The 144,179-nt window shown below is 37.8% G+C and overlaps 2 protein-coding genes across 15 annotated transcripts; one reads left to right on the forward strand and one right to left on the reverse strand.

Moving 5' to 3' along the window:
• The first annotated feature begins 7,969 nt into the window (after positions 1–7,969).
• Positions 7,970–17,656, forward strand: METTL21C (methyltransferase 21C, AARS1 lysine). 12 transcript variants are annotated; one of them, XM_063102193.1, is made up of 8 exons: positions 7,972–8,029; positions 8,647–8,690; positions 8,805–8,878; positions 9,552–9,615; positions 10,313–10,412; positions 13,567–13,718; positions 16,410–16,527; positions 16,960–17,656. In XM_063102193.1, the coding sequence occupies exons 5-8, from the start codon at positions 10,322–10,324 to the stop codon at positions 17,352–17,354; spliced, it is 756 nt and encodes a 251-aa protein (XP_062958263.1). In that variant the 5' UTR covers positions 7,972–8,029; positions 8,647–8,690; positions 8,805–8,878; positions 9,552–9,615; positions 10,313–10,321; the 3' UTR covers positions 17,355–17,656. The 12 variants fall into 12 exon arrangements, with proteins under 12 accessions (XP_062958267.1, XP_062958266.1, XP_062958263.1 ...); XM_063102189.1 differs by lacking the exon at positions 8,805–8,878 and adding an exon at positions 8,338–8,377 and having other exon boundaries at positions 7,983–8,029; positions 10,296–10,412; XM_063102195.1 differs by lacking the exon at positions 7,972–8,029 and adding an exon at positions 8,309–8,377 and having other exon boundaries at positions 10,296–10,412.
• A 7,305-nt stretch (positions 17,657–24,961) lies between these two features.
• TPP2 (tripeptidyl peptidase 2) lies at positions 24,962–93,102 on the reverse strand. Of its 3 annotated transcripts, XM_063102435.1 has the most exons (30): positions 92,885–93,102; positions 86,905–87,033; positions 80,804–80,899; positions 78,924–79,028; positions 75,145–75,269; positions 70,251–70,414; positions 67,451–67,605; positions 66,694–66,770; positions 64,737–64,864; positions 64,165–64,264; positions 60,616–60,764; positions 59,769–59,884; positions 59,059–59,227; positions 58,184–58,341; positions 57,423–57,499; positions 54,709–54,815; positions 51,958–52,112; positions 50,650–50,766; positions 50,328–50,428; positions 48,999–49,095; positions 47,678–47,815; positions 46,093–46,337; positions 45,756–45,834; positions 43,728–43,766; positions 38,365–38,516; positions 35,982–36,078; positions 34,818–34,948; positions 29,672–29,879; positions 27,657–27,776; positions 24,962–25,883 (listed from the first exon to the last, which is right to left on the reverse strand). In XM_063102435.1, the coding sequence occupies exons 1-30, from the start codon at positions 93,047–93,049 to the stop codon at positions 25,794–25,796; spliced, it is 3,789 nt and encodes a 1,262-aa protein (XP_062958505.1). In that variant the 5' UTR covers positions 93,050–93,102; the 3' UTR covers positions 24,962–25,793. The 3 variants fall into 3 exon arrangements, with proteins under 3 accessions (XP_062958505.1, XP_062958507.1, XP_062958508.1); XM_063102437.1 differs by lacking the exon at positions 43,728–43,766; XM_063102438.1 differs by lacking the exon at positions 24,962–25,883 and having other exon boundaries at positions 27,692–27,776; positions 34,807–34,948.
• Positions 93,103–144,179: the final 51,077 nt, after the last annotated feature.

Here is a 144,179-nt window from a genome sequence, read left to right on the forward strand (position 1 = left end):
TTTTAACTGAGTAATTGAAGACAACAAAAAGAAAAGAGAGATAGAGGACTGGCTGGTTAACTCACTTGGGTAGAGCCTAATGTTATAACACCAAGGTCCATACCGGCCAGCTGGCAAAATATAAATGAATAAAAAAGAAAAGAGAGAGAGAGAATTCCAATGAATGAACCGGGGCAGTGGCAGCCCATGCGGTCGGACCTCTTCGGTTCTACAGGCCTGGCTACAGGTCACCTAGGACCCCCAGGGCCAGCTGTCACTGACTTAAGATGTAGGGAGGAGCAGCAAGGGAGAGAGACAGAGGAATAGGAGAAGGTCAACACATGAAGCCCCAGACGCTTCTGACATCTTGCTGAAGACCTAGTCATCAGCTATAGAAAGAAAGGTGTCACTGGCAAATGTCATAATTAGGTGGTTTATGACAGCTCATGTTACCTCTGTCCCATGGTAGCGGGAGCGTTTCTTTGAAGCTGTCTCTCAAACCAACCACGGGGAAGAGGTTGAGAAAGAGACAATCTCTTCTAACATCTTTTAATAGACTTACTCCCTTGTACCTTCAAATTTTTGTCATATAACAAATGTCATATTTTAAAAATTGAGCCCTTTTTAAGTTTTTGTTGTTAGTGTATAAGAATGCTATTTTTGTACAGGGTCTTACACAAACTTAATGAACTCTTTCATTAGCTCTAACAGTTTGTCTATAGAATTTATTGAATAATCTACATAGAAAATCATGTCAGCTACAAAAATGGAAATTTTGTTTCTTCCCTTCCAATCGTGACAGCTCTTATTTCGTTTTCCTGCTTTTGTCATATTGTCCAGAGTGCCAGTGCAATGCTAAACAGGAACAGTGGTAGCTGATAGCTTTGTCTTTTTCCAGTCTTTGTAATTTCCCTCCATTTAATGTGTGCTTTGGGGCTTTCACTGGATACACTTTGTCATGTTTACGAAGTCCTCTCTTATTCACATTTGTTTAAAAATATCATGAATGATGTCAACTTGTACCAAACCCTTTTTCTGTCTCTTTTAAGAGGATCATACGGGTTTTTATGTCCTAATCTGTTAAAGGGAGGAATTACACTAACAGACATTTTTTCAAATAATGAAGATAGATTTTTTTCCGATTAGTTTAATAACGCACACTCAGTGAGAATTCAACCAGTATATGAAGGTGTGTCAGACACCTCTTGTTTGGCACTTTAAATCATCCTGCCCCTCCCCCCTGCTCCAGCCATGGGGCTGGGTCCCCATGGGCTGCAGAGGCTTCATGAGTACACCCAATAGCACCACCCCTCAGGTCTGCCCAGTGCTGCTTCCTGACCTAGGAAGGCCTGGGGCACCCTGGGCAACCTGCTGGTTCTTACCTGTGAGCAAACTGGAAAAGCAGCAGAGCTATGCTCCGGGGGTCAGCCTTGACCCATGGCAAATGGGAACAAATGGAAACTATTTCCCCTTTGGTCCTCTGAGCGACTAGTTCTGAGATGCATTTCATAAAGCTCCTCAGAAGGTCCCACAGAACTGAGTTCCAGTCACCTGCAGCAGTGAGCAACCGGAAACTTGCATCCTTATATTGGCTTTCCCTTCTTCTCTGTTCCTCTCCCTGTTCCTTGGCATCAATTCTAAATAAACCTCTCTGGAGGGATTTAGATTAAGACAGAGTATAATGAAGCAAGAAAGACCAACCAAAATAGAACCTTTCAGATAAACGACCATTAACATTTTGTTTACCTTCTTTTCATGCATGGGATCATATCACAGTGATTTTTTTTAACCCAGCCTTTATTATTGTTATTATTTGCTTATCACCCTTTTCCTTGCCCCATCTGATTCCCTCTTCAGCAGCTCCCACTAATATCCTGGGGTGTGTGCTGTACTTTTCTTCATGCTCACATAATCCTAGTCTGACAAGAGTGTACACGCAGTCACACACACTGTCAGGCTAGACTAGAATTATGTGTGGTGACAAAACCCCTGACCTCTCAGTGGTTTGTCTTGATCACACAAGATCTGCAGGGCATGGGGCACCCTTCTGGGGCAGCTGTCATCCATGAGGTGACTCAGCTATTGAGGCAGCTCACTGAATGGCTCCATCATTTTTCTCCCAAGGCCTCTGCTTTTACTAGGCTGGTGGTGGGGGTTGGGTGGGGACAGAAACAGACTGGAGACCTGTCCAGAGGTTTTCCTCCCAGAACCTTTGCAGGAGGTATGTTAAAGGTGTTATTATCTCTAATAGATGACTGGAAGAGTGAGTGTCTTGTTTGAGGCCACATGGTTGGAAAGTGGGAGGGCTGAGTTTCCAGGGAACAGCCAGTATCTCTCTGCGCCTTTCCACCTGGACTGATAGTTAAATAATTCAGCATATTTCTCCCAAAGCTTGACAGCACAGCCTCATAGGAGAACATGTTTCTTGGAGTGAGTCTACCCTAAAATGAGGAAAGAGTGAAAGGAACTCCCCATCGTGGCACATCCCAGAATAGTTCCACCAGGTGAACATTCTTTCCTAATAGAGATCTGTTGGGAAAAAATGATCTTTCTGAACAGTGCTCAACGGCTGTTGCTAAAATTGGAGCATGGTCAGTTACAACTAAGTCCCCTCTAAAAAGTGCCATTTCCAAGCAGCTGATGGCAATACGGAAAGAACAGATGGCGTTGGAGGCATTTGCTTCTGGCCGAGAGCTGTTAGGGTGTCAGAGTCTGTTCTTCCTGCTCACGAGTCTGACAGTGTCACCTCGCCTCCTCATTCTCCAGGTTGGATTACTGTGAAGAGATGTTGTTTCCACACTGATACATTAATCAGGCTTCACTGATCCTAGGATTAAGGTGAGTTTCAGAAAGTTATCATTTATTAAAATTCAGAACACCAGGAATATAATTATCAAGCTAACCAAAGGCATTTTCTACGTCAACTTCTCATCCAAATCTGTTTCCCAGGCATGACATTCCTTCATGTAATTAATATCACAGGCTTACAGCTCAGCCCCAAGGCATTCTTGGCTATTTTGATATCATGAAAACTGTCAATTGCTAATTGTGATTTACACGTGGTTGCAGTTGAGGATTTTTCTAAAATCACAATAGAATTTCTTTGAGGGGAAATTTGTGTTAAGAACTGGATTGGGAAAAAAATTAAAAATAGAAATAAACAACTGAGTTCATCTATCCTCCAAAATGCATATAGGTCCATCAAGGTAATTCACTGGTTTTCTGTCTGAGCCACTTTATAAGGCAGATAATGTACGGACAACCATGCCATTGCATGCAGTTAAGTATGGGACTCAAATACTTACAAACAGGTATGTACTATTTTTAAAATGAAATGACTATAACTCCATTTGCTGTTTCCAAACCTATTGGATTATCTCACTCATGTTCTCTCCTTCCTTCTTTACTGTTAGTGTTTGTCATTATATAAAGAGCATTTAAGATAAAAGTAAATTCTTCCATGTCTACAAGTCTGACAAATTTTAGTTTACAGAACTACTTTCTTTGCAGGGGGAGATTTGATCTTTGCAAATCAATTATTTTACGCCCTGGATGTGTGTGTGTGTGTGTGTGTGTGTGTGTGTGTGTGTGTGTGTGTGTGTGTGTGTTGCCTGAATGCTGAATGTTTTTTTAAATATCTGATGGTGGTCATTCCTTAGCATGCAATGAATCCATGCCAAAGCCAAAACACAGGCAAGAAGAGTCTCATTTCAAGATTTTGCTGCTCAGGCTTTCCATTGTCTGGTGGCTTCTACAGTGCTAGGTGGTCTCAGTCTTTACATCCCATAGCAGCATCAATGGACCCTTTCCCCTGGCACTCTTAGGGGCTTCCCCCAGAAGTCTGGCAAATGAGGGGGCATTATAACAGCCCCAAATCATTTGACAGAGAGGGTTCTGCCCAACTGAGGGGACCAGAAGTTATGAAATTGCATGATTGCACTGTGAGCAAACTCTTTCTGCATAACACTGAAAATCACATATTATTGAATGTCGGTTTTCCAGGGTTCTTCAAGAGCGTCTTGTTCTCCAGTGAAACCCTCACCTTTCTGAGAGTGGATTCCCACCACAGTCTCCCTTGTAAGTACTGTGTGCTGGGTCCGTCTTACCTTTGTCTGATCAACACCCCTTCCTCTGTTGGAACTTTTGCAGAAGATCATGTGGAAAACAATGAGCCTCTTGCTCACATTCTGGGACGGGAACTGGAATGTCAGCCCCTAGTGAGCAGTGATGAAACAGCTAAGTAGGTTATTGTCCGTGGCCACCTGAGGTCACTTGCCTGTTGAAGAAAAAGCAATGGAACTAGGCGTGAAATGGACATCCTCTAGAGGTTTGAACTAGGGGAAAAGAGGCTCCATGACCCCTCATTGCAATAGCCGGATGAGACTTTCAGGTCTCTTCCATTGTAGAGAGGGTGGGTCTCCATTTTAAAATTGCTTTTTTGGAAATAAGAAAGTGTGTATGCACAGGGTGGCCAAAAAGGGGAGGTGGGCTGTGCATAACTTTAGCTTTTTATGGGCCTGGCAGCCCCTCTTTGAGTTGCCAGCCTGGTGGGATGCTTCTCACAAGACCCAGCTCTGACTATGAGGGTGAGCTAATGACCAAGTTAGACCACTCAGACTCTTTTCCCCAGACCTTGAATCTTGACCACAGATACATGGGGGCAGACGTTGACTGCAGCGGGGCCTCCAACAGCAATGTTTACAGAGAAGACCCATGAATCCTGCTGCTGAGATCTCTGGAAAGGAGCAGTCCCGGGTCTTTTATTTCTCAAGGCCGATGCTCAGCTTTTCATTTGGATTTGGTGAGTGGCCCAAAATCTTCCCAAAACCCTGCTGAGTCAACCCTGTGCTTGAGTGACATGTGATATAAGACAAGACATTTATTTACCAATGATCTTCTAGGCAACAGGTACTGCGCCTCTTTCAGATAAGTAGCATTTCATTTGCTTCTTATGATTCTGTAAAGGAATGATGACGTCTGATGTGGCCACTCAGACGTATCGGAGTGCTTCAGCTGCTAGTCTCTGTGGTTGTGCCTGAGGTTTTTGGTGTAAAGACTCCAGAACTCTCTGAACCAGGGGTGGAAAGTATGTGTGGTGCTTCATTTCCCAGTGTTTCCTGTGCACTTCAGCTTCTGTTGCTATGGCGGTTTCTGGCTTCTTAGCACACCCTTTGTTGGCTGCCACCCTTTCCTGGATGACTTCTACCTTCTTTACTGTGTTACTCCTGCTTCACAAATAAAACATGTTCACTCAAATCCTTCTCTTTGTGTCTGCTTCTTGGAGGAAGCAGACTAAGTAAAACAGGGCTGCTGGGATGCTTGGAAGACAGCTCAGAATCGGCCATGTGCCAATTGCTCTGTTACTGGTAATCCACCTCCATTCTATAGATGAGGATATCCAAGGACCGAGGAGGCAGGGATCTTACCCAAGACCACCCAGCGAGTAGATGGCATATCTAGGGTGGCAGCTAGAATTCATCCTGCACCACAGCTGTCATCTATTGCCTGGAGCAGGGTTTCTTGGCCTTGGCACTGTTGACACCTTGGGCCGGAAAGTTCTCTGCTTTGGAGGATGTCCTGTGCATTGCAGAATTAGCAGATCTCTGGCCTCTGGGCACTAGATGCCAGTAGCACCCCACTCACTGTTGTGACAACCTAAAGTGCCTTCAAAAATTGCCCACTGTCCTCTGGGAGAAGAAGAGGGGAGGATTCCCCCATGAGAACCATGGGCTGAGAAAACCAGGTTCAGTCTGGAAAAATCTTGGGGATGGAGCATACCCTGATGGAGAAAGGGCATGGCAGAGCCCCTGCACATGCATGGCCTGTTTATTGACCCCGTATCCTCCTTTGTCCAATCTCGTATCTTCTGACTCCACATCTGACCCACTTTCCATTGCAGTAGGCTTCTAGAGATCAGTTGTTCCATTGCTCTACTTGTTAGAAAGTTCTTTCCTGTTGAGCCCAAATCTGCTCTCGGTAACTTACTTCATCAGCGTGCCCTCCAGAGCCATGCAGAAGGCCTAATCTCTCTTCATGGCCTGGCACTTCAACTATTTGCAAACAGCTCATGTGTTCCTGTCCTGTCCCCTCCCCCCAGCCCTTCACTGAGCCTCTTGGAGTCTTCCTGTGGCTACTCAGGTACTCGGAGTTTCACACTCAACAACAAATTCACCAACCACAACCCTTACTACATGCCAGGTGCTACGATATCAGGGAACAATTCTTAGACAGGGAATTAAAACTTCTAGGCTTCTTCTCAAACCTTTTAACGTGAATTTCCAGGGACCCAGTCTATGTATTTTAAAGCTTCCAGTCCGGTATTTAGGAACCTCTGATCTAATTTATTCCAGCTCTAGCCAATAGAGTTCTGACTTATTTTTGAAAGTAGCTACGTAAAACATGGCTTTTGGAGACAGTATTAAAAAACAAACTCTTATAATAATACGATACTAGATCAAAAAGGTACATGTTTCTATCCAGTCTCATTTTCAGTAAAATAGCTTTTTTAAAGTTTATACCAGAAAAAAAAAAGAAAAAGAAAAAAAGCCTAGAAGTTGATATAGCCAAATTTATTTCTCCAGATAGTGGAATTAAAGGAGATTAAATTTTTTTCCTTGTCCTTTTCCTCATTTTAAAGGTTGTGGAATGAATATATGTGAAGGTACTTCAAAAAGTTTGTGGGAAAATTAAAAGATAATATGACTCTTTCCACGAACTTTTTAAAGACCCCTCATAAGAGTGTGTGTGTATGTACACACATATAAATATGCATATGCATATATATATAAGTATGCACACATATTTTTATATATTGCAATCAGTTTTTAAAAGTTATTTATAAAATTGTAATAACAACTGTCCTTTTACTATTTCTTATACGGATGATGACATTTGGTGGAAATAAGTGACAGAAAGGCAGAATGCCATCACAGATCTGGACCCATTTTGGGAATAAAAAAGCATTAGAATGATAGAGTTGGAAAAAACACCAGGTCATCTACCTTCATTTAAGGAAGTGGGAAAGAAGACCTAAAGGAAACTGACATAAGGAACAAAAAATAGTGATGACAGAGAAGTGAATACCAAAGTTGGGTTAAAAAAAAAAATGAAAATAGGCTCTTATATCTATGCAAGTTAAAACACCATTCATTTAGCTCCCTGGTTGAACATAGTCCATCATAAATAAAAATGATTATTTAATTCCTGTTTGCCTGAGGCTTTTTTACATGACCTATATTCTATTTTAAGGGTTTCCAAGGTTCATAAATGAGCACATGACTTTCCTCCTTCCCTTTTGACTGTCCCTTATTTCAGTTAAATAAAATTCAATGGCTCGCTTATTTCCTGGAAGAGTTTTTCTGATTTCCTATTCCTGCTGCCATCCTAAATACCCCGTATGTGACTTCAAGCCTTTGCCCTCACGTCCTTTCTTATGCATAGACATTCTCCTTTCTTCCTCACAAAAGTTTTCCCTTCCTCTTGGTATAGTCTTACGTTGTTTCTGGCTGCGGCAACCAGGGTCCTGGGCAGAGTCCGCGGCAGGCATGCCCTCCCCAGCCACAGATGCCTGGCTAATAAGCACAGAGTTTGCAGGTCTGTACAAAATCCCAACTACCCAACCCCACTTCTTTTTAAAGTGAAATGTAAGTCTACATTTCAAACTACACCATAGCAACTGGATACCACAGGGGACAGCTTCTGTTCTGCTGGAGTCATATTTCTGGATCTTTTGGGGCAATTCCATTTCCTGTTGCAAGGACTGTGTACGTGTGTGTGTGTGTGTGTGTGTGTGTGTGTGTGTGTGTGTGTGAGAGAGAGAGAGAGAGAGAGAGAGAGAGAGAGAGAGAGAGAGAGAGAGAGAGAGAGAGAGAGAAAATTCTAGCAAAGTAATGTGTCTATGAGTACTGGTGGGTAATGCTACTCTAAATAACTTGGACTTCCACTGGCTGGCTTTTGTTCATAAAATGCTAATCCTTTCAGGTGCAGACCTATATAAAACATCAGGGATTAAAGGGTGCACAGAAACCTCAGATCTCTTCTGCTCCATAAGGTAAAGATATGTTTAAACTAACAGTTTGAAATTATTGGAGAGTATTAACAAGGAGTCAGTGAAAAAGCTTTCAAATTATTTATTAAATACTAATATATGATATAGATCAATGATGTTTCAGTCTAATAACAGACACTAAGTAGATTACCATAGTTATTTTCTAGATTGCTTTTCAATGCAGTGTTTGAAAAAATTAATTTCTCATGTCAACTACAATAATGGGGAGGAAGTCATTTCATTTCACAAAGAAAAGTATCGCCTGGTATTTGACTGAAAATAGTTCTCTTTTTCTTGCATGCAAAATGAAGAAATGTCTTCAATTTAATGCACGGCGTTCCATGGGGACAGGTAGCCATTCTGCATGGTAACATCATACTGCATGTCTGCCCTACAGCTCTGGGGATGGTAACAGTTGATATTGTATGTGTAAGAGGCTCTGCGTGGATCACCTCCCTTAATTCTCTTCACTGCCACATGAGAAAGGCACTGCATTTTCAACATAGCTCTTACATGGCCGAGCCAAGCTTCAAATGCAGGCTTCTTATCACAGCGCTAAGTGGTCTACACCAAGGACCCTCCATGTACTTTCAACAACCAGTCTGTTGGGTTTTTTTTAGGGGAACAATTAACTTCCTGGAGTTGTGGGAGAGCTGAAAAGGAGGTAAGTATCAGCAAGAGAAAAAACTCTCCTGTGGAGAGCACAGTCTGGTGGAGCACTCTTGGTGGGTTTGGTGAGTTGGAAAATCAGGGTAAATACTTGACTGTTTGATTCCAGAGCCAATGAAAGAATGCCACATTATTTCCACACCAATCTCATTTCTTTGAAATCCTGCCGCAGGACAGGGACACGTGAGCTCTCCAGGGGTGGGATGGAATGATGGACCCTGCAGAGGCTGCTGCTCTTCCTTGTGTTTCGTTTGATCACTGAGGGCAGTCCGTGTCCGAATGCTGGATTTAGTGCTGGGTTCTAGGTGAGCTAGTTAGCAGTGGCATGGCTGCTGTGTCTCGTTACCTCCTCAGTTGGCTGATACGATTGGGCAGCATGCGTGTGTGGAGAATAAACCCAGGAAAACACACGGACCAGGAAAACCACTTACAGTTTGTAAAAAAGACCAGAACACATCTCCCTGACAGCATGGACTTAAGATACACGAAACATTTCAAGTAATTTCAGGGCAAACTAGGCAAGGAAAACCCAGGCCACACCAAGGTGACTCAGGCTGCATCCTGCCTCGAGGATAAGAATGTAGTTTCTGCAGCTGGACGTCTGGCTTCGAGTCCTGGCTCTGTCTCGGGCCAGCTGCATCTGGTCTTGGGCTGATTTTGAATCTCTCTGTGCCTGAATTTCTCTCATCTGAGACGAGGCATAATGGGAGGGTCTGCTTCATAGGGTTGGCGTGGGGACTAAATGAATAGGCTCAAAGCCCCAGGACGGTGCTCAGCAACAATCCAGCAGCTTCAGGCCTTGTTATTTCGATGCTGATCAACGACCCCAATAACCGATTCTCTTGTTCTGAATCAGGCACAGTTCTCCTGCGCTCTCATCCTCACTTCTGCTCTTCTGTTTCTCTCTGCAGCCCTGGGAGGTAGGCAGATATCACTATCCCCTTTCTGCTAATGAGGAAATGAGTGCTGAGGGGATCAAGTGAGTTGTCGCATGTTAGAGCAGGGTGCCAAATTGGGCTCCTGGCTCTCAGCCCCAGCACTCTCCGCTGTCCTCCAGCAGAGCCTCAGATGAAAGGAGAGCAGCCTGGTGTTTGCTCCAAATCTCGGCTTCTCATCAGTGATGTCATTAACCCCACAATTTATGAGTACCTCCAGTGGTATGCAACGCTACACTGATTTTCTTTATTAAGATTCAGTTCTAAAAATTATTAGAAATACATTTTAGACCCTCGGAACTTAGTGATGTGCTACAATAATTGGGGGTAGGGGCAGGCAAGGATGGCAAAGAACAAATTTACAAAATTATAAAAACTTGCCATAGCCTCCTGAGCGACACCATGCCTGTTTCCAGGCTACCACTGCCTTGTTTTTGCATTTCTCTGTGCACACACGTTCAGGAACGTCCAATAGTCTCCCAGTATTTTGCTCTGCAAAGCCAGGATGGCAGCTCCTTGGGTGGCTGCTTGCTCACCCAGGGGACTAAGCTGAAAAGCAGCCGTTCTTTTCGGCTCAGCAGATGCTAAGGCGATAAGCTACACCCATCAGAGCCCTCCAGGAGAGTCACACTTGACTCGGGCCCAGCGACTCGGGTCTTGTCCAGTTCTTTCCTCTCAGCAGGCGCCGGGTATGGACGTGTGTCTGAGCTCCGCAGGTGGCTGGTTGGAGGCAGAGAACGAGGGGGATCTCCAGAAAGACAGCGCCCGGGGACCCCCAGGAGGTAACTTCCTTGTTCATCACCTCAATGGTTTTCCTCAGTTGCTTTCCTGGTGGTGACATTTTCAAGTAAACTTTAGTGACAAGAATGTCCATTTCTAGATTTTTACTATAATCCTTAGTAGAAAAATGCCTTCATGCAAGCTTAAATATAGATAGCATCAAAAGTAATCTCTGTTTTTCAGTATTTACTTATCAAAGTCCACAAATTTGCTTGTCTTGTATATAAATCTAAGATTGCCATATTTTTGTAACAAGAACTTTTTTAAAAAAGCCCACACAAAATCTAGATTTATTTCTGTGTTTTGCAAAATGCATTCCTGGCAGCTTCCTCATACAGTGGATCTTATAAATCAAAGTGTGGTTTCCCATGAGGACAATGTAGCAGTTTAGGGTTGCATCTCTGGGCACAGAATCAGTAGTCAATAAATAATAGACATAACAAATGATGTAATAAAAGCCAAGATATAGCATTTAAAATGTTTACAGTCATTTAAAGTGGTAAAGATATGTCCCAACTACTAAATGAGGGTGTTATTTTTACTGAATTATTTACATAAAAATGCAACTCTACCTTATCTCTAAACCTAATCTCTTTAACACTATCGGGCTAGCATAGATACAATAAAGGAAATTATTATAAGTGCAGTAAACATACATTTCTTTGTCTTTGTGGAACTTCAGAGGGTCCTATGGGAGAATATTTGTATGCTCATGTTTCTTTACAGTGCTGACCAGGGAAGTGTGACTGTCAAGCTTACTATTTGTCAGTTTATTTACCTGTTAAATGATGAACCAAAATCAGTCCACTTGACTTTTCCTACAGTCTTGAGAGAAAAATAAGTCCCCAAATAGTGACAGGAGAGAGGAGGGGAAGGAGGCTCAGCCTGGGTGACGGGGGGTGAGGAAGGGAAGCTGGCAGAAGTCCCTGCTGCGCCCACCGCTCAGAGTCACCTGCCCTAGTGCTGTGCTGGAGATGGCTTGTGCTGGGGCCTGAATTCCAGGAATTTTGCAAGCTGGCCGTTACACATGGCCAGTATTAAAATTTAAGTAAACTTACAATTAAATAGATTATATTAAAGTAAAAGGTATATTTAAGAACTAATAGATTAAAAAAATACTCAAAACTTATCACTAATAATTTTACTACATGCTACCATTACCTATGCTCTCGAGGTGCTGTCTGTGGTGTCTGCATGATAGAAATGCTACACGAGGACGTGCTGCTGCACATCTTTTACCAGTGACATCACGTCGGGAGTTTGAAGTCAGCAGTGATGGGAGTATTGACATTGGGGCAATTGTCAAACCCTATAAATCAGCACTTTGTCCCCTCCCTTCAAAGTGGTGGTTAAACGTTTATCAGCACACAACAGTCTATCCTTCTGCCTTCTTAGTGACCCTGAACCAGAATTCAGAGTCAGCCTTTCAGCCCAATGGTAAAAGCTAGGGCCTCTTCGGTCATTTATAAATATTGGGTTCTTTTCGTTAGATGTCAGTAGCTTCCCGTAAGACGTAAGTGAAGACTATAGGTCTCACTTCCTGCCCTGCAGCCTCCCTACAACCCTTACCACGGCATGTGACAGTAAAGGACAGTCGCAGGACTGAATTGGCTATTAATTAGCAGGTTCTTGCAACTGAGGCCCAGGTGAATTCCAGCTCACCTTTTTTTGTTCAAGGCAGTGAATTCTCCTTCAAGTGGTGGAACACACTGAATCAGAAGAGGCCAAGAGCGATGCTGAAGCGCTAAGGGCACCCATTATCTAATTTAAATGAGTCACTGCACTCACACTGTGGTCAAGAACAATTTCCTCATGTGCTGCATACTGATACTACTGTAATATACAACAAAAATGCCTAGCTAGAAAATCAAAATGAAAAAAAAAATGCAAGCCCTGTTTTTTTTGGGGGGGGTAATTAGATTCAAAAGGCATTGTCAAGTTGCAAATATTTCAAAATGCTTCCTCCAGATTTCTGTACATATTTTATGGTGAACCTGTTACAAACGGTTTGCAGACCAGCAGCACAGAACTGCTCCAGCGTGTATCGAAATGAAGGACACTTGAAGGTGTCTGGAGGGCCTGCCTCTGAGGGACGGACTGGCTCTGAGGCATGGTTGATCTGGTTTCTTCCAGGCTCATTGCACTTGGCCTGCTATTCACACCCCCTCCCCCGCCGCCTCCTCTTCCACCTCCAGTGTGTACTTCTAATTAGAGCACTTTGATGCTAAGAGACTGCTTCTTTCAGGAATTTTTCCAAAGCCCATATTCCACCACTGGTTAAAAATTTTCCAGTCATATACCAGGAAACAAAGGCAGGTTTTATGCAAATAAAACTGACCTTCTTTCCCCACAGACTCCTCACTGTGAATTCCTTCCCACCGCTGGTCTCCACATCTCTTCCTCTGCTACTGACAAGCCCTAAGTGTGCACCTGCTCAGGACTCCTTCCTGACACATCTACCTACTGCTCTTTTTATTCTTATACACTCTGAAAACTTGCTATAATTTGTGATTCTGTGACATCAGCCCAATCAGGTGCTCTTTTCCTCTCATTTTATATGATATTTGAGAGCTACGAGTCATGTGTTTAAAGGAGTATTTAAGGCAATAGTAACTTAATAGCCAGAGCTCATCTGACATCCCCGCCCCCACCAAGGACTGTAGAGCTGGCTCAGCTTTGGGTGGCCTGTACCTTTTGAGGAGCAGTCAGGGGAAGGATTTAAGGAACGTAGGCCAGGCAACATGTGGGAATGTTACTTCAAGACCTAAAAATAATCAGGTCCACGTTTTCCTAGTTCTTCCTTATCCAGATAGCTAGTGGGTGCATTTTGCTGGTAGGCTGGCTTTCTCCCATTATCAATCGTAGGATGGGAATGGATCCACACCTCTTCTGTCCTCTCCTAAATAAATGAAAGACCCAGGGCAGCCTTTGGCATCTTGTCATATAAAAATGTCACAACTGAACTTCATGCCCCTGTCCTCTCACATAATTCTTTTTGGTTGTTGTTTTCGCTAATTTGCAGCCATGGTTGTTGACAGCATCGTCCCTTGTGTATGAAAAACTGCTCCATCTATTCCCATTTTACCAGTTGTACCAAGTGTGTATTTGCACTGGATGAACAAATGACGAAACCCATTTTATTTTTCTGCTTCACAGATGCTAACAAGATAGAACCGTCTCTTCATAGCCTCCAGAAATTGGTTCCTGCAGATTATGGCAGCTACACTCAGGAGCGGTATCGGTTTGCTGGCAAGGACATTGTCATTCAGGAATCAATAGAGAGTTACGGAGCCGTGGTGTGGCCAGGGGTGAGACAACCGTTGTGTGTGATGTCAGGCTTCCTGCAGGTAACAGTGTCATCCAGTGGCGTCGTCTGGCCATTGGCCAGGCGCGTTAACACTCTGTGCCTCTCAAATCCGTCGCCCGGCGCCCTCAGGGCTGTTGCTGGTGAGCTCGGGACCAGCAGGAACAGTGTCTTTCTTCCAGAAGCATTGGTTCTGCTTTGCTATGTTTCTTGAAATATTACTTTTACTTTTTGTCGTTTATTTATTCTGGTGGCCGGCCTGCCCTGGTGTCGTAACACCGCTCTCTAACCAAGGGAGCTAGCCGGCCAGCCCTTAAAACGTGATTTTTACGTTAAACAAACCTGACCTTGGGGAAGTAGGGCTCAAAGTCACATGAATTGTGAAGAAAAGCAAACCAGGAAGTTCGAGTCGGGACGTGGCAGCAGGCACCTGGGGCCACGGCCACGGTCCCCGGGCCACTCCTGTCTTCCACGTGGTGGGCATGTCAGCAGAAGCGCTTAGGAGCGTGACTTGTCCCAGGTCACCCCTGCCGCAGTCCCGGGGGATGGCGCCCAAATGGGTGAGACACCCGGGCTTTGGAGCCCGAAAACCTGCGGCCCCGGGCTGTGTGCTCGGACGCCCGTGCCCGTGTCGCCTCCCCCGGCCCGCGCGCTGGCGGCCACGTCTGGTTTCCACGCGGCGGGAAGGTTCGGGGCAGGGCTCGCGCCGCGGAAGCTGGGACGGTGCTGTCGCGCCACGACAGAGGCTTTGCTGGGCGGGAACGGCGAGCGCGTCACCGTCTCCGCCACAGCTTCCCACCGGGGTGCACGTGGGGGCGACACGGGCCGGCGCGCGCCGGGAGGAGCTGCCGAAGAGCCTCGGTGCGCGGCCTCGGGCCTCCGACAGGCGCCCTGGACGGGTAGAAAGCGGGGAGCAGCCTCCCCGGGCGCTTCTCGGGCAGCTCGCCGGCCAGAGGTCGCCTCCGAGGTCGCCGAGGGCGTGCAGCGCGCCCGGGGACTGGGGCCCGGGGCAGGAGCCCGCAGCCGCCTCCGCGGGGCCCTGCCTGGCCCGCGCTCCCTGCTAACACGGCCCCCGGCCCCCAACACGCGCCCGGGGGACTGACCCGAAGGACGGCAGGTGGCGCTGCCGCTCCACCCCGCCCTCGCCGCGGTGACACCCACACCCTTGTCCCCTGCCTCATCCTTCACACCGGCTCAGCCCTCCCTGGCGCCGGGAGGTGGGCCCCGACGCCCCTGCGGCCTCCATCGGCTGCACTGATCAGAGTGACAGAGCCAAAGAACCCCGTCTTGGGCCGCTCCCGCCGCTGACGCTGGTACCGTGCGTGTGGCGCCCGCCCCGCCCCCACCGCGCGCCGCGTCCCGCCGCCCCCTCCCAGTCGCGCGGTCGACCCCGGCTGTGGACACGGCCGCGTCGCGCTCGTCTGTGCGTGTGTCTGTCTGTTCGGTATGCACAGGTGAGGATGGACGGACCTGCGGGGTGAGGTCTGCTGCTAACCGACCTCCGGCCATCCTGGGTGGGGAGTCTCCAATCGTTCTGGCCGCCCCCCAACCAGCCTAGGCCCTAAATCGAAAGTGGGGCTCAGCAGGAAGAAACGGGCTATCTTTAGCTAGGGCCTAGACAGATGAGCCATTATCAAGTTCAGTTGGTTGTTATTGTTTTTGATCTGAATGTTCACATTCCCAACTCTAGGCTATTTACACTCAGATTTAAGTAACTTGCTCATGCAGAACCGTTCCTAATCTCTCCAGTCTAGGGCATTGCTAGCCGAGTCCTCACTGGCTTGAGGTAAAAACCTCATGAATCGATGTAAATCAAGTATCCTTTCTCTCTCTGTAGAAAGGCCAGGGAAGGTGGAAGCAGATGAGAATTAATAAAGAAAGAAAGGGACGTCTGATTTCTTATATAAAAAAGTACTTCATTTATTCATATACAAAACATTTTTTTAAAAAAAAACCTCCTTAGGCTGTGGGGGTATAGCTCAGGGGTAGAGCATTTGACTACAAAAAAAAAACCTCCTTGCTGCTAGTCAGAGTGTGGCCCTTGTGCCAGCAGGTTAGCATCGCCCCGGGGGCTCAAGATGCAGAATCTTGGGCTCCTCCCCAGACCTACTGAATGAGAGAAGCTGCGTCTGTCACAAGCCACCCAGGGGAGTCGCTTGCACACTGAAGTTTCAGAAGCAATGATCTGACACTCTGAGTGTTTCTTAGATGAACCGCTTAAAAAAACAAAAAACTGCCCAGCTGTCCAGTGCAGCAAAGTCTTAACCGACCAGAACTTTGATGAAGAAATCAGGAGACATGTGTTTAAGTTTATACAACGTTCTTGAAGCAGCTGGAGGCCCAGCATGACTAAACCAGTGGAAGAAGATGCTGTTTTTAGCCCCACATTACTCTGATTTGTAAGAGTGTGACCTAATCCGCTGAATTTACTGTTTTTTGGAGGTTGATCAGATGTGGTATACGCACGTAAACAATCTGTTTCTCCAGTTTCTTTGATGTGATTAGTTATAACTTTCATATTCCAGAGGTCTAGATATGGCATTAAATGTATATTTTGGTTCTTATGAACCCATCTATAAACTAAAAATGTTTAATCACATGTCTGTTAGTATTTAACTTGAAGTGGCAGGAGGAGGTGTCTACTGCTTTCCAACATTCCAGTGCCCACGTGATAATTGTTGTAAATGTTTTTTAGGCCACGGCTTTGTGTCAGTATTTGGAAGAACATACAGAGGAACTGAATCTCCAAGATGCTAAAATACTTGAAATTGGTGCTGGACCAGGCCTTGTTTCCATTGTGGCCACTATTTTAGGTTTGTTTATTTCTGACCTTGTTTCAAAGACCGTCACTGTGACAATCATAGTGAGTGCTTTCAATAGGACAGGCTGTGGTTTAGGTGCTTGGCCATGATTCCACCCCAAAATGTCATCTGGCAGGAAGTACTACTGTTACCCCAGAGATAAGATCATTGAGTCTCAGAGAGGTTAAGGAAATCCTCCAATCCACTCAGTTTCCATGTGACTCTGAATCCTCAAGACCGTGGTAATCACCTTACAGTGCACAGGACAGGACCCCCTACAGGAATTATCCAACCCGAATCGTGAAATATGTCCAACCTATATGCCAACAGGGCCAAGGTTGAGAAACCCAGTTCTACTTTTTATGATTGTCTCCAAGTATATGTTCACTGTGGCTGCCCAAATGTTTCCAGGTAATTGTGACAATTTTTCTCTTTTCCTCACAGGAGCTCAAGTCACAGCAACGGATTTGCCCAATGTCCTGGGAAACCTTCAATATAATCTTTTAAAAAACACATTAAAATGTACAGCACATCTGCCTGAGGTGAAGGAACTGGTATGGGGGGAAGACCTGGAACAAAACTTCCCCAAGTCAACGTTCTATTACGATTACGTTCTGGCCTCCGATGTGGTCTACCACCACTACTCCCTGGACAAGCTGCTCAGCACCATGACCTACTTGTCCCAGCCAGGCACGGTGCTGCTTTGGGCAAACAAGTTCAGATTCAGCACCGATTATGAATTTTTAGAGAAATTCAAGCAAGTTTTTGATACAACACTCTTGGCTGAATATCCAGAGTCATCAGTCAAACTTTTTAAGGGGATACTTAAATGGGACTAATCAAACAAATGACTTTCAAAATATTAGTGTATCTTTTGAGCTGTGTTAGAAATTGCATTGGCAATAAAAGATGTCTTTTCTAAGATTGAGAAGGTAGTGGGTAGAAACAACTTATATCCCTAGAATAAATGTAACAATACTGCAGCAACTTTTAAATAACTTATGATTATTTGGCTAATATAAATATCTACAACGAATAACAAAACATGAAAGCAGCTTTCTTGACTTCCAAAAATCTGAAATTTGTGTTTAATAAATTTTACAGGAATAAGTTAATAAACAAGTGGATTTGCTCCGTCTTATTTCTGCTGTAGAGCATAGTTTTAAACTTTTCAATATACTTTTTTACATGATTTTTGAAACTGAGTTTGACAGGGTCATTATATCTTGGTTTGAACAATTTACTTGTACAGATTTTAACTGTAGCAAAGGGAGAGGGTACTGGGTGATAGAAAACAGTTGTAAGTTTAACACTGATTAAAAGCAGAAAACATGGAAACTGCTGGAGTGAGGAAATCAATGTTGTCCTAGGAACTTCTTAAGTGAATTTACAAATACGAGGGTACTTCAGAAAGTTCGTGGAAAGATTCATATTATCTTTTAATTCCATTTTTCCATGAACTTTCTGAAGTACCCTCATACTCTCCCTCTCTGTGTCAATTACTTTACCTGTGACAATTTAAAGTATGATTCCTGGATCTCCTACTTTTTTACAACTTTCTTTAGTGATTAAGATTCTTAGAAAACTAGGAAAGAATGGAAAATGGTTGTTATTTATAAAAAGGTAAGAACCATTCTTAGCCTGCAAAAACAGGCTGTGGGTTGGTTTTGGCCTGGTTTGCCAACCTCTGGAACTATAGACAATTTACAGTGGAATTACTAGAACTCATAAGAGTTTAGCAAGGTTGCCAGTGTCAATATGCAAGTCAATTTTACTTTTAAATGCTAGCCACAAATGGTTAGAAAATGAACTTTAAACAAAGTTATCACTTACAATAGCAATATCAAATATTTAGGAATAAATCTAACAAAAGATCAACAAGAACACCACGCAAATTTATAGCAATATTGAGACATATTAAAGATAACCTAAGTAAATGGAGAGACATACCAGGTTTGTGCATTGGAAGACATTAAATATGTCAATTTTTTCCAAATTTATCAATAGATTATGTGAAGTCTAGTCAAAATCCAAATATGCATTCTTGTGAAACTTGTCAAGCTGATTCTAAAATTATATGAATATTAAAAGGCCAAGAAGAGTCAAGACACTCCTGGAGAAGAACCTGGAAGATTTGCTTTACAAGAAGTCAAGAAGTATTTTAAAGATGCAATAATGAAGATAGGTAGTATTATTTGCTAATACTAAAACGTATTGATATTTCTTAACACACCTACATACATATTGGTATTTCTTAAAATGAACTTTAAAGCTACCTATAAAAAATTAATAATTATGTATCTATATATTTAAGTGCCAAATGAGCATTCTAGACATAATTCCAAAAATTTTATTGCCTTTATTTTCTCTTTTATTGATATTGCCTATTAAGAATTTGAGTCTCTAAGGTATTTGGTGATGAATGTTTTAAATACTCTTCAGTTATCTGGATGAAGATTAAAATATCTTCTCTCTTTTAAAATAAATAATAGTATGTTCATCAACTAACAGCAAGATCTATCTGATAAAAAACTATTTCCAAGATTTTAAGACTATTACTTAAAAAAAAAAAAAAAAGAAAAAAACCAGAGAGAGAAAATTGTGTCTTACCCTCCCTAAAAAACCCCCACAAAACCCAGAAGGCAAAAACCTTGGCCAAGGCAGTAGCTTTAATTTCCTTCTCTCAAGCAAAGGGACGGAAAATAAACATGCCTTTCACAAATGCTCTCCTTTAGGATATGAAACTTATAAGATCAGGACACCCAAAGCAGAAAAAAAGTTGTAGGAAAAGGCAGGATGTCTTTTATATCCAGATAATGTGTGACAAGCACAGGATGTTCACCTGGTGATTCCTGCTTTTTTCCTACCCATGTTTACTTGCTGCTGCTTTTCTGTCTCATGTGAACACGGGCGGGAAAGATAAGTCAATCTGGAAAACATTGGTTTGTTAGTATAAAAGTCAGTAATCAGTCAGTTGATATCAATATAAGATAGACATATAGGTCAATGGAACAGAATAGAGTCCAGAAATACAAGGGCTCTTCAAAAAGTTCATGGAAAGATTCATATTATTTTTTAATTCTATTTTTTTTTCTATGAACTTTTTGAAGTACCTTGTAGACCCACACATATGTGGTCAATTGATTTTTGACAAAGTTACCAAGATATTCAATAGGAAAGTACAGTCTTTTAAACCAGTAGTGCTAGAACAATTACACACACACACACACACACACACACACACACACACACACACACACACACACACACACACACACACACACACACACACACACACACACACACACTTGAACCTTCTCTCATACCATACACAAAAATTAAATTTAAACGGACCATAGACCTACATACAAGAGTTAATGCTATAAAAACTGTAAGCCCTCTAGAAGAAAACACAGGATAAAATCTTTGTTACCCAGGTTAGACAAAGATATCTTTAGATATCACACCAAAAGTACAAGCCATAAATGAAAAAAAAAAATGTTGAACTGGACCTTACCAAAATTAAGAATTTTGCCTTTCAAACAACACCTTTAAGAAACACACTGGACGGCCTACGCGGGCTGAGCCCGAGCTATGGCCTGAGCTCCTTCCAGTCCAGCATCGCCTCCACTGGGAGCGCCTGCCCCTTCAGCTGCACCAGCTCCTCCAAGGCCGTGGCCGTGAAGAAGATCGAGACCCACAATGGGAAGCTGGTGCCCAAGTCCTCTGATGTCCTACCCAAGTGAATGGCCACTGCAGCCCTTCCCAGCCTCTGCCTTCCTGTGGCTGACCCAGAGCTTGTGGGGGAGGCAGATGTGCTGGGGAATGTGGGGAACAGGAGACCCATCTGAGGCTCAGCCCTAGCCCTCAGCCCACTCTTTAGGGGAGTCTACTGCCTGGGGTACCCCCTCTTGCTCATGTTCTAAGAACCAATTCAATTGTCTCTCCCAAAATAAAGCCTCTCCTGGCCCTGCCAACCTCCACCCCCCCCCCCAAAAAAAACAACCAAACACACTGTTAGAAAGTATTTGCACAACACACATCTGATAAAGGGTTTGTAGCCAAAATATATAAAATAACTCTTACAACTCAATGATAAGACAGAAAATCAAACTGAAAAAGATGGCCAAAAAATTGGAATGGAAACTGTACCATAGAAGATACATAAATGTCTAATAAGCTCATTATTTATAAGGGAAATGTGAATTAAAACCACAAAATACTATAACACAACCACTAGAAGTTAAAAAAGAGGCAATATCGAGTGTCGATGAGGATGTGCAAAACCGGTGACTCTCACACAATGATAGTGGGAAAGTAAAAAGTTTCCCACAATGTTAAAAAGAAACATACCAGAGCACTCAGCAATTTCATTCCTAGGTATCCAACCAAGATAAACTAAAAGATATGCCCATACAAAAACCTGTGAACAAAAGTTCATAGCAACATTATTCATAGTGTCGTCAAATATAAACAATCCAAATATCCATCAGCTGGTTAATGGATAAACAGTGTGGTACATCATACAATGGAATATTACTCAGCAGTAAAAAGGAACGAAATGATACACCCAACAGCATTGATGAAACTCAAGAACATTATGTATGCTAAGTGAAAGAAGACAGCAAAGATTACATATTATGTGATTCCACTCACATGAAATTTCTAGAAAAGTCAGAACTATAGAGATAGAAAGCAGATCACTGGTTGTCTGCGGCTGAGGTGGGAATCAAGATTGACTAAAAATGGGCATAAAGGAACTCAGATGATTAGTAATGTTGTAAAACTAGATCATATTGACAGTTGCACTACAGACATTTAACTGTACACTTTAAAATGTTGAAATTTTATGGTATGTAACTTGTACCTCAATAAAGCTGTCAAAAATCCCCATGGTTTGTCCTAAATGTTATGCAAATTATTTCGAATCCTCTTTTAAGTAGATGTAATCTATTAAGAGAAAGAATTATAGCAATTGGACCCTGCCCTCTAAATCTCAGACTTTCAAATGCATTTCTTTTACATTCACACAGCAAAGGGACAAGCTCATATGCTTATCTTGTAAGTGGACAGAAGTCGATTCTTTTAGAAAAGATTGATTGCAGTTATAAACAATCATTTTGTTTATACTTTTTTGAAAGTAGACAAATTGAACACTTTGTGTGTCCATCTTATTACATGGCAACTATAGCTCACTAATGCTGTTAAGTAAAGAGAATAGCACTGTGAACCCCCATCCCCAAATACATTTTCAACTCACGGCAAACCTCCACCCACTTCTTTGCTTCTGTATTAATTCGAAGCAAATCACAAATCCTTTCCTCTATAAATTCAGTTTGTATCTATATAAGATAATCATACTATTATCACATCTTAAAATAATTTTATATTAAAGAATATTAAGTAGCTTAATATATTAAAATACCTAGTGTTCATATTTCCAGTAGTTTCGTAAATGTCATGAGATTTTGACTTTGTTTCAATCAGACCCTAATAAGGTCCACGTTTGGTTGATTGGTACGTCTCTTAATCCACTGGTTTTCTTCCACCTTGCTTTTTTGTGTGATTTCTACCTGCTGCATTAAGTGGACTTCATCACCAGAGTGTCCTTGAACATGTTCGTCTATCCTGTGTTCTTCCTGTAAATCGTACATTTTAACGATTGAGGCTTGGAACCATCTAGACCTAGCCCAGCTTAGATCAGCCAGCCAAACTCTGGCTAAATTATACTCAAGTGAAAATACTGTTGTTGGAAGCCATTGAGTTTTGAGGTAGCTTATTTGCAGAATTTCTGAGGCATATGTTAATACATTAACTTTTAAAACCATACATAAAATGAAAGGGAATTAGAAAAGGTATCTCCAGTTGCTTTGTATTATAGTCATACTTTGGATAAGACCTGGCACAGACAGATTCTAGAGTGAATTTGGTTTACTGGCTGGGAATGCAGGTGTCAACCTGGCACTGATACACAAACAGTAGTGTGTGAATTGGATGTCCCTTCAAAGCTCATTGAGACAATCCCCACTGTGATAGCGTTAAGAGGGTGAGAAATCCTATAATGGTAATTGAAAGGTGGGACCTTGAAGTGGTTAGATTGTGAGGAATGGTGGTCATGGGCGTGGTTCTGAGGCCTTTAAAAGGACAGCCCGTGAAGAGCGAGCACTCTCTCTGCTCAAGCCATCTGCCATCTTGCAATGTGATACCCTGTGTCGCTAAAGTCACCACCAAAGACCCTCACCAGCTGTGTTCCCTGGACTTTGGACTCCCCAGCCTCCCAAACTGTAAGCCACAAATATCGTTTTTTGTTTGTTTGTTTGTTTTACAAACTACCCAGTTTCAGGAACAGAGTAATACATTTATACATGTTTATGCCTTGAGAGGACATGGCTTGAGTAACTTATACACTTGCTTGTAATTGTTTGAAACCCTCTCACAAAAGCAGGGGTTCCAAACGAAACTGAAACCGTACTTTTGCAGAGCTGGGTACACCTGGTGTTTTGCAGCAAAACGTAGACAAGACACTGCTCCTAAGTGATCCTTCCTGACCTGGCTCTTCCACGGTAGGAAGGCAGGTGGAGAGTTCTGCTGGGGATATACCCAGGAACCCTCCATGTTAGAGCGGCAGTTACACTCTTTTTCCTGTTTTTCAGGAATTTCTTTCGTCTGTTTCCTTTTTCAATTTACTACCCATTACTACTGATGGTTCAGTCTTCTCCTCTTGGTTTACTATGTTCAGACTCATAAAGTTATTTATTTCTTACTTTCTTATCCCTCAAAAAATTCTCTATTCAAAGCTTTATTCAGGGAAGGGAGACATGTAAAGTATCTCTCTTCTCCATCTCCCTGACCAGGCTTCTCTGACTTGGATCCTACAGGGAAAGTCATAGACATATATACTCGTATTCTTAATGCCGGGTTGTTGGGAGTACAGAGAATGAAACATCGCAGGGGAAACTCAATTCACATTAAGTAACTTTTGAGTTGGAACAGAAACATTGAATATAACACCATAATTTTCTAGAAGGGATCCATGGGGGTCAAGAGATTCGGCTTGTCAGTGCTTGAGCCAGCATTAGACAGCAGAGATACAGGTTAGGGATCCAGCCCGCATACAGCTGGGGGCTGAGTAAGAAAAGGAGGTTTGATTTGTGGAGCCCAAGAAGAGGACCAGCCTGGGCTCTTCTTGGATAAAGAGACGTTATCTTAGAAAGCAGGTAATAATTAGAGAGGAATGAGTAATCCCATAAAATGGCAAAACTACCAGTAGCAACTGGAAACTGCCTGTAATCACTGGAAAGGGACCATGAAGCTATTACTGAGCACATACTCTGTACCATCTTTAATGTTTCTTAAAGAAGTTAATTTTACTTCTCTCAGCTATTTTCAGCAGGTGTGGTACAAACATTGGCCATTATGACTAGAAAGAGGTAAACTCCTGGTTTTTAAAGCACCATATTACCTTTTGCACCATTTTTAATCTAATCACATAGAAGCAGTTGATTTTACTGAGGACACCCTTCTTCCAGAACTTACTCCAGTCGTCACCAAGGGAGCACAGTATGATCCAGACAGAAAGTGACAGCTGACACCGAAGCTTTGTATACGTGCCCTCCAGTTATAGGATTCATAAATAAATGGGCATGGTTATGTTCCAACAAAGCTTTATTTACAAAAACAGGCAGCAGGTTAGTTTTGGCCCAAGGGCCATAGTTTACTTATCCCTGCTCTAGGTGGTACTTAACTAGAATAACAAAACCTGGGTTGTAAAGCAAGTTCTACAATTAATAATCAATCAATTTGCAGCATGAACATGAGGAGTCACCCTACCCTTTCTGAGCATCTCAATTCCCTTACAGAACTTTATATATATCTGTATGGGGACCTGTATGTGTACAGGTGAAAGTACATGTGTGTGAGAGAACGTGCATGTTGCTGTTCACAGATGAACTTTAGACTCTAGATGCCTTAGAAACTGTGTGCAAAACGTTTATGTGTATATTTGCACTTTCTCATAAATGCTCTAATGTTTTCATCAGATAAAATTTAAAAAGCCAGTTATGAATGATTACACAAGATTACTGATAGGTCTTTGCAGCAGTAAATTCTAAGGAAATAAGATAAAAAAAAAATCATAGACACACACACATACACACTTTGCCATTAGAAAGTAACTATAGACTTTTTAATACTGTCTTCTTGTGTCTGTTTATTTCATAGAGAAAGGATGAGAGAAGCAGGTATAGTAGCGAGAAAGATAAAAATAATAAAAAGTTAAACATACACAAAAGTTAATCACACAGTAAGAGCTGGAAAAATACTCAAATAATTGCGAGCCTATAAGAAACACAAAATAATTTACCTCATGTTCAATTTTTTGTCTATAGATTTAATATATTATCTCTGTTCTAACCCCAAATTTTATTTATGAAAAATTAAGACCAACTTTAAGAAGCTTCAATATTCACTTTTATTTATAAAAAAAAATTTAAGGTATCAGAGTGCATATGGTGTAGTGTGATCTTGGTTTCGCACATTTATTCACGTGTTTTACATTATTTAGACTTTAATAAACATACCATATGTGTATCTTTACAATACCTGATAAAGATTTAGCTGTCTGGCACTTATACATGTATTATTAGCTCATTCTGGTGCTCTGCACTTCAAGAAGATGTTAAAATGACTTGCCTGTAATAACCCCACGATGAAGATTTACTGAAGCAATTATGCTCCAGCAATTGCCACGCATTTGTGCTGGTTTTATTTTCCCCCTTAATTGAACGTAAACGTTTGCCAAAAAAAAAATCTGGAAATGAGGTTCTTAATTTTTAGTCCAATAAATAATTTTAGCTACGCTTAATGTAGCTTCTTTAAGGCCTTCATACAATTGAAAAAATTAAAGTTGAGCATGTTATAACCCTGTTCATTTATAAAATAAAAAATAGAATTGTACAGGTTTGCAGTTAAAAGTTACTGTTCAAAACCTCCTACGCATGTGTCATAAGCTGCAACCCAACTCAAAATCCTGGGCGCTGGCAGACAGGGCGTGTCCTGCCAGCAATGTGCGGCATTAGGAAAACACCATGATGTCAGAGGTCTAGACTTACATGTATTAAGCCACACGCCAGTGAATTCTCTGATAAATATGCATCATTTTAATAATCAGTATTTGATAGTGGATGAAAACATGCATTAGACTAAAAATGCCACAATTTTGTTTTTATATCTGTTCACTATAAAACTTCCTTTTTAAAATTTAAATCTTGGTTTCTAATTTAGAATACACAATAATCAGGAGGATACATGATGGGGAGCCAGTTTTCAGTAAAAGATGCACAATGGGTCCATCCAAGTAACTTCATCAGCTACAACAAAACACAATAACTTATTATTAAAGGCAATGACAGATTTTTAAGCCCAATACTTAGTGTAAATTCTGTATTAGATATTTAAATAATAATAAAGTAGTAGCATACAGAACCTTCCTTCCTATCAACCTTTATTACTATCAACAAGTCAACCAGCTTTCCTACCAACCAACTTACCCTACTGGTTATTATTCCTACCTACTTTCCTGTATTCCCTCTGTGCTGCTAACTATTCTGTATTCCTTCCAATTTAACTTACTGTTCCCTTCCTTCCTACCAACCCAACTTCCTTTCACTCATTTTTTCTGAGTGCCTACTATGAAAGCAAATATTGTTCTAGGCATCAAAAAAAAAAACAGCACTGAACAAACTCACTTCCCAACTTCATGAAACTTAAAGAAAAACAAATAGTAATAAACGAATGAATGAACAAACAATAATAATTCATCATTTATATAGTAAAAAAAAACTTGAAATAATACAGAGTAACTGGGAAGTGAGATGGTTGAGAAGGGTCTCTGAGGAAGTGAAATTAAGTTGAAATTTGAATGACGAGAGGAAATGTGCTCTGGAAATCTAGGAAAGAGCTTTCCATGCAGCTGGAGCAGTTAGTGCCAAGGTCCTTTGGTGGGGAAGGGCATGCTGTTTTAGCTGAACAGAAGGAGGCTGGTGTGGCAGAAGCAGAGTGAATAAGGGTAAGTGTGATATAAATACGGCCGCAGAGGCAGGCAGGAACCCCTGGGCCACAGGGAGGAGCGTGGATGTTAGTCTAAACGTAATGGAAATTCACCAACGCGTGTCAAAAGACATCTTTTCCAGCTACTGTGTGGAGAACAGACAGCAGGTGGGCAGAGTGGAGGGTACACAAGTTATAAAACACACCCTGATGTGAATGTCTAGGGGGATCACCGGTTTTACAATCCTAAGTGCTCACAGACTATATTCTACATGATGAGATGACACTAGACATATTAACAATCAGCTCTAGAAAGAGTCCTCTGAACCTAGTCAAAACATTTGAAGGAGCTAATTTGTCTTACAATTTAGTCTGGTGAAAAAGTTCTGAGAGTAAAGATCACCTATAGCTTAGTCTAATTATCAAAAATGTTCAGAGAAACCTACTGATTAGTCTTACATACAAAGCATACCTTAAATATATAGTATAATTAAGTACACTAGACCAGAACTTGAGGTACATTTGGCACTTCCAAAGTTTCCCTATCTTCAAATATCTTGTAGGCATAAACCAACTATGCATGTACAAAGACAAGGTAAGACTAAAATAATTTCTGTAGAACTCTAGGTTTTTATATTTGACAATAAACTTGTACAGAAAATAATTAATTAATTATAATTTATTGCAATTAACAAAAATGGCTTATCATTTCAAATAGAGTAAAATCAAATAGAAACTCTAAAAGTTCAACCATTTTAGAACTAAGACAACACATATTTAAAAGGAATTATTTGTTTCCTCCATAAAGAAAAACTGTGTCTTCTAATTATACAAAATTCATAGTGCATTTTGCCCTTGTTGAAAACATTTGAGGCTAAGTTAGATTTTTTGAATAAGAGTGAAAAATGTTTTAAAAATTTAAATACCTTATTGACTGTCTCACATATGCTTATTTTATAGATCACATTAATTAAAGTAATAATTGGTCATGATAAAATCAGTACTGTTATGTCACTACATAAGTGTTTTTAGTTATCTTGTCACTATGCAATATTGAAGTGACACTTAACAGTGACAATTAAAACATCACTTACTTGAATACAATTTTTCCAGTTATCTTTTGTTGGTTTTTCTTCCACAAGTTTAGTTGCAAATTTAAGGCCTCTCCCATACATTTTATTTACTAATGCATGCTTGTATGCAAATGTCAAAACCTAGAATATAGAACAAGATAAAGCTTATCTATGAAATAATATTTTAAGGCACATAGCTTTACTAATAAAATAATAAGGCTTTAACAAAAGTGTAGCTTTAAAATAAATACGTTACATCAAGTAAAATTTTAAAATTTTTTTTAAAAAAAACAATAATTATTATCTTCAAAAGAGCCAGGTATTCCAACAAACAAACAATTTATTTTGGGGAAGAAAACTAATATTATGAGAAATCACTAGCTGATGGAATCCATTTAAAAATACTTCATCATGCAAAAGAAACAAGAGCTAATGTAAGTAATTACAACTATTGCATCTGTCAAATATATTTACAATCATTTATTTATATTTTTGGTCTCCACTTTATTTTTTATTTTTTAAATTTTTTTTACTAAGAAGGAGCTGCTGTCCTGCTGTATATGGCAATGGTCATAATGCGGGTGTCACTCAGAAAGGGCTAACTACCATTTGAGAGGGTCCAGAGGAGACACATTTTTATTTATTTTTTTGTTGGTGGCCAGTAGGGGATCCGAACCCTTGACCCTGGTGTTAATAACAGCACGTTTTAACCAACTGAGCTAACTGGCCAGCCCCTGGTCTCCACTTTAGAATGTAGAGAATGTTCTCAAAGAAAGGAGTCCTGTCACATTGACCTGTATTTTAGAGCCAAGCAAAGCATTCAACAATTGTTGCCATAAACATAGTAAACAGACATGTAATATAATGTAAAGGCCCTAATACAGCAGTGCTATTGCAAAAACAGAATTATCTATAACAATTTTATTATGATGTTCATCAAGTATTTATGGATCTCTGAAAGTAGTGTTTGGCACATGACAGACCTTTGGCAACTGTTTGTTAATAATAACAGCAAATATTGTTAGAGGCCTCCCATGTACTTAATGCTCACTCACGGTAGGTGGTGTCACTATCCTCAGTCAATAGAAGCATCAAGATTTGGCAACTTGTGTAAGGTCACAGATAAAAGTGACAGAGGTGGGAGTCAAACTCAAAGGGCTAATTTCAGATCCAAATTCTTAACCTTTGGTACAGGACTGACTCCTTCAGCTTCCTGAATACAACTGAGTACCTCCTATACACACACTGCAGCACTGTGGTGGGCAATCTGAAGCACACAGGAAGAATTTTTTCCTACTCCAGGGTTCTTTGCTGCAAATTACCACAGTTAATCCTGAGAACAAATATCTGTCTGCTAAAACAAAACCATGGTCTGTGCTGGGTGAGGAGAATTCTACTGATTTCATTTACTTTATTATCCTTTATCTCTACAGGGAAGGGAAATTGATAAAAACTTGTAGTTACATAGTCTATTGTAGGAATTGTAACAGAGAGTTAAATGGTATTTAAAAGGTCTTTATAATCAAAATTGAAAAAAAAGGTCATTAATGTTTCTTTTTCCAAACTGGACATTACAACGGATTAGCTACAAACCAAGATGATAATTATTCTGAAATTAAAGAGTTTTGAGGAAAATAAATAACACGTAAACTAATCAGTATACTCTCCCCCTCCGTCTCACACCCCCTACCAGTTAGCACATAAATAGACGTGGGGAGGCCTGAAGACTTTCTTAACTTCAGTTTCATACAAAACTGGTTTAACTAAAATGTTATTACATACATTCTCAAGCTGTTTTCAAAATTACTGTGGTTAAACAGCCACTTTGCAGACAGATTAATATAATGGTAAAATGATTTTTAAAAAAAGTAAGACAAACATGAGGTATCAGGCTAAACATAATGTCTTCTTCAGAACTGAGCTCGGCCTCTTTCCATTCTTTTTTTCCCACTTCTGGCGGGCAAGGGGGCACACGAGAGGTTTGTGAAGTAACCACCAAGAAAGAACTGTGCTAAATCAAGCAGCAGAAAGGTTACCTTATTGTCAAAAAGATCAGTCCATTTTGTAGTTTCCCAAAATGTTTCTGATAGGGAATCCAAAACACTTTCACCCTCCTCCTCCTTTCCTTCTGCATCGTCTGAAATCGCCCCCTCTTGAGCTTGTGCATGAAGAAGGTGGTCTGCCAGCGCACAGCCTTTTCTACAAAGGGCATCGACGAGGGTGGATTTTTGTTTGTCCATATCACTGCACAGCAAATCAAAAAATATTTCACATATCAGTAAAATTTCTTTAAAAATACAGTCTTATCTGAAATTAAAATTCATGCATTCGTTTGCCTAAGATTTACAATGCAGAGACACTGTATGTTCATGTACGTACATCTGTATTATACATCAAATAAGATTCCTTATTATTCTTAACATCAAATAAGCCACTATTTTACACACATAGATTAAATGAGTTAGGGTAGCTGTACTTGGTTGAAACAGAATGCCGTAAGCAACAGAGTTGAAAGATTAAATAGTTCTAAATTCTGTCAGCTACGTAACTCTTAATCAGGCCAATACCTTTTACATCTTTAGATTTCCTAGAAATAGCAATTATTACGTATTTGTCAATGTGTATGTACAGACACACACGGAGGTTCTTCTGGTCATGACTTTTAATAAACAACTCTGTAAGGTAGGTACTATTAATTATGCCTGTTTTGCAAAGAAAGCAACTGAGACTCATAGAGATTGAGCAATTTGTTCAAGGTCCTCCAGTTAGGAAGTGGTAGATCCCAGAAGCTTAGTAGTCTGGTTCTGGAATCTGTGCTCTTAATCACTAGGGTAAAAGGTCTTGCTACGAGGCAGGCATTTTTGTTTTCTTCCAACGCATTCCAAGTGCTTAGGACAATGTTCTTGGTTTGAAGACTGGCCTTCTTACTTCCTAGCGCTGGCAACTTAACCAAGTCATTTAACCTCTCTGCTTTGGTTTCCTCTTCTACCAAAGGGAGGAAAAAATGTCCTTATTTCACATGTTCTTTGGAAGATTAAATTTAAATGAGACAATGCATTTGCAATGTCCCATATAGTCCCTTGTACATAATCGGCACAGAATAGATAATTAATAATAACCTATACTCCAGGAAAAAGTATTTGTCTCTAGAATCCTTGCTTATTTAAGGCATTCTGTCCAGCCCATGTCAGATGTGTGTGAAACAATGAGGACTGAAAGTGCTGAGAAACTGACGAGGCACTTGGATATGGAATGACCTAACAGTAAGAGTGATCCTGAAGGACCCAGAGTAAAAGGTGCCAACATGAGAAATCTACTGAGACTCTAAAATCAACAAGGATTAGTAGAAAGACAATTACCAATCCAACAACTTGGGGGTTCAAGGGCTCATCAACTAACCCTGCACTGCTATGAGTCTTGTTCCTTTAAGAGACCACATAGTAGGGAACATGAAGGCAAAGCAACATGGAAAATGCGGCTGCTAAAATGTTTTAACTAGACTGGGACATTCTCAGAGGTTCAAAGTCCATTTGATTCCGTACTTTGAAAGTGAGCAGGGAAGCAATGTAAATACTATAGCTGCTGAAAAATTCTTTCCCATTTCAGAATTCATCTGAGGACAGTTATCAACCTTACAACATTTGCATTGTAGATTCAACTATGCCTAAAAGGTGACTAAGAGTTTATCAGCAAAGAGTTGCAGAGCTTTAAAAAACCAACTTTCACTCCCTTTTCATGGAAATGTGTCTGAGTTGCTTTGGGCTTAAACAAAAGAATTTACAAGTAGCTTCTTGGGAGTTAAAAGTTGTAAGGCATCTAGACAGCTTCTCATTTATTGAGCCGCCCTCCTTACCCCCACCTTTCAGATGCCAAGCACCGTCCTAAATGTCTTCTTAGTAGTACTTCACTTTTGCTTTATAACAACCCTAGGAGTCAGGCACAACTATTATCCCTATTTAGTGAAAGAGAATGGGGTCCATGGAATGGGACTGATAGGGTAGGTTTCATCACTCATACCAACACTGACTGATGGGTACAAGCTGTCCAGGAGAATGGCTGGAAGGATGCAGAATAGAAAAGACAAGCTGGGATGGCATAGGTGTTCTGTATGTGCAGACTTGGATTAAATTATCTGTAAGATCCTCTTCTGTTTTAGCATCCTCTGACCCAATAATCTAAGCTCCACACATTTAGAATGTTCCTTTCCTACCCTCTAGTAACTTAGTACTGACCTCCTCAGATTGAATACCTTATTAATCCATTAGGCTTTCCCCGCTCACAGAAAGTCAGCTTTCCTTCCTATATAGACTTTTACAATTTAAAATACTTATTATATTTCATATCTCTTCATCATATCTTATCGGGCAATTTCATCTTCTGTAGTAGACTATACATTTTCTTAGAGAGTGTCTTATTCATTTTTTAAGTCACTCAGTGATGCCTTCCATATAGTATTTACTCAATCAACATATTTTGAATCAAATCTAGTTAGGTACCCATCAAGGTGATGACAGCTACATTTTAGGGAGCAACTTAACTTGAATCAGATACTTTAATACTTAAATAAGTAAACTACAATTTAAATTTAACTAAAGTGTAATATCAGATCACCTACAAAAATTTAATACCATCTTTAAGAGTATGGAATGGCTCTTTTTGTCAATTTTTGACACAAGTGATTTAAGTGAAAGCAATTTTGTATAAAAATGAGAAATCAATGCTTAAGGCTGCTGCTACTTGCCAATAGATAATACCTATATGACATACTAAGTATTCCTTGATAGCATCTCGGCTTGAAATCAATGTATTTCAAGTCTGCATATAGTCCTCTGTTCAAAGACAACTTGGTCAGAGTCTATTTCAGTCTGGCCAAAGGAGAGGCCTAGGGAAAAACACCTTAATTACTAGGATGGACAAGCAGACACAATGTTGCCAAAAACATAAACTAGCTTTACTCAGCATTTTTACAATGTTTTATGGCTTCTCTCTAATTTTATCCCAGTTTATTTCAAAGTCTCTACAGCTATATTATTTAACAGCCAGTACCCTATTTTAAAAATTATTTTTGATAGCAAGTAGAAATTGGAAAAAAAAAAACAACACTGAGATAAAAACAGTGAGAAAAAAGAACTAATAAGAAAAAACAACTAATACTGTATTTCTGACTCATTTTAACCTGGAATTGAGTTTCCTCTGTGGATGGTAACATCTAGAAAACACAGACCAAAGTATCAGGAGACAGAAATGCACCTTATTATTTATTGAAATTTGAAAATGAGCCACACATGTGGTATTTCACAGACACCTGAATTTGAGAAAATTATATTATTTTCACAAATCATAAGTAGTAACAAATGCTAGAAAGCACAGGGGACAGTTAATGTCAGATTCTGCAGTGGGGTCAAAGAACATTCAAAATGGGCCACTGTTTTTGGCAACTGGCTGTCACTGGTGATCTTGGGGAAGACAGTTTTCACATGATCAAGGCCAGACTCCTCCTGAAATAGGACAGCGATTGGTTTTAAGGAAGTAGAACTGCAGTGTAGACTGCTCTTGCAGTAAAGCAGGGGCCAAGTGGGAGACAGGACATGACAGAGTATGGCTGTAGGCTGAGGTGGAGATGCCTGAAAGCAAGGGCAATGGTCTTGTCACTGGTGCAGTCATGAAGGAAAAGGAGGGGAGAGGATTCAGTGTCTAGAGAAAAAGCTAGCATCGGAGCAGGGGAGTCTCCTCACGCTCTGTGACAGAAAGGAAAGCAGTGAGGATGGGTGCAGGTAGGAGCTAATGCTCCTGGTTTATCCTGTGAGATAAAAATGAGTCACACTGATCTTCTCAAGAAGGGGGTGGGACTAGAGGGAGAAATAAAAGCACACAGGTAGACACATCTTGGTTTGAAGACTGGCTTTCTTACTTCCTAGTGCTGGCAACTTAACCAAGTCATTTAACCTCTCCACTTTGGTTTCCTCTTCTACCAAAGGGAGGAAAAAATGTCCTTATTTCACATGTTCTTCGGAAGATTAAATTTAAATGAGACAATGCATTTGCAATGTCCCATATAGTCCCTTGTACATAATCGGCACTTGATAAGCAGTGTTTATACTTTCTATTATGGCAACAAAATGGCAATGTTTTAAGATTACTCCTTAGAAAACTGTGAAAGGTACCAACAATGGTCAACCAATTAATTTAAAATGAATTTTATTCCACATGAAAATTACTGCTTGTAGGATTCATAAGATCTTATAATATCAACACAAACAACGTAACATCGAGAGTTCTAGCAAGTTTAGATCCAAGTATTTAATGTAGAAAAAAATACTGACTGAAGCAGATGGAATTTTTAAGGAAAATCATAATACTTTCAGGCAGCCTGAACAGTTTGGGTTTATTAGTTATAATAACTATAAAGGAATGTGGATATTGCTACCATTGTAAGTTAACGACCACTTAGGTCAAAAATAAACCAAAGTGATAGAGGAAACACTAACATTGGGAGAGCTACCATGAGGTGATGGTAAGAGTTCAGAGTTCACAGCAGGGCGAAAGTGGCTGAATGGCACTTGGTTCAGAGTTGTTGGACTGTTACACCAACACATGGAAACCACACTCTTACATGGAAGGAACCACAACAATCACCTATAAACCCAGTTAAGCGTCTCTGTGTCCACAGAGCATTAGGTTTCATAAAGGCTAAACTATAAATTCTCCCCTTCCCTTCTCGCCACCATGAGACTAAAGTTGCCAGATAATAGTTTTAACCTAATTTTATTTTTGATCATATTTTTTTTACTAGGCATTACAAACCAAATTTTAGGTTTTTCATGCTATTGGTCAAATAAATAATTTAAAAATTAATTTTATAGTCTTATTCTTCTGCTTTCTCCATACATCCAGTTCACACAAATCCCCAGGTGAGAGCTGCTTATCACAGCTGTTCAAACCCCTCCAGCTTGACGGCACCTACTGGTAGAGAGAAAACAGACTACTTTTCTTGGGCTTAGTCTTAAAGAATTGGAGAAAACTATTATAAAATTCTAAGGAGGGAGTATCCAAATACTGATAATTCTGATTATAAAGATATAACAAACATCGGAAAGAACATTCGCAATAACATTAGTCCCTACTTTTTAAATAAGTAACTAAGAAATGAGATGCAAGAAAGATTATTTACTGGTTAGGTACTTTTTTATAGTAGCTGCATCAGGCCTGGGGTCAGTCTTCATTGCAATATAAACTGCTAGGGCTGTTTGATCTATATGAGAAATAACAGCATTGGCAGCGTCAACAATTTCATTAAGTCTTTTCATTCGTTCCTGGAGAGGAAAAAAGAAAAAAATGAGAAAAAATGGGTGTATCAGCCAGTACACTAAAGCATTTTAACTTCTGTTGTCTTGACTCTGAGAGGTGCAACCGCAGTGTCGGAGGCCTCTGCAATCTCCTTGCAGCCCAGGGGCTCCATGTGACCTCTGATGTGATTTGTAATTGCCAGCACCACTAGAAAACTCGATCTTAGGCCCTGCTGAGGTTCCAAGGTGAGAGTAAGCTAAATATGAAGTTCATAAAAATGTGGGGTTTTTCTTTGTTTTGTTTTTACAAAGGTATCTCCTTTTCTGCTTTTATGATGTAACTGGCTATATTATTATTACAGTCCCACAACACATAAAATCAGATGTAAAAAAAACAGCACTGGCTAATGAAACATTCTTTCTAATCCATCATTAAAAACACAAAGATGAGAGTGAGCAAGGTTATAATCAACAGAGTCTAACTATGAATACCACAATGTTCCAGCAATTTGCTTCTCTCTTGTTAAAGTCTCTTAAGAGGTTCTTCTTTAAACACCCCGTAGCTCACTCTACACCCTTAATAATTTTTAACTGATTATGGCTAGCACTTACCTACCGCCATGATTACTAATGAGAGTTGGTTCATGTTAAGACAGTCTGGAACGATGGCTAATTTTTGCAAATCAGCATCATTAGCAAAGTTAATGCAAAGTAGGAATTCTTCTTTTACTGGAGATGTTTAGATTTCCAACCAGCCAGGACCACTGCCTTCTGCTCCTTGCCCTTTAGGTTAAGCTCACAGAAGTAATCCTTACGGCATCTTCTCTACTACTGCTCTCACTGACTAAGCATGAGCAAGAACCCTAAACTAAACTCTAGTAGTGACCAGGTTCTCTAATTACCTTGATGAAAATAGCTTAATAGACCATTCAGTTTGAGAAAACATGTTTTCAATTGGCAAGAACAGAAAACAAAGATAACGGTACATTTTTATTCGCAATATAAAGCTTATCTAATATTACAAGCAAAATAAGATATATTAAAAATGAATACATCCAACCTTTTCAGCATCCAACTGATGAAGTCGTGCAACGTACAGAGGAAGATAGTTAGGATATGTTTCTTTCAATTCATTATAGATGTCACTAGAATCCAGCCTATGTAAAAAAAATAGAGAGAAACCTTCACTATTTTCTTTTAAAAAGAAAATTTCTGTCTCCTCTATTATTTTACATTGTTTGGAAGTTTCAATAAAATAAAGCAATGATTTGAAATGCAAGTACAGTCATTAACAAAGATTATCATTATTTGTAGGTAGTACAAATCCTTACCTAGAAAACCAAGAAAATCAAACTGAAAATTATTTCAACTATGAATTCAGTAAGATGTTCAGATAAAAATAAGCACAGATTTCTTACATACGAGCTATAACTAGATTTATTAAAATGAGGACAAATATGATCACAAACAGCAAGCAAGACTAAATGATTTAGAAATGTTTAAGATCTATAAGAAGCTATCAGTTTTACAATCTCCTTCTGCCCTACCAGCAAAATCTCTAAGCCTGAGATCTGAAGTGTTGGGGTGAGAGAATTACAGACTTTTCTGAGTGACACTCTGACTTTAGCAATGGTGCACTCCCAATGGAAAGGGGGAGGCTCGCCTGGCATGGAACCACAGCCTTCCAAGCAATGGGGCCCTGGTGTCCTCAACAGTACCTCACAGGTGGGGACTGGGCAGAAGAAGGGCGTCCCCACCTCTTAACTGAACTGAACTGGAACTCAGCCTCAACAGTAGGTAGCTGGGCAGGATGAGAAATGAATTCCTGTTCCTCCCAAGAGAAAGAAAGCTTTCTCTCCAACTGGGAGCCAAGAAGGAGAGGGAGCCTCTGTGTCTGTGGGGCAATGTTTGAAGTCGAATTTCTGCCTCACTGAACTGGGGGCAGTGGTCTTGGTTCAAGTACCACAGACTCTGTTTTTCTTACCAAATTTTTGAAAATATTTTCGAATAGATGTTTCTTCATATGCTATATGGTCCTTAAGACCATTTCCAGAGGCTTTAAAAGTTTGTTTTTTTAAAAAAATAATTTTCACTAGTTTTACTGGTGAGCAGCATCACGGGTCAGGCTATCATGCTGGAAGTTAACCTCGGCAGTTTCACTTTGGAAGAATTCCCGCTGTACTGTCCACTGTTTATAACATCCTGCAATCAGCCAGAGACAGACCCAAAGACTCTGACTTCTGGTGGAAAAACAACCTAGTTTTAAGTGTGAAGGTATATTTAAATGTGGACTGACATTGTAATGGTTCAATCCTTGGGAATTATTTATTCATTATGATGATCTCTGTCCCCCCTAAAACCTCACTATTGCAAGGACTACACATAGTCAGTTAAAGAGAACTCCCACAGAAAATCAGTAGTAACAGAAATAATGGAAAACAAATGGAAAAAGCAACCAATTAGGTTACATACAATAAATTTCTACTACTTAAAAAGTTAAAAGTCAAAGAATAAACTGGGGAAAATCTGAAAAGTACAGAAAAGTGTTAATATCTTTTATATTAAAAAGTTTAAACTGAAAAGAAAAATCTAATGTCTCAGTAGAAAATGGGCAAAGAATATGTTCAACTGACAGAATGGATGGTAACATTAAAACAGCTCAATTTTAGTAATAACCAAAGAAATGCAATTTAGGATAGCAATAATGACCCCCCCCTTTTGCATCCTTTAGTAGCATACACACATTGCTAGATAGAGAATAAATTATTATATTTGCTCTAGAAAGCAATTTGGCAAAACACACCAAGATCGACTTTTAAAAATTAATATTTGATTGAATAATTATTCTTCTAAGATGCTATCTGACAGAAATTTTTTTTAAAACCATCTTTAATATTTGATTGAATAACTATTCTTCTAAGATGCTATCTGATAGAATTTTTTTTAAAAAACATCTTTAATATACATATAAAATGTTTAAACATTATACTGCATCCATTGGACCACATAGTATATAGTCATTAAAAATAGTATTTTAAAGGACTATTAAATGACACAGGAAATGCTCATAATCAAAAAGTAACTGGAAAACTGGGACACAATTTCATTCATACTGCTACTGTACAAATACAGTGAAAAATAATAATATGACAATAATTATCTTTGGAGGGTGGGCAAAAGTGATTTTTATTTCTTTTTAAACCTTCCAATAAAATACTTTTCCAAAAGAAAATTAGAATGATTAAAATAGAAATTTAAAAATTTTCTCATCAAAAGAGGTAATTATAAAATAAACAAATATAAAGAAAATCTAAAAGCAATTGTAATCCTACCATCTGAGGTTAACATTTTTGAATATGGCCTATGCGTACACACACACTATTGTTATAGTAGGGAAAATAAAACTAAATACTTATAGGAGTAAAGTCCATTTAAAAACCTACTTTGTCATCCATTGAATTTTAAGATCTCGCAATGCTTCAGTAAACTCTTCTTTTAAGTCTTTCTCTTTTTCTGAATCTTTTTCCTTATCTTTGCTGCCATTTTTACTCTTTGTTGGTGGAGTTATTAGGTAGTAATGAACAGGTATTACATCCTATGAATGTGAAGAGAGATGCTTAGATTAATAGGCTTAATTTCATATACTTTAAAATCATCTTCAATAGCTAAATGTCACATAACATGGGATACACCTGAGTTGCACCACATTGTATTCCAGATGCAACACATCAAAAATTCCAATCGTGACCACGGTAATTTTCTCCCACACTTTATAGTACTGATGCTTCTAAAACCTCTCAAAATAAAGGAGATAAGAACAAACTGTCCCCCATTTGAGTATATTTGGTATTCTCAGCTTTACTTGACAGACTGATGACAGAAGTGCACTGTCCTCCACATTTTAAATCTGAGAAGGGGAGGGAATAAGATAAGACTCAAAAGAAAAAAGACTCTCTTTTCTAAGCAAATTCAAGGAGACATTTACTGCTCCATTCAGTCAGGAGGACTTCCTAAGCCCGGCGCTGTGCCAGGGAATGCTCTAACCAGGGAAAAAAAGAGGAGACAAGGCCCTTTCCTGCCCTTATGAATATGCAATCCAACTGGGAAAGTTAGACTATAAGCATACAAGTAAATAAATAAATACTGATAGTGACATATGATATGACACAAATAAAGCAGGATAGACAGTGACTGTTAAGGTGGATGGAGTAACGCAGACAAAGCGGTTATGGAAAATCACTCTGAAGAGGTAATACCTGATCTCAATGAAGCTAAGTGAATGAACCTAATGAAGCTAAATAACCTAACTGAAGAGAGGAAGAAGCCCATCCAGTCCAGGAATTAGTGTCTGAAGGTAGAAGATGAGCAAGTGCAAAAACCTGAACTTGGTATACGGCAGGCACAGCTGCATGTACTGAGAAAGTGGGCAGTGGCCATATTAAGTAGGGCTTCATAGAATGAGATAAAATTAGATTTTATTCTAAGTGCACTAAGAAGCCTAAGAGAAGAGTTTTATGCAAGGCAATGACATAAAGATTTAATGACTCTGGATCTTGTGTGGACTAAATATTTTGGTTTGTTTTTAATAACCTTTGATACTATTTGGAGAATGGATCACAGAGGGCCAAAGTGGAGGCAAGAAAACAAGTTAGGAAGCAAACCTAGGAACTCCTACACTGCCTTGGACTGAAGAACAGGCTGCAGAAATGGAAGAAAATGAACTGATTTGAACTATTCTTGGAGGGTAGAACCAATAGTGCTTGCTGATGGTGCTGAAAACTACAGGGATAAAGAAAACCAGCTAGGGATGGGGGAAGAGAACAGACTAAGTCCAGGACTTGGTCCAAAGCATTCTATTATCTAGATGCTCTGGTAGTAAGAATGACAGAAAACAAAGAGTCTGGGGTCATGGAAACCATGAGGAAAAGCCACGTGAAGAGAGAGGAAGTGATCAACTGGTGACTTGGCTGAGAGGTGGCATACGACAGGGAGGGCAGTAACCATACAGCCTGGCACACAGCACAGAGCCTGTGATCGCCTCAGCAGGAGTGCTGTCAATGGACAGTGGGGCATAAAGGCCAATGATGGAGAGACGAAGAGAGAATGGGAAGGAAACAAGTCTATAGTTCTTTTGAGAAGTTCTGCTTTGAAGAGAGCAGAGAAAGAAATGGAATATAATTACATCTATTTTATTAGTACGTAAGTCTTTACTTACGAAAAGTAATGCATTACTTGAGAAATAAAATCACATTATATTTGCTAGATTTGTTTTTGGCAATAACTGGGTGTCCTTAATTAAATCATTATTTATCTAGTTTCTCAAATTCTATCTTCAGGTTTATACTAAAAACGCTGCTAAATTAAAACCTTATATTCATTTTAATTAACAAAGCTTCTAAAATTGGAACAAATTATGTTGCCAAAAAGACTTTTACTGTCCTAATCACAGTAATTTCAGAAGAAATTTTCCACAGGTTGAGTCAAAAATACTACTGTGAGCCCAAATCTCCCCTCAAATAAGTTTAGGTGTATATAATATATAAATATGCCCATTTAAATGTTCACAAACTCAATTTTGGGGGTATAAAATCATATAATAGTAAATATGAGAAACTGCTGCTGTAGTTCTAATAATACTCCAACACAAAATAATAATTACTCTTGTCATATGACTCATTTAAAGCACAGAAAAACACTCTGATGTAAGATAACCATAGAAATATATTTATAGCCATTCAGCACCAATCTCCCTCTGAGGTCAGCGAGCCAGAGCCTGTAAACAAGGGCCTTATGTGAAGCGTGAGACTGGGAAAAGGAAACAGGTTTATTGTGTGGGCTAGCTCTTTCACTACCTTCCCACCCATCTTGAGGTTCACTCTCCTGGGTGGGCTCTGTCCTGGGCAAAGGCAAGGTAAGGTGTTTGCAAAATCTGAGCTGGTAATCTACCACCGAGTTTATATGGAACACACTGCTTCAGTGTCATCCGTGTAGCAGTGAGAACACATCTAAGATTTGAAGGTATAAGTGGCCTCCAATATTTACTTTCTGTTAATACAGTTCCATTCTCTTTGGAGTCAAGCTTCTTTACCATCCAGTGTGTTAGAACATGAACGACACTTGCCTGGCAGTCCCCATTCATTCTAACATCAATGTATCCTCCCTAAGCTTCTCATGCTCCTCACCCTGTTAGGGAGAGTATGACACTTTCCAGGTAGAAAGCCTATGTGTGGTGAGGCAGTTCCTTCTCTGGAACCCAGAAGTAAGGCATTTGCCATTATTTAGAACAAAAGAGAGAAAACAATTTAATTTAAAATAAGCAATCTATTAAAATTAACTGATAATTAATGATTAACAAAAGTCTACTAAAAAATAGGAAGAAATCATGTATCATAGCAACCTTAAATTATCACTAAAAGCACAAAAGACACAAGGAAAGTTTATAATAAGTTGTCTTAGGGAAAAATTAAGGTTTTGTAACCAGCATTTTATGTATTAAATATGTCAAATTAGCAATTATAAATGTTACTATAATCCTATAAAATATTTCAGGACAGGAATTTTTTATTATTAAAAATTATAAACCTAGTAGTTTTAATTTCTAATCAAAAGAAAATGACATTATTTTCCATTTGCTCTATCATGGTCATTTGTTCTTTTTGTCAACTAGTATTTTTACAACTCACTTCTCAAGAGCTTGACATAGGGGTCAATTTAATAGAAACGACTTTGTACTTTAAATCTTGAGAAATCTTGTTTATGATTTAAAAAGACAGTCAAGAAAAATCTTCAGAGCAGAAATGCAATGTTGAGTTCTCTATAGTAGATACTTAACAGTAAGCTAAAAAAAATTTATTCCAGCTATTCATAAAGGATTTCAGTAGTGTTCAAATTGAACAGTATTATTTAGAAAGTCAAACTCACCTGCCAAATCAGTAAATACATTTTGGGCAATGTAACATCACCATTTAAATGTTGGTTCAAAAATTGCAATTTCCTTAGTTCTTAAATTATTAATAACTGTAAATTCAAAAATTTAAAAGCTTTACAGAAACTATTTTAAGATTTACATATTTAAATGCTATTTATCATCTGTTAAAAGTAAGTACATATACAACAAACTTAAAAGAGAGTGATGTACCTTCTCAAGTCACTGAAACCCAGAGAAGAAATCATTAAGGAGTGCATACAAAATGCTAGCTGGTCTTTTTATCAACCAACTATATATATATATACATATATATACATATATATATATATATATTTTTTTTTTTTTAAATTTTTTTCTCCTATGTAATGTGACTATAAAACTCTTAACCCTGATATTTTTAATAAGAGCTTTACTCTGTACTTGCACTGAAGATAGGGAGGAACTGGCAGAGGTAATTCTAGCTACCAAGGTCTTTATACAAACTTTACTAACCATCAAGAAATAATGACCTTCCTATTCATTTGATACTTTCCCACTTCATACAATGTAATCCAAACAAAATCCACCCAAACTCCCAAATGGTCAACCAAAATATACAATATGGGAAAAAAAAACTGGCCATGGCCTTCATGATACATGCCTTCTACGAGTATTTTTAATGGGTTCCTAGAATACCTTTTTCTTGTTCTCTAAAAATCAGTGGCTTTCACACTACTTTCATGATGACCCAAAGATGTATACATCAACACATAAAATGAAATTACAGTTTTATGAGTCTGATGAGCTGACATTTCCTATTCTACTGTTTTCTTTTTAATGCTGGTAACATTCCATTACATCAATTTACATGGCCCTCAAATGGGCCAAAGCATCCAGTTGAGAAATACTGACCTTTAGTCCTTTACCTGCAAAGAGGATTCCTAGTGGTGCATTTTGTTTGAACCAAGTGTTTATCCTTACATAATAATAACAGACACTTCAGAAGATACTTTAATAAAGAAATTTTATCTATTATAAAATGGTGATCCCCAATTCCATAACATTATTGATTAAGAAATGTAAACTTATCTTTTTTAATACCTAAAAACACTACTGATTCCTCCCGCTGCAATATTTCCTACTTGAAGGGAAGAAATCACTAAAATGCTGAATGACATCAGTAGGTCGTCACCAGAGAGGTCATCAAATGTGTGTCCCTTTCTTTAAGATATACTTAAAGTAGAAATTTTTTTTGAGTTTAATTTAGCTCTAACAGTCAATCGAAGACTGCTCAATAAGCTGCAGGGAAGTTGACTGGACCACTTACTAGCTGCAGTCTTAAAATCTGCTCATGCTCTTAGTGTAAACTTTAAGTTTTGGTCAGCAGTGCTTATTTCTGTTTGTGCTACACCAACGAACTAGGATAGGTGCAAGAGCAGGTAATAAACTTCACTTTTAAAAAGCTGAAATATTTTTAATTAATCCAATCATCAAATTTAAAAATGCTTTTAGACTTTAAAAGTAATTAAGCACTTTGGCCTAAATGGTTAAAAAATTACATTAATCTCTATAGGATTTTAGGTATGCAAAACTTCAATTATTATTACTTGGTATCATATGTGTAGTAAGAAATAAATAGCATTAATTTTTTTCTATATACATAGAAAATAAGGGTCTTCCAGGAATCCATGGTTAAAAAAAAAAATAAATAAATAACCTTTAGAAAAGCAGTATGTCAACATTTTATGTAGGTATAGCCAAGAGCACTATATTGGAGAATGTAAAGAAAGGAAACTAAGGGAGAGATTTTTTAAAAAATTTATAATAGTGACAGAAAAAAGTTTAACTAATATGCAAATAAGGCTTTAGACATCTTTTTTAAGAACTAACAATCAGTACCTTTTTAAATTTTCCTTGTCGTTTTGCTGCAGACTGCCCCTGGGAGTTAGAACGACATTCTGTAAGAGAACATGCATAATCTACACAGGATGGAGACACCACCTCTGTCTAATTTTCTTCCAGTTTATGTTCCACCTGTATGTGTTACAGTACTTGGAAGGGTCAGGTCTGTGATCAAAATGGCATGCTTTTAAAGAAAGCAACATTGCCACTTCCATTTATAAAACGCACTCAAATATGTCATTTCTAAGGGCAAATGTTTTCCAACTTTTTATTTGAAAAATTTAGTAGACCAAAATCCATTTGTTATAAAAACATTTTTAAAAACATTAAATTTAGTGGACAGTCTACAAAATCTGATTTTAAAGGATGTCACGACAATCACACAAGCCAATGCATTCTTATAAACGCACCACTCAAAGTTACTGTGAAAGTCAAAGTGAGGTAAAGTTAATAGTTGCCTTCCCACCTACTAAAAAATTAAGAAATGCAAAACTACTGAGAGAAGATTAAAAAAACAATGCGATGGAAATTATAATGAACTCAACAGCTTTAGGTTATTGCTCTTTCCCCCAAAAGTCTACTTTAATAAATAACTATACTTAATCCCATACATTTATAATTTAATTTCCCAATTTCATCTGAAACAACATAGCCAGAAAGCAGTTAATATTTCTGAATTGCTAAAAGCATAGTTTTACTAAATACTTTTCTATTATACTCTTTACAAGAAAGTGGACTATTCAGAACAGTCATTTGTCATCTGGGTGAAAAATTCAAGCTGAAGCAGCTATGCTGCTCGTAAAATCAAATCTATAAAAAAAGACTATCAGAATTTATTAAATCAGTGCATGTATGAATTCTAATATCATTAACTATTGATTTACCTCAAATTATACTCAAGTATATTACGTACATGTAGTATAAACTGAAATGGACTCAAGAAATGCCAGGATAAGCAACTTTTTCTCAGCACAAAATTCTCAAATTGTACTTCAATGACAGTGAATAAATGGCCTTTGGTTCAACAGTGGCAAGAAATAAATGTAATTTTTAAGATGTATGAAATCTACTCATTTTGATAACAGCATTTATAGATTCCAGCATTAGGCAGTAGATTTACTTAGCTTTGTAAGAACTAATACTAAAGACAGATGAAAAACTGTAATAACAACAATTTTTACTGGCACTGAGCTTAAATGATACTATGACAAAAAGTGATAGATCTCTATAAATACCATTCTAATAATAAATTAGTAATAAAAATACAGATGGAAAAAACTTACCTATGAAATTGTAACATTTACCTCTAAACTATAAGAATCAGAAACATGTTTCTAACAAAAAGCATAATTTCAAACTAAAATAAAAAACAAAGGCAAAAGAAATGTCTCATATTTATCCATATAATTACAGAAAATTCCAATAAGAGAAAGGTCTGTACAAGTGTGAAAAATACCATTCAGTGGCAATAATTGTTCAGACTGGTTTTTAGAAACAACTCAAGAGAAGGTGATGTATTTCTATATCCACAATATTATGCTGGCTAAAATTCTATAACATGCTCTAATTTTAAATATACCATTTACCAAAGCCGAGTTTGATTTGGCTCTACATGGTTCTTGGGAAGTTCAAGTGTATTAGCCATGCAAGGTAGGACAGGCTTTGGGCAGGCCAGAACACTTAGGCTTGTGAAAAAGAACACTAAACAGGCTGGCCCATCAACTCAGTTGGTTAGAGTGTGGTGTTATAACACTAAGATAAAGGATTTGCATCCCCATACAGGACAGCCGCAAAAAAACCCCACTAAAAAACAAACACCACTTAATATTTTTTTAAATGACATATTTTGAAAGACAATCAAATATTAATTGACCTTCACTAGTAACTTGAGAAAAAACTATTAAATTTTTTTTCCCCAGGGATATCTTCTCTCTTACTCCTTCTGAAATGTGAAATTAATTCCCATCTTTAAAGAAATGGAAATTCTGGAATAGGTAATTTCAGTACAAAAAAACTAATACTTACAGCTTTCTTTCCAAGTTCAGTCTTTGACAATGTTAAGGATCCTGCAAGGTAGCATCCAGGTCCTGCTCCTTTAGGTATTCTAATAAGAGAATTAAAAGAGGAAAGGAAGCAACAAAAGAGAAAGTTTCACAAAGATAATTAAGGAGAAAAACATCGAAAGAATTCCATATTGAAATAATTCCCATAGCTAAGATTTCAAAAATCAAAAGGAGAAATAACCTCAGCCTAAAATGATAAATGACAATGTACTATAAAATTAGTCTAATGAAATAACCTTACATTAAAAAGACTACGTGTATAAAAATGGGCATTGAGAATAAGCAACATTATCACTTACTTATCGTCAGGCAATGAAGTAACAAAGAATGGCTGATTATATTTAGGTGGTAATGTCAAATTGCTTGATTTCTTCTTTCCTAGAAGTGCAAGGCTATGATTTTCGTGAATATCTAAACTCAAGGTATTAGACAATCTATGAGAAACAATAAACGGAAGATCTTTAAGACGTTCCAAATCACTGATTTGCTCATGACGAATCTGTAGTCGGACTGTATAATCTCCTTTCTCCAGTTTCAAGGAATACTAAAAAAGAAAAACAATGCACAGAAAAAGTAAGTTTAACCAAGTAAACTGAGGATATAAATTTGAGGATAGGGAGGAACAGTTACTGCCTACAATATGTTAAGTACAGTTCAAATACTATACATTCACTTACACACATGAGTCCCTCATGTGCTGCTGAGCAGACCAGGGTCAAGGACATCAAGTGACTTGTCCAAGGTCACAAAGAGTAGAGCGCAGGGCGCTGAAGTCAGTTCTGACTCCAAAGCCCTCATTCTTTCTGCCACAGAACACTCCCATATTAGCAAAAATCAGTGTCTGCTCAAGACTGATACAATGATATTCTTAGTTCATGGTCCTCAGAGATACACAGAACGAAGTCAAAAAATTAGCAAGATTCAGGTGCTGAATAATATCTCAGACCAGCACACACACATGTATACACATATTGACTTCTGAATCTTTATATCATAACAGAACAGTCACATGCCTTTATAGCAGGAAAAACAAAAGCCAATGGAGATCAAGGAATACAAATCTACTATGCTCCACCTAGTTAACATGTTCAGGAGGATGGGATGCTGTATTCTGCCTCAGCAGTTTTCTTCTGAGAAGATTTAAAAAGTAACCAAACTAATGGCACTGCAGTAATCCAGTCTATAATAAGATGGGACTGCTGCTTGCCTTGGGGAAAAAAAAAAAAAAAGATATCATTCCTTGAATGAATAACTGGAAAAAAAAATTATTTTCATTATTCAGCATAAAATTATAAATGTTACAGGAAATACCTCATTTCTTCATAATAACATTTCATTCAGGGATAAAATTTCTGTAAATTACATGATTACAAGACTTTTTTCCCTTTGGGATGACAGCACTAAGCACAGTTTCTGTCAAGTGCTTAGTACACAGTGGTCCAATGAAGGAGTAAACCTGAAAGTACTAATAAACTGAAGACAAGTGGCCACTGCTGTAGTGTTCTTTACCCCACTCAGACCTGGGGTCATCTCAAGGTGCTTGCTTCTCTCTGATGATTTGCTTTCTACCTTCAGATAGGTGGAGGCAGTGTGCAGGAGGCAGTGGCACCACAGAGGCTATGCTGGCCCGAGTCTGCAAGTGTCACTCTTGTCCTCCTCTACCCCCAAACATGATTCAGCTCAATTCCACGGCGGAAAAGTTAGCACAATCTATTCTGTAACAACTACAATAAGCAACAGCGCTTCTCATGGTCTTTAAAAGTACTAAATGCAAAACTACGGTGATTTAAAAAAAAATGAATGTTATCATAACAAGATATCAGGGATTCATTAATTCAGGAAACAGCTTCTGTTTAATTATAAAAATCACTGCCAATTTCATACCTGATGTGGATAGGCATCGCCTGAACCCATCTGTCTTTTGTTCTGGTCAAAAATAATCCACAGCTGGCTGTCAAATTCTGATTCATATAATAATTCACAAAGTAGTGGGCAGCTTGGAGTTACTTCCCCACTCTTGGGCTATTAAAAAATAAATAAATAAAGATTACTCGACATGGTTTATATATGATTTCTAATGTAGATTTTCACCTCTATTGTTATCGACATGGGACTTCTTCATTAAAAAAGTATTAAAATAATTTACTGTAGTAAAAAATTTTGAAAATGTACTAATAAATGACACTCTTTTACAGACTTAAAAAATATAAACCTAGCTTTCTGTATTCATTAATAGAGCAATAAATAGTCATCCCTCAATATCCTTGGGGAATTGGTTTCAGGAGCCCAAGCGGACACCAAAATCCACAGATGTTCAAGTCCCTCATTTAAAATGATGTAGTACTGGCATATAACCTACTCACATCCTCCTGTATACATAAAATTATCTCTCGATTACTTATAATACTTAACACAATATCTACACAACTTCATTCATGTAAGTTCAACATAGTACTTGGCACACGGCAAATTCAAGCTTTGCTTTTTGGAACATTCTGGAATTTTTTTCCCCCGAACATTTTCAACCTGTGGTTGGTTGAACACATACATGTGGAATGCATGGACATAAAGGACTGACTATATTCTTCAGGACCTTTAATTATTTTATGAAACTGAAGTCTTACAACTTACTGAAATCAACCATCTCCTTAACATTGAAACCAAATTCATATTACATTTTAATAAGTTTTATTGAAATCTCATCCATCCTACAAAAACTATTTGACCCAGCATTTATACTGGTCTCAATTACCTTTTTTTTTCTTGCTGGTGGTACTTTTACCATTCATTCCACCAAGCAACTACTCTGATCTTCCATTGTTCCAATGCCTGCTTCACAGAAAGCAATCACGCCCCACACCGAAATCAGAAGGCCTGGGGCATTTTCAAGACATCTAACTGCACCAACTCAGATGGACAAGTACACTGGATAGGTGTCAGTGATTATAAAACACTAAGGCTCAAAGGCAAGGTCACCACTGAATTACACTTTTGTGATTTCATATCTGAATGATACTTTGATAATTACAAATCATAACTTCCTAAAGAATAATTCTAAATTAACCAGTGTTAATTACTTGATTTCACTGCATATATGAGTATACATATATACCATATACACTGTCCTTCCAGTTTTGATTTTATGATTCATAAACAAAACACAAAAACTCATCCTAAGGGTATACTTTATTATGCAAACACTTACTTGATGAAAATTATATGTCAGGACCAGCTCATAAAGTTGACGATTATTTGGCAAAATATCTCTTGATCCTAAAGGCTTTGTTTTTGCACTCACTGGGCTGTAATGAGGCAATTGCATAACTGGTTTAAAGAATCACATCATTTATCAATCAAAGTTCATTTAATGAAAGAAAACCATAAGCAACAAAATCTATATATAACACATTATAAAAAAGTGACAGATAAGCATTCCTAACAACTGTCCTGTTCAGTATACTTTATAATATTTTAATCATTAACTTATATAATTCTTTATTGACTGAACCATATCAACGTACACAATATAAATTTTGCAGTAGATATTACGAAGGTAATCTCTTTATGGTAAAAAGATTTTCAAATGTCAACAAATAGCTCTTAACACAACAAATCCCAACTGTAGCGTGAAAACTGCTAACAATGTTGAAGAACAGGTTTGGCTTTGCACCCTCCTATCCAAACAGCTGCCGGCACTGCACAGCATGAGCCACCCCAGCTGGGCCACCTCAGGCCCTTGCCGCTGCTGTTCACCACATATGGGGCCACACTCAGCCCTCGTGCTGCCTCAGGAAATGGCATTTAATCTTTTTAGTAGTCCTCTGAAGCAAATTACTAAGGTACAAAATTTACAAAGGAGAACACAGATTGGGAGATTAAGTTTTTGGTAGGATTAAAAATGTCAGTAAAATTTAATAATCTCCTTTAAATTTAGTTCCAATTTTCAAGATTTAGGGGCAAAACATTAAGACGGTACAAGTTTTTTCTTTGTATTGATAATTCTACAAGGGATACATCTTTGGACATTACCGTGTCACTGGCTACTATCCCTGGTTATCTTAACGCACTTACTACTATTAGGCTTCCTGCTGCTACGATATGCAGGACAGGTGCCCTGCTTTCACAGGGGAGCAAACAGTAGACTATTAAGGCACAAACAGTAGACTATTAAGTTTCTACTATTCAATAAAACTTTCCAGTACTGCAGTTTCTAAAAATGATTCAGTAAGAATTCACAAATAATATCAGAGAGAATGTTAACTTGTTCTTTTACAGCAAGAAATAAAAAGGTTAATGCCCACTGATCCTAGCTAGTCATGACTGGAATCAACTGTCCTCCACCCTTAACAGTGCTGGGCAGGGAGGCTGGAAGGTGCTGCTGGGCTGCCTCTCAGAGACCTGCGAGGACAACATGTTCATCTCCAGCATTCAGATAGATTAAAAGGGATGACTATTTTCAAAGAGTGTCAGATATCGCCCGCTCCCCTGCAAATCAATAATTAACATCTGTAGCCCCTAAAACATTAAATGATACCGTAGTGTTTGGACCCAGCTCTTCAAAGTTATGCAGGGAGCCAGATCTTCATATTTCAAGGAGGACTGAACATCAAAACGGTTGATTCCTTCCGATGCATGCTACAAAGGATATTTACCAAATTAGTTTTTCCAGCTTTACCGAAAATAAATACTTTGTACCAAAAATAAATATTTTGTACCAAAAATAAATATGTCTAATAAAAGCACCAATGTCTATGGCTATTTTCAGAACCACAGGTAATGCCCCCTTTAAAACAAAATTATTTTTCAATAACACAAATAATTGACATTAAAAATTATGAAAATCTCATAAAACTTACAATATTTAACTGAGGAGCAGTACACACTATTCCATGGAAAGAAATGGTATAATCGATATTGACATCACTGAGACTTGCCCACCAACGAGCAATGCAAAATTCAATTGCTTTCCCACCCTGCAAATAAAAATAAGAACAATTATATAAATCTATCTTTTTATTTTTCCTCAAATTATAGAATATAAATACTGGCTGTTTCATAGCAATTCTATGCTTTCAAACTTTTCCTATTCGTAGCATGAAAACTCAAAGAACTTTTACCAGCTATGCTAATTGTTAGACAAATACAGTTGTATAGACAGAGTACAGGGATTTAAATACACACAGGTATTTACTCATAATCCTACACTTCTTGTTGTAAAAGATCTGATGCAGCTTTTGAAAGAACATACAGTAAAATAATGGTGAAAAACAAAGTGGAATAAAAATTAGGACCAAAAGAAAAATGATTAAGAATAATAACAAGAGAATGGAGACTGCAACTTGGTAAAGAATATTCAATAGATACAGTTCAGTTCTGGGCTCAAAACAACCTGGCAACCAAAGCAAAATGAAATTCTGAACACTTACATCTTTTTTTCCTCCCTATTGAAAAATAAAAATTAAAAAAGAAAGAAAATTGTTCCTAGCACTAAGTTTTAAATTTTCTAGTGATCAGTGAATTAGAAAGTTTAAAAAGATAAACCACATAAAACTGACACACAGAAGAGCCCAAATGAGAGTAATGAGAAATATCAGAGATATAGGAAAGATTATGCGACCGACTGAAAACACAAAAGTGGCAAGTTTAAGAAAAAACATCAGTTCATTCACCTTCTATGGAGAAAAGGACTAGTCACCATTTCTACACTGAAGATCAGAATAAAGATCTGCCATTATTTGAGGTAAATTAGACACGAATGGAGCAGTAGTAGTTTCACCTATAAAGCAAATTAACCCCATAGATTCTTAACAGGACAATAATACAACAACTTCAGTGACATGTGGAAAAGTCTTAAGTAAGGAAATAATCTATTGTATGATGAGCAAACAATCTAAATCAGGGTCCAAATTATGAGGCATCAGAATCTACCAGACTAGCTCTTTTCTTTAACTAAATTATTCAAGAGTTAAAAAGAGATGAAAGTTTACCTCTGACAGTTTCAAGTACCCTAGACTGTTTGTCTTCCTACTTCATTTACTTGGCATAACAAAATATAGAGTCCCAATGTGCTCTGAATACAAACTATGAAATCAAATTCAAATACTAAGTCCATAGGAAAAAGGAAAATAAATTATCGTAGAATTTCAAACTGCAATTAAACTTACTAGGACAGGAAAAGCTTCAGTGAGTGTTCCTTTTTCTGGAAGGGAACAAAACTTATAGAATTCATGACTTCGATATGCTCTCTGCTTCACAAGCTGTACTGCATGAAGGACAAACTTGGCTGACACCTCAGAAGAACATGAACATACTGTAACTTCTAAAATAAGAAGGAAAGAAGCAAAGTTTTAAACTGGTAAGACTTAAAATGAACATGAAGTGGCTTTAATAATAACTACTTGTTTGGGGAATAATACGTCTAGAATAAAATGATATACTCAAATGCGATCCGTATATTTCCTTAATAACAAAGAATCAACAGAATATTAACAAAGCTGGAAGTTTAGAAGATTTTTTAATGGGAAATAAATTGGTACTAAAAAGAACCACTACCATGATGCAAACACCAGGAAACAGCAAGCTGTCCGTACGATGGTACTTCAAAAAGTTCGTGGGAATAAAGAATTAAAAGATAATACAAGTCTTTCCATGAACTTTTTGAAGAGCCCTTGTAGATGCACACATAATTATCCTAACCAGGTACCTTTTAAAAACCTTCCTCTCCTCTTGTTTTAGTTGAAAATCAATCAATTCCTGATAATGTAAAGAGGGTTATAATTTTGGAAACTTCTCTTTGTTATCATGCCTGAATTCCATTATTATCTATCCACTCAACTTCATTGATAATTTTTTCTGGTCTCTCCCTCTTGGTCTCTTTGTGTCCTGTTTGCTTCTAGAAAGCATACCTAATAGAGCCACACACACTCAGCTTTACTCTAAGGCAGAGCTTTTAGTAAGCCAAAGTTCACTGTGAAGTAAGATCAGCAGCATATCTAAAGAATACCTACTCTCATTCAAGAGAACTGAAGCAAGGCTCAATCCCTTCATCACAAGCATTAGTGGGCACAGAGCTCTTGGAATCTAATCAGCTGCTAAGAATACAAAATCTAGTGTTTTGGCAGTATTTCTAATTATTTGAAATAGAGATCATCTGTAGTACATTTCTAATCTAAGACTGTTAAATGCTCTGGTGGAAGTAACAATTCTACATCATTCAATATTTTTTTATTAAAAAAAATTATTTTCAATACCAACCTAAACAAAACATAATTATTAGGGTATTATAATTACTGACATTTACCACTAAACAAATATCTAATTTGATATTAATTAACCACATATTTTTATTCTTTCATTTTATTAGTGCTCATTTTACCAGAGCCTTGAGCTATACAACTCCAAGGGGCCCTGTATGAATGGTGACCCAGAGCTGTTCAACACAGAAACTGACTCTAACTCCCAGAAGAACCATCAAGTGTTATGAATATAATCTCAACATGGACAATCTATCTACCAAGCACTTTATAAACTCTGTAATCCTTACAATAGAGTATAAATACTGTATTTATAATTGAAACAGAAGTTCAGATAATTAAGAAACCTGTCCCAGGTAACGATTAGTGCATGGCAGTCTGGATCTCAACCCAGCCTTGCTGGTCTCCAAAGCCTGGCCCTTCCACTACTCCATGCTGCTTCCCTCTAACCCAGGTTCTCTTAACCACAAAGTAAGAAAGGGGTCTGGACTAGATGCTCCTAAGGTACCTCCTAGGCAAAAGGGCCTCTGGAAGCAGGGTCTTTCCTTCTCTATGCAGCTCAACACTGTAGTCCTTTGAAAAGGGCCCAGCACAGAGGTGGTACATGGAAAGATGTTTAATGAATGCATCTAGTACAACTCCTGATTGCCCTCTGAGGGCTATCATGCTGCAATAGCTCCACCATTACCGTGTATGCACATTAACAGGCTATCTTGGACCCTGTTCAATTTATTGCTTTAACTTCCAGCTTTTGCTATTTATTATTTTGCCCTTACTCAGTTATACAAAATAAGAAAAGCCCTGCCTTTCCTATGATATCAAGTGACAGACAGATGGACTGCACATGAGCAGATGACCAGAAAATGGTATGGGGAATCAACAAAGAAAACCAGCTCTTCCCAAACTAGGTCTCACACATGTAATTTCTTTATTTCAGTGAATTCAGAAGAGATACATCTGCATTTACATGTAAGTACAAAAATGCATTCCTAAGTAAAATATAAGCCATTTTTAATAATGACATTTATCTACCTAAAAGGGTTCTGATAAAATTAGATGAGATAATCTGTGTAAAGTGCTTAGCAGAGTGCCCAAACCCAAGAAGTATTCAATTATGTTGGCTAGTAATCTAAAACGGGTGACACTTTCTTGACTGCCTACATTTGTTTCCTTCCACCAGTATATGAGATCTGTGGTAGCTTATGTACCCCACCCCCTATATTGACTTCTCAATTGTATCATTACAGAAACTCTAAAACAAAAATCTTTTATAAACTTTCAATTTATTTGTAGAGCTACAGATTGAAGCTCTATTTCCTGAAATTCTAAAAGTTTAGCAGTTTGAAATTTAAGCAACTGCTGCATTGTTTGAATTGATATGTAATATGTTTAAAATCATTAACAAATAAGGAATTACTCTAAATAAAGTTAAAACCTTGAATATTAAGACATTTTAAGACTGCCTAGATGATTTGATGTGTGAGCCAATGCAAAATAGTACTAGATCATTTTGAACCTAACAGCAAATCTAGAGTGCCAATACATATAGTATTATAAGAAAATTATGTGCTACAAATACATGAACTTTCTGCAGTCCTAATATTTATAGAACTAGAATGTACAGAAAGATAAGTGGTCAAGACAGACTTTAATTTTACTTACCAGCCCATGTTGCACCCTCAGGAACCTCAATAAAATGCCTTCGAATTTGACCAGGTTTAAAATGCACATCTGTAAAGGCCAGATCATAATGTGATGATTCACTGACTCTGAAAATTAATAAAAATAAATTATTAAATGTGATACTGTCATTAAAACAGATCTATATTTATAAAAAAGCCCACTGGTACTCTGGATTTTATTGAAAAAATGCAAGACAATAGTTTATTAAAAATAAATACAGGGACGTAAAGGCTGTTTACAAAACGGTACCCAGTAGGTATAATACTATCCCATTTTGCAACATGTTAGCAGAGATAACCTCTGGAGAGCAGGGTACAAATGATACTTTCTACTTTTCTATTTTATAATTAGTAAGATACATACACACTACAAAAAAAAGAACTCTTTTTTGTTGTTAAAGTTAAATTGTTGTTACATTTTACAACATTCACAGAATTTTCCAATTACCAGAACCTGGACTACAGTGAATCCTAAATATTAAAATCAAAGATAATGTTTTATGTCACTGACACTGTCTTTTAGCCAGCTATAAGACTGGTATTAAATCAAGCCCCTCTTGTAGCTTGAAAACCCTCCTATGCTGTAAAATAGTAAAGAAAGACAACCTGCTTTCATAACGAAACATAAAGGTCAAATTATTACTACCTGCTATGGAAACAGAGTATATGCTAGAGAGAAATTCTTGTCAGTATCACAAACATTTAATGAGTGCCTACTATATGTGAGGCACTGTTGTTAGGAGGGAGCTAGAAATGTAACAATGAATAAAATATGATCTTTTGCCTTAGACAATCTAGGGAGGAGAGAAAAACCATCAGAGACATTTAACATAACATGCTCCAGGCAGACAAGAACTGAGGGGAAGAACAGAGGAAGAACACAGTTGACCCTTGAACAAAGCAGGAGTTAGGGGCACTGGTCCCCCGTGTTGCCAAAAATCCACCTATAACTAAAACTTAACTAATAGCCTACTGTTGACTAGCAACCTTATTGATAATATAAACTGTCGATTAATACATATTTTGTATATGTATTATATACTGTATTCTTAAAGTAAGCTAAAGAAAAGAAAATGTTTGTTTACATTTCTCTTGACTGCAAATGGCACCATGTATGGTCTGTATTTGGGTAAGTTTTGATAATTTTTAACTTTTTTAATGGACTGATGTATATCTTATGGTAGTAAATGATAAAATAGACTAGTATCTATGTATATTTTACGCATTCACAACATACCTTTTTCTTAATTTTTTTGATATTTCTAGGCTATACATTGTCTGCAAGTTTTTTCAAACTGCCACAATTTCCAAAATTTTTCCAATATATTTATTGGAAAAAATCTGTGTGTAAGTGGACCTGCACAGTTCAAACCTGTGTTGTTCAAGGATCAACTGCACTTGGTTCACTCCAAGGGAGCCTGGGGAAAGCTTCCTGAAGGAGATGATGTATCAGCTGATTCCTGATGATCTTATATATTACCCTGTCTAAATTCCTACTGGACTTCCAGGAAATATATGGCTGAGAATTTAGCTCTTGTGCAATCTTCCATGTATATGCCACTTTAAAAAATTTAGTCTCCTCAATCACATCCTATGTTTCTCCCCACTGAAACCTGCTGCATATTTAGTATTTACCCAAAAACTAACTCAATAGAAACTGTTAACTTAGAACTTTTACTTGTTTCCAGTACTCTCATATTCCCAACATCATTCTTCATCTATTTAAGGATGTTTTATTTGTACGTAATGTATAAAGGGCTCCATATTGGAAAGAATAAGATAGTCCCTGCGCCTTCACTGGGCTCACAGCTGAACGGTGTATATTAAATAAAAAGCACAACATACTAAAGTCTGTCCAGGGGCATGTAAAAAGTGCCATGAAAGAGAAGAGCCTCCCTTCACCTGGAGATGACTGGGAATGGGCCTGGTCATTAAGAGACAGGCAACCGAAAGGAATCAGCTGTGTAAATGCACAAACATGGAGGAAAGGAACCGAAAGGCAGCAAAGGAATCAGCTGTGTAAATGCACAAACATGGAGGAAAGCTAGAGTTTCAAAATCAGTGTAGGTTAAAATGTGTAATCTCGTTTACGGAATGACAGGAAACACTGGTTGGGGCTATAATTGTGAGGGATCATTGTCTGCTACTTTAAGGAGCTTGAACTTGATCCCTGGAGGTACCACTGATATATTTTAAGCAGAAAGTAATATGATCAGGTTTGAGTTCCCTGGTTCCAGGGTGGACAAGACAGAAAGTTAAGAGTGTGGAAACAGTAGGTGACTAGAAAAGTGGAAGAGCCAGAAGAGAGTAATCCCAGATACAAGGGGGGACGAAAAGGGTGGCAGTAGAAGAGGATAAAATAATATTGTCAAAACTGCAGAGGCATAGGTTAAGATGAAGGTGAAGATATCCCCCTAAAGTGGGCAATGCCAAGGTCATCAGTAGCTCTGGCAGAAGCAGTTTCAGTGGAGGGCAGGGCAGATACCAGATGTCACAAATTACTCTGACAGTTAACAAGAAATAAATAACATGGCTGACTACATGCCACCTAAAAATGCTAGCTAGGAGCAGACTAAGACTAAATCCTAGCCTCCTGGTTTTGGCCTAGAAATCTATTAAAAGTCCAAACTACTCCATAAAATAGCCATTGTAAATTGAGATATAACAGTAGGATGTGAATAACCTGTTACTTACTTTGCTGCTATAACTGCAGTGATTGGAACTCTGAACAGAGGACCTGCATTAGGGGATGCTATGTCATAGCCACATACCTTGGAGAAAAAATGGTAAGTTTCAATATTCACAAATAAGCTTTTAAAAGAGCGGGGGAGAAAGTTTTAATTTATTCACAGAATAAATTAATCTAATCTTAAAATTTAAAGACCCTAAGCACCAATTTCCTGACACTGGGTCACGTAATTAATAGCAAACAGGCCAAACAAATAAATGTACAACTCTTGACTAATTCAGACAATGGAGAAATGAGACATCAAGTAGAAAATAAATGCACTTTAATTACCCTCAATGGAAAATTAGCTCAAACTAGTGTTACAAACAACTTTGGAGGTAAAGATACTGTTATGATACTATTCTATGCTTATGTACAATTACCTTTTGTTTAACAGATGCTTTCTTCTTCTGAGTATTAAAAGACAAGTGCAGCCCAGGTTTAGCTGAATTAAACAAATGACCAATTAGAGGGGGACCTAACTGACGAGTTTCTGCTATATAGCTTCTTTCCCTTTCCTGTTCCACACAGGGACACAGCATGATATTTTTAAGAAACTCACTGCTGAAATATATATACCAGAGAAAGCTATAAAACCTGGCAAATGGAAATGTCTAGTTGTTTCTTAAAAAGAAAGCAATACATTGCAAATACACTTAGAATCATTTACTTTTAACTTCACAACATTTTAAGAGCAAATAAATTAAAAATGAAGATACACCAATACCTCTGTATAATGCAATCCTTCTCTTAAGCCCCTGGGATCCACACGTATGTTGATGTGTCTACATTGATTCATGAGTTCCAAATGGCTGGGACACTGAACCCAAGATGAATTTGAAGTTAGAGCTAAATGAAGCTGAAGAGATATTTTTTCAGAGTTCTCTGGCATTAAAAAGACCAAAAATTTTAAAAATTAGTATTTTTTTTTTCTTTCTTCCATTTAAAAAGTTCTATGTTCTTTCAAGAAAATTTAGAAACTTAGTTTGGTCAGTTGTAAAATGCACTAGACATGGGCATCAAAACACAGCTCATATAAAAAAGTCACAGAATTTTCCTTTCATTACAGAATATTCGTGATCCATTGATATTTTCACCAAACACTACTACAATCTTGAAAAGAGGAGTTTTAGTGCATGTTTTTCATCACTGCATGCAGTGACCAGCATGTGAGTGAAATGAAGACTGCCGAACGTACAGTGATGACTATTTTTGTTTACACCTAATGCAGCTGCAGGTCACTCTGGCTGCTTCTACTTCCCACACTTTAACTGAAAGCTATGTCTTATATTCAAGTAGCAAAAGTGGGAAAGAAAAAAAAAAATTCGTCTTTTCTTGTCCACAATTTAATAAAACTGTAGGTCACTGAAGGCCCATTCTACTCTTTTCCTCAGTAGTCCAGATGCAAACTGAGCTGCCATTGTGCTGGGACCCCTCTTTGTTCTAATATTTTCCCTTAAGTCTATAAGATTTAAAACAACCACATTGTCAATTCACGTTTTCTCTTCAAAACACTAGCCCAAACAGCATTTCTCTACTATGATACCATTCATTCAAACCACAAATGTGAACACTTCAGCTTATCGCTAGCCTATTTCGTACCTGTGTTCTCTGGAAATACAGGTTCAATGCCAACGCCATGATCTGAAGGTGCAGCCACCTGAACAGGATCTCGGAGGTAGATGCCACGGTTATTTCCAACAGTAACAGTGAAACCTAATTTATTAGCAAATGATGTATTCTGAACGAGGTAGTCATAGGCTTTATCAACCTAATTAAAAGAATATAAATGGTAAGATATAAATGGTTGGGTCAAAAAGAATTTTGTTGCAAATTACCAATCACTTTGATTTCAGTTGTAGCAAAGTACAAGCAAAAAGTCAGCTTCTGTATTTCCATCTCTAAGTATCTGTTACTCCAACTAAGAGGGCAATTCTACATTTTTAGACAAAATACCAGTCTAATGGACCACTGGACACACTGTCCTCTCCACACTATTCACACTTATTCTCAGATCAGATGTAGGAACTGATCTGTATGCTACTATGATTTGCCAGTTTCTGCCCTGTACTTCTTTGCTTTGAATTGCCAACCTCTACGTGGCCTTCAACTTTTATATTTCTCTTAGTGCAAATTTGTCTTAACTACAAAATCTGTTTTTTTATCCTTTATGCATACAGTTCTACTATGACCATATAATCTAGAATTCAGACATACTGAATCACTGTTATAATAGGAAATATTATCCAATAATATTTAAAATACTATCTTAATGACAACTTACAACTCATTTTTCACATAAGTGACAATACCTGAATAATACCATGTCCTTGGGCAAATACTTCTATATTGTCGGCCTTCACTGCAGTGTTTTCTAGAGCTCTTCTGACTGAATGAACTGTGTAGTCAACATTATTAGCTTTCAGACCTAAAATTAAAAAATATAAGAAAGTGGTGTTAGATAACTTGCTATATGAAACTTTTTTCCCCTTACTAGGATGATGACATGTAGGCTCTCTGGATTTAATGTCTTGTGTTTCAATATTCATTTTTTAATATATTTTTTAAGCAAACTAAACAGTCTCAGTCAAACTACTTGCATCACATAATGACTTCATTCAACACAAATCACTGTGTGCCCATTCTGCAGTGGCACTGATGCAGGCTATGCAGAGGTAATGTAAATGTACGAAGCAGACATGTAAAGGCATTTGAATGCCATTTTCTTTACAACACTGCTGGCAACACTGCAAACAATGTGATTACTGGCAGTGGTTTTCAACCACTACCTCCCTTTCTACTTTATTTTGCTCCACAGCATTCATCACCTTATAACATGTATAAACAGTTATTTATTTTGTTCAAAGTATGGCTCTCCTAACTATAATATGAACTCCACATGGGCAGATATTTTTGAGGTTTTGTTCACTATTTTAGTCTCAGAGCTAAAATATTGCTTAGTCATTAACAGCAGGCAGCCAATAAATATACACGCTGAGTGAATATACACACATTCAAATTATCACTAACACATAAACCTCTACCTTAAATTTTACTTTGTGCCCAGGACATTAGCAATTTTAATATATGTTCTCACCATGAGAATAACAGAAAATAAAAATATTGGTCTGCGATAAGAGTAATAAACAATGTCCTTACCTGAAAGTATCAGGGCAATGCCTCCACAGGCATTGGGAGAAGACATCGATGTCCCATTCATTAGCTGAGTCCCCCTCAACGTCCAGTTAGGCACAGAAGCAATGGCTCCTCCCGGTGCACTGATACTCACGCCAAGGGCCCCGTCAGCACTAAACAGAAAGCGAGTAAAGTTCGCTTATGATGAAAGTTGGATATGCGTGAACATTCTTAAGGAAGCTACTGGTCAAATCAATTATAGTACAATACTATGGACTATGTGCAGTCATTGCAAACAATAACAAAGATATGAGGGTATTTCAAAAAGTTTCTGGAAAAATAAATAATATGAATCTTTCCATGAACTTTCTGAAGTACCCTCGTATTATTATGTGGAATCAGGGAAAAAATACCCAGCATAGCTTTTTCCCCATGATGCATTTATTTTTTTCTTTGTAAGTAGACAGAAATCTGTGTGTGTGTGTGTGTGTGTGTGTGTGTGTGCGCGCGCGTGTATGTATCCAGGCCACAGATGTCACGTATATTTACACAGAGAAAATAAATGAATGTCACAGCTCAGACTCAGACCTTAATTAATGTACTTCCCTCTTATCTATACTAAGCAGAAGCTTTCCCCTTTGTTTAAATTCTAATATAGCACTGTACTATAGAAATATAATGTGGGCCATGTAATTTAAAATTTTCTACAAGCCACATTAAAAAAAAAGTAATAAGAGACTGATGAAATTCATTTTAATAATATATTTAATTAGACATCCAAAATATTACCATTTTAACACATAATTGAGAGAAAAAAATAAAAATGAATTAGTTTACATTCTTTTTTACACTAAGTTTTCAGAATCCAGTGTACATTTTACACTTACAGCACATCTCAATTCAGACTAACCAAATGTGACTGATGGCTCTCATACTGGACAGCACAAGTCTAACAGGACTGCCAGACAAGGGCGTTGGCTAAGCGGGTCTAATAAGTTAGAGCACTTAGAGTGACAATCACACTGTCATCCTACACAAGCTGTGTCGTCTGTCTCAAGTAAAGGAACAAAATCATGGCACACTACTTCCTCCTCCCTGGAAGAGTAGCCATAAATTTCCCAAGAGGCTGCTAGACTGTCCCTCTACTATTCTTCCCCCAACAGAGTGAGCTATTTTTATTCCTGACTAGGAATACTGGGGTGATTTGGTTTTACATCTTTATAGAGCTGAAAGCAATGCACATGAATGGGTTGGCTGCACCTCTTTTAGTGACTATCTTAAAACAAATATTATTAGGTGAATATTTGTTGATACAAAGAGATATCCACCCTATATTACTGAGTGACAAAAGTAGGCTACAAAAGTGCCTGAATAGTGTAATCTCTCATTTATGCATAAGAAAATAACTAAAAAAAGTGTCCATCAAATTATCACCCACAGATAATACATATCACAGGTAATGAGATTGAGAGTGATTTTTACTTTCTTGTTTGCACTATCTATATTGTCTACTGATGCTTACAATGAACACTGGACACTTTATAATTGGAAAAAATAACTGGGAAGAGTCATGAATTCTCACTGTTTATTAACTTCCCACTAGCCTGTTAAAGCAGCTAATCATAAAGCCTTTCTAGGTGTTCAAATCAGTATTTTAAAAATGAAGTTTCGTGAAATGTAAATAAGTATTTTCCTTAAAATTAAAAACCTAGTGATATTTTTCTTCAAAATTATATAATAAAAATTCAAAACCTGTTTATGTAGACATTAATTGTTAATCTTTCTTAAAGAAATATGCCACACTTGCAAACACCAGAAGTCATGGAGATGCTACATCTGACAGTCAATCTGACCAAGAGGCAGTGTTTCTCAAAGAGTACTATGGAGCATACTCCGTTATGTGATCATTAGCCAATGTTCTATATTTTATACCTGGTCTAATAATTAAATCTACCAATTAATCCAAATATTTTCAATAACACTTCACACTCCCTCAGTTCTTAGAAGAATTGGTTTGTGAACCAATATCTGCTTTAATCCAAGCTTTCCCCCATAATTCGTGAACTCCTAGGTTTTTCTTAAAATAATTCTTCAAATGTTCTATGGCAAATAAGATTGGCAAAGGCTGGCTTTAACACTCTCTAATACTTCATTTTTACATTGAGTATAAGATAAAACTTAAAACTTCAAAATCACTTTGAGAAGATATTTAACATGTTTAGTAATTAAAACTTTTAACTGAAAATAAAACACATAAACCTTTGCTAATTTTTGATTCATCCCTAGTCATTGTTATTTAGTGACGTTAGTTGGGCTGACGAGGATAGTCTATGGTGATGGTAGAAGGCAAAGCTTTTCTGACCCTGGGGAGATCCATAACCTGACTGTTCCCAATGACTAAGTTTATAATAAACAGTGTATTATAGAATGAACAGGATTATTATGTAGATATGTTTATTTTCTAAAGAAGTTACCGAGAAAAGACTAGGAAGATATATGTATCTCAGAGAATTAAATTTAACATTAACACTTTGGTCTAATCCCAATCAATTTTTTTTTACCATATCTTCCAATATTCCCTACTATCTATTTTACACTGCAAACATATCCAACTACTAGTTATTTCCCCCAAAACCTTACACTAAAACCTACTTATCTTTGGGTTCATGCTATTCTTGCCATTCAAACTCCCTTCTTCTCTGTGTCTCAACATCCTATCCATCCTTCAAGGCCAACTCCAAGACCATCTCGTCCATGAAAGGTGCAAGGGATTGCTCCCACCTCTGCAGTCCCGGCATCCTAAAACGGCACTGTGAACTCAGATCACAACCTGTCCATTTATGCCCTGCCCACTGCAGGCACTAAGGTATTTGCTGAACTGTATTCAAAGTCTATTCTTTTTCTAAATTAACTCCAAAGAGGTAAAGGGATGAATTAAAATAGGCTTTATTCTTCAGCAGGTACCTGTATCCACTGATATCATAATGAGGCCTTACACAAATTAGAATAAACCTCTTGAGAGATAAAATCAGTTCCTGGAATCAGACAAATATAGTTCATAAAGGGTTTCAAGGAACCAAAACAGATAAACTTCATTTGTCAATCAGAATTTGTTTACTTATGGATCTCACCCAAAATTGTTCTAAGTAGTTATAACTTCAAAAGCATGAACAAAGGTATGCAGGCCCTCTAACTGTGATGCTTTACAAAAGTGTAGGACTTTTGTTTCAACAAAGTTCAAATATCAAAATTCATTAAAATAAGGCCATCATTACTTTTTAAAGATAACCAAGTCCTTACTTTTTCTTTAGATCCTCATAAATGAACGATTATGGATATAGGCATAAGAATTTATACTCAGAATAGTTATGTCATTGATCTAACAATTCAATAACTGTGTTTTATTTCTTTAATTATCTGTGCCAGAGATGAAGCTGTTAATCAAAACAAAAATGCTGACAGCTGACAAAAGTAAAAGCCAATAGAAAGAACAGTTAAATTTATCTAAAACTTTATCCCTCCCAACCACGTAAAGTTTAAGCACATGTATGTAACGATCCCATATGCACCTACCTAGGGCCTCTAGAAGACCACGTATACTGATTTGCAGGTAATTTCTCTCTCAGAGAATACTCAGCAACCATCATGTCAGGAGAAACATAAGCACCAACACCTGAGGGATGGATTTCATCATTAACAAAAGGAAACAAAATGTAGATTTTAATTCTAGATCTACTATTCACTCTGGTAAATTGCTTAATCTCTCTATATCAGCTCTCTCTCTTGTAAAATTAAAAGATAAGAAAATTTAATAAGGAAACAAGTGTAGTTTACTGTTTACCAGATATTATACTAAATGCTTTGCTTTTGGATATAAAAATAACTATCTTCCAGAATTATGATGTGGACTAAATAATGTACCTAAAAGTGAGCATGTGTACTTCTATTAAACCACTTATTCCAGTCTACTTTAAATGACAATAAGTTCTAGATAAGCTGGTTTCCTACTAGACTTTAAGTTTTTGAGGACACACTGAAGGTCTACAGTGTCCTGCATATAGTGGAGATATAATTAACATTTGATTAACTGTGTTTTTTTGTTTGACTGTTTTTAAATAAACCTATTTCTAAAACAGAAAACTAACCTATCACACTTGATGTAGTTCCACCTGGACAACCAACTGTAGAAAGACATGGACCGTTATTTCCCGCACTTGAAACATAAATTATATTATGCTTCCACACTGCTTCATTAATGACTTCACAAATTCTCCTGAAAAAGAGAGAATTCCTTTGAATATATGAAACTGTCCCATTTTTCAGGAAATACACTATTCTGATATGAAAAAATTTTCAAATACAGTTTATATAAAAAACAAAAGCAAAAACAAAAACAAAACAAGGTAAAATATGAATTCCAAGTAGCAGAATTAAAACAGCAACTATAAGTAAGGGGGTGTGCATTAGAATCACTCAGCAGACAATCTTAAACTATAAATGCTCAGCTTCCATTCCCAAAGTGCTTACAGTACCAAACTCTTGTTCAAAAATATGGTTACATATGTTTCAGCACATCCACCCTTGGTGGAACGTGACACATCCATTCTAAGTGATACACCCCCACTGGGTTTTGGTGTAGGAAAGGAGTTATGAGGCCAGATTATTAAATGTGGGGAAAGTGCTAGTTGTAAAACTTTATATGGGAAGATACATCACAAAGTACTAAAATATTAGCAGTGACTGGGCAGTAAGGCAACAGGCGGTTTCATTCCCATCCCCCACTTAATATATTCAGAAAAAACTCCTCAGGGGATTACATATACATTTATGACTAGGAATTGTTTGACTAAAAGAACTAACGTCTTTAGTGGCAAAGGAAAAGAGAAGATATGGCATTAGGAAGGACTTAGAAAATTTTAAAATATAAGAACTCTAGTTAGAGCTTGACAACAATTAAGAAAAATTTACTGACATTAATCAAAGAACATGAAATTAGACCATGAAGAAGAAAATGGAGTAAATATAAAAAGGTTCAGTGACACAGGGCCCTCCAAAGTCATGTGTGAACACCTGAGCAAGGAGAGAATAATAGGGAAAGATGACTTGAAAAGGATGAATGTCAAAGAAGGAGAGAAAGAAATACTTGGGCAAATAAGATGATGAAGTGAGGGGAAAAGGGGCAAGACTGCATTAAAGAATGAAATGACTGAGGATTACAGGGTGCAGGTTACAAGTGTAGCCAAGTGACGTCTCTCAAGAAACCTAATACCACTTATCTGAGAAGGTAAGTTATTTGAAGACAACAAACCATGGGGTCTGGCTTGGTAAAGTCTCCATGCTGGTAGAACTTTAAATAAAGAGCTTTAAACCAGATGTTAGGTGTATTTGAATGGCCTGGTGGTGGAGTGGAGATGATCAATAGGTAATTACCCTAAACAGGGTAATTTCAAATAGTCTATTACAAAGAAAAAAGAGGTAAGGTTAACATGAGGCCAAGGCCACAACACTGGATTTGCCAGCGAAAGACACTTATGACACGACCAGGGAGAAGGGGAGGAGATGTGAGACAAACCGGCATGGACTGAGAGACGTGCAAGCTGAGGAAGGGGGACACTGAGTACACACAACCACAAGTAAGTGCAGCAGACCAGGCGCAGGCGCACTGAAGGGACAGCAGAGTTTCAGCAAGTGCGGGGTTCTCTCAGGCAAGCACAACTGAGGAAGGCTTCAGAGCATGAGTGGAAACTGGCTGGGAAGAGAAGGGGGGACGCAGTGGAGCCAACAGTGAAAAATACCAGAAGAGGCTGTGGGCTGCAAGTCTCAGAAGAACAATTAGGGCGTGCTAACCAAGTAAGAGCGACAGAGGACAGCATGGGAATGCATGAAATTGAGATCTCAGGCATTGTGCAATGATTGGCACCACTGACACCAAAGATATGACCATGGGAATGGGGGCCTGAGGTCAAGGAGACAAATGGTTATCATTGAACCGCTGTGACGGCTGTTTTTCCACTGTGATGTTCAATCCATTTATGAAACACATCATTTAATACTCTTCACCAGCTAAGGTTCTACAGCTAACAACTATTAAAGAATGCTCACCCAGAATTTGGCCAGTGAGTTGCTTCTCCATAGCTGTAGTTGACAAGATCACACTTATGACTTATAGCTTCTATCATCTATTAAAAAGATTAAGAGTCTAGTTTAGGCAGTAATTTATAGAAACAGATGAGCCAGTAAAATAAAGGCATATAATCCTATAGTTTCTTAACCAATCTTGCTCTAATTTATAAGTTACTTCTAGGCATATGGTGATAAACAAAAAGAGAAAGGTAGGAGACACACAGTACAGTAAGTAGTCAATAAAAAATAAAACTAGCATTTCCAGAATGGAGTGGGATTATAGGGGGAGAGAGGTAGAGGGAATGAAATGGTCCTGACTAGATTCTAAAATCACTAATGTTAAAGTAAAATATAATTCATATGTTAAAATGAAGTGCAAGACATAAGTTGAGGTTTTAAATTCCTCTTAGACTAAGGAAACAAGCTCGTTAAGAGGTCATTTTTTTCCTTCTTTTATAAGTATCTCAAAATTGCTTGCTAAGGGAATTATTAGAAATGAGAAATATAAAATAAGTAATTTTTTCATAAAGGTTAATTCAAGAAACTTTATCCTAATACTTTTTAATAAAAATAATTTTAAAATAAATTAATATGCAGTTTTGCCTTTGGAAACAAAATCCTATACACCAAATGTAGTTTAACATATTCTTGATAAACCAGGAGTACTTTATAAACCTAAAAATACTCAAGATCATCATTCATTAATCTTCTAATCCAACAATTAACAAATACTCACAGCTCTTATGAGGCCTGTGCCTGTTTCCATTGTACTTAGTCTTGTATCACCAATCTTGATCGAAAGAATTTGGGCACCAGGAGCTACCCCATTCCGTTCAGGTTCTTCTGGAAAATGCCCAGCTGCTATACTAGCTACGTGAGTCCCATGAGCTCCTAGAGGCAAAAAGAGGGAGAAAAGAAAAAGTACTCCCATAGACTATATGCTTTAACCATTCAATTTGTGTACTATTAATCATGATAAAAAACAATCAAATAAAAATATACTCTGATCTATATATCTGATGATATACTATATTAACTCTCTTCAAATATTTTACGAACACGAAAACTCCTTGAATTACATACACTATTCTGCTACCCTGGATTCTACCCTGTTCACTGAGAACAAACACGCAAGTCACAGAGGAGAGAAAGTATTCCTAACATGTGTAATTGACAAAGAGCTTATATCCAGAACAAAGGATCTTTCAAATCCAAAAGAAGAATACAAAGACGCATTCTCCCCAAATGGGTAAAACATGTGAAAAAAGCATTTCTCAAAACAGGATGTTCAAATAGCAAATACATATATGAAAAGATGTTCAACTTTATTAGTCATCTGAGAAATGCAAATTAAAGCCACAATGAGATACCTCTACATACTTTCGAGAATAGACAATTTTAAAGGCTGACAACAGCAAGTATGGATGGGGATGCATACCCCAAACTGCTGGTGGGAGTGAAGGCTGATCACAGGCACATGCTATGAGCCAACAATCCCTCCTCTGGCTACACACCCAACAGAAATGTGTGCACATGGACACTAAGACATTGAGACGAGGCTCACAAAAATAAAGTTGAACTAAAGAAGTCACATACAAAAGAATACATATTGAATTAATTCCATTTATATAAATGGAAAAATATTGAACTATAGAAAATGTGAAATTGCCACTATTTTATTATTTCTGATCTACAAAAACAGCAATATGATATGGTCCAAACAAACGTGGTGATAGAAATCAGGATAGTAGTTAACTCTGGGAGAAGGGAGGGCAGATCACTGAGTGGGAATAGACATGACGGGGCTTTCATAATGTTTTATCTCTTGACCTGGGTAGTGATTACACGCAAGTGTCCACCTGGTGATAATTCACTGAGTGTACGATTTGTGATCTGTAACTTTTTTGTTCATGTTATATATCAATAAAATAAAATAAAATAAAACAAAAACAAAAACAAAAGGCCTTTTTTTCCCAGTGAAAAAGTATCTTAAAAGACATGAATACAGAGAAAGATCCCACTACTATCAGAAAAACAATACAAGTGCAATGAAAACTGACACCTGGCACTAGGCCTCAATGTCTGGGGACAACAGAATCAGAATTCCAGGGCAAGTGAGGCACATGACCCTCAGAACTGGGTCTGCTGCAGTGCTGGGACTCCTATGCTCTAGCCAACTGTTGTCATGCAAAGTATGCACCCAATGTTGTCAATTCTGCATTCCTTATTTTATTTTTTTCCAATAAAAATAGGAAAGCAGAATTTTAATGTTATTTCCCACCCAAAACACCTGGTTGCACACCAGTCAGAGTGGCTACAATCAAGAAGATCGATCACATTAAGTATTGGCAAGGACATGGAGCACCTGGAACTCTCACATATGCTCGGGGTAGTGTAAAAGGGTGCAGCCATTTTGGAAAACAGTTTGGAAATATCTTAAAAAATTAAGTACATACACACTTACCCTATACAACCAGTTCTCTTAGATACTGACCCAAAATAAACAAAAACATATTTACACACAAAAACTTGTACACAAATGTAACAATCTCAATGTCCACCAATGGGTGAATGGATAAATAAATTACGGTGTATCCATATGATGAAATACTACTCAGCAATAGGGACCAAACTATTGATCATCATAACATGGATGAATCTGAAAATCATTACACTGAGTTAAAGGAGATCAGCAAAAAAAACCCACATTTTTTATTCCACTCACACAAAATTCTAGAAAATGCAAAGTAATCTAGAGTGACAAAAAGCAGATCAATGTTGCCTGGGATGCGGGTAGAGAGAGGCTGGATTACAAAGGAATACAGCAAATTTTGGGGGGTGAAACATGTTCCTTATCTTGATTATCGTGATTTCTCTGGTGTATAAGATATCAAATCTTATCAAATTATATACATATGTTCAGTTCATTGTACTTTGGCTATACTACAATATGTTTTTATATATTTCACAAACACACATCCATAAACACTGCATGTTTTTAAATTTTACATAAATGTTTTAGCAACACATTTTTTCATTAAAATTTATGTATTTAAGATTTATATACATAGGTACATAGAGATTTATTCATTTTGATTATTGTATAATATTCCATAGTATGAATAACATGCAACTTCTAAAAAAAAATTCTTGTTTTTGTTAATGGGTATTTAGATAGTTTCCAACTTTTTGGAAATTATGCAGAATGTTGTAGTGAGGATACTTTTATATGTTTCTCTGTACTCGTGGTTAAATTTATCAAGGGTTAACATTTAGAAATTATTGTTCATAAGATTAATTGTGTTGATGAATTTTCTGAAGTTGGACCATGCTAGTATTCTTCTAATGGATCCTACATGGTTATGACTTTAAAAAAACACTTGCTGGTGAATCAAATTACACCTATACTTCCAGACCTAGTCCTTTAGTTGGGATCTATAGATTAAATTCTCTATAAAGTTGTTCTGGGCTATTGAAATTTATCACCTTACCACTTCGTAAATCTCTCTCTCATTAGTAAATCTAAAACAGAATACCTCCACTGGTCACAATGGAGAGCAGGTTTCCATCATCATATATATTTACAGAGTAATTCAACATCTCAGCTGTGCCAAAGGAGCCATATTCTTGGGCCTCTTTGTAGTTTCTCAATACAGTAGATTTACTCAAGTCCCCATCTTCATTCGAATCAATGCAGGCTCTGTTAATTGAGAAGAAAAGTAGACAACAAAATTTATCAATTTTCTTACTTTCCTAAAAATCGTAATATAGTCTCTCAGCTATCTTCTTACTATCCTACTAACTGTACCACAACAAACACAATAACTGCCTGGTTTAGATCTTTGTTCCACACAGTCTGCGGTAAAGATTAGCTAAGATAGCTTACAGGAACTGTCCTTAAACCATGCACAACGGGCTTTAAGAACACTGTCCACCACAAAACCTTACGTAGAAAACCATCTGGCCACTTAAGAAATTAGAACCAAAGCTTGTACTAGAGCTTTAGAATAGTTTTGGATGATTTAGACACACAGCCTAGGCCTTACTTCCTGCTGCTTCTTTTAGTATTGGCTTTGTGAATCCAATAGCTTATGCAGGCTCCTTGAAACTAGATGAATCATGCCAAGCTTTAGTCCCATAGTTATAACGGCCCTAGGCAAACATTTGCTTTTTACAAAAAGCATTTTCTACATAATTTTATGGCTGTCCTCCTGTTTGCTCATTCTCATTTTATTAACTTTTTAATTTTTAAAATATATATTCCAACTATTGGGCCGACCCCGTGGCTCACTCGGGAGAGTGAGGAGCTGGGAGCGCAGCGCCGCAGGTTCGGATCCTATATAGGGATGGCCGGTGCGCTCACTGGCTGAACGCGGTGCAGACGACACCAAGCCAAGGGTTGCGATCCCCTTACCGGTCACAAAAAAGAAAAAGAAAAAAGAAAAAAGAAAAAAAAAATATATATATATATATATTTATTCCAAATACTTTAGAAATAGTCTGATTAAAACTAAATAAATCTAATATGTAAAAAGTCATAAACTGAATGCACATCATTTAAAGTTCAATAGTATGTTTTTAGCTGTTAGACCTTAGTACACATTTTTAACAATACGAATTGTGTTTTAACAAGCTAAGCACATCCGTCAAAACTGCTAAGATGAATTAATGGAAGTCCAATGGTATAGCACAGTGAAGGCATTTATCATAAGTACCAAAACATATATTTCATTAACAAATAACAGTTTGGAAAGGAGAATCCTTGAAAGTGTTTTATGCATACCCCAATGTGATACTCTAAAATGATTTACAGCATTTCAAAGGTTATAGAATACACCAAGGTATATGAAACTGAACACATGGGAAAAAGGAGGCAAAGAGAAAACAAGTAGCATATCAAATGGACTCAGGATTGATAACAGGTAAAATGCATGCCATCAAATCTTTCATATGCTGGAGAGTAGCACATTTGGCTTCAAAATCTACGTAAGTGCCAGCATCCACTCTGGAAGTTATCCACGAAATTTTCCCTTCCTTCATCCCAGCCTACCTAACCACACAATCCCATCTCCCAAATGTGTCCACACTCTATTTCCAGTCTCTGCCTTACCTCTGCTGACAGATGAGCTGATGGCCTGCTAACCGGTTGGCCTGCTTTGCCTCCACCCTGTAGCTATGGTTATTTCAAGTCTGATAATCTGAACTCTGCCTGGAACCTACCATGTCTTCCAGTGGCTCAAAGTATAAAATTAAAACTGCAACAAGGTCCCTCCATGATCATACCTCCACTTACCTCCCTCACCTCCTCCTCCCATCATACATTCTGTGGCCACATCAAACTTCTTACAGTTCCTCCAACGATCTGTGGATTTTTTCTCTCTGCCTTTCTACTCTCTCTGCTTAGATAACTGTGCTGATTCTTCAAGGCTCAACTTAAGATTTTACTTCCAGGAAATATTTCTTGATGCTTCCCAGACTATTTCAGATGTTCCCAATACATGTTTCCATGGAGTCTAGAGCCTAGGGAGTAGCTCCTAAGGTATCGCCTGGTATAAAGAAGGTGCTCAATATTTGCCAAATAATGAAAGAATTAATGAATCAACAACTTTAACAACATTCTCATAGCAAAGACAGGACACATTTCACACTTCAGTGTCTTATAACCACCATCAACATGGAGTGACTCAATAATACGAGCATCAAATCAAACCACAGATTATTACTGACTTCACCAAATAACTCCACAGAAGGCAAATATGAATGTGGTGCAAGGTTATAACTTTCTGAAGGTCTGGTTGGCTTAATTTAAGGAGTAGTTGTTAGGATAAAGAGAAAGGAATATGAAAATGAGATTCACAGAGCAATATGCCTAAGACTGGATAGGAGGTGGGAGTTATATTTTATAAATTCCTTGATATTCAAACATTTCTTTATCAATTTTCTATGGAAAAAAACGCCACAGCTTTCATCAAGAATCACAAAGGAAACATGACATAACAAGGTCAAAAACCACTGAAAAGAAAACAATTAATAGCCTTTCCCTTATTTAATGCTCTATAAGTACTGTTTCTCTCAACCAGTTTTTGCTCAATTTTGAGTGACAGTGAATTTGATACTACACATCCTGACAAATACGCCAAGAGTAGAGTTGAATGTGGCTACCTGCCAAGTGCAGAGAAATGGTAGAAATGTAGCAGGGGGTGGGAAGGTTTGACAGTCTTTATAAGAACAAAACAAATCAAGCCAGGTACCTAAAGAAAAGGTCACTTTACCTCCCCTCAAAAATGGTTGGCATTTCTGAAATGAGAACATTTGCAGACAGTACCTAGATTTACTTTAGGTACTCTGGGATCTTCAAGATTCTCCTCAAAAAATTTGAAATCTGAGGTCAAAGCCCTACAGGATATAAACTGTATCATGCAAAAAAAAAAAAAAAACAAACAAACAAAAAAAAAAGAAGTTAAATTATTTCTAATAGCACTTGAAAGCGATATTTTTCATGATTACAATAAAATCCTCTAAAATGTTACTCTGGGATTTCAGATTTTGTTTCTCTTAATGTCTGATTAAACTCTATTTCCACCACAAAAATTCTAAAAGAAATCCTAGAATATTTGTCAACACACTGCTACAAGTGAATCACTTTCTCAACTGCCTTAAAAGACCAAGAAAGTCTTTTGGAAACATATGCTGACACTGTGGACATCCTGGCCCCAAATTCCTTTTCCTCAGGACAAAGTAATCTGTAGCATTTTCAGAACTTGTGGGAACCACTTTAAATGAAACCACCTACTGCCTCACTACCCAATTCCTGCTAATATTTTACTATTTCTTTAAGTCCTTTTGTAGTATATTTTCCCATATATTGTTTTATATTTGGCATTTTCCTCACATTTAACCTTGCCTCTTCTCCCACACTAAAACTCACCTAAGACTTATCACTTGGAGTGACTGTATCATGTTTTGTCAAATGGTGGATGTACCAAGATTTACCAAACTATGCATTTGAACAACTTTTTAATATTACAAACACTGTAAACCTTTTGGAAAAAAAATTTTTTGAAATGTGTATGCACCTGCACACACACCAAACATACCTAAATACACTACATTAATATCATTTGGACTGAAATAATTATACGCAGATATTTTATTTTCACCCGCAGTTCCAAATGCAGCAGGGATTTCTCACTCAACTGAACATTTTACACACTCGTGATCAGAGGTGAATTAGTACCTGCACACGAAGGAGGAAAGCCCTCCTTTAAAAAAGGCACATTGTCCCCGTGGCTCACTCAGGAGAGTGCGGCGCTGGGAGCGCAGCAGCGCTCCCGCCGCGGGTTCGGATCCTATATAGGGCTGGCCGGTTCGCTCACTGGCTGAGCGCGGTCACAAAAAAGGACAAAAAAATAAAATAAAATAAAATAAAAAATAAAAAAGGCACATTGTAAAGGTAAACAATATGAGAATAATAATTAAGTAGTCATGTCATGTTTTGTATTTGTCATATCTTATGAAACAATTCTTTATATATGAGCAGGAACTCAAACTACAAAACGATTCTTGAGTACAAGTTTCCAGGAAGGGTCCCTGGTTTATTGCAGAAACCCTAAAACACACATATGGCTAAACATCTGTATTAAGAATGTATTACTATTTACATAAGAATAGAAATTCAAGAAGTCAGACTAACCAACTCCAAGAAACCTATCTGCCGTGTACAAGCCATGAAGAAAGAACTGAAAACTGTATATGACAGTTAACTTGGTATAAATCACATTATTATTAGTTGTAGTAGTAGAAACAGCAGCAGCAGTAAAAGCTTACATTTATGGAGTGCTTACTATGTCTAGAAACACTAAATTTAATTTTCAAAGAGAATTTTACTATTTTAAAAATAGTACTATTATTGTCCTAACTAACAAAGAACAGGCAAAGAGAGGTTTAAATAATGTGTTCAAGGTCATACAGCTAGGATTCCAACTTTCAGACAGCAACTCCCACAACTGTATTATACTGCCTAGCTTAAATTTAGCTACCCTGTCCTCTATTTCTAAATCTTCACCCAACTTTCCTCCTTTGCCCTTAAAATGCTTATAGTAAATGCTCTGCAACATTCACTTGCGGTTACTTTCCAAACTGTCCAGCTTCAATTAGGAACATATCCACATACGCCAATGATCAATCTGCTAATGGTTGGTTAATGAAATGAGTTTCTTTAAAACAGATAAAGGTCAGGTCAAAAATACTAACTACTAAGAAGTTCAAGAGCTTGTCCAAAACTACCCAAAGTCAATTTGGTTCTCAAATAGTTTTGCTGAGCAATATTGTCACATACATCAAAACTCTGTGCAGCTCTAGGGGTCTAATCTTCTTCAGGGTAGAAAAAAACATTTTTCAATGAAAGTCTATAAAGTACATAAAGTTTACCTCCAGGCTTCACCATCGTGCCATACCAAGCAGTCATATACAGGGCCAGGATCACAATATTTTTTCTCAAAAGAATTTAGTAATTCCACTTGACTTTGAAGCTCCTCTTTGATTAGTTTATTTGCCTAATCAATTAGAAAATAGGTTAATATCAGTACATTTTGTGTTTCTGAAAGCTGTATTAACACACAACCAGACACAATGTTGCCCAATAGTAAAATCATTTTATCCTGGAAAAAAGTAAGAAAATTTTCTGTCTATGCAACTTGTGGTTAAATTTAATGAAGCAGATATCAATTAATATATTAAACATTTAAAAAGTGCTTCTTTTACTCAAACTCAGTCACTTGCTCTGCCTGCTTTGGGAATGGCACTGTGCTACACGACAGCCAAGACACGTGTTGTTCACATATCTGAAATCTGTGTAACTTTAAAATTAAATTAGTATAAAATGGGTTTATCTATCGACTTTTAAGATTTTTGTATCAGAACCTTTTCTATCTCAAATTTATTTCTTGAGAACCCAAATAAGTAATAAAAACCATGAATCATCTTAACTCTTAGAATTTGCTAAGTTAAACATATAGAAGAATTTAATGGGGTAAGTTAAAATTTATTTTAGCTCTGAGGTCAAAAATGTAGGCAAATGCTTTAAAACAAATTATGTACAAACTAGTTAATAACTAGCACTATCATGTGTTACCCCTCCAAGACATTCTCTAACCTACAGTATCAAAGGTAAGTTAGGTATTCAAAAAAAATCAGTGAAATGATGAGTTTAAACAGACAATAAATTGGGATGTAAAAGCATATAAATACAGAAATTGAGACAAATAATAACATATTAAAACTCTTCAAAGACACCCAATTATAACTTAAAAAACAAGAAATACCTCTAGACTCACTACATAGTTACTATAGTATTAAGATTCAGCAGGGAATGACAAATCATGGTGCATGGGCCAAATCTAATCTGTGACATGGTTGTGTAAATAAAGTTTTATTGGAACATGGCAATGCCCATTCACTTACATATTGTTTATATTTTCATGACACACGGGTAGGGTTGAGCAGTCATAACAGAGAGTAATGAAAATATTTACTATCTGGTCTTTTATAGAAAAAGCCACCCACTGGTCAAGTACACTTAATAGTGTCTGAAACGCATCTGCTTTCTACGAATAGTGTGGTATGAGTATCGTCCTATAGCCAAACAATGTGGATTCAAACCCCAGTTCAGCCATTCATTAACTGTGCAATCTGAGCAAGTTACTCTTCCTCCTGATAATCCTCTGAGGCCATCAGAAACTGGTAGAATAGAAAATGATGACCCTGGCCAGTGGTTACCAAATGTCACTGCAAATCACAGTCATTTAAAAGGCAATTAAAAAGATAAATTCCATGTCTCACTCCACTTATTAAATCAGGATATTAGGATATAAAAGCCCAGAGATCTGAACTATTTTTTCAAGCACTCCAGGTGCTTGGAATCAACCAGCCCATCAGTATCAGTTCCACAAACGAGCATCTGGGAACCAAAAAGTATAACCCCCAATGTTTGAAAACGAGGACTGTGAGCGCTAATGTTAAGTGAAAAATGAAGCATTTTGAAATCCCCTTTAAAAAGATGTAATAATACTTACATATAATTATAGACTATATTAGGTTGAATCACATAAAACTGCTATTCAATCATTTTTGATCTATAAAAAAAGCAATTTCATATGCTTTGACCTGTTTTTTGTAACTATATACTACATTAGATTGCTCTATATTTACTTAAATCACCCTAGTAAATAAAAATTTGACTTTCGCATGTTCTAAAAATCTTGTTATGCTTCTTTTTTATTTATTCAATATATTCAATATTTATTCCTCCTTAAAGGAAATAGTCAATTATATAGACATTTTTGGTATATAAAATGTAATAAAATAGATAATAAAATCCAGATCCCTCTTTTATAAAGTTTGCTGTATATGGGTAGCACCTGAAATACTACGTCTAATAAGCCTAACAGTGAGAGGGTGAAGAAGTACAAATATTGATTGAATAGAAAATTACGCAGTTGTTAAAAAAAAGGATGATCTAGGGCTGGCCCATGGCTCACTTGGGAGAGTGTGATGCTGATAACACCAAGGCCGCAGGTTCGGATCCCTATATAGGGATGGCCGGTTAGCTCACATGGGAGAGCGTGGTGCTGACAACACCAAGTCAAGGGTTAAGATCCCCTTATTGGTCATCTTTTTTTTTTTTTATAAAAAAAAAAAAAAAAGGATGATCTACACAGATTAAGTAAATAAAATTTAAATTCGTATATAGACATACACAGGCCAGTGGTTCTCAACCCTATCTGCATGTTAATTAAATCTCCTGAGGAGCTTTAAAAATGCCTACGCCCCTCAATCCAAGGCTTTCATTTAATTCCTCTTCATAAGCACTGGCAGTTTTAAAAGCTCTTCATGTAACTTGAAAAGTAGCCAGGGTTGAGAACCACTAACATGATTCCATTTTTTTATTAAGAAAAGGTACGTGCATCCAATAAAAGAACAATCCAGGAGGATAAACACGATTTGTGGTGATCATCTCTGGGGGATGGCATTATGAAGGCTTTTCATTTGCTACTTTACACAGTTGTGCTGTCCAAAGTTGCTAGAACTAGCACAAAGACACTGTTTTCATTTAATAAACTGACTCAAAAAAACTGAATGGCAAAGATATAGAACAATGGGAACTCTAATTACTTCTTGTAGAAATATAAATTGGCACATCCAAAAGACACACACAAGAATGTTTAAAACAGCATTATTCTTAATAGTCAAAAATTCAAAATGAAGCAAATAGCAATCTGCAGAATGGATAAATTGTGGTGCATCCATACAAGAGACTATCACAGAGCAATGAAAATGAACTGTAACACCCGAACATGAATGAATATCACAACATAATATTGAGCAAAGAAGCTACACATAAAACATACATGTACTGTATGGGTCCATTTTATAAAATTCAAAACAGGTGATAAGGACTGAATTGTGTCCCTTAAGTTTTATGTATTAGAATCTTGATCTCCACTGTGACTGCTAAGAGGTGGAAAATCCTATCATGATAACTGAAAGGTGGGGCCTTGAAGAGGTGATTAACTTGATGGTTTAATGGTAGTCATGGGCATGGCTCCGAGGGCTTTAAAAGAGCACGTGAAAAGTTCTTTCTTTCTTCGCTCTGCCATTTCTGCCATGTGAGACCCCAGGGTCACTGCTGCCATCACCAAGGCCTTCACCAGATGTGTTCCCTGGACTGTAGTCTTCCCAGCCTCTGAAACTGTAAGCAATACACTTCATTTTCTCTATAAATCACCCAGTTTCAGGTATTTATGAGATAAGCAACAGAAGTGGACTAATACTACAGGCAAAATCATGGTTTGGTGCTTGAAGTCAGGATGGTGACTGCCTTTGGGGAGGAGGAAGCAGCAGTGATTAGAAAGAGGCACAAGAGGGATTTCTGGGTGCAGCTCATATGGAAGAATTTATAACTATACACTTAAGATGTACGTACTTTTACCTATGTGTATTATGTTAATTAGGAAGCTTTTAAAAATGGATAAACACACACGTAAATTGACTTCAGAATAAATAATAAAGGAAAAATTGGCAAAATTAACCAAATTAAAAGAAAATTTGTGAAGAAAAGATAACCTGTGAAAAAAGTCTATCAGTTCTCCAAGAACTCTATGGTAATACAGTTCTATAGTAATGTTTAAATGAAAGCGACTAGCACCAACTTGAGAAGAGCCATTGTTGGCAACATCAAATTCTTCCTGTTTTCTACAGGCTTCTGCAAGGGCCACTCTGTGAACAGGGTCCCAGATTTTTTCCTTCCGTTCTTTCTGCAAAGAACAGAAAAATTACCTTGCAATCAGGTTGACAAAAATTCAGGAAAACCTAGACAGTCATTTCAGTGTGGACCTTGTTACCAATTGTGAATTTATAATGAAATTGATAAAGTAATGGATCAATTATTAAAAACTGGGTAGTTAACTCATTGTATCTAGGTTTTACAAGAACAAATTTACCATGACATATCCAAATATATTTTTATAAATCATATCCCCCATTTTAAAACCTCCCTTTGTCCAAGAATATACAGTAAAATGCCCCCAAACTGACTCAATTCCATCATTTGAAGTAAGAAAATACTATATTCTGGACCCACACAAAATTGGGAGATGCCAAAAGCCAAATAATACAAGCAGAGAGTTAGAGGAAGACTACAGCTGCATTTTAGTAGACACACAGGCTTCCTCAATTTCTTCCCTCTCTAGGTTAGGTTTTTCCATCCTCTGACTTGAAAAGATTCTATTTTACTGAAATTGGTCTTAAACTTTATCTCCGGTATCTTTAACCCAGAAGGTCTCCCAATGAAAGTCTGATAGTTAAAATGAATCTTTTCAAGTAAAATAATCAACTCAACTAAGCTAAATCTTGCTAATTTGTCCCTTATCCACTCAGTTAATTAAATTTAATATACTGCACAAAGATGCCAGGATATATCTGCGTAGTTCAGCCTGAAATTTTAAAATAAAATAGCATTTAATAAAAGTTATGTGCATTATTCTTTTGTATTTTTTTTTTTTGGCAGAATGATTAGAATCTGACAAATAAGGTTATACATATAATACACCGAGTAACTTCTTATGGTTCACAGACCCCTGGAGGAGCAAATAACAACACTGTGATCAGATGAAAGAGCCCACCCATCTTATTCATCAGGCTCACTGTCAAAGGATTACATCTTGTTTTACAGTTGAAACACTGGACTTGTCTCAGCTACTAGTGTTATAGCAGTCTTCTAAAGCAGTACTATCCAATACAGTAGCCATCAGCCATATGTTGCTATCTAAACTTAAATTTTAAAATATTACATAAAATTAACATTTCAATTCCTCAACTGAAATTTTTATAGTGAGAACATTTTATATTGAGAAATACTGAGAACATTTCAAATTCTTAATAGCTACTGTGCTGTGCCTAGTGGCTATCATAACGGACAGAGAAGATACTGAACATTTCAAACACTTCCATCATCACAGACAGTTCTACTAAATAGCACTGTTTTAAAGCATGCTCTTTATTACTTTATTTGCAATTTTCATTTTTCTAATGACAGGCTTGTGTTTCTTATACTTTAGCAGTTTTAGGTCTGATTAACCCTTTCCTTAATACTGAATATGATTAGCTGGGTGCAAGAAGGCTAGTTAAACAGCAAGAAAAACAGGACAAATTACCATGAAACTACAAGTACAGAAACAAATAAGGAGGTCTAGACTTTAAATCAACTGTCAAGTAAATAAGTCCTTCAAAAGTCCAATGAAAGCTACATACCATCTCCCAGAAAAACACAAATACACAAAAACATGAATATAATTTCACTATATTCACAGATTCCCTAGGTTTATCCATGCATCCAAGATTAAGAACCATGACTCTAAATGGTAACATTCCATTGAACAGAATCTTTCTTTAAGCAGTCATTGTTTGAAAGCCACCCAGCCCCCTAAATAATTAAGAGTTAATGAGATTTTATGATAAAATTTTTTTCTTCAGTAGGAATAAAGTCTGAAGAAGAAAATATGCAGGCCACCAGTACTGGGTTGTACATTACCTGTATCCTTTCCTTAAGAGCCTTTGGATAGAAGTCATAGCCATTTTTTATGCCAATATGATATTTGCCTGACGGATTTGTCCAGCTTGCAGGAATCTATAGAAAAAATGTAACATTGCTCACTCGCTTAATGCTTCCCAATTCCAATAATACACTACTGGGAAAAAATGTATTTTACTTCTACTCAGCTCAACGTGGATAGGCAGCATCATGTATTAGAGCAATACTCTTGACATTCTAAGTAGTCACTTAATGTCTCTATGGCTTCTTCTCATCCATACATAAGATGGTTCATCTGGAATAATACCTTTCATTTATACACTGCTTCATAGTTTATAAAGTGCTTTAAACATATACTCTAATTAAACTGCTAAGATCGTTAACTCTTAAACATCGAGACACCTCATCTCCCCCCTTTCCAGTCTACTACCCATCAAATTGGGGGAGGGGAAGGAATTTACAAAACCTTTTAAGAAAAAGAACTTCACTCTCCTCTACAATAATACAGGGATAATGCTTAGATACTAAACAAAAGCTTTTTGAGCTCTTAAAAAAGCTCTATAAAATTGTGTTAATTATATATAACATCTTATAATATTCTTTCCAACTACCTCAAAGTATTTAAAAATAGCACTTAAAGCCTTTAATTAATAGAATGATGTAAAGAGTTTGCACAGTTCACAAATGGAGAAAGCAAAGAGAAATTAAATTACTTACCCAAGCAACAAGAAAGTTGAAAACTGGAATCTAGTTTTATTATGGAGACCAAAATATTCAGTGTAAAGGCTATGAGCTTTAAAGTCAGATAAATCTAGCTGTGAATGCAAACTCTACACTACACCAAGTGGGACCCGCAGCTTCTACATCCTTATCTGTAAAAGGAAGAAAATAATCCCTACCTTATGATTCTCATGAACAATAAAATGCTTTGAGCATTAACCAAATTGAAATGTCAATTAAGAAAATGTAGAACATTCACATTCTTTGCAATTATAGGACTGCGATAATCCCCCCAAAAAACAACTTTTAAATGTGCATAAATTATGAGGTTGAATAATCAGCCCCTAAGAGTTGGCTGACTCATTGACTTGTGCCCTATCTTTAACCAATTCATCCCCGTGTCCCTCGTCCAATTATTTCACAGGTAGAAAACTTTTGGGTAAAATTTTCTCACGACTAAAGAGAGAAAAACAATCATTTACAGAACTTCAAAGATATACTTAATAGTGACTTTTTAAAGGTTTATGTATCAATCATTTTTGAATCAATTGGATGTCTGCAGAATGTGAAATTTCAAGTATGCTGGCATACAAACTAGTGCTTTTCATTCAAAACTTATCAACCTTCTTTAGAGAATAGGGATTCTTAACTCTAATGTTCCTGCAACAGCCCATGATATAATAGCAACAATGATAAAGTATTGCAACAAGTAAAGGTAAGTAGTCACTAGCTGGCAAATTCAAAGAATATTTAATCACAAGTGTCCCACTACACTGTTGGCTTTGTAACCCTTAGCTAGTGACAACTTTTTTGTACGAAGCCATGAAATGCCAAAGGATTAAATGGAATAACTAATTAAAATATCTGCATAATAAAAAGGTGTTAAGATGCATTTAATCACAGTTACTTAAAATATATATAATACAAGAAAAATAATCCAATAGATTTATGCTTAATTACAAATGAGACCAAAATCTGCAGGGTCAATGGAACCAGATACTTCTCAAATCACAACTGACATTTTCCTTGTAGTGAAGGCAGACTAATTAGTTACAAAAATTACACTAAAAAAAAAAAAAAAAAAAAAAAATCAGAGAATAAAAGTTATAATCATGGCGTGCTATCTAACCTTAGCCAAGTTAGAGTAGAGCTAACATTACTCTATGAGGCAGTTATGGAATACATTATTTTACGTATTTGACTATTCTACATAAATGAAGTTATTTTTTGTCTCTTTAAGAATCAAATCTTTATATTTTGACCATTTTAAATTAGTATCTTTAAAATGGTTCAGGTAACTACAATGCAGTAAGATTGATTTTCATATGACATATAGTCTCTTTAATTACTAATTACATCTCATTTCTCTGCTCCTGCTGAACAAATTCAGCATTTTTCTTAATAAGCCAAGTGTCATCAGATATGTTATTGTACCATGCAATAAGCCTTTTTAGCTTTTTTTTTTTTTTTTTTTTTTTTTTTTTGCCTGAAAATGATTTCAGCCTTGCCAGCCTCATGGCACTTGCCAGTGGACATGCATACTGTCTCCTTTGGTTGTCACTGCATCTAAATACTGTGCTAAATCTGGCCAACTCATTACTATGCCTGGTTTTATTTATTTACTTTTTATACATAAAGCTAAATACTGATGATTTTAAAACAACTTCAAGTTTAATGTCATAAAATGAAAAAAGCACTGTGCTCCCTTCCAGAATGTTACTAAAATTAGAATAAGGGAAGGCAGGGAAAACACCCCAAAACTAAAGAGAATAGGAAATGAGACTTCAGAAGGTCACCACATTTCAAAGGTTGCAAAGTGAAAAGAATGTACTGAAAATCAGTGTGGAAATTATGAAATATTAATACATGGTGTTCGGACAACTGAGTCTTCTTATGGAAAAAAAGAAATAGGACTCTTATTTCAAACCAAGTATAAAATCAATTCCAAGTGAATTCTAGAACAAATATAAAGAGAAAAACTGTGAAACTTTTTTAAAAAGTAGATCTGCATGACTGTGGGGTCAGGAAAGATTTTTGAAGACTTTAAAAGTCCTAATCAAAAAAGGAAAAGACTGATATTCAACCAAATGAAAGAACTTCCATTTATCAAAAGACATCACATGGAAAGTGAATATACAAGTTCAGAATGGGAGAAGACACCTGGAACACATATAATCAAAGGACAGGTAAACAGAATATATAAAGAAATCATACAAATCAGTGAGAAAACAACAGACAATAGCATAATAAAAACAAAAAAGGCAAATGAACTTTTGTGGGCACTTCATAAAGAGGAAATCCAAATGCCTAAATATATGAAAAGGTGTTCAACCTCATTAGTAATTAGGAAAATGCAAATTAAAACCACAATGTGATATACTTAGATTCTCAGTATATTTTCAAATATTAAAAAGTCTGAAAACGCCAAGTGTGAGCAGGGTAGTGCAACAATTGAAACTCTTATGCACTGCTAATGGAAATGTATTCAGGACAAACTCTGAGAAGAACTGCTTGGCATGACCTAAGGAAGTTGTATTTTCATGACTTGGCAATTCTGCTCCTAGGCACGCATCCTGGAGGTATCTACACACAAGTGCACAGGATACCTACACAAGAATGTTCTCTGAAGAATTGTTAGTGATGGTACCAAACTGGAAACAACTCAACTGCTCATAACAGTAAACTGTAGTATATATAAACCATGGCATACTGCACAGTAATGAAACTGAACAAATCATTGCTACGTGCAACAACACAGGCAAATCTCAGGAATCTCAAATCTCCCAAACAACAGGGAAGGAAGAAGACATAAAATATAACAGAAATGAGGACATTCATGTGAAGTTCAGAACTGTACTGTACATTGTATGTATCCATATAGATGTGGTAAAACTACAGAGGAAAGTAAAGAAATGATTGTCACAAAAGCTGAAATGGGGAAGAACGCAGGAAGTTTCTGAGGTATGGCAATATTCTTTGTCTTATCTGGATAGTGGATACAATGGTGTTTGCTCTACAATGATGTTTGCTCTAATTATTCATCAAGCGGTATATAAGTATTTTACGTTTGTTTATTTTACAATAAAAGGTTTTAATGTTCTACTCACTTTTTTGCTTCTAACCTGCCCATGGGAATACCACTGGCCATTATCAGTAACTAACCAGTAGCTTATCAAGGAGGCCTAGGTATATAATCCTTAGAGAATGAGATTACTGAAATGTTCAAAATACATGACTAGCAGTTGATCTTAAAATGGGAGAATAAGACACTATTAGCAGTTTATAGACAATTTGGAAGGAGAAATAGAATATATTCATTCAATTCATTTTAAAGCATGACTAATTCAAATAAACTTAATGACTTTATTGTGTTGCTTTCTGAAAACTGTGTGCTAAAGAGCTGGAGATCCAACTAGCCAAAATCCCAATGATGAATAATTCTTCTTTTTAATGACTACGGCAAAATATCTGAACACCTGCACATCCTTGAAAAAAGAATTAAATTGAACATGTGTGTGGGCACGTTTTTATGTACGTATGGAGAGGGGAGTTATAACCAAGAAGACTGGCAGAAAGTTTGTGTAAGGGGCAATTAGACTCCCACTGCCCCATCCCACATCCTGCCCAAACTTCAGCAACCAGGCAATTCTCTCTATTTGAACCAGAAAGAAGTTGGGATGTCAGCCTCCTGGAGAGGCTTACACTGCCAAGGAGAGAGATGGGACATACTGAAAAGAGTCCGTACAAGATCACCCCAGACCCTTTCTTGGCGTGACTCACTGAATACTAACATCCAGGCTTATCTCTCACTCTTCCCCTAAATCCCAGCCAAACAGGCCAAGGTCCTCTTTCAGGGAACTGAGAGCATCCCAATGGAAAAAAACATACTGCATACAGTGAAACCCACCACTGAAAGACTCTGAACAAGCAGAGAGAGCCTCCAATCACCATTTTTGTGCCTTGCTAAATAAGAGACAGCCAAGGAAAACATCTGAAGTAAAAAGCAGAGAACAAGAAAGGAGAAAAGGAAGATGAGGCAGAGAAAGGAGGAGGTGAAAAAAAAGAACAAAGGAAAGAAGATGGAGGAGGAGGAGGTTGAGTAGAAAGGAAGAAGGGGAAGGGAGAAACAATGAAATGGAAAAAAACTCAAGACAATAATTAATGTCATCATAGAGAGAAAATGTTGCATACACGATACAACGATGTGCTCTGAACATGAAGGGGCTTTTGCAATTAAAAATAGGCAAAATTTAGTCAAATTTATACAAGAGTTAGAAGATAATGTTGAGAAAACCTTGGAAATCACTCAGGAAAAAAAAAAAAAAGTGAAGTAAAGGAGGGAAAACATAAGAAAATCGTAGGATCGATTCAAGAGGTACAACATCCAATTCACAGGAGTTCCAGATAAAAGAATAGCAAAAACAATAGGTAGAAAATTTTCCAAGAGACAATGGAAGAAAATTTCTCAGAAATGAACCTGAGAGTTAAACCCTCTTCTTCCAAACATTTTACAGATAAAGTCTAAAACTAGAAAAAATAAAAAAATAAAAAGTATCAGCATGTTATTTAAAATTTTGAATAAAATTTAAGGTATCAGAGACTTAAGAACATTAAGTCTGAGTTAAAATCAGCAGGGGAGAGATGGGACAAGGGACTTAACATTTCTTGTTAGAAGCCTTGTAGAAATATTTGTATGTTTAAACTACATGGATATACTGAACACAATTAAAAATTAAGTTTAGAAACCCCATTATATGGATAGGCAGAGAATACATAACAGTAGAGCTAAAAAATGTCATCTTGTCAAATTTTTTGACCTTCTTATAAGATGGCCCAAATGATCCACTCCTCCTAGTATTCATGCTCTTGTGAAATCCCCTCCCCGTAAGTGTGTGCTGGATTTACTCACTCACTCCTGATGAACAGAATATAATGAAGTGACAGGGTATCATTTCCAAGATGACTTTATAAAAACGCCATGGCTTTCATCACAGGCACTTTCTTGAAGCACTCACACTGAGGGACAACAGCTGCCATGCTGTAAAGCAGCACTGTGGAGAGGCCCACGTAGCACAGAACCAACTCCTCCCCGTTCCATCCAAGTTGAGCCTTCAGATGAAGCCACAGCCATGGCCGACAGTTTGCGACCTCATGAGATATCTTGAGCTAGAGGCACCCAGCTAAGTCACACCGAGATTCCTGACTCACAGAAACTGAGGTAATAAATATCTGTTTAAACCATGAGGTTTGGGGGTAATTTGTTATGCAGCAATAGGTAACTAATACCCCTCCCCCCCCCAAATATAAGCTAAAAACTTTAAATGCTTTGAGGCTAAAAACAGAAGGGAAAAAAACATTAATAAGGAGATAAAAGCTCCAACCTTAAGCACTCTTCCTGAAAGACCAATAATTTCACCATCTTTTGGCTCTACTTCTGTAGCAGTATTCACATCACCACTTCCTGTTGTATCAATGATATCAATGATTTTTGGTTTTCCATCAGTTGTAACCTGAAATTGAGACAATTAAAATATGAATTATAGATTTTAGGTTTTTATCCTTAATAAAAGCAAAGCAAACCACTATATATACGTATGTATAAAATTTTCTGCAAAATCTGCATTCATTTAAAAAAGAGAACTTAATTGTTTTACAGCCAAAGCCTGACAAATAACAGGAAATGTAGTCATAGAAACACCACGGAATACTTCAAGTGTTTCATATATTCGCCCAATAAATATTTACCCAACATTTACTATAGGCCACACCCTATTTTAGCTGTTAGGGATACAACAGCCATCAATATACAAAATTCCCTGACCTCACAGATCTTATATTATAGTGAGGAAGTCCTGTTAATTCTTCCTCTAAAATAAAGTTCAAATCCATCTTCTCTGATTTTCACTACCACTGTTCTAATCTCCAAACCACCATAATCTCTTGCCCTCCTAATGTGGACTGCCTCCTCACAGGTCTCTCACCTTCCACTGTTGGCCCCTCCCCAGCACCAAGTACTTCCTCTGCAGTACCCTCAAAGCTTTGGAGTTAAGGTATACCCTAAAGGAGAGGGAAATTCACTGTGTGGAGGAAACAAAGACACACACTTTTTTTTTCTTTACAAGGCAAAGCAAAGGGGGTAGCTGGTACACTCAAATCTCACCTCAATCAGGTTACCATAGAACCCCAGAGGGTCTGACAGGTTGAAGCGGCCATAAAGGCCTTCCAGGCACAGCTGTTATTTTTATGTATGATAATTCTTAAGTTGGATGTTTATTTCATGGGAACTGTCAATATTAGTAACAAATAAGAATTCTAACACTCAAAAGGCTCAAAGTTATAATAATAATAATAATAATAATAATAATAATAATAATAATAATAATAATAAATCACTGTGGAAATTATACCAAATCCTGATAAAATTATGCTAAAACTTAAATCAGATGCTGATTTTGAAGGGATGGCTATGTATCTCAAAAAAACAAAAAAAGTAATAAAGAAAAACGTAAGAAAATCCACCAAAATAAAAATGAAAACAATTAAGAAGTTAATATAACCCTACACAATTAAAACTAGCTCGATTATGTACTAATAATATAAAAGAAAATAATCTATTTTAAAACATATTCCAAATAAGTATGTAATTAGAAAGATATACAATAGCACTAAGACCTCAAATCACCTACCTTCATCTTCTCAATGAGCAAACAACTTCAGTGACTTGAGATGAAGAATAACAAGAGATCACTAACAAGTCAGACAGATTCTTCTCATTAGAAATCTCATAATCAGTATAGGAGCAAAGGAAAAAAGCCTATTGGGATTTAGTGGCTTATTTACCATCTACTATTTTTACAAGCTTTACTTACAAGGATCTCTCTCAGTCTCTTATACACACACACAAATCCTCATTAAAAATTCTTATATATGCAATTTTTCTATCCACACATTTCTTACTTTAACATTAGATAAAGGCAACCACTCCACTGGAGATAAAAAGACAAAAATAGGAATTTAGGGTCAGAAAGGAGGGGTTTTTAAAAAGGCAAACCACCTGAGAATTTTGGAATGGAGCTTTAGGAGCAAAGGAGGAAAGATGGAAATTGAACTGCTAACACCGGAGCTATATCCCTCACCTCTGAGGTGAGGGAGGTGTCGCATAGGAAATGGGGACTGAATGGACAGAGTTATGGAAAGAACTACAGTATTGACCCCTGTGTGCTGGGGTGGGAGACAGAAATGCTTACTGGGCTATGCTGGGTGAATGATACAAACTGCTCAAAGGTTTTCCAATCTGTCAAAAATCTAAGTTACTTTATGTCTCCACTGTAACCACTATGGTGGAAGTGTTGGAGAGGGTTGGGAAATTCACTAAACATTCGTAGAAAGGACTGAAACAAAAGGGGGAAAGTTTGCAAGCTATCTTAAACAAAATTAAGTGAATGTATGACTATTTACCTGAAATTTCAGAGAAAATACTGAAAATATTCTTTTAAGCAAGCGCAGATTTAACAAATAATACTTGGTGACTTTTATTCAGACAGCATAAAAACGAATGAATAAAAAAATCTTTGCTTTCAAAAAGCTTACTATCAGTTGGGAAGACACGTTAAGTAGAGAGATAATTACATACAGGACAATAAATAATAGGGGTCAGAACAGTATCTGTGAAAGCATATGAGAACACAAAACCCAGCTTGGAGAAATGAAGGAAAGCTACTTGAAAAAAAAGTAATAAAAATTAAAATTAGTAACCATTTATATATATACATATAACATATATAAACTTACTTATTATAGTTTATTATAGTTCAGTGAATGTAAAAATAGATTTTTATAGGACTACATTTGACCCTTGAACAGCATGTGTTTGAACTGTAAGGATCTACTTTTTTCAATATATTTAAACATTTTTTAAATGTATTTTCTCTTCCTTATGATTTTCTTAATATTTTCTTTTCTCTGGCTTACTTTATTGTAGGAATGCAATATATAATACATATAACACAAAATATGTGTTAATCAACTGTTATTGGTAAGGCTTTTCTGGTAAACAGTAGGCTAGGAGTCAAAAGTTATACTCAGATTTTCTACTGCGGGGGGGGGGGGAGTTGGCTCCCCTAATACCCACGTTGTTCAAGGGTCAACTGTACTTGTAATCGCCTTCCCCAAACCTTTTTTTCTCCATGAAGAAATCACATTCCTACATTATGCACATATACTGTATACTTCTCCATTCAACAAAAATATTTAACTTTACAATCACATTTCATACAACTTTGATATATGCTTTCAAAGAATTTTAACTTAACCAGGAAAAAGGCATGTAAACAGAAATAGTAAAATGAAATATTTAAAGTGTTATCAGGCTGATATGAACAAATTGCTATGAAAGCAAAGAGGGGAAAAAACCTAAATAACTCTGTTAGCAGAGATTGAACCTTATTCATCTTTGAAGCCACAAGCCCTAACACAATGGCTGCCACATACACATAAATATATGGTGGGGGGCTGAATTAAATCAGGTGATTTCCCAAAAGGTAATGGGGTCAAGACTCAGCTGGGTCTTAAAGGATTAGCATGAGTTTACAGGTGATGGTAGAAGGTTTGCAGGTAAATTAAACACCATATGCAAAGGCATGTATTGGGAAAAGACCTGAAATATCTGGGTGAGTGGAAAAGAGAGAAAGGTTCGATGGGGGAGATGTGGGGTGAAGGATGGGGGACGAAGGGCTATGGGCAGAAGAAATGGTGAAAATTAAGGTTACATGAGGAAACTAGCGCTGGATGGTAAAGGGTCTTACATACAAAGCTCAAATTTTTGGATTTTTATGCAAAAGCAATTGTGAATCCACAACAGTTTTTTGTTTTAAACAAAGGTGCAATACAAGGTTTGGTTTTTAAGAAAAATAATTTTGGCAATGTGAAGGATGGATCAAAGAGAAGCAAGACTGGTGACAGGGAGACCTACTGGCTACTGCATATACAGTGTATATTCTAGCCTAGTTCAAGTTCCTTCTTGTCCATGAAACCTGACTGGTCCAGCTCTGACAGGCTACTCTCCCCCTACCCTCCCAATCAATCTCTGTAACAGTCACAGCCTGCAGGACTACATCATTTAACACAACCTTAGGCACCTGGCAGGTGCTTGAATATTTTCTGAAGAAGTATTTAATCATTCATGTAATTATTACTCTTCTCATGCTGTAGAACCTCCACTTTTAACATGTCCAGACAGCAGTCACAAAAGAGAACTGGGCCCGAGGAAGCTATCACAGAAGGAGACAACCCACTGCATTCTTGACGGTTTTCACTTGCACCTCTAACTCCTTTACTTGTTTCCTATCTGGCTTCCCTAATGGCCAGTCCAGCCTCCTCTTCCTATTTCATTCTTTCCTTCCTTTTTATTTCTATCCACCTTCTTATCTTAATGGCCACAGATCTACAAAATAAACTCGTTAAAGGTGAGGAGAAAAAAACCTTAAAAACTCATTCATGTTTGTAAGCCACCTTACTGAATTTCTTTTAACTGGCCTTATTTAGGTCAATACCACAGAGCCAAAGGTGTTAGAAGAGTTATGTTTTCATTTGATTTAGGTATTTTACTGCTTGAATATTTATGTTATGTGCAAACATCTAACATATTTACCTTTCAGATAGTGATTAAAAATACAGCATAAGCTTCCAAAAAATACACTTGCTTAAAAAAATTAGTGTTTATCTAATACTTTTCTTGGACATTTTAAAATGTCACATATAATTTATCCTCTCACAATTTTCATAACAACACTGTGGGGTGAAGATTACTGTTACCTTCGGAGAGTAAGTGAAAAAAATTGATAAGCAATGTGGAAATTTTACAAATTTTCTACTGAGCAGTACTTCTCCAAACTTCTCTGCTCCTCTTATTACCTTAACAACAGAACTAGGGAATCACTTACCCCAACTATTCTCCTCCCACTTATCCCTATGAAAAGTAAACACACACCACAGCGGGATGGAAAGCATTACTACTCTGTAATAACGCCTCAGTGAGGTGATAGCTGTCACTGTTTCAAGTCTTCAGAGTTATTAATACAGCAACTGTACAACTACAGTTACCAAGCGGGAACTCATCGCCTGCTCCTCCTCTAATTCACCAAAGCTGCCAGGCAGGGTCACCATAAGGTGCGCTGTACTCCAGGGCAGTGCTGAAGAACACCAGGAAGCAAGATTCCCAGAGCTCCTATAGAGTGGGCCAAACCTCCAATCCCCGCATTACTTCCGAACCTCCAAAATGCTACCTCAATTATCAGAGAGCACAATAAACGATCTAGGTGGGGGAAGATATAAGGGGGATGAAGAAAAGTATTATTAAAACAGTTTAGTGTAGAAAAGGGGATAAAAGTAGCTGAAAAACTGATAGACAAGGGAGGGATGGACATACGGTAGGATTGGTCAAGGAAGATTTTGGAAGCGGTACCTTGAACAGTGATGAAATTTTGCTTAATTTCAGCGATTTCAGCAAAAGGCCAAATTTACAAAAGTTAAACTTAATGTTGCCTTATGTTTCGAGGCTTAGAAAAAAATACAGAAGCATCGTTTCGTAAGCTTTGAAGAGTTCGCCAAAAAGAAACTAACCTGGATTTTTTCTTACGTGAAACGGAGACTCAGCCATGAGTTCCAAATGACCCTCCACAAACACACTGCAGAAGATCGTTTAAAAACAGAATACACGAAACGACCAGAAGAAACTACCCCGGAAGCGGGCTGAGTTATCTTCTCGAAGCCAGCTTTTCGTTTTTAGAGACAAGCTGTTCTTCCCCAAACCAAATCTCTCGAACCCCAGCAATAAGAATTCAGTTCGGATACGTCATTTGTTCCATCTCTGCTTTCTCCCCACCTCACCCCCGAAATTAGAAAAACTGTAAAATGCTCGTTGGAAGACATCAGACAAGGACCGGTGCTCACGACACGAGCGACCTGCACAGGCAGGCGGCGTGCTGGGAAGGGGCCCCGGGGGTGTCCTGCCCGGCAGCGCCTAAGCTACCAGGATGGAGCTTTCCGGGGGGCGACATGCGGACCCAGGCTCCCCCAGCCAGCCGCGCCGGACTTCTGTCTGGGCCGGGAACACGGCCCAGCCCGGGCGCCCGACTGCGGGCCCTCGCCCACCCCGCGGCCCCGGCACCCGGACGCCGCCGGGTCCCTCCGGCTCCCGGCTCTGCCCTCTGCCCTCTGCCTCCTCCCGGCGCCCGGCTCTCGCCGCTGCCCACCCCGGCCCGGGCTCGGCCGCAGAGCGGGGCTTCGGCCTGCCGGGCTCCGAGGCTGCGTCCCCGCCCGTGTCCCCGGCCGTCCGCGCCCGGCCTTCGGGGGCCGCCTCACCTGCATGCCCGGAGCCCCGGGGTCGACCCCCGTGTCCAGGACAGCGATGAGCACCCCCCGCCCGTCATACTCCGGATAACGGCAGAGGAAGGAGGCGGCGCCGGTCTCTTTCTTGGGCAGGAGACCGTGAAAAGGGAAAGGCTCTTCGGTCGCGGCGGTGGCCATGGACGAAGGCTGGAGGACGAGGAAGAGGCAAACTGCCAGGCTGCGCGTGGACCAGCAGCGGGAGGACACCCGAGTGGCCCCGGGTCGGAGGCGGGGGCGAGGGGGGGGCCGGCCCGCCGCCCGCCAATCCCGGCCCGCCAGGGCCAGGCGGCCAATCACGCGCTGCTACGTAGGCCACGGCGCCGCTCTCCGGCGCTAGGCCTGAGGGTTGTCCGGGCTGCGGGGGACGGGGCGGAGTCTGAGCACGTTACGGGAGGGTTCGGTTCTGGAACCTGGGCTTTCCGAGAGACCCGCACTTGAGATTTTTAGGAGGGAGTGGCTCCCTCCACGCTCAGGATCCTGATGTCCGGGGCTGAAACACTCCCCGACAGACCGGGGAGGAAGCGGACGGCCAGCCAGGAGGAGGGGGAACCGTCCGCGGGGCAAGTGACGGTTTCCCAACGCGAAGGTTACGGGCAAAACTTCTGTGCAGCTGCCGCTGGGGCAGTCCCCGTGGGCTGCCCCGAGGAAAGGGCGCCTGCGGTGTGGGCGAAATCCTCGGGCACACGTCTGTGAAAGAGTGGCCTTAGCTTTGGTGGGGCAGGTTAGGGGTTCTGCCGTCTGTGCCCCGTGGTCGGGGGTGAGAGCAGTAGGGCGGGGACAGGCGACAGTTCCAGTCAACAGGAAGTGGGTTGTTGGCCGTCCCGTCGTCTTTGTAGCCAGTGACAAAGCGCGACACTGCAGTGAGCTCTTCCTAGCCTCATTGCTTTATCCTTGGCTTCCCAGTTTTGTGAAAAACTTAAAAAAAAAAATTGAAGTTCCTCATTGCTCCTTAACGACTGTGCATTCAATTGTTGAGCCATAATTTGCGGTTCTTCAGATTCGCAGCGGTGGCTACCGAGTTGTGTAGTGGCCCGTTAGTGATCTGTATGTCTGTGTTCATGCCGACTTAACCTTAGCCCTTTTTTGGGCCAAAAGCCCTTTTGACGATCTGGCGAGACCGCCTTCTCAGAACAGTGTTTTAAATGCACAACATGAAATATTTTGTATTAGAAAGGAAACAGATGATGTTTATATGTGCGTGTATATAGTTATATGTATGCTGCTTTTGGCATTCAACAGGAGTTAGCGCAAGTCTAATAAACTACCGTAATTTAAAAATAGTGAAGAGCATAAGTGGTATTTTGAGATATCTTAACTGCACAATTACAAGTTGATTTTTACTGGTAACATTAACAATGACTGCTAATAATACTGTGGTTATTGCCTACGTCCGTAATTAAAGGAAACAAAATTTAATTAAGAGGTGGTGAAAATAACGATGTAATTTTTTTTTCCCAGAAGTTTTTGAATCCCTTGGATTCTCTCCGGGGACCCCAAGTTGAGAATGTCTGCTATAAAGGGAAGCCAGCTTCCAATCCACAGTGTTTAGGTGATCCTCCAAGAAGTCTCAAAAATTACTGGTAATTTAATGGTAAAATAATGGTGCAGTGGCTTCAACTGGATTCCTTGACCACTTGTTCATTCCTTTAGTGGAGAGGAAAAGGAGAAAAGTTAATGTTTTTCTTCTCGTTCCCAACTATGTTTACATTACCTCCAGAAAAGAACCTCAAATTAACAGAAAGGAAAAGAGAATGACAAAGGCTCAGAAGACATTCATTATATAGCGTATAGTGGCAATGGAATGGCTTCCAGTTTCAAATGAACCATAGTCCAATCACTTCATTTTACCGATGAGGAAACAAAGCTAGACAGATTAACTGCCATGGATTACAAATGAGTTAATGAGAAAGCTGGATTTCTGGGTAGACTTTTTATTAGACTGCTGTAACAGTGTTCAAGTTTTTTTGTTTGTTTTTTGCTTACATGTCCCATAAAAATGTTATAGAAAAATTATGTATCCCTTTGTACAGTTGTAAGATGACATACAAATTTGTCATTATAAATTTAAAAAATCACAAAGGATGTAATTTCTGGCATATTACAAGTATCGGCATTTTAAATAAAAATTTAACATTACCTATTTAAATATATCCAGTTGAATGTAATTCTTTGATACTATCATCATTTATTTATAAAATACCTGAACATGTTCCATTTAAAATCAGATATTTTACATCACTGTTGCTTCGTGATAATTTATTTCCATTCTACACAGAATTTTATCCTCCTGTAATTTACATTTATGATGGAAAGTCATATTGATCATTTATTATCATCTCCAAGAAATATGTATATTAATATTTAATTTCAATTTCTAAAATTTTCCTGGGATCAAAATATTAAAATTTTTCTTTTGGGTTACATTATCTTTCAATTGTTACAAAGTTGATCAAAACAACATGTATAAATGTTAATCTTTGTTTTAAAATGATAAGACAGGGCTGGCAGTTAGAGCACAGTGGTAGAACATCAAGATCAAGGGTTTGTATCCCCTTACTGACCAGCCACTAAAAGAAAAATAAAAAATTACTGAACAAAAAGAAAAATGTTATTGAAAATGCAGTTTTTAAAAAAATGCATTATATGAATAAGTCACTAATGACAGGACTAGTTACAAAGACGAGGTTTCCATGTCTGTTTTTCTTGTAAAATTGGAACCATCAGTTGATAACCTCATAGGGTGCAAAACTAGGATATCCAAACCTATTATGTAATATGCCTTGAAAATGACGTGAACAAGATTCAGAAGCACAGCCATTCCCATTTTATGTACCACTCATATGACAAATGTCATCTTATAATCTTTGCCTGAATTGGAGAAAAGATGAATTCAGTGAGACAAATGAAAAGTTGTTTAATATAAAACACAGCAGAGCAGCATATGTGTCTGGAAATTGTGTTGAATTAGCTGTGACTTTACCACAGTTTGAAGACTACTATTTTATATAACCCTAGGAATCAATTTAACTCAGTACAAAATCCTTTACTTTTTGTCTTCAAGCCGTAGAATTCTACCTATTGTATGTGTTTATACCTTTTCTTCCTTTGATTTAATGACATTCTCAGCTAAGGGGAATCTTTGCAAGCTAAGTCAGTTTGTGCAACTTGATGAACAACTTGACAGTTCATTGAATAGTGGAAGGAAACAAGTAGAGAATACTTGGAAAAAACAATGAAGACATATTAAATAAAAGCAAGGTAAATAAAACAAGTGCTGAAACATGGGAGGAGAAGGAAGGGGTGGAAAGGACAAAACAGGGTCAGTAGACCAAGGCGTTAGTCACCCTATGTAGGGTAAAGGAATGGGCTGGATGCACAAAAGCTTCTCCCACACAGCATTGTTGGAAGAAGGATGTGCTGAGTCAGATGTTTTCCATGCCCACCTCCCTTCCCCATCACCTGCCTCAGTTGGGGCTTCAAGCCAGTGAACAGGTGTGGTGAAAGGCAATCGTACCCATGAGTCACCTTCTTTGCAACTATTGCTCCACCATATCATTTAGAGAATATATTTTTAAGTCAGTTTCCCAAAACTGTGTAGAGGTTGTGTAAGCATCCTACATGTCCCAGCTGCTGGTCTTTGAAATCCTCCTCAGCATTTGCAGTGAGGCAAGGCCATACCTCCCATGGGTGGCACGAGCCAATGATTGCATGCAATAGGAATACTGGAGCAGGTCGGTTCCTGCAATATGGGGAACTTCTTTGACAGCTGTCCTTGGTTCCAGGTCTCCCCAGCCTGCAGGGCAAGTCAAGTGCACTGCCACCCAGCTAACTCCTCTTTATTCAGGGTCAGACTTGAATCATGACCTGATGCCTTTCCCAGCCTTTTGAGCACCCTTGACTATTTTACCTCGTACAGGCACTTCCCTTTATAGAACCCTTGCCCATTTACTCCTGTTTTGGCGTCTGCTTCTGGGAGGACTGAAACTAAAAGAGCTCACACTGAAGAAACTGAAGTTCAGATGCCTAAAGCTTTACTGCTGCTTCCCCCTAAAGGCTAAAGCTGTCATTACTATTCCTACCAAAAATGCTTCCTAGCCCTTGCGCAAATTCAAAGCCATGTGGACGACCTGATGGACAAAGCTTAAGTCACATGTGTGTGCCTAGCTGTAAAGGAGGCTGGGAGAGCACATGGAGATACAGGCTGATGATGTGGAGAATTCCATATATATAGGAAGGCTTTTTAAAAGATGCCAACAAATCATGACAAATATTCACTTTGCCAACATTTATAGAAGGATACTTCAAAAACTTCATGGAAAGATTTTTATTATCTTTTAATTCTATTTTTCCACGAACTTTTTGAAGTATCCTCATATGTATATGAATTATATACATTATATATAAGATATATATTATATTAAAAATATTGATATTGGGGCCCAGAGATTGCCAGAATACCAGAGATTCTGATTTAATTGTTCTGGGGTTTAGCCTGGGCATTGGGATGTTTTACATCATTAGTTTATTCTAATGAGCAATCGTGGCGCACTCGGTAGAGTGCTGCGCTGGGAGCGCGGCGACGCTCCCGCCGCGGGTTTGGATCCTATATAGGAATGACCGGTGCACTCACTGGCTGAGTGCTGGTCACGAAAAAATGACAAAAAAAAAAAAAGAAGCAAAATAGCTTAAAATACCTGTGTTTACTACATTCAAGAAGATAAAGATAAGGTTGAGAATTTTGGCAGAAACCTAGAAACTATCAAAAAAAGAAAGAGAGAGAGAGAGAGAGACATGGCTGATTTAGAAATGAGCCAGAACTTCTAAAAGTTTAAAAAAAAAAATGCAAACAACAACAACAAAATCAAGACCATGGTGAATGGTTTTAATAGCTAATTTCATTTAGCTGAAGGGAATCATTGCACTGGCAAATTCTTCGGAAGAAAAGGATGAAAAACACGAAAGACAGGAAAAGAGTCAGAGGTAATAGTGAGAAGTTCTAACAAACTTTTAGGAAAAGAGAAAGAGAATGTGGTAGAAGCAATATTGGAGAGAGAATTTGTGAGAATTTTTCAAAACTCGAAAAACATCAGCTATGTATTTAAAAAGTCTTATGACTCGCAAAGCAGAATACGTAAAAAAAAAAAATCCACATCTAGGCATATCATAGTGAAAAAACAGAAAAGAGATGACAAAGAGTAGCTGGGGAAGTAAGACAGCCTACTTTCAAAGTGGCAGCAATTGACTGACAGCTGAATTCTCAACAGAAGCGAAGAAAACCAGAAGACATTGAGATGCCAGCTCACCAATGCTGAAAGAAAATAATTGCCAACTCAGAATTCTCTTTAAAAAACTTTTGTTCTTTTTTTACATTTTGGGGTTTTCTGTTTGTTTATTCTTTTTCCAACCCAGAATTCTGTAGCTAATAAAAACATCCTTCAAGAATGAGGATGTGATAAAGACATTTCCAGAGACAAAAAGCTGAGACAATGTGTCACCAAGAAGGGCAGCAAAAAAGAAATACTAAAGGATATTCCTCAGGCAAAATAAAAAGAATCCAGATGCAGTGTTGGAAATGCAAGGAAGATTGAAGACTAAAATAATAATAAATGTGTGGGTGAATCTAAATTAATATTGACTTAAGAAACAATAATTTTAATCTATTGTGACGTTTAAAATACACTTAGAATTAAAATACCTAACAACAAGGGCAAAAAATTGGAGAAGAGGATAAATGGAATTAAAATGTCCTAAATTCCTTTGATTGTCTGGGAAGGGGATAAAAATTCCAACTCAATTAGTCTCTGATACGTCAAGGATGCATGTTTGGAATCATGAAAAGCTAGTCAAAGAAGATATACCATACAAGCTCTAACCAAAGGCAAGCTGAGAAGCAATACAAATTTTAAAGTAAACGTTAGGGCAAAATGTATTAGAAGAGCTGAAAGTGGCACTTAATAATAAAATATTTATAATAATTAATAAAATGGTTCTAAATTAGTATAAACCAAATAGCCTCAAGATATATAAAGCAAAAACAGGAGGAAAAGACCCACAATTTTAGTGGAAATGTAAACATACCGTCCTCAGTAACTAATAAAACAAACAAAAGTTAATTAAAGTGTAGACGATTTGAACACCACTCATTTTTTAGGTTGCAGTTTAGATGCAACGTTTTTCAAGAAGTTTCTCCTGATTCCCTACCTGCTCCCACCTCAGTCTAGCTCTTGTATGAGTTGATCCCTGTTGTCTGTGTTCTTAAATGCAACCTGCACTTCCCCACTGTACACTGTAGAAATGATCACCTTTGATCATAATTGTGTGCTGAATTGGCAGTCTTGCTAACCCCCCTGAACACTTTATGAGGGCAGGGACTGTGTCTCTCTCATCCTTTGCTGTATACAGCACATGGTATACTTTTAAAACTTCTTACTGAATTGAGTCAACAATATTAGTTTATGCTTTAAAATGAATTTGACTATTGTTATTCTCCTTTTGTTGCACTCTCTTTATCCTCACATGGATTTGTCACCTCTCTCCCCTAGGTGACAGAGATGCAAAGGATTACTCAAATCCCATTTCTTCTGAGCAGGGAGACACCCCAAAGGGGTTAACTTCCCGGAACCCTCAAGAGAGAGGCATTCCTCCTCGGGAAATTAACCCTGAACTGGGGTTCTGTCTTAGTATTTATTCTCCAGGCCAGAAGCTTACAGAAAAGGAACGTAGGTGGAGTTATGGCTGAGTATAGTTTAACAATAGAAGCTGGTAACATCAGTGAAATAACAAAGTGACATTCCATAATGCAATTTGCAAAAGGTTAAGTCGATCCACCAACAAAAGCTTTTTCTTAGTAAATACTGTCTTGTCTTACAGCAGGTTCCTCAGTATGTTTACATAACAATAAAGTAATTTTCTTAACATATCAATCAGCAGGTTAACCTTCTCCAAGGGTGTCTGTCCTTGATCCAGCAATTTTGCTGTATTACAATTCTTTATCTACATCAGAGACTTTAACCTGAGGCAGGTTTCCTGTCTTTTGCAAGTTTAACATTTCGAAACGTAATTTTAAAAAGTTAGGTTATACCTGAAACTACAGGGCTTTGGAAATTAGGCCCTGTGAAATACATTTGCTTTATAAATGTTAGTATACTCCACATCCTTTGATTCATATAACCATTCCTAAGTAAGTAGTCCATGGGAATATAGGTATCCTATTCTGGATTATCTCTAGGTGTGTAGTGTTACCATTGCTAAATCTAATCGCCAAGAGTCTTTAGGTAAAGAAATAAAGTGATATAGATATAACATTAGATATCTCATATAAGTGACATGGCTATAAGTGATGTGATATATATGATGTCTAAGTAATCTAGATAAGTGTATATATATGTGCATGTGGGTGTATGTATTATATATAAAATATATATGTATTCCTGTATATATATGCATCTAAGAATTATACCTTTAGCCTCACTCATTTACTGCAGTGTGCCATACAAACATTCTCATTTTCTATGGGTGCAATAATGTAAGAAAAGTTGGGAAACTCTGATAGAATGGGTACACATATTAAGTATGATTGCATCCTTCTTTCGAGGAGCCTAAATGAGAGCTTGTAGTAATAAATTCTTAGTGTGTGTCAGAGAGCACATATTTCATCTCCCCCTCCCTACATGGCAATCATTTACTCCCAAGTCAGATAGAAGAAAGAATTAGATACTGTTTTTGTCATTAAGAAACTTATTTTTGAAAATCTATCACTTTTGAGCAAATGTGCCTAATAAACATCCCATCCATGGTTGCTCTATGGTCTGTGCTGATTTCACTGAGGTCCCCACTCATCCTTACTTGGTTTCTAGCCAGTCCTTGCTCGTTAGAATATCTGATTGACTCCATTCTTTTTTTTTTTTTTTTTGGCACTGTCTGGTACGGGATCTGAACCTGTGACCTTGATGTTACAAGGCTGCACTCTAACCAACTGAGCTAACCAACCAGGCCCCTCATCAGAATATCTGTACACTAGTCTATGTGAGTTGAGTTATAACATAGCTGATATATTCCTTGTGGTGAGAGAGTTTACTTACGGGAAGCCAGACAGCTATACAGAATTATAAGAAAAGTGGGGAGAAATTCTGAAAAATTGAGATTGTGGAGGCCATAGATGGATAGGCGGAGGCAATGTCAAAGAGCTCCTCAGATCTAGCCCTGTGTGGAAGTCAGTGTTGGGAGACAGAAGAGATCTGGCTTTGGGAGTCTGGAGATCTGAAATTTAGTCCTGGCTCTGTCTTGGCTTGTGATTTTGGACAAGACAGAGAACATTTTGGGGCCTCTGTTTCCTTGTTTGTATGGGAAGGAGTTAATGGAGCCCTCTTTCCTTGTAGTCAGAGGCAAGAAAAAAATTTGAGCCAATTTCAGAATGGTGTAATTTATTGTTAGTTAATGTAGGAAAGGTTTTTGAATGTCTTGCAAGATAGAGAGAGAAGTGGAGATGTACTCTTAGCATAGTAAGGATAGGGTTATTAGTTCACAAGAAACAGAGCCAATGTTATGTAAACCTATTTTCATATGAATATTTAATGTAGGAAGGACAGGCAACTTAAAAAGGCAATTAATACTTGGAATGGTGAGATGTGTTTAATTTCAGGTATTTGGTGGAGGTAAATAAGCCACAATGCGCAGTGAAAGTCTCTCTCCCTTTCCCTCCCACCTGTGGGACCAAAGTTGCACTTTCTTGCTTCCCTCACAGCAGCTCTGACCAGCTGTCACTGAGATCAGAGAACTGCCCTTTTCCTCTGCAGAGCTAGTATAAACTGAACAGAACACTAAATCCACTGACTTCAGATGATATCAAAGCCTGTAGATTGAAAGACATAAGAAAAGCATGCGGTAGATGGGCTTGATTCTTTGTGTGGGGCAAAATAGAATGCCCTGGGAAATACAGGGGGGAGGCTTATGCAGTGGGCTTTCCTCGGAGGGCAGCACGAACATCCAAGAGAGCTTAGCCATGGGTACAAGGCCCAATTCTATGCTCTTCTGTAGCCTTCTCCAGCTGTGAAACATTCATGGGATCTTCAGTGAAGAACTGCTTCACACCTCGATGTCAATTAGGATAGTCCAGATTCTGCCATGGCAACATATAAGTCCAAATTTCAGAGATACAAAAGACTTTTTACTCATTCCAGATCAGCTGGGGCCCTGCTCCAAGTCATTCACACTCTTGGATCCAGGTTGCAGGAGCAGGTACTATCTGGAAGGCAGGGGAAACAGGAACATGGAGAAAAATGACTAGCTCTTAGAACTTCCCACTTCTGCTCACATTTCACTGACCAGAGCAAGTCTCATGGCCAAGGCAAGGTTCAAGGAGGCAGAAAATGCAGTTCCATCATGTGCCTAAGGGAACCATCTTGATCTGTTTGGGCTGCTATAACAAAAATTGAGTGGATCATAATTAAGTGAAATTTATCTCTCGCAGTTCTGGAGGCTAGGAAGTCCAAGATTGAGTTGTTTCTTTCTAAATTCAGTGTCTGGTGAGGGTCCTCTTCCTGGTTCATAGACATTTGCTGTATCTTCACAGAACTGCTGGGCAGACAGTGAGGGCCATCTAGTCATGGATGACCACCTGGATAGTGGAACAGTATGGCAAATCCTCCAGGTTGTCTGAGAGTCATACCTTTCCAACCACACATCACCTAGCACACAATGTCCTCCCTGGGTAAAGAATTGTGTTCTACAGTACCCAATTATTTCTCACCCTGCTTCTCAGAATAATTTCTCAAATCTTTGTGCAGTAGCCTAATTTACTTCAATATTCAAATGATCACAGTATTTGGTTATTACTGATAGCATAGTCTCTCCAGCTCTATTGCTCTGATGCTCTTGTAAGTGAGAAAAGAAAAACAATAGAAAAATAGAGTAACACTATACTTTGTAGTACCGTAGAAGATAGGAAGGCTCAAAAAACATCTCGGCTTGAAGAGTGTAAAATTCTCTAGACTTCTTTAAATTGTATATCCTACCAGAAATGTTTTATGCATACGAAGAATATATATATGAGGGCACTTCAAAAAGTTCACAGGAAAATAAAATTAAAAGATAATATGAATCTTCCCATGCACTTTTTGAAGACCCCTTGTTTATTTAACCCTGCATTTTTGTTCTTAGATCTCTTGGGAAGCTGGAAATGAGTGCTTTCTAGTAAGAACAATTGTTTCCAAAACATGAATCTTTCAGGCAACAAAAACTTCATTTACTTTAGTTCTGACAAAATCAAATTTCCATATATGGCTTACATAAGCCCCACTCCCTTTCTTAGAAGAATTCAACCCACAGTTCCTGCTAAGTGTGCAGGGAGGATGTAACCCATCTGCTTTCTGGCCATGGGTGATGGGACCAGGACCTGAGGCAGACAGAAAGAAGCAGATAGGCATGGAGTGTGCAGTGAGGGATGGAGTGAGGCTGGTGACAGCTGGATTCCCAGGGTCTGCTGTGGGGCCTCAGAGCTGCCATTGATCCAGAACTGCTGCCCCATTGTACTCTCAGGAAGCCCAGGCCCACTGAGCCTCTGTTTTTGGATTGACATGTGATGCCTTTGTATCCTTATCTTAAACACTCTTACTTGATATTCTTTGGCATTTTCTCATACTTAGTCAAAAGAACTTCAATTAAAACAGGGCATATGGTACTTATTTTGTTTCACCTCAATTCCTGACACATTGTGTACTAATCAGCAAAAACATACTCCCACTGAATTCTATGACAGTAAATCATGATGATGACAAACACATATCAGATGGGCAATGCGGAAATTGCTCTAGGTGTAGTTCCTGCCCTCCATTGCTTCACTGCAGGAAGCACCCCAGAGAGTCTTGGGTCTCTCAGTGGCTCAGCCCTGGACCCGCCTCAGTGGGACTGTTGTTATTTGCAGCACCTGCGTGGGATTTCATAAATTCCAACTGTCTGCCCACACTGGAATGCCAGAAGAACATTGTTAGCTTTAGGATCCAATTAAAGGCTAATCCCTATGATGATCTGGAGCATCCTGAATTCAACAATAGAGTCAGACAGCATGGTAGTTAGAGCATGCAGACGGAAGTTAAAGGATCTTGTTTTCTACGCCTAGATCTGCCACAAGTTAGCTAATAGCCTTTAACAAGGTCTCCGTTTCCTCAACTATAAATCTGGGGTATTTGTAAGAATTAAATGGGAAAAAATACCTTCACAGTGGCAATAAATAATTGCTATTATTATAATGTGGCTGGTCTATAGTTGAGACTCAATAAACTGAGACTAGCCATATTTAGCACTCTGCTCCCTCAAGTTAAGATCTAGATAAAGTAGGCAAACTGATTTTTTTTTAAAGGACTATTTAGTTTGTAAAACAAAAAAAAGTTTTTTTAGATCAATTTTGTTGTTTGGTAAAAGAACATTAGAAGCCTCTTTCCTTGAGGTAAATAGACGAAACAATTTACTCCATAATTTGTGAAACATCATAGGAACCCATACATTTTTACTACTTCTAGAATTTAACTGTTTTAACAAGAGACTTTAAAAAATTAGTCTTTGCTTATTAATTAACTTCATTTCTCAAAGATTTTGAATATGTATTTATTAATTTAAAACAAATAGTTTAACAAAAATTACATTATATATGTGCATATATATATAAAATACTAAAACACGTACATATACACACACACCATACACACATTAAAGTCAGAAAACAGGTATCACTGGAATACTGAGAAAAATATTTCCTCAACCAGTGTCTCCGAACTAACCCAAAGATCTGAGTCTCCCAGAGCTCTTCTTAAAAATATAGGTAACCTGGGGGTCCACTCCAGAATTACTGAATCAGAATATCTAGGAGAGATTTCTCTCTAGGGAGGTTTGAGCTCAACCGTACTTATTTGCTATACTCAGTTCTAAGCAAGCTCTGTGGTACAGGGAATTAAAACCAGAAACTTCCCTTAAGATTTTTATTCCACTGGATAATGTGAAAGTTGTCAGAATCAAAATGGAGCCACCCCTGTATGAAAAACAAAAATCCTGACAAATAGAGCCGCGAAGGCCATGGATGGCGGGTTCTCATGCAGGAATGCCTGCTAACAAAAATCATCACAAAGGATTCGCAAAACCACAACCTAGCACAGAGGTCCCCACAACCTCACATAAAAAATACTTCTGTGAGGACATCTGTCCAGCAACTGTCTGTCCAACCTCTGGCTGACACCACCCTTGTTATTGATCCTTGTAGCCAGGGACAATTATCCTGAACAAATAGGTAATCCTCCATTATTCTTCCTTTACCTCCCTGAATAGTATGCTATACATAGTGTACTGGGACACACGTATTCCCATTGCAATGTTCTATTCCTGATTAAACTTGTTATTCCTTCAGAGAGCCTCTGTGTTTGTTGTTTAGGTTAACAGTAGTGTGCCAGTTATCAATTTATTGCCTCTCAGCTTCAAACCCACCCTTCTTTGCTCTGCTTTGTGATACTGGAGCTGGACCCTGTGAAATGTCTCCCTTCCCAGCTGGCACAATTTTAAGCTTCGCCAATTTTTTACAGTTGTCTCCAATTTAACCGTTTCCATTTCTTAGGAACCCACTAGGATTAGGCTTCTTCCCCACCTTTGAAACTGCTCATTCAAGAACCTCCACACTGCTAAATCTGAAAGCTGACTCTCAGTCTTTTTTCCTTGCCCATTACCAGTAGAACTCGACCTAGGTGAGAGCTGTTTCCTCCTTGACAGACTTTCTTTGAGTTTCAGGACAGTTCCCTCTTCTGGTTGCCTTCCTGTTACATGTCCTCAGTCTCCTTTGCTAGTTCCTTTCTTCCCTCTAACTTCTGGATGTCAGCATGCTCTAGGACTCAGTTCTTGGACCTCTTCTCTTTTCTGCCTGCACTTACTCCCTTGATGACGAAATCTAACCATTGCATGGTTACAAGTACCATCTACATCCTGAAGATCCTAAAATTTGAATCTCCAGTTGAACCTCTCTCCAACTGCCTATTTGATGTTTCCACTTCGAAATCTAATGATATCAAACTTTACATGATCCAAATTTAACTGCTGCTCTTCTCCAAATCTGTTCCTCTTCCAGGATCGCTTGTCTCAGTTACTGGAAACTTCATGCTTCCAGTTGCTCAGCCCCAAAATATTCTCTCCTCACTGTCTTGTCCTGCATCCAATCCATCAGCAAAACCTGTTGGCTCTATCTTCAGAATATACTTAGAATTTTATTATTTCTCATCACCTCCACTGCCAACTTCTTCATCTAAGCCAACATGACGTTTTGCCAGGATAGGTTAGGTTATGTTGTAGTCATGTGACCTCCCAGATCTTAGCGGCTCACAACAAAGTGTTCTCTCTCTCCGGCATGATCATCATTGCTTTATTCCCTGACATCTTCTGTTCAGGCCCTGGCTACTGGGGCAGGTGTAGAGTAGAACATTGCTAGCAACCATGTGGCTGAGGAAAGGAAGAGCATGGTCAGTGATGTGATGATGGCTCTGGAAGTCCTGCTTCAACGTGAAGCGTGTCCTTGCTGCTTCCATCTCATTGACAACAGCACAGACAAGCCTGAGTTCAACATGACAGGGATGTGCAGCTGTTATGCTCTAAAAAGTCAGTAAATGCTGAATTAGGGAACATTGAACCATTGCTCCTAGGCTAGGAAATATAGGCTAAGGTTCCTGTGAGCTTCCGATCACAGCATTTTCATCAACTAAGCCAACATTCGCCAACATGCTTGTGAAACAAGCCAGTCTCATCAGTGTTGAAACCTACTCTTCCATGTAACTCTTTTCCTGAATAACACTTAGCAGCATATATATATATTTTTCCTATATTTTTATGTTGGGGGAGTGAAAAGAAAGCAGCCCTTATCCTGGGACTTATTCATGGCAGCTTCTTGTTCCATAGGGTTAAGGAAGACTTTGAGGATGTAAAAGTTATTTGGAAAAATCTGGGTGCAGTTGCTTTGTATGTTGTGGTTGGCAGGAGGGGTGAAGTACGAAGGCCCCTCACATTCTCCATCTGGCCCCTCAGACTATATCCTGGAACGTTGGGAAGAGAAAGCACCATTCTAATTCCTACTTCTTGGGATTCTTGATGGATGTGTAGGGATAGAGGATGACATACAAGAGCAGCAACGTGCCCAGCGTGTGGCGAGGGTGGGCGGCTGCACACACACGATCTTCTGATCAGCTCTGCTGAGCGCAAGCAGGAGGCAGGGGACCTGAACATCAGCTTTGCAGGCCAGCCCAGTCCCCATCCAGACACTCTGGCCTGGAGGCTCAATCAGACTGGACCCTCCAGCCCCATCTCACCTGCTCCAAGAGATGTCTTTTCAATTCTTCCTCAGCCTCCTGATCTACAGAACTGCAAATTGAACATTTCTCATGCCGTATGGTCTTTTGAAACAAACGAGCCAGCCAGTGCTAGCTTAGAAGGGCTTAACATTTTCTCAACCTTGGGTAACATGACATAAATTTCTTTGGCTTTCAGTCTCAAAACACTGCTGTCCACTATGCTTTTCAAATCAGTGGTCATCTCATCAATCCACACATTTGGCCTCTTTTTCATCTTTTCCATAGTTTGATCACACTATCGTTGTTACGTTAGCATTTTCTGGACTGGCCTTATATACAGATCAACAAACATCCTCTTTCTTTTTCTGGATGTACCATGTTGTTGATTCATTAACAGAGAGCTCACGACCAACAGCATGAGAACTTAGAACTTAGAACTGAGCAAAGCTTATCTAACGTCTGTATCTTCTCCATAAGGCACATCACAGCCTTCTTGTGCTTAAGAACACTAGGCCACACTTCAGCATTACACTTGGGGGCTGTTTTAAACAGCAAAATTACCAACAAAAAGCACAAGAAAAGAGTAAAAATCATGGCATTAAATAGAACTTGTAAAGAATGCAGATTGTTTTCATTCTTTTTGGATAGCTTGTGGTTGATGTATTGAAATGCAACTGTGGTTGCCAGGGTCTTGCATCCAGCCTTTATAGCTGTAACAGCCAGAGGAAGCTGGTAACAACGTAACGTCAATTGTATACAAAAGCGCTACACTTTTACCCTCCACACACACACACTTTATGTCATACATGTCAGAGTTTCTTTCTTTTTATATTGTGTATCTATTAACGAGGTTTTGTGGTTACAGTTTTTCTTAATACTTCTGTCTTTTAACTCTTATACTAGGCTTGAGAGTGGTTTAGACAGAGCCCTGGAGCCCTGTGGTGGAGGAGTTGAGTGAGCTCAGATCACCACTGGCATGCATAGCTGCATTCATGGTATTGATAGGAGTAAAACAGAGGGTGATGAGGGAAAGTGGGCAGTCTGCAATGAAAACAGAAAGGAGAGGAAATAACTCTACCTTGCAGAGCACGCTGAGTATTGCTCAGAGTGGAGGACGGGGTGCTTTGGCGCATGGATCCCTGGTGTGTGCCCATGTTGAAGAGCTGGACTCCTCAGCTGTCCTGTCGGGTGACTAAGGAAGGGCTTCTGCTTCAAGTGGGGGTGGGACATGATGATATGTACGGTCACTTTTAACTTTCAGAAGTAGCCCAGTGCAGTGGTTAATGTACAGACTAGAGCTAGACTCCATGGGTTTGCCTCCTGGCTCTGTCACTTATTGGCTCTGTGACCTGGGGCCAGTGACTTAACCTCTTTGTGCCTCCGTTTCCTCATATAGAAAAACAGGAATGCTAATATAACAATAATACCAATTTCATAGGGATGCTGCAAACATTAAATGACTTGTCTAAAATGCTTAGACCGTTCCTGGCACAAGGTGAGGACAAGAAGTGTTTGCTACTTTGCTTAAGTGGCTGTGATGTTTACAATTGGCTACAATTGATAGTAAACTGCAATTCTAGACAGATTGAAGTCTGGCTTGAGGAAGTAACCGCTTGAGCTAAAGCCTACCCGTAACTGCAATTCTACATATTGTAGGAAGCATCCTGTTGTGGCAGCAAACTTTTGAAATACATGTTCAGTTTTACAATGATAATTTCGCTATAATCATCATTAACAGGAGGATACACGTTTTGATTCTTTTATCCATATCAACTTTCATCCAGTATCTATTTTGTGAGTGTGTGTGCAAACACAAGTAAATTCCAGAAAATATATATCAACAGCAACTCATTTGTAGTTTTACTTAGCATTGGTTTCGCAATAGTGCCACCTTCTGGTTGGAGTTCACATTTACAAGCCAGAATATTACCCAAACTCATCCGAGGGCACTTGGTAAATTGTGATTTTTGTTCAGGGGGGAATATTTGAGTGAGCCATGGTTAACCAATCCCAGCAGACTACCCCCTGAACACGTTGGCCTGATGTGTGCTAGAAGATGAAAAAGCATGCAGAATGGAGGACGAAATAAAGAAAACAGATCTAAGAAGTTATGCTAAAGCATATAGACAAACCAATAGTGTGGACTGGAATGCTTGTTTGCTTGTGATTGACCAATTCTCTTTTAGAAAAATATAAGGGACCTGAAGAAGTTGCCTAAAAGGTCAGATAAAATGATTGTGTCCAAAAGACTAGGGTTTTCCTACAGTTTTAAACAGACAGGCAGAGGAAATGCACTGTTTCAAGATGGTTCTGGAAAAATAATTGTGATGGTGTGGGGTGAAGGCAGCCTCTTGAAGCCATAAGTTTTAAAAGATAGTGCCACTCTCTAAAAATTATAGCAACTTTATGGGACTCATTAGGGTGAGGGGGTAAGGAAAGTAAAACGTGAACATACTATGTAGCAAGTATTTTACATATATTACCTAATGTAACTCTCATAGCAACCATGCCTCACAACTGGTCTTATCACCCTTGCATGTACAAGAAGATAGAAGCACTAAAGAGTTAAGCATCTTGGTAAAGTTTACAGAATCGACAAGTGACGACTATGTCTCTGACTCTAGAGGCTATGTGTGCTCAAGCAAATATAGCCTATGATCTGTCCTTCATTTTCCTATTGTTTTTTAATATTTTAGAGAAAGACGAAAAAAGAAACGTGAGCTAATATTCTTTCAGCATTTACTTTGTATCATTCATTGCACTAAATAGTTTCATATGTGAGGCTTCATTTACTTTATGAAAATAATATTATTTAAACACAGTGCTTTTCTTGTCTTCTTGGAGCCACACCTGCCTCAGTTAGTGGAATGTTGCTGTCATTTGTCTTATCCAAGGACAAGGTCTTCCCTGCCCTCTTTCTTTCTTTCCTTCCTCCCATGCTGTCTCTGCGGAGCTCACTCCCGCTCCCGCAGGGCACAATTCTAACATGTGCGATAACACTCGTCGGCATGTATGTGCGACTGTAAAATGCGCACTGCTCTTCTACACGCCTTTATTCTAACTTACATGTGTTGTATTATTTACTTGTCTCCTTTTGTTTCTTACTTCACTCACTCAATACTGTTTTAAACATCCCTGTGTATGGCTCTGTGTACCCCAGTCCATTGCTTCTAACTGCCAACTGGTGGTCCATTACGTACCTCCACCTCGGTTTACCTGTCCACTCCCCAGGGCTGGCAGAGCAGTGACCATCCCCATGCATGCCCTCTTCCAGACCTGCATGAGAATCCCTGTGAGATTCATACCTGGGATTCCTACTCTCCAGGCCACAGTGAGCAGTGCACGTGTATTTTGACAGAAACTTATCTGACTGTTCCCCAGTACGGTTGCTAAGAACGGGGCCACGGCTCACAGCAGCACGAGCACCCCTCTGTACGCCTCTCTCCAATGGTGGAATTATCCAGCTTTCTAATTTATTTCTGTCTCATTAGTCCAAAATAAAACCGCATTGTTGCTTTTTAATTTGTGATGCTGATAACACATGTATTTGAACCTTTCTTTCTAAATGTATGGCCCTTTATGGCTCCCATTCATATCTTTTTCATTTCCATTTGACTTGTTCTTACTGAGTTGTAGAAGAGCTTCACATGAAGTGCTATTATTCACATTTCTAGAGATGCAGGAACTGACTCTCAGTGAGGTTAAGCGACTTGTCCAAGGTCACCAGAGTAAGCAGCCAAGCAGATATTTGAACCCAAATATCTGCAAATCTGGATATTAGGGAACAACTTGTTGAGTTGTCTATTAACCGCAACCTTGTCTTTCTTAACCTCATCTATTAGGTTAAGAAACTTCAGAGCTTTTATTGCAGTCCTGCAAAAGGAGATGGCCCAAAGCCAAGGAGTATAGTTGTTTTTTACCTGTTTGACACCTCCCTTCCTTTCTCTCTCCTATATTCTTCTTTAAAAAAAAAAAAAAAAAACTAGCTCCTTTTACTTTTCATGACCTAAAGTCAAAAGAAGATGAATCACCCACAATTCTATCACCTTTAGATAAGCACTGTATCGTGCTGTGACCCGTTCTCTCTTGGCTCGAAAATACGTAAAGGTATCTAAGATACGCAACACCTTCTAGAAACCAAGAAAAACAGAGGCAGCACTGTGATTTTATATATATATATATATATATATTCATATTATTATAAACATATCTAAAGGACACTTTCAAAGGTAAGAGTTAATGCCTCTTGAATTACTTATAATCGTTGCACTTAATTTATGCCTATCTTGATTAGATTCACTACATAATTCTCATTGGAAGCTTACAGATGCACAGACTATTGGTCAGGTTTACATTTAAGAGCACAGTTTTAGTAAGACATCATTATTCACCAAAATAAGTTACTTGTTTCTGTAAGGAGGGACAGCGATCATTTAAAATAATTTAATAATTAAAATGTATAAAAAGGAAGCAGGCAAGTCATTTGATATTGTCTCCTGGGATTGTTAGAGCTTCATTGCTATTTATAAAGATTTCTGAAGGTAAGCTTTGTTAACACTTTAGTAAAAACCAGCACTATTAACATAGAGATAATCTTGTGTGAGGATGCTCGTCAGACATTACTCCATCTTTGTGGCCTTCGGCACCTTTGTGTGAGTATTTACAATCTTACCTTGCACAGGTTACTTAGCAACCAGAGGCAGGGAAAGAAATGGAATGCTATGTTTGTGCAAGATAAGGGACCAATCAATTCTGTGATGCAAGTAACCCCAGGATTAACAAGTGGTTGCAAGGCATCTGGAAATTATCCATTTCAGCAGAGTTCTCTCTTTGGCATAGTTCCACCTTTGTCTCTAAGCCCCTGATTGATAAGCCTCAATCACCCCACCCCCCAGGCATTGCAGGGTGCAGCTGCAAATATCTGTATTGTCACCTGCCTGATCCTTCCTGTATGTAAGTTACTCATTTGATAAACTCCTTGTAGTACTTTATGGAGTTGCTTGTTTTGTTTTTTTGTCTCAAAGCTCAGAGGCTATTTTACCTTATCCTCATCCTCAGACTTCTTAAATAACTAGAAGGTGGTAAATGTGCTGATTATAAAACAAGATATTAGTTCTACTTTTTTAGATTGTAAAATGGTAGTTACCAGAGGCTGGGGTGGGAGGTGGATTGGGGAGATGTGGGTCAAAGGATACAAAGTTTCAATTAGGCAGAAGGAATAAGTCCAAGAGATCTACCCTACATCATGGTGACCATAGTTAATAATAATATATTGTATACTTGAAAACTGTTAAGAGGGTAGACTCTAAATGTTCTCACCACAAAAAAATAATATGTCAGGTAATGCATATGTTAAATAGTTTGATGTAGCCATTCCACATATATATACACATATATCAAAACATCATGTTATACACTATCTATGTATATATGTGTGTGTGTGTGTGTGTGTGTGTGTGTGTGTGTGTGTAATTTTTATTTGTCAATTTAAAAAAGGATCCTTCTAAAAAACCCGAGGTATTTCATTGGATTATACAACGGAATTTAAAGGCTTTATAATATTTTAAAGAAAATTTAAATTCTAGTTTGGGTACTGTTATACCTAGTAAATATTATGGTAGTGATAGTTTATAGTTCTGTTTCTTTACTTTTCACTTACTGATGTAAGCAATGTCCTGGATTCATATTTCAATGAAATATATTGATTATATTATTAAAATAATTAATTTGGTATTTTTTCCCTCCTTATTTAAATGTTAAACATAACCTTGAAAAAATGAGTTTCCTGTAAGAGTTAGGAATTATGTTTTGTTGCTAATAATAGAGATCTGAAATGAAAGTGGCTTAAGCAGAATAAGGGCTTATTTTTCTTTTACAAGACATCATGGTAGGATGTTGTCAGCTCATGACTGGTTCTCAGAGAACCGGTTTCCTTCTGTGTTTCTCATTTGCTCTCCTTAGCACCTGGGTTTTTATCCTTAAGGATTCTTCTTGGGTGGCAGATGGCCACTGGGGCTCTAGACTTTTATGTTCATGTTCCAAGAAGAAAGGAAGAAGAAAAGGGATGGACAAAAAGGTGTGTCTGTTATTTGAGTAAATACCTTTAAAGAACTTTCTCCTTCCACTTGTATGTCACCAATGTTCTCTGTCTGGAAGGGAGCCTGGGAGAAGGTGTTTGATCTCACTAACACATTTAGAGGATGTTTAATAGGAAGAGAAAATAGATATTGGGTAGGATATCTATTTTCTAGCAGCATCTGCCACAGCTCTTAATCATCTTTTATTCAGTACAAGGTGACCCAATGTGAACATGTATTTTAAATATATCAAATAGCATCCTAATTAATAAAAAAATTAAAGTTCCAGATATTAAAAAGATTTAACTCTATAAGAGTATTGCACTACCTCTCCATCACACTACCTGATTTCAAAATCTACTACAAAGCTATAGCAATCAAAACAGCATGGTACTGGCACAAAAAAAGACATATAGACCAATGGAACAAAATAGAAAGCCCAGAGATAAATTCATGCATTTACGGTCAACTGATCTTCAATGAAGGTGTGAAGAACACACAATGGGAGAAAGTCTTTGCAAAAAATAGTGTTGGGAAAATTGGATATCCACGTGCAGGGGAATAAAATTGGAACTTTATCTCATACCATATGCAAAAATTAACTCAAAATCATTAAACTTAGACATAAGATCTGAAACTATAAAACTACTAGAAGAACACAATAGAGAAAAAGCTTCTTGACATTGGTCTTGGCAAAGATTTTTGGGTATGACCTCAAAAGCACAAGCAACAAAAGCAAAAATAGGTGGGACTGTATCAAACTAAAAAGGTCTGCACAGAAAAGGAAACAATCAACAGAGTGAAGACACCACCTGTGGAATGAGAGAAAATACTTGAAAACTATACATCTGAGGAGGAATTAATATTCAAAATAAATGTATAAAGAACTCAATAGCAAGAAAACAACATGATTAAAAAATCGGCAAAGGACCTGAATAGACATTTCCCGAAAGAAGACATAGAAATGGCCAATAGGTATATGAAAAAATGCTCAACATCACTAATCATCTGGGAAATGCAAATTAATGCCATAATAAGATATCACCTCACACTTGCTAGGATTGCTATTATCAAAAAGATGAAAGTTGACAAGTATTGGCAAGGACATGGAGAAAAGGGAACCCTTGTACACTGTTAGTGGAGCTGTAAATTAGTATCGCCATTATGCAGAAAAGGATAGAGGTTCCCCAGAAGATTAAAAATAGAATAATCATATGATCCAGCAATTCCACTTCTGGGTACATATCCAAAGGAAATGAAACCAATATTTTGAAGAAATATCTGTACGCCCATGTTCATTGCAGCACTATTCACAATAGCCAAGGTAGGGAATCAACATGAATCCATCAACAGAGGAATGGATAAAGAAAATGTGGTGCATATGCACAATGGAATATTATCAGCCTCAAAAAAAAAAAAAAAAAAGGAAATTCTATGATTTGTGACAATGTGCATGAACATGAAGGACATTATGCTAAGTGAAATAAGCCAGGCATGGAAAGACACATACTGCGTGATCTCACTAATATGTGGAATCTATAAAAGTTAAACTTACAGAAGTTGAAAGTAGGATGATGACTATGAGGGTCTGGGGAAGGGGATAGAGAAGGGAAATGTTGATCAAAGTGTGCAAAGTTTCAGTTAGAAGGAAAAAGTTGTATAGCATGGTAAATATAGTTAATAAAAATGTATACTTGAAAATTGCTGAGAGGTTTTGTTTTATTTTTTATTGAAATATATTGATTGTATGTCTTTACGGGGTACAGAGTTATGTTTCAATACAGGTATACAACGTGTGATGATCAAATCAGGGTCATTAGTATATTCATCATTGTGAAATTTAATCATTATTTGTGATGTGAACATTTGATCTCCTCTCTTCTGGCTGTTTAATAACATGCAGTAAATTATTGTTAATTACAGATGCCTAGCTCGACTGTACACCCACAGGACTTATTTTTTCTATTTAGCTGTAGTTTTGTGTGGGTTTACCAGCCTCCCACTGTACCCTCCCCCTCTCGCTGCTTCTAGTAACCACAGTTCTTCTCTCTCCTTTTAGCAGTTCAACTTATTACTATTATTATTACTATTATTCACTACCGCATATGAGTGAGGACATGTGGTATTTGCTAAGAAAGATTTTAAATCTACTCACCACAAAAAATGATAAATAACCGAGGTAAAGAATTATGTTAATTAGCTTGATTTAGTTATTCCAGAATGTATATATACATATAAACATCATATTGTCCACCATAAATCTATACAATTTTTATTTGCCAATTAAAACAATAAATAAATTAAAATAAAAAAGTAGGGATTTTCAACACACTCTGGCTCTAGTTTTCAATTCTGTACAAGCTGCCTCACTGGTGTGGGTTCAGAGTGGGGCTGGAGACAGAGCAGGTCAGTTCTCAGTGGGTCATTCATTCCGCAAACCATATTTAGCACCTATTATTTTTAGGCATTATATTAGATTTTTGAAAGGAGGGGGTAATTATTACTATTTTTATACTATATATATATATATATAGTGCTTTGCAGTTTATAAAGGACTTTCATTTAAATTTTCCCATGTAATCCTCATGTACCACCAATAGATAGAAAACAAGCATTACTCCCTCATACTATAAATGAGGACTTGAGAAGCAAGGAGGTTAGATAAAAAATCCTTGCGGGTCAGATCCAGGACTTAAGCTGGGGAATTCCATCTCCTGTGATTTTTCTACTCTTCTGGCTTTAGGAATTGGGATCTGTTGCTAATTGGAGGACCAAGACAGCGCCGCCACCCCCTTTCTCTCTCTGTCTAAATGTGGGGTTCTCTCTCTCTCTCTGTCTCAATGTGGGGTGTATGTAGGCCAGGAACTGCCAAAGCTGGATCTTTTGGGCCACAAGGGCACCTGCTTAGTTTTCATATAAGCATTTGAATGTAGCCATTTGAGTTCATTTAAACTGAATTCTGAATGTTCCCCTTTGCCTTTTCCTCCTATTAAGTATAAACTATGAAGTTAAAATTTAAGACAACTGCCATGATCATACCCAGATTTTCACAAAAGCTCCTCCCCCACCCCCTTTATTTTGGTAAAAATAATCCATTACAATAATTTGTATAAGATTACTTACTGCTGAATTAGGGAACAGGATATATACAGGTCCCCCACTCCATCACTCACTCTCTCCCTCAGAAAAGCTTAACACGAGTGAGAGTTTCTTTGTTATAGGAAAACCCTTGAATTCACTCTGCTGTACAAAGCTCAATGGCTTTTCCACCACACTGGGTCCTGGATCCAATCTTGGATGAGGATCAGAAAAGCCTCAGCTCTCAGACTGCTCCTGGGTAACACCAAGGGGACAACAATTTACTCTAGAGAAACCTCACCGATGATTAAGAGAGCTTATACTGAGACTCTCAGGTAGAGAATCTCCGATCTAAATGTCCTAAACTCAATGGCTATAGGTGCACTATTTATTCTCATTTATTCAACCGTTCAAAATTTACTTAAAGCATCAACAATCTTACAGAAAAGTGACTAACAGTTTACTAAATTACTATCTGGGTACATAAAATTCTTTGTCGTACTATACTTTTAAGCAAAAACCACATACTAATTCTCAATCACGAAAAATAATAAAAGGGTCTTTTTTGAGATAAAAATGGGTACCTAAGAGTTAACCAGTATTTTGTTTGTTTCAAAAGTTGTCAAACTTCTCAATAGAAAATAAAGCAGACAAGAGTGTCTGTTGATCTCATCGTGAGGCACACAAACCAAAATTTAGTTTTGTATTGATACATGAATATTAAAATTTATGTGATTTTTTTCCTTTTATTTCTTCTCCAAATCTGATGACAAAGCAAAGCTCTCAAATTGCATACACATACTTATATATACTCACTTGTAAAAACTGTTCACCTCATCCGGATGTCAGTCAGTTACCAAAACTAGAAGTAGATTTGACAGACCAGATCTGGTGGCTCATAAATGTAGATTTCCTTCAGGGAGCAAGGACCTGAGCAGTGTTCCATACAAGGAAGAACCTATGGGTGTCTCCAGCTCATCTTCTATATTTGGACTTGTGAGATCATTAGTCAGCTGTATTATTTAGCTCCTACACAAAAGTATTTCAAGGTCCGTGGGAGTTTTCTCCAGTTAAGGTTGATCAATCTTTATTACGCTCAGTTTATAGTTTCCCAGATGCTTAAGTTGGTGAAGACTTCTTTTAATTTAAGAAAAGCAGATTCTTATTTGCCCTTTAACCATTTCAAAGACCTGAATTCACATAGCTATTAGAAATGAATAATAGACTTAGAGAAATTTTCTTTGAAAGTCTCTGAGAAACATCTACAGCATAGCATATCATGATAAAGTAAGAATAAGGGGAAAAAGTTAATAGATTTAGGCTTTTTTTTATGGTTACCTCGAACCTTGTGAAAACCCAGAAATTCTCTGTTTTTAAACTGAGAAGAGCTAGAATGCAATTCATTCAGCTAAATAGATCATTCATACAGGAGAGATTTTGTGCTAAGCTCTAATTTAACATAAAACAAAGAGCCATATTTAATATAATTGCATTTTTGCTTAAAATAAAATCTATAAGTATGTTTTATCCTAAAATAGGTTATTAAGCTACTCCCTGGGCTTCCATATCTCTCTGGCTTGTTGTTAAAAATGCTCCACACAACTAAATTGGATTTATTTTCTACAGTGGCAGATCTGGGTTCACATCCTTGCATGGCCATCCTCCAACACTACCTTTGCCAATACTTTCCTCACTATTTCCCATCAGCAGTTGATGCCAATGATAAGACCTACCATTTCTTTACCAGTAGAAGGAACCGTCTCACTTGTGTTCCTTTGCTGAGTCCTCTCAGTCCCCCAGAGCCTCATGGTTTCTGTGGGTTGGTTCCCATCTCCACTCACACTGAGATCTTGTCTCTGTGCTCCGGTTAAAGCAGTGTGATTTGTCCTTGCCATTGCTCTCCCCGATCCTGGCTCCAGGAGCTCCCTTTCAGGATCCTTTCTCTGTTATCAGCAGGAGACAGCAGCAGAGGAATATCAGTATTGATATGTATGCCTGCACACTAATTCCGGTTTACAGTAAGCCATGGGGTGTGCCTTAACTTATTTTCTATATTAAGCTGCTTAAATTTTCTCAAAACTCACTACTTACATTTGAATTCATTCTGTCAATCCACAAATATTCCCAAAGCATGGCATTTAAAAGCCCCAGCAAATGCAGTGCAAACAAAGAGTTTAAGTTACAAAAAGCTTTCAATACACCATCTCAAGAGACTCAATGGTAGAATCTCACAGGATAGAGGCATTTATGCACAGTCTACAGTAAATTCTCTATGAAGACTTTTCAGTATCTTTGGATTGAAAAAAAATTACTTCATATATATAGTGATACTTTGCATGATTGTCAAGGAGAAAGGAATGGATAATAATTCTAGAGCACTTAGCTCCGAGTCTCAATGGGGGTGAAGACTGGAGGACACACTTTCTTCTGACACAATAAGTACATTGGAAAAATGTTATTTAAAATTAAATAACACTGAGAAACTTGTAAAATTAGACACTCAGAAACTTGTAAAGCAGGTAACTAGGTGGGAGTTAGAGGCTGAGAGATGGGGGAGAAGAAATGAAAGCAGAAGAAGAGCAATTTCAGTATTTAACAAGTGTAATGATGCTGGGGGGATGACTGCACTGGATGGAAGGCCATTGCCAGAATGCTGCAGAAGGTATCGTCACGCTGAGCAGCGGGAGGAGCACAGCCATGAGGAACAGAACATTCCTTGACTCACACCACTACCATGTAATGAGATTTGCATGTGTAACTTTTGCACATCCTTATTAGACTTTCACCCACAGTTCCCATGTCTTCTCCATCTTTTAAAGCTCTTCATGGCGGGCGACTGCTCTCCCTCTTTCCCACATTTGACCGTTTAACTGAATTCTCCAGGATGTGCAGCTCCTTAGTTGAGGACTGAGGAATGCAGCCAAGCTGGGAGGCATGCCTTCCACAGCAGAGAGCACACACAGTAAAGATTTTCTTCTTTGCTGCTGAGCAAAGCCATGAACTGTAGTAATAGCTGCCCTGTGCTGGAAGACCTCTTTGATACGATAGATTCTTAGGTTTTCTGAGCAAAGTGCCTTGAGCAGAATAGGTACTCTATAATAAATATTTACGATGAATGGTTTCTGGGACTTGCAATATCAAAGCCATTTTTGTAGCCCACTATTTTGGCTGGAGAAATGGAAATTCAGAGAAAACAAGCAAGCCTTGTATTTCCAAGTATGAATATTCCTAAGGAAGGGAGCTAATCATAAATTTCCTTCCAGACTGCAATTTCCCAATTGTTTATACTGAATTCTGCTGAGCATACATATGTGACGACTGCTCAAATGATTCCTTGTGACACCCCCTCAAATGGGAAGGCATCTGTTAGGTCTCAGTTGGGAAAGCATGCTAAAAATGTCTTCACTTTGGTGTTCAATCAGCCTATTGGAACAGTGTATACTCAAGTGTAGATGTTTCTTACTTATCTTTTTTAGTAAAGTATTCCACATTTATAATCTATTTCTGGATGAGCCAAGGACTTTACACATTGCATTTAACCTAAATGCTAAGGTGAGAACAAGCTTCTGCTCGCTAAAAATAGTAATTGTTTAATTATAATATGAAGTGATCAGAGAGAAGAGTTTCTTAACTTAACATTTGGAAAGATTTAATCCTGAGATAAAAATTATGAGGGTACGTGGATATATTAGTTTAGCAGAAAAATCACTTCTTACTCAAAGCCAGAAATATGCCATGTAACAAAATTTACACCAAAAGGAGGATTTTCATAGTTGTTTTAAACTAATAAGTTGAAAATTCACTTCTAAGTATTAATGATTCAAGCTTTTCATTTCTTTCTAAAATAGTGAATTCACTTATTTAGTTAGAATATGTCCCACTTTGGGCCGAGCCCGTGGCGCACTCAGGAGAGTGCAGCGCTGGGAGGGCGGCGACACTCCTGCCGCCGCTGCCGCGGGTTCGGATCCTATATAGGAATGGCCGGTGCACTCACTGGCTGAGTGCCGGTCACAAAAAAGACAAAAAAAAAAAAAAAAAAAAAAAAAAAGAATATGTCCCACTTCTATGAAAAGGGTGTATTAATAGGTCACTTTTTAAAAAAAAAAAATTTATTTTGTCGATATACATTGTGGCTGATTATTGTTGCCCATCACCAAAACCTCCCTCCCTCCTCCCTCCCCCCTCCCCCCACTGATGTCCCCTCTGTTTGCTTGTTGTGTCAACTTCAAGTAATTGTGGTTGTTATATCTTCTTCCCCCACCCTCGGTTTTTGTGTGTGTGTGTGTGTGTGTGTGAATTTATATATTAATTTTTAGCTCCCACCAATAAGTGAGAACATGTGGTATTTCTCTTTCTGTGCCTGACTTGTTTCACTTAATATAATTCTCTCAAGGTCCATCCATGTTGTTGCAAATGGCAGCATTTCATTCGTTTTTATGGCTGAGTAGTATTCCATTGTTTAGATATACCACATTTTCCGTATCCACTCATCTGATGATGGACATTTGGGCTGGTTCCAACTCTTGTAAAGAGTGCTGCGATGAACATTGGGGAACAGGTATACCTTCGACTTGATGATTTCCATTCCTCTGGGTATATTCCCAACAGTGGGATAGCTGGGTCGTATGGTAGATCTATCTGCAATTGTTTGAAGAACCTCCATACCATTTTCCATAGAGGCTGCACCATTTTGCAGTCCCACCAACAATGTATGAGAGTTCCTTTTTCTCCACAACCTCGCCAGCATTTATCGTTCAGAGTCTTTTGGATTTTAGCCATCCTAACTGGGGTTAGATGGTATCTCAGTGTGGTTTTGATTTGCATTTCCCGGATGCTGAGTGATGTTGAGCATTTTTTCATATGTCTGTTGGCCATTTGTATATCTTCCTTAGAGAAATGCCTACTTAGCTCTTTTGCCCATTTTTTAATTGGGTTGCTTGTTTTTTTCTTGTAAAGTCACTTTTTAATGCATTAGTGATACATGAAAATTTACTCCTAATTGATCTGTAACAGCAATGCTGGCATTTAGTGATAGATGAGAGTTTATGCTATGTAACAGGAAGAATGCATGTGAACATGGCTACATCATAGGTATAAATGGTGGCTAAAACAACAGCAGTGTTGGAATAATAGAAATCTTGACAGTGGAATGTCTCTCTCAAAGATAGCACTGGTAGTCCTTCAATTTTGTTTGCTATCTTAAATTTATGACTTTTACACTAACAAAGAACTGAATTTACATTTTATAATTTAGTAGGTGATTTCATGCACTTTTCGTGTTTCTGCCAGATTTGGGGCAGTTATTATTTTGCCCCACTGGGCAGCTATGTTCCCTCAATACCCACTGAGTAGTCATACTTATCAGAGTTGAGATGTGGGGGCCATACGCATCAGTAAAGAAAGGGTCCAGGCAGCAAGCAGAATGTTTTTGGTAGGGGAGGCAGAGTGCATCCAGATGGGAGGAAGCAGAAGCTGGAGTCTGTGGAAAGAACCTGGGAGAGGGAGGTTAGCATGGCTGGTACGGCTGCCCTAGAGCACAAACAGCCTTGCAACGAGTCGTGCTTTGGGCCACTCCTATCTCCCTAGTTGCCCTGGGAGTGTAACAATCATGCAAGACACCCTGAGACGTGCCTCTGTTTTCTGAAGTGTGTGCAACAAGGCTCTGTGTCACTGGGTAAATCTATTATGTTAAAGATGCGATGGTTTTCTTCCCCACCCTGCTTCATCTAACAACTCTTTTTTTCTTTTCTTTATTTATTTTTAATTGAAATCTATTGATTGTATATATTTAGGGGGTACACAGTTATATACATGTGTACAATAGTGATTGAATTTGTGTAGTTAGCAAATTTATCATTGCAAAAGATTATTGTTTCTTTGTGATGAGAACATTTAAGCTCCTCTCTTCTAGTCATTTGAGGACATACAATAAGTTATAATTAATTATAGACACCTAGCACTACTGCACACCACCAGAACTTATTTTTCCTAACTAGCTGTAATTTTGTATCCATTAACCAACTTGTCACTATCCCCCTCCTCCTCCCCTTGCTGGCCTCTACTAACCATAGTTCTACTCTCTTACTTATAAAAGTTCAACTAATTATTATTATTTTTGCTCCCACATATGAGTGAGAACATGTGGCATTTATCTTTCTGTGCCTGACTTATTTCACTTAACATAATGTCTTCCAGCCTCATCCATGTTGCTGCAAATGACAGGATTCCATTCTTTTTCATGGCCGAGTAGTATTCCGTCATGTATATATGCCACATTTTCTTTATCCATTCATCTGTTGATGGATACCACAGTCGATTTCATATCTTGGATATTGTAAATAGTGCTGCAATAAACATGTGAGTTTATACCAAAGATTATCTCTTTGGTATGCTAATTTCCTTTCCTTTGGATAAATATCCAGTAGTGGGAATTCTGGATCCTAGGGTAGTTCTAATTTTAGTTTTTTTAGGCACCTTCATAGTGTTTTATATAATGGCTGTACTAATTTACATTCCTACCAACAGTGTATAAGAATTCCCCTTTCACTGTATCCTTGCCAGCATTTGTTATTTTTTGTCTTTTTGATAATAGCCATTCTAACTGGGGTGAGATGATATCTCATAGTGGTTTTGATTTTTCATTTCCCTGATTATTAATGTTGAGCATTTTTTCATGTACCTGTTGGCCACTTGTATGTCTACTTTCAGGAAATGTCTGTTCAGCTCCTCTGCTCATTTTAAAATTGAATTATTTGTTTTTTTGCTTTTGAATTGTTAAGTGCCTTGTATAATCTTTATATTGATTTCTTGTCAGAGAAATAGTTTGCAAATATTTTCTCCTATTCTGCTGGTTGCCTCATTGCTCTATTGATTGTTTCTTTTGCTATGTAGAAGTTTTTTAGTTTGATGTAATTGCATTTGTCTATTTTTGCTTTTGTTGCCTGTGCTTTAGAAGTCTTCTCCATAAAATTTTTGCCCAGACCAATGTTTTGGGGCGTTTCTCTTATGTTTTCTTCTAGCAGTTTTATAGTTTCACATCTTACATTTAAGTCTTTAATCCATTTTCAGTTGATTTTGGTAAATGGTGAGAGATAGGGGTTTAGTTTCATTCTTCTGCATATGGATATACAGTTTTATCAACAGTATTTGTTGAAGAGGTTGTCCTATCCCCAATGTATGTTCTCAGCACCTTTGTCAAAGATTAGCTGGCTGTAAAAGCATAGATTTATTTCTGGGTTCTCTATTTTGTTCCATTGGCCCATGGTGTCTGTTTTTATGCAAGGATCAGGCTATTTTAGTTACTATAGGTTTGTAGTATATTTTGAAGTCAGGTAGTGTGATGCCTTCAGCTGTATTCTTTTTGCTCAAGATGCTTTGGGCTTTCAGGGTATTCTGTGATCTTATGTGAATTTTAGGATTTTTTTTATTACTTATGTGAAGAATGTCATTGGTATTTTGATAGGGATTTCATTGAATCTGTAGATTGTTTTGAGTAATATGTCATTTTGACAATATTAATTCTTCCAATCAATGAACATGAAATGTCTTTCCATTTTTTGTGTGTGTCTTCTTCCATTTCTTTCATCAGTGAAAAGAAATTGAAATTTGAGTTTTTTTTCCTGGAGAAATAATACCTTACATATATTTATTTAACCTCCAATGTGCCTGTACAACAACATATATTGCCATTGGTAAATGTTCATGTATGCATTCCAACTTGATTTACTTTGAAAATATCCTTCCCAGTTGGGGCAGCAGATTTTGGGAAATTAAGCTTCTGATTACTGAAAGCAGCTGAGTTCTTCCTGGCTTGGTAGGATTTCTGGTGAGGTAGGGGGCTTAAGGTGATAAAAGATATCCCAAGGGTTTGGGGAGCAAAATTCCTCGGAGGGGCACTTCATGGTCTTTTGTTAGATTAGACACTTAATGGACATCTCTGGGCTCCAGATTTCCTTCTGTGACACAGAGATTCTGTCTGCAGGCTTTCATTTCCACTGCATTTAATGGTTCATTCTTTTTTTTCCTCTAATTTTATTATTACACAATGTAAACATTTTTTGTGGCCCTGTACTGATTTCTCCCTAACTCTCCCAGCCCCCACCCCTTCTCCCTTTCCTTTTCCACCTCTGATGGTCTCAGTTCCATTTGCTCTTTTTAAAAGTTCAAGGAATTATTGTGATTGTTGTATCTTTCTTTCTTTTTCTTTTCTTTAGCTCCCACTTATGAGTGAGGACATGTGGTATTTCTCTTTCTGTACCTGGCTTATTTCACTTACTCTAATTTTCTGTAAATTCATCCACGTTGCTGTGAATGGCAGAATTTCATTCCTTTTTATGGCAGAGTGGTATTCCATTGTGTCCTTATACCACATTTTCCTTATCCAGTTGCCCATCGATGGACATTTAGGTTGGTCCCAACTCTTAGCTATAGTAAATAGAGCTGTGGTAAGCATGGGAGTGCGGGTTTCTCTCTCTTCGACGTGATGATTTTCATTCCTCTGGGTATATACCCAGCAGTGGAATCGCTGGATCATATGGCAGTTCTATCTGTAGTTGTCTGAGGAACCTCCATACTGTTTTCCATAATGGCTGCACCATTTCCAGTCCCACCAACAGTGTAAGAGGGTTCCTCTTTCTCTGCATCCTTGCCAGGATTTGTCATTCTCTATCTTTTTGACAATGGCCAGTCGAACTGGCATGAGATTATATCTTAGTGTGGTTTCGATTTGCATTTTCCTGATGTTTAGTGATGTGGAGCCTTTTTTCATGTGTCTGTTGGTCATTTGTATGTCTTGGAGAAATGCCTATTCAGCTCCTTTGCCCATTTTTTAATCAGGTTACATTTTTTACTAAGTTGTTTGAATTCCTTGTACATTCTGGATATTAATCCCTTGTTGGATGCTTAGTTTGAAAAAATTTTCTCCCATTCTGTAGGTTGTCTTTTCACTCTGTTAATTGTATCTTTTGCTGTGCAGAAGCTTTTTAGTTTGATATAATCCCATTTTTTGTTTTTTCTTTTGTTGCCTCTGCTTTTCAGGTCTTATTCGAATATAAAGTCTTTGCCCAGTCCACTTCCTGAAGTGTTTCTCCGATGTTTTCTTTTAGTAGCTTTATAATTTGGGGCCTCATATTTAAGTCTTTAATCCATTTTGAGTTAATTTTGGTATATGGTGAGAGGTACAGGTCTAGTTTCATTCTTCTACACATGGATGCCCAGTTTTTTTAGCACCACTATTGAAGAGGCTGTCTGATGGAGTTTGTATGTGTTGTCCCCTCCAAAACTCATGTGGAAATCTGATCCCCAATGTGGCAGTGTTGGAAACTGATTGAGTCATGGGGCGGATCCCTTATGAATGGATTAATGCTCTCCTGGGGGAGTGAGTGAGTTCTCACTCTATTAGTTCCAGGGAGAGCTAATTGTTTAAAAGACCCCAGCACCTTCTTTCTCTCTCCTGCTTCCTCTTGCCATGTGATCTGCTGGTACCCACCGGCAGCCTGCTACTATCTGCCATGAGTAGAAGCAGCCTGAGGCTAGTGTCAGATGCAACCGTCCCAGAATTGCAAGCCAAATAAACTTCTTTTCTTTATAAATTACCCTGTCTCAAGTATTCTGTTATAGAAACACGAAACGGATTAAAATACTGGGGGGGGGGGGAGAAGATATAACAACCACAATTACTTGAAGTTGATACGACAAGCAAACGGAAAGGACATTGTTGGGGGGGAGGGAGGAGGGAGGGAGGTTTTGGTGATGGGGAGCAATAATCAGCCACAATGTATATCGACAAAATAAAATTAAAAAAAATAAAATAAAATAAAATAAAAATTTTCTTAAAAAAAAAAAAATACTGTCCTTTCCCCAATGCAAGCTCCTGTTGCCCTTGCCAAGTATCAGTTGTCTGCAAATATGTGGGTTGATTTTTGTGTGCTCAGGATTGCTTTGGCTATTCAGGACCTTTTGTTGTTCCGTATGAATGTCAGAATTGTTTTTTCTATTTCTGTGAAGAATGTCATTTGTATTTTGATGAGGATTGCATTGAATCTGTACATTGCTTTGGGTAGTACGGATATTTTCACAATGTTAAGTCTTCTAATCCAAGAGCATGTAATGTCTTTCCATCTTTTTGTTTGCTCTTTAGTTTCTTTTAGCAGTGATTCATAATTCTCATTGCAGAGCTCTTTCATCTCCTTAGTTAAATTTTCCTAGGTGTTTCTTTTGTGTGTGTGTGACTATTGTAAATGGATTTGCTTTCTTGATTTCTTTTTCTGTAAGTTCATTATTGGAAGATAAAAATGCTACTGATTTTTGTGGGTTGATTTTGTATCCTGCAAATTTACTGAAATTGTTTATCAGCTATAAGAGTTTTTTTGGTAGAGTTTTTAGGTTTTTTTATATAAAGGATCGTGTCATCTGCAAACTGGGACAGTTTGACTTCATCTTTTCCAATCTGGATGCCTTTTCTTTCTTTCCTGATTGTTCTGGCTAGTACTTCCAACACTATTTTAAATAGGAGTGGTGGGAATAGGCACTTGTCTTGTTCCTGTTGATATGTAGTCCTGATAATATGGGCAGTGGGTTTGTCATATGTGGCTTCTATTGTGTTGAGATAATATCCTTCTATACCTAATTTGCTGAGAGTCCTTATCATGAAGCGATGTTGAATTTTGTCAAATGCTTTTTCTGCATCTATTGAGATAATCAGGTTGTTGTCCTTGATTTTGTTGGTGTGGTGTATCATATTTATTGATCTATATATGTTGAACCATCCTTGCATACCTGGGATGAATCCCACTTGATCATGGTGCATACTTTTTTTGATGTGTGACTGTATTCTAAAGAAAACTACAGGCCAATATCTCTGATGAATACAGAAAAAAGTCCTGAACAATTGATTCTGAAGGGGGTTTCTCTCCTCTATTCTACTGCTGAGCAGAATAAAATCTCACAGCTTTTCCTAAATAATTGAAACAGGCACAGAGCCCTGTAGGGATGTTTCGTGGTTTTTAAACATCAGCGGCCATGGAGAAATACAGAGCAAAAATTCAAAGAAAGTAAAAAGTTACAAGTTAATAAGACCCTGATGTTTACTGGCTGCAAAGGAGTGAGCGCTCCCTCTAATCTTTCCTTCACTACAAACCATCTCTACTCTTAGAATCTCCAAACAACCTTCTCTTCCTTTTATTTTCCAGAATTAGTAACTTTGGTCTCAGTCCCTCATAAAACAAGGCTCCAGCCCATGTCTTCCCTTCACAATTTCTTGGCTCTTGATATTAAATGCCGTCCTTTTTAGATTAGAGTTTTTGGTTAGCCTCTTGGGGGCAGCAGTCCCTCAGATCTGAATGACATTTTCCCAGATGGGGTGATGTTACATTTCAAGTGAATTGGTGGCAGCTTATTTGTTTTGTCTTCTTCAGTGGAGTTTGTTGTGATGTTACTGTTTTAATTCTATGCTTCAATCCATTAACTAAAATTGTAAGTCTATGAATCAAAGTCAGATGTCTGTAAATTAACGAAGAACATATTTGCATGTTCAATGAAAGCAGCAGTTAATAAATTGGCTCACAGGTTAATTCAGCTCACTTTCATTTCTCTGAAAATATATAGTGTAAAATTAATTTTTTTTCCATTAAATTACCCCCAAAATTGGATTGTTCGTAACTCTTTTATGTATTTGTTTCCATACCTGACTGTAACCTCCATCAGGTCAAAAGTTATACTTTTAACTTACATTTTTAGGTAGATCAATACTCATGAATATATCTGTTTATATAGGTACTTAGTGGTGTGAAAGCTATTGGCTAGAACTGAATTAAATTAAATTCTTTTAATAAATCTTTAAGTGTCTATTTTAGGGCAGGCATAATGCCAGATAATTAGGACACAAAGATAAATAAGATATAATTCCTTTATTCTCAAGAACCTCCCGTGTCTTATTTATCTTTGTGTCCTAAATCTTTATGTATTGCTTTGAATAGGTTATAGAGACATGGTTCCAAATTAAAACAATATATAAAGGATTTACAGTGAGAAGTTACCACAATCACAATAATACTATGAACTTTCAAAAGGAGAGAACAGAACTGAGGTTACCAGAGGTGGCAAAGAGGGAGCAGGAGGAGTGAAATTACACTTCACTCAGAAATATAATGTTAAAAGGTCAGGAAATATTGAAGGGAGTTGGAGAGATATGAAAGAAAACCATATTTTGGGATATCATTCTGTTTAAATTTGTAAGCAGCCTCAAATTATTCTCCACTTTTCTACGGAAGAATTATTTAATCACAATAATTGCGATTTTCATTTCTAGGGCAATTTAAAGCGTTTTGTGAAAGTTTCACATTGGCTTATTATTAGGAACCCCAGGGAGCAGAGGAATGTAGAGAGACAATGCATAAGTGGTGGGAGCTCTTTAAAGCGTGAAAGACTTAAATATATGAGAATATCAGTGATTTCAAAAATATGACATTTAATATAAACAGCCTTGGCAGATTCATAAACACAGAGGCTTGCCACATAACAAGGCTGACTCGGGCTTTAAATATTTAAGGGGTAAAATTAATGTTTTAAACATTCTTCGGGTTCAAGCCTGTCTTTAAATTACAAGTATTTTCCCTTCGTAAAATATGAATTGGTCTTGCCAATACATAAATGACCCCCTTCATAATCACTACTGTGAAAGCCCCCAGGCTAATTATACAGTTTTAATATCACGCCATATCTGATGCCTTTCCCACTTCTCTCCTCAGTCCTGACTCCCCTCAACTGCTCTCTGTCAAGAGTACTTTAGGGACTTCCAACTCTACTCTTAAAGATATCTGGCATCTTTACATCCAATCAACGTCTACAATGATTGGTGTTTTTCTTCTGTCTTTCCAACCCAAGTGTGAATTATGTGAAGGCAAAGGCTGTCTTACTTTTGTGTCAGTCATCATGAGCACAGTTTGTGGCACATGGTGCCCAGTAAATGTATTGAAGGATCAAAATAAAGGGACACACGAAATACTTTTCTTAACTCAGTTTTCCTTTTAAACATTTCTGTGGTTGGCTTTGAAATATTTACTTGTTAAATAGTACCAGGATTTCCGTGTCACTTCAGCAAGTGCTGAAGATGTGGTTGGCTCTTCCAAAGGAGACGGACATGCTCCTCTCAGGAAGTCTACCATCCCAATAGCAATTACATAGATGGTTTACGACCGAAAAGATTTTCTCTGCATATTTTCAAATATGCAGATGATGGGGTCAGCATATTCAAGCTGTTGTGGAGAGATGTGGATTAAGCATTATTTGTTTGATTTAGTTTGAATAGAGAGCACAAATGGCTAACTCAAGATAAAATACACTTTGGGTAATGCCCAAATTTCTTTATTTTGTTCTTAAATAATCACCATATCTGGTTTCTTTTCCATTAGGCAGATACAACTGCAACATTTGTTGTTTTTGAGTTACCCGTGTAATTGCCTTCAGGTTCTCCTTCCTGATCGATAAGTTTCAGGAGATTAGATGCACTTTCTATGACTAAACGGTAGCAAACCAATAGGTCAATTGGTGAGAGGGTGATGAGAGAACACTACAGCAGACATTCAAAGAGAAAAAAGGAGCAGCCAAACTATATATGTGGAAATAATGGTTGTGGGACTGTCCTCCATGCTATTATCAGGAGTCTCACAATAGCAGGGGTTCATGAATCTCTTTGACTCTTCAGAATGTGGTATGAGGCTTAGGTCTTTATCAGTAACAGCCTGAGGTGTGCTCGAGGGAAGGGTCAGGGAAGATGGGGCTCGAGGCACTTCCTTTAATGCAGACCACTGAAGACTGCCATGAAAATGCAGGTATTAATTTGAAAACAGAGTCTGCAGTACATGTAAGTGAATCAGCTAGCGGATGGTAGGCATCTGGGGATGAGCACTCAGAAGAAGAGAAATTATGAAATAAGTGTTGAAATTAAATTTTGCCTTTTTTTTTTTTTTAATCGTGGGATCAACCTGCCTGTTACCCAAAATGGCAGATTCTTCTATGGCTTAATCTTCTATCAAATGAATAAGCTATAAAACATTTGCTTGAATTTTCCATTTCACATTTATACCCTAGTTGAACGGAATATACAGTGAGTTCAATTCAAAGAAATAATTTCATAAATTTGCTTTACTTTTGTCACTGTTTTTTTTCATATAAAAAATTAATTCATTATAAGATATTTTTTTCTGTGCTATTACACTTTCATTTAAACTCACACAGACTATAATTACATGTAGCTTAAAAATATTAAATTTGAAAAATCATATTCTTAAAATATCATATCTATCGCCTATTGCATATCATTCTTTTTTGAATCCAAAAAGAATGATATGCGATAGAAATTTATATGTGGTATCTCAATTAGCACCATCAAAGTAAAATAACTTCTAGTCATAGTACACAAACATTATGGGTTTTTTAATATTTATTTTTAATTTTAATTTATACAATATATAATTAATTTAACAATATAGAGTAGTTGCTTTTCACGTCCCTTTACCAATTCCTCCTTTTCCCATTTCCCTCTCCTCCTTCCCTCTCCGTCAACAATGTATCTATTCACTTGTTGTAACAAGTTCAAGGAATTGTTCTGATTTTTGTGTCTTCTTTCACACCCCCATTTATTTGTTTGCATATTTATTTATTTATTTTTATTAGCTTCCACAATTAAGTGAGAACATGTGGTATTTCTCTTTCTGTGCCTGGCTTATTTAACTTAATATAATTTTTTCTAAGTCAATCCATGTTGTTGTGAATAGCAGTATTTCATTCTTTTTTACAGCAGAGTTGAATTCCATTGTGTAGATATACACAGTTTCCATATCCACTCATCTGATGATGGACATTGGGCTGGTTCCAACTCTCGGCTATTGTAAATGGTGCTGCAGTAAACATGGGAGTACAGGTATCTCTTGGACATGATGATTTCCATTCCTCTGGGTATACACCAGCAGTGGAATAGCTGGGTCATATGGAAGATCTATCTGTAATTGTTTGAGGAACCTCCATACCATTTTCCAGTCCCACCAATAGTGTAGAAGCGTTCCTTTTTCAGTGCATCCTTGTCAACATTTATTATTCTCAGTCTTCTGGATATTGGCCATCTTAACTAGAGTGAGATCGCATCTCAAAGTGGTTTTGATTTGCATTTCCCAAATGCTGAGTGATGTTGAACATTTTTTCATGTGTCTGTTGGCCATTTGTATATCTTCATATGAGAAATGCCTATTCAGCTCCTTTGCCCATTTTTTAATTGGGTTAATTTTTAATTGTTTTTTTGTTGTGAATTTGTTTGAGTCCCTTGTATATTCTGGATATTAATCCTTTGTCAGATGTATATTTTGCAAATGCTTTCTCCCACTCTGTTGGTTGTCTTTTTGTTCTGTTTATTGTTTCTTCTGCTGTGCAGAAGCTTTTTAGTTTGATATGATCCCAATTGTTTATTTTTCCTTTGGTTGCCTGTGCTTTGGGGATTGTATTCATAAAGTCTTTGCCTAATCCTGCTTCCTGAAGTGTTTTCCCCATGTTTTCTTTTAAGAGTTTTATTGTTTCAGGACATATATTTAATTCTTTAATCCATTTTGAGTTGATTTTGGTATATGGTGAGAGATATGGGTCTGGTTTCATTCTTCTACATATGTATGTCCAATTTTCCCAGCACCACTTACTGAAGAGGCAGTCTCTTCCCCAGTATGTAGTCTTGGTGCCTTTCTTGAGGGTCAGATGGCTGTAGGTGTATGGGTTGATTTCTGAGTTCTCTGTTCTGTTCCATTGGTCCTGGTATCTGTTTTTTTGCCAGTACTATGCTGTTTTGGTTACTATAGCTTTGTAGTATAGTTTAAAGTCAGGTAGCATTATGCTTCTAGCTTTACTTTTTTTTGCTTGGGATTGCTTTCACTATTTGTGGTCTTTTGTTATTCCATTTGAATGTTAGAAAATTTTTTTTCCATTTCTTAAAAGAATGTCATTGGAATTTTGATGGCAATTGTGTTGAACCTGTAGATCACTTTGGGTAGTATGGACATTTTCACAATGTTAATTCATTCAATCCAAGAGCATGAGATATCTTTCCATCTTCTTCTGTCCTCTTTAATTTCTCTCAACAATGGTTTGTAGTTCTCATTGTAGAGATTTTTCACATCCTTGGTTAACTTTATTCTTGGTATTTTATTTTTTTGGTGACTATTATAAATGGGCTAGCTTTCTTGATTTCTTCTTTGTTAGTTCATTGTTGGAGTATAAAAATGCTACTGATTTTTTTGTGTTGATTTTGTATCTTGCAACTTTGCTGAAATCATTTATCAATTCTAAAAGTTTTTTTTTGTAGACTCATTAGGCTGTTTTATATATAGGACTGTATCTATCACCTGCAAAAAAGGGCAATTTGACTTCATTTTTTCCAGTTTGGATGCCCGTTATTTCCTTCTCTTTTCTGATTGCTCTGGCTAGTACTTCCAACACTCTGTTGAATAGGAGTGGTGAGAGTAGGCATCCTTGTCTTTTTCCTGTTCTTAAGGGAAAAGCTTTAAACTTTTCCTCATTCAGGCGATATTGGCAGTGGGTTTGTCATATATGGCTTTAAATATGTTGAAATACTTTCCTTCTATACCTAATTTATAGAGAGTCTTTATCATGAATGAATGTTGAAATTTGTCAAAAGCTTTTTCAGCATCTATAGAGATGATCACATGGTTTTTGTCTTTAATTTCGTTGATGTGTTGTATCACATTTACTGACTTGCATATGTTGAACCAACCTTGCATCCCTGGGATGAATCCCGGTTGATCATGGTGTATAATTTTTTGTATATGTTGCTGTATTCTATTAGCTATTTTTTATTGAGAATTTTTGCCTCTATATTCATCAAAGACATTGGCCTGTAGTTTTCTTTTTTTGTTGTATCTTTGGTTTTGATATCTGGGTGATGTTTGCCTCATAGAATAAATTTGGTAGAATGGCCTCTGTTTCAATTTTTTGGAATAGTTTGCAGAGAATTGGTATTAATTTTTCTTTAAACATTTGGTAGAATTCTGAAGTGAAGCCATCTGTTCCTGGGCTTTTCTTTGTTGGGAGACTGCTGATTACACCTTCAATCTCTTTGTTATTGGTCTGTTCAGGTTTTCTATGTCTTCTTGGTTCAGTCTTGGTAGTTTGTGTGTGTCCAGAAATTTATCCATTTCCTTCAGATTTTCAATTTTTTTGGTGTATAGTTTATTGTAGTCTCTAATGATTCCTTGTATTTCCAAGGTATTGGTTGTAATATTTCCTTTTTCATTTCTAATTTTTGTTATTTATGTATTCTCTCTTCTTTTTTTAGTTAGCCTTCCTCATGGCTTGATAAATTTTATTTATCTTCTCAAAAAACTAACTTTTTGTTGATCTTTTGTATCTTTTTTTTGGATTTATATTTCATTTAGTTTTGCTCTGATCATAATTATCTCTTTGTACCTACTACCTTTGGGTTTGGATTGTTTTTGTTTTTCTAGTTTCTTAAGGTGAAGTGTTAGGCTGTTTACTTGCCATCTTTCCATTCCTTTGAAGTAAGCATTTATTGCAATAAATTTCCCTGTTAGTACTACTTTTGCAGTATCCCACAGGTTTTGGTATGCTGTGTAATTATTTTCATTATTTTCAATAAATTTTTTTATTTCCTGTTTAATTTCTTCTTGGACCCATATGCCATTAAGTAGAATGTTGTTTAATATCCATGTATTTGTATAGTTTCCAGAGTTTCATTTCTTATTGATTTCTAGTTTTAATCCATTGTGGTCTGAAAAAAATACATGGAGCAATTCCATTTTTCTTGTTTTTTTCTTTAATAAGGGAGAAGAAATGAAGCAATTGTTTCCTCATCAGTTGTTCTCATGATAACTTCAAAATGTTTCAAAATTTATGTACAGGTTACTGACCTACTGAACATCATTTTAAGAATAAAGTATAGGGGAAGAAAAAAACATGAAAAATACTTTTACAAGGAAATAAATTAGATTGCCAGTTTTCTTATTTGAATGAATCTAGTCAATTAGCTGCTCAGTTTAGACAAATTGAACCAGAAAATCATTGAAATTCAAATTCTAAAGCCAATTTTATCTGAAATAAGATCAGATCTTAAGAATTCTGTTAACTGTGATGTTCTCTACTTTGAATCTTAGCAATAGCCTTTGTATTTTTTGCTAAAAAAATGAAAAGAAAAAGTAATGTTTGTTTATTTTTTTTTACAGACACCCCATTCTATATCAATTATTTAGTTTCTACAAATTCAGAAAAGTTTTATATACATTATATATCTTTAATGAAGTAGTTCTAATATAACTTTAAGCTGAACACTTGCTAGCTCCTATAATAGGTCTGATTTTCTTTAGTTTATAAGAAGAATTGATCCTGTCTTTTTTTGTTCTCCAAGTTTAGTTTCTGTTTTATAACTCTGTATTGAAGAATTGCCAGCTTTATCTAGGCAGTGCTTCTCCACAATTTAATATGCACATGAAACATCTGGAAATCTTCTTAAAATGAAGATTCTCCTTCAGTTGGTCTGGGGAGGGCCTGAGGATCTGCATTTCTAAGTTCCCAGGGGATGCCAATGCTGCTGGTTTTAGGACCACACTTTAAGCATCGTGGACTTAGAGAAATATCTTTATTTTCAAAACTTTAGGTGTCTCAGCACTCCTTGGAAACCTGCTGGTTGGACAGAGTTGAGGCTGACCTGTGTAAACTGGCCATAAAATGCACATCATACAAATAATTTCCCAGGCTAGTTGGTTAGCTCAGTTGGTTAGAGTGTGGTGTGGATAACATCAATCCAGGTCCAGGATTTGATTCCTGTATCTGCCAGGCTGCCCAGAAGGAAAAAACATTCTCTTGCCTGGCCTTCCTACTCTTTTAAAAGTATTGACTAAGAACACTTTCCTTTTCATTATAAACTATAAAATCTTTAAATAAAAGCCAACTCATTCTTTTAAAGAAAAATACTCTTTCTTTAAAAAAATCATACTTTAACCCCACATAAAGAAATCTTGAGAAAAATTGCTGGAGGTATTACACTACATGACTTCAAAATATACAACAAAGCTATAATAACCAAAATCAGCATGGTGCTGGCATAAAAATAGACACATAGATCAATGGAACAGAATAGAAATCCCAGAAATTAATCCACACATTCATGTTCAACTAATTTTCAACCAATGTGCCAAGAACTCAAAATGAGGAAAGGACAGTCTCTTCAGTAAATGGTACAACTGGAACAACTGGATATCTAAAAGCAGAAGAATGAAATAACATTCTTATTTCACACCATAAAAATCAACTCAAAATAGATTAAAGATTTAATTGTAAGGTCTGAAACTGTAAAGCTACTACAAGAAAATATAAGAATAAAGCTCCATGATATTGGTTTGGACAATGATTTTTTTGGAGTTGAATCCCAAAGCACAAGCAACTAAAACAAAATACACAAATGGGTTTAGGATTACATCAAACTAAAAAGCTTCTACACAGCCAAGAAAACATTCAACAGAGTGAAGAGACAATGTATGGAAGGGGAAAAAAATCTTTGTAAACCATGTGTCTGATAAGGGGTTAAAATTAGAAATATATGAGAAACTCAAACAACTCAATAGCAAGAAAACAAATAATCTAACTAAAAAATGGGCAAAAGGGACTGACTGGTTAGCTCACTTGGTAAGAGTGTGGTGCTGATAAGACTAAGATCAAGGCTTCAGATCACCTTACTGGCCAGCCACTAAAAAAAAAAAAAAAGAAAAAGAAAAACGCAAGAAAAAACTAAACAAAGCAAAAATTGGCAAAGAATCAGAATATTTCTCAAAAGAAAACAAGAAAATGGCCAATGGGAGTAGAAAAAATGCTCAATCACTAATCACTAGAGAAATCCAAATTAAAACCACTATGAGGGACCAGCTCACACCTGTTAGAATGGCTCTTACCAATATGATGAAAGATAAGTATTGGAGAGGATGTAGAGAAGAAGGAACATCTGCAGACTGTTGGTGGAGATGTACATTAATAATAGCCTTTATGGAAAACAGTATGGAGGTTCCTCAAAAAATTAAAAATAGTGATCTATCGCTCCTGTGATCCAACAATCTCACTACTGGGTATACATTGAAAGGAAATGATGTCAGCATGTCAGAGCGATACCTGCACTCCCGTGTTTACTGCAGTAGTCTTCACATTAGCCACGATATGGAATCAATCTAAGTGTCCATCAACAAATGAGTGGATAAAGAAAATGTAGTAATATACAGAGTGGAATACTATTTAGTCTTTAAAAAGAAGGAAATTCTGTCATTTGCAACAACACGGATGAACCCAGAGGACATAATATTAAGTGAAATAAGTCAGTCACAGAAAGGCAAATACCACAGATATGAAAAATCTAAAAAGTTGGACTCATGCAAGTAAGAGTGTAAAATTATGATTATCTGGAACTGAGGGTTGGGGGTAGGAAGATTGGGGAGATGTTGGCCAAAGGATATGAAATTTCAGTTAGGAATAAGTTCAAGAGATCTATTGTACAACATGATGACTATAGTTAGTAACAATGTATTGTATTTCTGAAAATTGCTGAGATTAGATTTTAAGTGCTCTGACTACAGCAAATAATAAGTATGTGAGGTAATATATATGTTAATTAGCTTGATTTAGCCATCTCACAATGTATACATATTTCAAAACAACATGTTGTACATAACAAATATGTACAATTTTTTGTCAATTAAAATTTTAAAAAACACACAAAATAAATATAGAAACTCCTTTTACACATTGTCCAGAGGAAAATAATCATAACTTTTAAAACTTTAAAAATAAATCTCATTGAAGTTATAAAACATAAACTCTTTGAAATACTTTTAAAATCTGCTTTAAAAAGAAACTAAGAAGGTAGCAGAATTTGCACATCTTGAATGAAATATATTGTTTCCTAAAATCCGGGAAGTAATGAAATAGAATCTTTTATTTCCAGGAACAGATTTGTTTTAGCTTCTGAAAGTTAACATCTCTCAAAAGATTCTATGCCCAGGGTTTCAGGATTTCTCTGCCTCACAAACAGAGAGTGTTTTAAGTTTATTATAAAATATGACTCTTTCCATAATTCTGAAATGGAGAATATTATTCATTTTTCATTCTTGATCTGGCCTCTAAACTCTAGTACTGTGATAAGCAAACATAGAACTAGAGTGTCATCTTTCCTGTATCACAAGAGAGATTTGAAGTTCTAATACATTTAAAATTTCATAAGCAGATGTGGGAAGTGGACCTGTATGTGAGGGGTCTGGTGACCCAACCTGGCACGTGAGGAGTCTGGTGACCCAGTCTGTATATGAGGGGTATGTGACCCAGTCTGTACAACAGGTTTGAAGGGTCTGTGAGCTGCCCTAGCCCTAGAAGTACAATTGGCTACATTGGCAGGATTGCGACAATTGCCCTAGCCGTACAGAGAGACTGCCCACTTAGCACTTTTAAGTAATATTAAAAGTAATAAAGAGCACTTTTTGTTTAAGTATGTATTAATGATGGAAAAAGGGCCATGTATTAATGATGGAAACCCCATGTGAACTTCAACTCCAGCTTGTTTATATGGGAAGAAGTTGTATATAGAACTGCTGTGCTGTAGACCAAGGCAATCTATGCTTGTTTTGTTTATTTTTTGTGTGATGAAATATTTTAAATAGCAATATACCTTTTATGGATATATTTTTGAATTGACAAGTGGCTTAGACCCATGTTTCTGAAAGTGTGGTCCTCAGACTAGCAGCATCAATGTTACCTGGGAACTCATTAGAAATGCAAATTCTTAGGTTCTTCCCAGACCTACTGAATCAGACACTCTGGGGTGGAGTCCACAATCTGAAGTTCAACAAGCTCTCCAGGTGATTCTGATGGATGCTAAAGCTTGAGAATCACAGGTTTAGTTTAAATCAGTTGTTCTCAAAAGGGATAATTTTGCCCTTCCCTCCCTTCTGAGGACATTCAGCAGTCTGGGCATTTTGGGCTGTCACACCTTGGGGGTAGGTGAGCTGCTGTTATCTAGTGGGTAGAGGCCAGGGATGCTGCTTAATGTGTTACAATACAGCTCCCCACAACAAAGAATTACCCAGCCCTAACTGTCAATAGTGCCAAGGTTGATAAATTCTGCAATAAAACATTTAGGAGAAATTTCCCCAAAGTAGCTAAATGTAATCAACAGAAAGGCAGCATGGATTAGCAAAGGTCTAGAATTCAAGTTCTGGCTCTGCTAATTAATAGTTGTGTGGTTTCATGTAAGTCCCTTAATCTCTAAGTTTCAGTTGTCTCATTTATAAAATGGGAATAATCCCTTCCTACTGCATGGGTTACTATGAGGATCAAATGAGATAACGTGTAGGAACACACTTTGTAAACTGTAATGCTCATTAAATTGAACTGAAGGATTTTTCCAGTGGGAGGAAGATATAGACCAGGAGTGGGAGTAGGATGCCAAAAAAGGTTAGAGCATCTGATTCAGCTGTCTGAAAATAACCTGATTCCTTAATGTAAATCTGATTTATGTTGGAGAGATTTTTTTCCTTAGTGTTCTTTATTTCCTTTCCTGTAACTACTTCATCCTAGCTCTTTCTACCTTCAGTTGCGGCATGATACAGAAATAACTTGCCCCTGGCTTCTCTCCATACTAGGGGTTCTCAAACTTTAGCCTGTATCAGAATCACCAGGAGATTCTTGTTAAAGCCGCTTAAAACATGATTGTTGGGTGCTACCCCCAGAGATTCTTACTCAGTAGGTCTGGGAGGGGCCTGAGAAATTGCATTTCTAAAAAATTCCCAGGTGATTCTGATGCTGTTGGTCTGGGGACTATATTTTTAAGAACTAGAACTGGCCAGTTGGCTAGAGAACAGTGCTAATAACACCAAGGTCCAGGGTTCGATCCCTATACCTGCCTGCCTCCAAAAACAAACCAAAACCCGTACTCTCTGCCCCATTATTAACTGGAGGACAGAAAATTATGGTTAAATTGCTAATTTCTAATTTTCACTGGCAAGCTTTGGCTATGCACATTTCAATGGTTCATTGCCAAACCTCTTTTGACATAAGGAATAGCTTTTATTTTTCTGGCAAGTTAAACCATCTCCCTTATAAATTCATTGCCTAAAAAGCCCTATTTATTTCTTTTTCCTGTTTTCAATAATGTTAACGATTTTAGCAATTTAGTATTGATAATAGCTTTGGCTTGTTCTTGGTTAACTGAGGCTACTCTACTTTAGCAATCATATTTAACAGCAGAAGATGCACACTTGGCTTAAACAAAGACAGGATGTGCTGGTGTGTTTTAGATAAAGAATAGTTTTGTTATTCAGCACGTATTCTCACTTCAGAGATTATTGCCAAAAAAGCAAAAACATGAAAATGAAGGGATGCGTTTGAACTGAAATCTTTGTTTTTGAAATATATATGTACAAAGTGTGGCTTATGTATTATTTGCCTCAGAGTAAATTTGGGTCTTTGTTTAAAATATGGTTTTCTAGTCTCTGCCCCAGAAGTGAGGGTGCCAGAATATCAAATGCTGCAGAGGGTCTCTGAGAAAGGGCCCTGCACCTGTTTGCCACAGGCTGAGCCAAGGGTAAGGAGTACAAGACCGTCCAGATGCATTTGGAAATTTGCTGGCATACTGCTGAAGGAGGAACATGCATCTACCCCATTGAGGATCTGAGGTGGCCCTGGCACTGCACCAATGCAGAGCCACACAGAAAAGCAGAGGTCGCAGCTACTGATCCAGTCCGAGGGGTCTCAGATGGTCCCGGGAGACTCCTGTGGTTCTCTTTGGGTGCAGGAAAGCATCCAGCAATTTCTCGAATTTCCAAGAAATAGCTGAAAGAGAGCTGGTAGGTCTGAAGTGGCTTTGCCATCCAATGAAGAAATTGGAATATCAAAAATGCCAAGAAATTGTGAAGAGCTGGTACTCCTCAGAAGTTCATTCCAGGAGATGTTCACAGGGCACCTAAGCTGTGCCTTTGTCTACAAATGAGCTTGGGGTGGAGGGTGGGGTGGGAAAAAAGTGACCTGCAGTGGTGGGAGCTGAGGTCCCTCTATCTGGGCTCATACCCACATCTCTGGGCACTCGGGGAACTCACTGCCGTCCCAGCTATGTCCAGATTTGCAAGTCCATGTTCTTACATTTGAAGGAAAAAAACAGATTTGTAGGCAATTTCTTCAAGGAAGGGAATACATACAAACCAGAAGCAGATTTACAAAGATTTATTCCAGTATGGGAGGTATCTTTGGGGTCTAGATGATAAATCCCAAAAAGCAGTCATCAAAGAAATCAATAGCTTGATTACAGGTAAGCTGTATATAAATTGAAAGTATCCTATTGGGCTGAACATAGCCTGGTGTGTTTAACGTTTCAGGTGTGTCCCGTTATGTGTTAGGAAGCACCAGAGCCTCACACACCATGAGGGGGGATCTAGGGAGAGGGTGTGTGTGTGTGTAGTTGGTTAGGATGAGGTTCCCAGTTGCCTCATAATAAATTCGGTAGGTTTGAATTTCTGTGACATCAAAGGAGCCAAGGCAGTAGCAACAGGAATATTGCTTCTGCACATCCCAGGTGTGGTACCTGAACCAGGTCAGCTATGAAACGGTGTTGTTGAATTGAAAGTGTGAACTTGCTGTGTCAGCGGGTCTGTGAAATGAATAGGTCTGTTACATGGGAGGAGGACCACAGCAGAGTGATGTTGTCAAGTGCTCCGTGTGTGAAATGTGTCAGGTCTTCCTTGTGGCTTCTCCCCGTGGCTTTAAATATCACACCTGTCTCTGCTTGGGCCTTGAATCACAAGGTGTGTACCCCTGGGAACAAGAGAAAGAGAAAACCTGAATTAACTGATAGGGTCGACAGAATAATGGCCACCAAAGACGTCCACGTCCTGATCTCCGGAACTTGTGGCTATGTTCCCTGACATGGCAAAAAAAAAAAAAAAAAAAAAGGACTTTGCAGATGTGATTAAGTTGAGGACCTTGAGATGGGGAAATTACCTTGGACTATCTGGGTGGGCCCAATGTAATCACAAGGGTTCTTCTAAGGGGGAAAGACAGGTAAGAGACTGAGAGAAAGAGGTGTGACAGTGGGAGCAGAGATGGGACTTTGGAGATGGAGAAGGGGCAGAGCTGAGGAATGCAGGCAGCTTCCACCATCTCCCCTAGCGCCGTCAGAAGCAGCACAGCCCTTGTTAGCCCCGGAAACCCGTTTTAGATTTCTGACCTGCAGAACTGTAAGATAACAGATTTGTGTTGTTTTAAGCCTCTAAATTTGTGGTCACTTGTTACAGCAGTGATAGGAAACTAACACAACTGAATTTCAATTTTAATTCAGAACTCACCAAGCTAATATTTTCTGAATTTGAATAGAATAGGGGTCCAAAGGGGAGATGAAGTTCATGAATAGAAAACTATCTTGGGAACTCACATTAGAGACACTAATTTACAAGAAATGCTGGCTTGAAGATTTAAAATAGAAAATATCAAGCAGGGCAGCATTCTTTTATATCTTTAAAGGCATAGTCTGTGTTAAACAACCACACTTCTATTTCAGTGTACTCTACCTATTGCATTCCTAGTAAACTGAATATTTTAGAGTACACACTTCCAAGCATCCACAAAAGTATGAAGGCATCTGACCACAGATATTGTTATATTCGTGTACAACCTGGAAACTTGAATTAAGTTACTCAATATATTATAATAAGTAAATGTACAGTTTTACTCACCAACCACTTAAGAAACACCTAGAATGGTGCATATAATTTTCAAAATTATAATATCTTCTATTTTGGGGGGGCGGTGGCAGCTGGCCAGTAATGAAATCTGAACCCTTGACATTGGTGTCACAGCACCGTGTTCTAACCAACTGAGCTAACCGGCCAGCCTGACATCATCTATTAACCATGTTCTGGGATGGCAGTAGTCACAGGCTGGATAATAGTCTACATCTCACGTAACTTTCAAGAACCAGGTTTTTTATCCCATTGTGTTCTCTCCATGTATTTCTCCAACTTCTTTAATGAATTAGTAGAAGTATTAAAAAATGGCTCTTGCAGCCCGACTAAATCGGTTTGCCTAATTCATAGTAAAAGGCCATGGATTGAGTGTCTGCAGGTGTCCACACTAGGATGTAAACGTGTAGAGGCAGGGAAGCCATGATCAACAGCAGGAAGCAGGCGGCACTTTCCCTGGCATGGAGGAGCCATGGGCATGGGAAGTGCTGTGCCGCACACGGTGCCCTTGCATTTCACTGCCTTTCTCATGCCATATTTGGTTGCGTCCATGTCCTTCCCACACATTCAAAGTAGCTTGTCTCTCCTTCGTCACCTTCTCGTCTTTGCTTCTCTCTGTAACTTGATGAAATATTTTTACCAATGTGCCAGCTGCTCCCTATGGATCAAGTTCTCGAAGGAAGCACTTGCAGAATGGGTGTCTGCATTTTAGAGGAAAGCCCTCTCAAGCTGCAGGGGCCCCATTGCTGCTCTTTCCAGCTTTCCACCCTATTTCAGGTCCCCTCACCAGTTAAAGGGACTTGGCTTTGCTTGCTTTGACTCTGCCCTGTAAACGTACCTTATGCATTTCTGGCAGGGTTATTTTCAATAATTAAAATGGTAGGACACTTATGTGTCAGACACACATCTAAGCTTTTGTGTATTAATATTTAATCTGCACAACAATTCTATGGAGCAGATAATATTATTTCCATTTTACAGATGTTTCTACTTTGAGACCCAGAGAATTTAAGTGACTTGTTCAAGATCCACAAAGTCGTAGCTCTAGGATTTGAACTCAAGAAGTCTGGTTGCAGAAACTGTCCCAAATTTGCATCGTTCTGCCCTCTAAATCACATTGGTACTACTCTGCTCAGCACTCTGTGATGCTTTTCTGTTGTACGCAGCATCCATTTCCCACAAACTTGAGAGCTGGAGAGTAGGGAACTGAGTGGCTGCCTGTGGCCCTGGCGATGCACTGCACTGCTCTACTTCTGGCTCATTTCTGTAAAGCAGGAGTAATAATATCCAAGGGGCTAACCAGACAACACATAGGAAGAATTTACTATGGTGCCTGAAGAGTGGAAGAATTCAACAAAAGGTAGCCATATTAATACTCTAAAATTATGATTGCCTCAAATTTAAAATAACCCACCTCCTGCCCCAGGCAATACATATTTTGAAGGACTTACTATTCTGACAGTATTCTTAGTTAGAACTTAGTGTGAATCACTGGCAATCCTTTAAATTTGGTATAGAGCCTATTGCAACTAGTTTTCCAATAGGTATTTATTTGCCTGATTGCTGGGTAGTCTTAGCCAATGGTAGTCAAAATTCCCATGGTTTGTTAAATATTTCTAGGTCCAAGTATTAATTACCTAAATTTTGGATGAATTTAATGATAAGATTTGAAATTAAGAGATCCACTGAAAGAAAAAAAATAACCCGAAGGGTCAACCATAAAGGTGCCTACTGAATAGGTAATTTAGGTACCTATTAATGCATTGAAATATATTTTACATAGGTAGATTCACTCTTGGTAATGTCACGCCAACAGCTTTTCCAACCTCCTCTCTCATTGCTTTCCTTCGTGCAATGCTCAAGCCATACTTGGTTACTCAGAATTTCCCAAACATGCCAGGAAGTTTTAAATCTCTCCATTTCCATTGATGTTTTGTCTGCCTCTCCCTTCCTGAAAAATCTCCTTCATCTGAAATATCACATCTTCTGCCTTGACTTCTGCTCCTGCACCATTCTTTAAAAAATT

The sequence above is a fragment of the Cynocephalus volans genome, chromosome 7, assembly GCF_027409185.1.
Source record: "Cynocephalus volans isolate mCynVol1 chromosome 7, mCynVol1.pri, whole genome shotgun sequence".
NCBI classification, from domain to species: Eukaryota; Metazoa; Chordata; class Mammalia; order Dermoptera; family Cynocephalidae; genus Cynocephalus; species Cynocephalus volans.

What these genes read in the sequence shown, in the direction of transcription:
- METTL21C (XM_063102187.1), top strand. Translation starts at nt 8,332, where the DNA reads ATGAAGAAATGTCTTCAATTTAATGCACGGCGTTCCATGGGGACAG. An exon ending in ACGGCGTTCCATGGGGACAG is followed by an intron (nt 8,378 to 8,646) that starts GTAGCCATTCTG and finishes GGTTTTTTTTAG; the next exon opens with GGGAACAATTAACTTCCTGG. An exon ending in CATTGTGGCCACTATTTTAG is followed by an intron (nt 16,528 to 16,959) that starts GTTTGTTTATTT and finishes TTTTCCTCACAG; the next exon opens with GAGCTCAAGTCACAGCAACG.
- TPP2 (XM_063102435.1), bottom strand. Translation starts at nt 93,049, where the DNA reads ATGGCCACCGCCGCGACCGAAGAGCCTTTCCCTTTTCACGGTCTCCTG. An exon ending in GCACAGGCCTCATAAGAGCT is followed by an intron (nt 66,771 to 67,450) that starts GTGAGTATTTGT and finishes TCTTTTTAATAG; the next exon opens with ATGATAGAAGCTATAAGTCA. An exon ending in TGGTCTTCTAGAGGCCCTAG is followed by an intron (nt 60,765 to 64,164) that starts GTAGGTGCATAT and finishes CTTTCTGTTTAG; the next exon opens with TGCTGACGGGGCCCTTGGCG.